At 47.1% G+C, this 144,179-nt stretch overlaps 2 protein-coding genes across 2 annotated transcripts in view; both read right to left on the bottom strand.

Annotated features, from left to right (window-relative positions):
* The window catches only part of LOC144167608 (integrin alpha-9-like), a 108,431-nt gene extending 86,059 nt beyond the window's left edge, over positions 1 to 22,372 (bottom strand). Inside the window, exon 1 of the mRNA XM_077696817.1 lies at positions 22,077 to 22,372. Within this exon, the coding sequence (XP_077552943.1) occupies positions 22,077 to 22,342 (266 nt within the window). The 5' untranslated portion in view covers positions 22,343 to 22,372. The remainder of the gene's footprint in view (positions 1 to 22,076) is intronic.
* A 25,825-nt stretch (positions 22,373 to 48,197) lies between these two features.
* LOC144169803 (integrin alpha-9-like) lies at positions 48,198 to 114,942 on the bottom strand. Its single transcript, XM_077699162.1, has 27 exons — positions 114,430 to 114,942; positions 101,572 to 101,705; positions 99,231 to 99,337; positions 98,104 to 98,224; positions 96,519 to 96,625; positions 92,144 to 92,189; positions 91,147 to 91,230; positions 89,335 to 89,423; positions 87,865 to 87,939; positions 87,565 to 87,708; positions 85,629 to 85,731; positions 79,023 to 79,117; positions 78,406 to 78,508; positions 77,563 to 77,608; positions 76,569 to 76,729; positions 75,048 to 75,208; positions 73,250 to 73,381; positions 73,060 to 73,139; positions 66,153 to 66,375; positions 64,369 to 64,523; positions 62,166 to 62,235; positions 61,455 to 61,562; positions 58,887 to 59,114; positions 54,846 to 54,968; positions 54,205 to 54,303; positions 52,037 to 52,159; positions 48,198 to 51,447 (listed from the first exon to the last, which is right to left on the bottom strand). The coding sequence occupies exons 1-27, from the start codon at positions 114,831 to 114,833 to the stop codon at positions 51,235 to 51,237; spliced, it is 3,534 nt and encodes a 1,177-aa protein (XP_077555288.1). The 5' UTR covers positions 114,834 to 114,942; the 3' UTR covers positions 48,198 to 51,234.
* Between the last annotated feature and the right edge of the window lie 29,237 nt (positions 114,943 to 144,179).

Here is a 144,179-nt window from a genome sequence, read left to right as displayed (position 1 = left end):
TAAAAAAGTTTCCCCCCTAAAATGACCTGCCTAAATAAACAATACCCATATAATACCTCCCCCTAAACCGAAGAATAAACGAAATAAGCTCCCAAAAAAGAAAGCTCGAAATTCACACAAAAAAAGAAAAAAGACGAACCGTGTAACACCCTGCATTCCCATAAAAATGCAAATTTGGGGGAAGTAACCCCTTTAATTGTTAAAATTACGTTGTCGTATAATCGGTAGAACATAAATTTAGAAAATGAAACATAAGAAAAAGAGAAAAAAAAAGTGTTCGCAAAAATTAATATTCATCTTGTAAATCTCCCTCAAAATCCGAAGAAAAAAACAAAAAATGTACGCAAAAAATGCTCGAAATGCAAAAAAAAATGAAAATGGTTAACCGTGTAACGCCCTGCATTTTACCAAAAATGCAAATTTGGAAGAAGGAAAACCTGTAATCGTAATAATAGCGAAATTAAGATATTTATTTGGACAGAATTTTTAAAACCCAAAACTAGGAACTCAAATAAAAATAATTTTTTTATGAAAAATTACACGAGAAAATTAAAAATATGCGTATTATACATCTCCACCCAAAAGCGGAGAACGAACGAAAAGAGTCCGAAAAAAGGCGTTCAAAATACAATAAAAATAGCGAAAATAGTTAACCGTGCAAAGCCCTACATTTTCACAAAAATGCATATTTGGGCAAAGTGATACCTGTAATCGCTATAATATCGTAAATGGAGATAATTGGTCTCACACAATTTTCAGAACACCAAAAATTATTCAGAAAGATGTGAAATTTTCGCGTTTTTATTTGGATTGCACGGGAGCAACAAACGTTTTTTCCTCCTTCCTTCACAAAAATGATCTGCAAAATCAAAACTACGGATTTTATGGATCCTTCCCAAAACTCGAAGAGTAAACAAAGAAAGTGCTCAAGAAACGTTCAAAATACAAAAAATAGCGAAAATCGCGAACTGTAACACCCGGCATTTTCAAAAAAGGGAAGATTTGGCGTAATGAACACATATAATTGTTATAATAGCGTAAATGGAGAGAATATTTCTGACTGAATTCCCAAAACCCCAAAATAAAGAAAACAAAAAAATCACATAAATGATCTGACAGCATCTAAAATATGCATATTATCATGTGTTTCGTAACACCGGCGCCATGAGGCGACTGTGACGACCAAGTGCGTGTGTTCTCTGATCCTCGTCATTCAGAGCTTTCGCGCTCGCGCTTGGAACCCTGTGTTGGAGCTCTCCCGAAAAGGCTCTCTCTGCCCCTACTCATCTGTTCGCCGCCTTCAGAGACGCTGGCTCAACAACTGCATGTTTATAGCACGTGACAATATTGTATACACCTCCCCCGGAAGCGAAGATGGAAGTAAAATATCCGCAAAAAAAAGAAACTTTCAAAATACAAATAAAAATAAGGAAATTGTTAACCGTACCACTTTGTGCATTTTCTCAAAAAAGCACAGTTAGCTGAAGATTTTTTTAATCGCTATATTAGTGTAAATAGAAATATTTGGAGGGGGGAATTTTTAAAATCTATAAAGTAAGAAAACAAAGTTATAAACATTCCACAAAAACGAACTGAGAGAGATAGCGAATAAACGTTTAATAGAGCAAACGGTGGTGGTTGAGCCGTCACTCGGTGGGGTGGGTTCACCACAGTCCAAGTACCCTTGGGCTTTGGCTGCAGCCCTTGTACGGGTGGCCAGAAAGATGTGGTCAGCTGGACGGGAGCTGGTCAGCAGACCCTCCCCCTTCTCTGGGGAAGGGTTGGGATTGGGGTAAGCGAGGGAGTGTTTTGACAGGCCCACACCATGTGGTAGGTAGTATTAAGAGAGCGGCAGAAGTGACAGGTGAGGGTGTATTGGGTAGGGGAAATAGCGTGGAGGATGGGTGCGCTGTAATAGATGTTTGTTTGTAATCGACGCCAGATGATTGCTTCCTCCTTGGTTAGTTGAGAAGGTTCGAGAACCTTCTATTCAGTTCGGACGCGTATGGGCAGAGGTGCGCGAATTTTCATTTTGCCGAGAAAATTTGCCATGTAAGTTCTTATCCTTTCACACTCCTGTTTTATAACGTTCTAGAGCACATTTGCACAAACTTTGAGCCTCGCAGCAGCAACAGTTCTAAAGTTATAAACGTTTTAGGGGCGAAGCTCCTCTTGCTCGGGCCCTGTCCCGTCCCTCGTTGCTGCTGTATACAGCACGGCACATTAATGATGATTGTGGCAGGATCCCCCTAGGGATTGGCCAAAGAGGTCAAAACATTCAACGCGTTCGTTGCTACCCAACAAGGAAAAGAGTGTGTGGGGATCGCGACTTTCACGCGAACCTCTTTCTGGCTAGCTTCCCATCGCGGCCGGCGTTGCACAATTGTGCGCCTCGCTCGCGCGACGCACAATTCGTAGACTTTTTGATCGCAAAACGTAAGAACAAGAAAGTGTCTAATGCGGATGATGAAACGAAACGACGGGGCTCCGAGGCATGTACCTGGCAGCGACTTCAGCGTAAAGTCGTTGAGGGATAGAGTCGGCAAAGTGTATTGGAGCGGCCATCGTCACGGGGTGCATAGAGTCTGCATAAGGCAGGGTTGAAGTCGCTGGAGCTCGGGGTATGGTGGTGGCATAGGACACAGGGGCAACAACGGGGCTTGACGGCAGTGCAGCTGGGAGGGAGTCAGCGACTTGCTGCTGGATAACGGTCCTGAGTTCAGGGCTGAGAGAAGATTTTTGCTCGGGCACATAGTTGATGATGGACAACTGCCGAGCCACTTCCTCGCTCACAAACTGCTCGATCCATTGCAACAAGGTACCGTTGCCGTCATCAGCGGCCAAGCTGGACACAAACTGATTTTCTGCGAGGGGTCGCCGAGTGAGAGCCCTTTGCTTCCGCAACTCGTCGTAACTCTGGCAAATAGTAACGACCTCGGCCACAGTTTGGGGGGTTTTTCGCCATGTAAGTTCCTCTCGAAGGCATCGTTGTCTATGCCTTTCAGAATGTGTTTTATCCTTTCTAGTTCGGGCATGGCACTGTCAATCTTACCGCACGGGGCGACAACATCCTCAATGTAAGAAGTGAAGTTTTCACCCCTTTTCTGTGCCCGCTCACGCAAACGCTGCTCTGAGAGGAGTTTTCGAGCAGCGGGGCGGCCGAATGCTTTTATGAAGTCGTCTTTAAACTCAGGCCACGTTTTAAGACGTGCCGCGGTGTACCAGAACCATTGCTCTGGGAGCCCAGTCAAGGAAAATTCGACATTATTCAGCTTGAGGTGGTCGTCCCAGTGGTTATGGGTACTCACCCTTTCAAAAGTAACAAGCCAGTCCTCTGCGTCTTTCTCGTCGGTGGTGTTGAATGAGGGAGGGTCCCGCTCACGAATTGCACCCGCGCAGACGATGGGTGTTGGGGCCGGCCGGGGGTCATCGTTGCGAGACATGCTGAGAGGGTCGAGTGTCCGATTGCGGAGCTCCAGCGTAAGAGAACGAACGGCGCATTTCCCTGTCCCTGAGGGAAATGCCCGGTTGGAATGGCGCAGACAGTGGTATTGAGCGGACCACAAGGAAAGAAAGAACACGGGGTGGGATTTTTAATCCACAGAGAGATAGCACGAAACGTGAAAGAGTTTTTAAATATCAGCGAGAGAGTCGCGGCTATCGTGATCTAGCTAAACAAGCGATACAGGATAAATATAGTGCAAGCCTATGCGCCAACAACCAGCTATGATGATGAAGCCGTAGATAGCTTCTACGAGGATGTCGAATCAGCAATGAAGAAGGCAACAACGCAGTTCATGATCGTTATGGGAGAGTTTAACGCAAAGGTCAGTAAGAAGTAAATAGGAGAAAGGTCAGTGGAAAACTTCGGATTAGACAATCGCAACAGTCGAGTAGATACCCTGGTGGGATTTGCAGAGAGAAATAAACTGAGGTCATTGAACACATTCTTTTCCAAAGTAAAGAATATGAAATGTACTTGGAAAAGTCCCGATGGTACAACGAAAAACGAAATCGACTTCATTCTAAGTGACAACCCCGGTATCGTCCAAGACATAGAAGTGCTAAGTAAGATTCGGAGTAGCGATCACAGGATGGTTAGATGCGATTATGATGAAACAACACTTATTGCGCCCAAAAGATTTGGTGGTGCCCACAGGCACCAGACGGGGGTGGTTCCCTATTCACGGGACCCATATGTCGCCAACAACTCGCGAGATAACGCTGAATCTTAGAAGAGAAAGAACGAAACTCGTGAAAAATACCAAACCCCGCATGGAATCAGTCAGAGCCAGATTTCAGGAGTTTAAAATAACTATTCATAGCAAATGCTCGCTTTTGAACGAGCAGGAGGAAGTCAGTGTAGACAGGCTAAATGACAACCTAACATCGGCACTCATTGAATCAGTAGCAGCTGTGGGAGAAGCAACATGTACAGAACAAACTGGAAAACTAACTAAAAACCTGAAGGAACTGATCGCCAAACGTAAGAACAAGAAAGTGTCTAATACGGCAGATCGGATTGAATTGGCGGAGTTGTCGAAACTGATTAACAGAAATAAAACAATAGACATTCGTGCTTATAACATGGCAGTGGTCGAGGAAACGCTGCAAATAGGCGAAAGCTTGAAATCAACTAAGAGAAACCTAGCCATCGGCGAGGACAGGATGTACGCACTTAGATACGAGCAAAGTAACATAACGCACAACTTGGACGAGATTATAACGGTAGCAGAACGATTCTACACCAGACTGTATGCCAGCAACGTTATACCAAGGGATACTGCTGAGAGTACAAGCTTAACTTGCAATTTGCCACTAGTAACTAAAGAGGGGGTAAGAGAGGCTCTCAAGGTCATGAAAAGAGGAAAAGCTGCAGGAGACGATGGCATAACCGTAAATCTTTTGAAGGCGGGAGGAGATATTGTTCTGGAAAAGCTCGCTGCACTATTTTCGGAATGCTTGAAAAATAAAAAAAATGCCCACATCCCGGAAAAACGCTACCATTATTCTGATTAATAAGAAGGGACATTCCAAGGACCTCAAGAATTGTAGACCTATCAGCCTACTCTCCGCTGTTTACGAGCTTTTTACCAAAGTTATAATAAGCCGCATAGGTGACAGCCTGGATTCCCATCAACCTAGAGCTCCCATCCCTGGGCTGGGATTCCCATCAACCTAGGATTCCCTTCAACTTAGACTGGGTTTAGGAAAGGGTACTTAACCATGGATCACATCCATGTCGTCAACCAAGTGATAGAAAAATCCGCCGAGTACACTAAACCCCTTTACGTGGCATTGATAGATTACGAGAAAGCGTTTGATTCTCTACTCACCGCAGCCGTTTTAGAAGAACTAAAATACTAGGGAATAGAGGAAACCTACATAAGACTTCTAGAAGACATATGTAAGGGATGCACGGGTAGGATAACCCTCCACAACCAATGCGATAAATTTCCGATCCGTAAGGCAGTAAGACAGGGAAATACCATCTCTCCAAAGCTATTCACAGCATGTTTGAAGGGGGTATTTAGAAAGATTGACTGGGAAAGGTAGGATTAAGGATAAACGGAGAATACTTGAGCCATTTGAGGTTTGCGGACGACATGGTCTTGCTGAGTGATACTGCCAAACACATGCAAAGAATGCTTGAGGAAGTACAATCAGAAAGCACGGCCATGGGGCTCAAAATAAATACGAATAAATCTAAAGTAATAAGGAATAAGCATGCCAAGAACATCTTTTTCAGCTCAGGAAGCGAAACGCTAGAAAAAGCAACAGAATATAACTACCTCGGACAGATGGTTAGTGTTGGCCCCAATCATGAGAGAGAAATCCGGCGCAGAATAGGTATGGACTGGGGAGCACTCGGCAAGCACTCCCAAATAATGAAAACTAAGCTACCTCTGTCACTCAAAAGAAAAATCTACAGCCAGTGCATACAGCCGGTAATGACATACGGAGCTGAAACTTTGCGCCTTAATAAACAACAAGACTGCACACTTAGGTCGGCTCAACGGGCCAGGGAACGAATAATGTTACGAATAACATTCAGGGACAAGAAACTAGCTACCTGGATCAGAGAACAAACTAGAGTTGACGATATCATTGTTCAAGTAAAGAAAAAGTAATGGACTTGGGCTGGCCATGTAGTGAGACGAACCGACAACCGGTGGACAATTATAGTAACAGAGTGGATACCAAGAGATTGGTCTAGTAGAAGGGGAAGGCCGATAACACGATGGAGGGATGAAATATGGAACTTCGGACGTAAATAAGGGGCTCGATTAGCGCAGTACAGCAGCGGTTGGAGGTGTATGGGAGAGGGCTTCGTCCTGCAGTGGACCTGAGCAGGCTGCTGCTGCTGATGATGATGATGATGATGATGGTGGTGGTGGTGGTTCGTTGAGGATGAGGTTGAGGCAAAGTGAGGCGAAGGTTGCGATAATTGTGCAAGATGTTGTGGTGGCGTGATGAAAGAGCGGGAGGTGGAGGAGGCTGGAACGTGGGTTCTGTCCCTGAGGGAAATGCCCGTTTGGAAGGGCGCGGACAGCGGCTTGAGCCGCCTCCTTTCCCTCTAGGGACGAGTGGCCAAAGCCCCAGAAATGTACAGCTCGGGGAGGGGATTGATTAAAGCGAGCATGCGTAAGGCGGGTAGTGAGATGCGTCCACGTTGGATGTTACGACAGGCTTGCTGGGAGTCTGTTGTTATTGTAAGGTATTCGGAGTCAGTTGTAGCGGCGATGGCTATGGCAATTTCTTCGGCAGTGGTGGTTGATGTCGAGAGAGTTGTAAGGGAGGTGAGCTCCCTCACACCCTCCCAGGCAAACGACACGCAGCAAGACGACGACGCAGACGACACGGAAAGCGTGAACGAACAACGTGCCAAGCAGAAGACGGTGGCGCAGCGGCGCACCCTCGAAAGCCTGAGGATGCGACGCATCACGAGCTGCCGTGACAAGTTCGACGAGTACGTCAACAGGCGCTTCGATGCAGTGGAGCACGACGTTCACACGCTCAAACAGGACGTACAGAAGGTACAGGAGTCGCAAGCGCACATGCAGACGATCCTAGCCCAAATGCAAGTAACGCAAACACAAATTCAGAACCTCCTCCAACGCAAATTCGGCCAGGAGAGCGGCGACCGCGAAACCGGACCAACCCGCAACGCACCATGACGCGACGAACCAAATCGAGACCCAACCTGTTAATATGGCAGTGGAACGCTAATGGCTACAACTATAGGAAAGCGGCACTAACGCAATTGATACAAAGCAAGCAGAGACCCCCCGACGTAATTTTCATACAGGAGACACACGCCGAGCTCGAGCCGCACCTCACGGGGTACCGAGCGCACGCCAGCCCCCCGAGCGCACGCACGAAAGGCAAAGGAGCGGCACAGGGGGTGTGCACCTTCGTGCGGAAGGGGATCCCTTTCGTCAAGTGCGGGAGCCTCTTCGGCGAGGGCGCGCTCGAGTACTGCGTTACCGAAGTGCTGGTGGGGAAGAAGAGCAAGGAGTCCATCTTCCTCGCTAACGTATACAGTAATCCGGCGCACAGTCACCAGCGCTTCAAGACGACCCTCCGCAAAGCGCTGAACGAGGCGGCAAACAACACGGTCGTGATCACCGGCGACTTCAACGCACCGCACAAGGAAATCGGGTACACGAATACGACGGGCAAGGGGAAGGAGCTGTTGGAGGAGGCAGAAGAAGCGGGTTTCACGATACTCAACGACCCGTCAGCTCCCACCCGCATCGGCACGTCGGTGACGAGAGACACCAACCCCGACCTGACGTTCGTACGACTGTCGCGAAAGGCGAGGGGACGGGTGAGCTGGATCAACACCGGGGAGAATCTCGGGAGCGACCATTACGTCCTGGAGATCGCATTACCCGTCTCGGCGGCACCCGCGGCAGCGAACAAGTACAAGCAACGCATCACCGACTGGACCCTTTTCCGAACGCGAGCGGATGAGGAGCAGGAAGACGACATCAAGGACATAGACGCGTGGACGAAAGCGCTCGTGCGGACGATCGCCGACGCAACCACCGAACACGAAGCCGACGAGGAAACGCCTCAACTCGATAGCCGCCTCGCACACTTACTGGAGGCGCGCCGGTCGCTCCAAGAACGGTGGAAAAAAGGGCGCAAGACCAACCATAGGCTCCGCACGAAGATCGCGAAGCTCGGTCGGGAGATTGCAAGCTACAGCAAGAAGCTCTGCACGCAGCGCTGGCACGAGGTGTGCAGCGAGGCGGACGGACAACTACACAAGGGGCGAACGTGGAAGCTCTTGCGCTGCCTCCTCGACGACACTTCGACGAAGGGGTACCAGCAGCATCGCCTAGCGCAAATCGTACACCGCGCCGTCAAAGAGCTCGGGCGAGACGAGACGGTACGACGCCTGAACGCCAAGTACCTCCCGAGCACCCCCGGGGAACAACACCACGACTACGCCGGCGAAGCCAACGCCGAGCTCGATAGGGACATCGAGGAATGGGAGGTCCGAGCGGTGCTGCAAGCCATCAACTGCAAGTCGGCGGCCGGCCCCGACCGCGTCGCAAACAAGGCGCTGCGAAACCTCGGAGACGCAGCCATCGCGTCACTCACAAAATTCTACAACGAGCGCTGGCGGGCGGGCCGGCTACCGAAGCAGTGGAAGGCAGCTCGGACCGTCCTCATTCCGAAACCGGGCAAGCCCCCGAACATCGACAACCTCCGACCAATATCGCTGACGTCGTGCGTCGGCAAGGTGTTGGAACACGTGCTCAACAACCGCTGGCAACGGTACCTCGAGACGCAGGGCCTGTACCCCAACTCCATGCTGGGCTTCAGGGCGCAATTGAGTACGCAAGACGCCATGATCCAACTCTACCAAGACATCAACGACAAGTCGGAACGCACCCGAGACACCAAGGCGGTACTCGGCCTAGACCTTCAGGGCGCATTCGATAACGTTAAACACTCCGCCATCCTGGCCCAAGTGTCCCGCCTCAACCTCGGGAAACGGTCCTACGACTACATCAGGGACTTTCTGTCCGAGCGGACGGTCGAGATATGCGCGGGCGACCTCCAACTGCCGGAGAAACAGCTCGGCAGCGTCGGCACCCCGCAGGGATCGGTCATCTCGCCGCTCCTCTTCAATCTCGTAATGATCGGGGTGGCGAGACGGCTCGAAGGGATCCCGCAAGTCCGACATACGATATACGCCGACGATATCACGTTATGGGTGCCCGGCGGCAGCGACGGGCACATCGAGAATACACTGCAGGAAGCGGTAACAGCGATCGAAGATCACCTCGCCGACACGGGCCTCCGATGTGCGCCTCAGAAGTCCGAGCTCCTGATCATCGCTCCCCCGGGCAGACGCGGAAAGAACAGCAACGACAAGCCCAACATCACGGTTCGCACGAGAGACGGCATCCCCATCCCGCAAGTAGCCACCCTCCGAGTCCTGGGTATGTACCTGGAGGCGAGTGGCAGCAATAAGACCACGGTGGATCGACTCCTCACCAAAATCGGCACGGCGGCGCGTCTCATCCGACGCGTGGCCACCAAACACCAAGGTATGCGAGAGGCCAGCTGGCTACGACTGCTACAATCGTTCGCTATAAGCCACGTGGCGTACGTAGGAGCGTTTCACAGTTGGCTCACGCAAGAACGCGATCGCATCAACGCCGCAATCCGCAAAGCGTACAAGACGGCCCTCGGTCTCCTACAAAGCACCAGCACCGACCGGCTGCTCTCCTTAGGGGTGCGCAACACCCTGGAGGAGATCAGCGAAGCGCAACGCACGGCGCAGCTCGAGCGGCTGCAAGCGACGCGGACGGGCCGGGCTATCCTGGCCAGGCTCGGCCTGCAACGATCACCGAACGAGACGGCGCAAGCGGGGGACGTCCCATCGCTCCCACAAGACACGCTACGACGACTCCGGGTCCTACCGCTACCCCGGAACATGCACCCGGGCCACCACCAGGATCGGCGGACAGCACGGGCACGGGCAATCACGGACGTCCACGCCACCGACACGGGCGCCAGGTACGTCGACGCCGCGGCGTACCCGGGAAGGCCCGGGACCTACGTGGCGGTGGCGGTACGAGCGACGACGGGCGAGGTGGTCAACGCCTGCAGCGTTCGAGTCAGGTCGGCGCGACAGGCAGAGGAGGCGGCGATCGCCCTGGCGCTCCAAGATCCCGGATGTACAACCGTCATCAGTGACTCAAAGACAGCCATCACAGGTTTCTCGCGGAACGCGGTGTGTGAAAGTGCAGTGAAAATAGCGAAGTGCAGTGCAGTGTGCAGTGAAACGACGCCGGCCACCTACCTTCGATGGTTCCCGGCGCACGTCGACATCAGCAACAACGGCAGCGGCCACCCCAACCGCAATGAGACGGCGGACGCCGCCGCGCGCGCACTCACCGACCGCGCGGCGACAGGCCAGGGAACCCTGAGCTGGGGTCCCGGGCGCCGGCCGAACTCGGTTGTGGGGGACGGGGACGACGGCGGGGGACCGGACCCCATCGTAACATACAGTGAAGTGCTAGGGTGGTACCGGTACAACCGGCGCACCATGCCGCCGCCCCACAAGGACCTCACGAGACACCAGGCGGTGCTGCTCCGGCAGTTACAGACAAATTCAGTATTAACGCCGGCACTGGCGCGCCACGTGTGTCCAGAACTATACGCCAGTGAAAAGTGCAGTATGTGCGGTGCGGTGACAGCAACCCTAGCCCACATCATGTGGGATTGTGAAGTGCGACCGAAAGAGGCGGCGGACCCGTACGGGCCGCTGCCCGCTAGCATCACGAACGCCGTGAGGTCCGCAGACATGGACACGCAGACAGCCGTCGTTCAGCAACTCGAGGCTGCTCTCGCGCGGCAGACGCGGGGGGAGACGCAGCGGGGGACCCTCGGGGGCAGGACGCCTTGGGGATCCGACGCACGCCGAACCCACCGACGCCGGCGCGGGGCTTTAGTCATCGGGACGCGATAACCGCGTGAGGCGGGGATCGGCCCTGCGTGGCCCATATCCCACGCCTACTTGTTGGCCCCAATAAAGTGTTTCTCTCTCTCTCTCTGAGGGAGGTGAGAAGTGTGCCTTCTGAGTTTACAACCGCCAGAGCATGAGCCTGGCGGGACCCCTAACAAACTGCACACAATAAAAAAATATTCAATTAATTACATCTACCTCAAAAAACGAAGGATAAACAAAAACAGATCAATAAAAAAGAGTGACAATGGCGAACATTGTGCCGCCCTGTATTTCCACAATACAGCTTTGTGGAAGGAGCACCTAAGTGTTTTCCAAAAAGATGGGACCGGGCGTGTATGCCGACATCTCTATTTTGACAAGAATTCGCTATAATAGCCGTTTGTTCACTGGGGAACACATATCTGAAGTTTTTTTCCGAACAAGAAATTGCTTACCAGACAAAAATTCTGCAGAAATTTCGATAATTACCTACCAATGCGTAGCATTCTTATTCCGCTTGTGTTGAGTGCGAATTCTTTACAGTCATTTTTTTTGTTTTAATAACTCCGGTGCGACCAATTATCTCCATTTGCTCAATTAGAACGATTACAGGCGTTACTTTCACCAAATATGCATTTTTTAAAATAAAGGGTGCTACACCACTTGCAATTTTCTGTATTTTTAAATATTTTCCTGGTTTTCCAGTTTTTCGAAATTTCGTTCGACCAATTATTTTCATTTACGCTGCCATAATGATTACAGGTGGAAATTCCGCGATATCTGCAATATTGTGGAAATGCAGGTAGTTATTGGATTCGCCAATTTCCGTATTTTTATACGTTTCTATTTTTTTTTCAGAATTTAGTTAGGCCAATTATCCCCATTTACGCTATTATAACAATTACAGGTGGAACTTCCACAAAATCGGCATTATTGTAGAAGTGTGCCCCGTATACGCACACTCTGATTAACAAAACTGTTACGATGACCTTCAGACCTTTGCGAAGAGACCACTATGTTTTGGATATGCGCCAACACAGTGCCGCTTTAGAATTTCGACAGTTCGATAAGTTAGAAGTGGTTCTTGAACATCTTATGACTTGACACGGGCACAAGAAAAAATGAACGAACGAAAGCGCTGTCATCTGTCTGGTTTCTTCTTGCTCCATGTCGAGCTTGCTCTACTTCAAGATGTTCATTTTGTTCAAGTCCAACTTGAAGCGTCGGGGAGGAGTGGTCTGGTGGAAAGTGACAAATACTGAATCGCTGCAGCTGTTCTACTTGCTTGGTTCCGGCCATATATGATCAGTCTGTTTCGCCGAAAAAACAGGGAGGATTTTCAAAAAGCTTTTCCAGCTGCGAACAGTTTCAGCGTGATCACTGCCGACTCATCAGGGGGTTCTAGGGCCCAGAGAAAGCATAACGAAACGCAGGTGTTTCGCATCGCATATTTTAAAGGGCAAAATACAAAAAAAAAGCATTTCGAAGGAACTTCCGCTGCGTGAGAGACGTGCACACTGTCGTGTGGAAACAGCGCTTCCTTAATTGAAGTCACCACCACCGAGGTGCGGATTTATTGGGCAGAAGCAGGTTCTGCCGCTTCGAGGAACTGAGTGTGGATTCTTCAGACACGCCGGCTTCCGAGTAATTATTTGCTCCCGCGCACTTAGCTGTTGAGAAACTCAACTGGTATAATCATAGATAAGAAATGTCACCTCTAAGCCACCGCGAAATGAAAAGACCGTTGTTAGGATTTCATACGCCAGGCGAAAGCAAGAGGACATTGTTGAATTTTGTAGAAAAAAGTTAAAACAGGTCTGATTTCAGCGCATGAGGCAGCAATCGAAGCTTCAGGATCAGGCCAAGGACGGTTGACGAACTGGAGGCATGAATTTGACGCTTGAGACTAGCGTAAAAAGCGCAGTCACCTGCCAAGTCTATACGGCCTCGTCGGTGCTAATAACGCTTGCAACAGCGTACAGGGACACAGAGAACTTAAAGTTGCCGTGGACTCAAGGTTACAGAGAGAACACGGTTGTATACCGGCTGCGAGAACCACAGTATGACGCGAGTGCGAGTTCCGTGTCTGGAAAAGAAAATACCTACAGTGCGAACAGAATGATCATTTGCCATCTCGGTTAATTCATCAAAGTTTTTATCGCTACTCTCAAGTGTTTTGTCTTACCAAATGCAATTATTTCTTCAAAAATTATAGGTTCAGGGGTCTTAAAATGCCCAGGTTTGAAATTGTGCGGTTAGGCGCGACCGGTAAAACAAGTCACTAATCATCCACTTGAGAGCCAGAGCTTTCTCATCATAACCAAAAGCTCTGTATTTTTTCACGGATAACTTCAGAAAAGCATTGTCACCACCATTTTACTTTCATAATTTTGCCTCTTCCGGCCACTTCTCGTTTGACGTTGGGGTCAAACGTTTGCTGCAGGCTACTCTAGTACATCCCCGGAACACTGCTACAAGGTCAAATTTAATGCTTTATAGGTACAAAACCACAAAGATAGTGCAACATGTTTTTCAAGCCTGTGATAGAGAACAATTTTGGCATCAATTTGAGAGTTTGAAAAAATCGATGACTGCCTTATATCGGATTTCAAAGTATATCGAAACACGCAACTGACCTGCAATGCAGGGCATTTTTCACAGCGAACCAATTTTTTAACAAACAACCATTGGCATGAACAATAGAAATGTATGGAGGAATAATCATTAAAAAAATTACCCCCAGCTTTTCTAGATCCAGAAAACAAAGCCCGACATTTCGTCAATTCCTGAAAACGTGTGAAGTATGTAATGTTTTATTAAAAATAATTTTGCATGAAAATATAAAATAAATAACGAACTCATCTTACAGTATGCAAAGTCTAGAAAGAAAAAAACCCTGCGGCAATAGCTTCAATAGTTTGTGTCTTACAGTCGTATAAGTTTCGAATTCTGCGCGACTCGTACAAGTCACCTGCCGCCCGAGCCGTCTTCAAATTTTTTTTCTAGCAGGCAAATTTTTTTCGTAAAACTAAGTTCAGAGATGTTTTTTTTTTCCTGCGCAGAAAGGGTTATGTATAAAATTTTCGTCAAAATCAAACATGTCGACAGGACACGCCTGTCATTATTCTGGTGAAAACACCGTGTAGGGAATTAATCGGTCATAATTTTGAAAAACCAGAAAATCAGAAAAAAGAAATAAATTCACAAATATCGTATGACAAGATCATAAAATTGCATATTATCTTCCCCCCACCCCAAACCGAAGAAGAAACAAAGATTCCTCGAAAGAACTTTGTAAATCCGAATAAAGAAATGGCAAAAATGGCAGATATGGCGGAAGTAGCCCCTTTTATAGTTATAGCGTGAAGAAAATAATTGCTCAAGCAGGATATTGAAAAACCAAAAAATAGGAGAAACTAAAAAACACAGTTTCACAAAAATAATCTGGCAAAATAAAAAAAATATACATCTTATCATCATCAACCATCACCAGCCTATCTACGCCCACTCCAGGGCAAAGGCCTTTCCCTTTGATCTCCAATTACCCCAGTCCTGTGCTAACTGCGACCAATTTATCCCCGCAAACTTCTTGATCTCATCTGCCCATCTAACTATCTGCCGCCCCCTGCAACGCTTGCCTTCTCTTGGGATCCACTCTGTTACCTTTAATGACCAACGGTTATCTTGCCTTCGCATTACATGCCCTGTCCACGTCCGTTTCGTCTTCTTAATTTCTGCTAATATGTTCTTAACACGCGTTTGTTCCCTGACCCACTCCGCTCTCTTCTTGTCCCTTAATGTTACACTTATGATCTTCTGCTCCATTGGCCGCTGAGTCGTTCTCAATTTAAGTTGAACCCTCTTAGTGAGCCTCCAAGTTTCTGCCCCGTAGGTTAGTACCGGTAAGATGCAGCAGTCATACACTTTCTTCTTCAGGGACAGTGGTAGGCTGCCATTCATTATCTGAGAATGTCTGCCATATTCACTCCACCCCATTCTTATCCTTCTAATTATCTCTGCCTCATGGTTGGATCCGGGGTCACAACTTGGCCTAAGTAGATGTCTACAACGGGTCCACAGCTACCATCATCCTCGATAAGAAGAGCAGTAAAATACCTATAAAGAAGGGTGTCAGACAAGGAAACACAATCTCTCCAATGTTATTCACAGCATGTTTACAAGAAGTATTCAGAACGTTGGATTGGGAACAGGTGGGAATAAGGGTTAATGGAGATTACCTCAGTAACCTCAAATTTGCTGATGACGTTGCCTTACTAAGTAACTCGGGGGACGAATTGCAAAGCATGCTTTCCGCACTGGACAAACAGGGTAGAACCGTGGGCCTGAAAATTAATATGCAGAAAACCAAAGTAATTATCAATAACCTCTGGACAGCACAGCGATTTGAGATAGGTGGCGAGGCAGTGGAAGTGGTAAGCGAATATATCTACTTATGCATCTTATACATCTCCCCAAAAAACTGATGACGATACGAAAAAAATCCGCTAACGACCATTGGACAGCGTATCTTAGTGGTATAAATTTACATCATTGGAGAAAAGAAACAAGAGAAGGCTTGAAAATAATAAAATAATCCAACGTTTTTCGCTACTTATTGCCATACTTAGCTGTAAAGAACACACACCCTGGGCAAATGGTATAAGAATGCTACGGATTTTCAGACAATTATTTGAATTTCTGCAGATTTTTTTATCGAGATTTCTAGTAGGTCTCCAAGTTCCATCGCAACAAGTTATCACAGGGAGTACGGATACGTTGTATAACTCTGTTTGTTATGACAGGGCTGTCCTTCTGTTTATTGCTTCCAAATGTTTTCCCCTGCTGTGCACGTCACAGTAGTTCTACGCTTGATTACCTTTTCATCCTTTGGATAGGCGCTTACAACTCACCCAAAGTAGTCATATTTACCCACCCCTTTTAGTATATTCACCCACCTCGCCCTTTCTGTATGTCTATTTAGCGTTGCGTTCTCATTGCTCAGAATTCTTTTCGCAGGCATTGCCGCAAGCAAGGGTCATTTCCTCGTGCATGCACGCGTCACGGAAAATCACAGGGGGGCAATCCGTTCACCCACCTTCTAGGGCGATGGTTTGCACCGCTGATCCTTATCGGGCCCGCACTCCCGCTGCTGCCAACAGGTCAGGCAGGCAACCTGTCTCCTTGAGATAAGTGCCGAGTTTCAAGGCGGCGCCTTCTTAGCGATACGTCAGCACCCGGACGCGGAACAAATGTACCGGGAACTGAGCTCCCAAGTAAACAGAAATGGAGAATCTGCTCTTTGAACGGATAGTCGCCTGTGAAGGAAGCAGCAAGAGGGATTATTCCTGTCCCTCATTGCGCGGAATTGCGGTTAATTAATTACAAATCACCACCGCGTACATGTGCTTCGGTTTTGTTGGCGTTGTTGAGCGCGTTTAATTAGCCGACGCAGGAACTGCGGGTACACAGTATACGTCGATGCTCTTTCCATTCCCAAACACGGCACGAGTCATTCTGATGCCCCGACGAACACCAGGTAGAGTGACGGCTTCCCGTGAAGCGCTATTTAAAAAATATACGCAGCGCGGCACGATGACAAAAAAGGGCTGCAGGAGAAGTGCGGTCGGACAAGCGCTTCGCTTGTCTCGTCGCCTTTCTTCGATTTGTTTTCGCGCTTAATTTAGACAATGTACCAACTTGTTTGAGAGTGTTTTCTGTACTCATAAGTTGCTCCGTAATTGGGAAAACCATTCTAGTATTGTGTTTGTCAGTCTACCCGACTGTGCGTCACAGTTCGCGGTTTTTAAGTTAGCTCCACACAAGACGGGAAAAGCATTGCAAATGATCATTGATTGGATTGTTTCCAAACAATCGATGTGTGCATGTATTTTCCCATGCCTGTGCATCCGCGGTTCACGGTAAACAGCAAGGTCATCCTCCTCCTTGCGCTTTTACCGTCAGTGACGAGCCAGGCGGAACGCCCCCGGTTAGGATTGGTATCGCGTTCAATGCGCAAATCAGAGGTGGGATGATAATCCGGTGCTAATCACGAGGAGCGGGGTTATTAAGGAGACACAACACCAGTCCAGCGCTGGTTTAAATTTAAGTAAATAAGAGCGAAAAATAATACTCCCAAAGTTTTCAAATGAGTTTTCTTGCAGATAATTTAAGCAATTTTTGCAAATAAGATTTATACGAAGATCTTCTGCACGGCAAGCTGTGCAGAAGATTCAGTTGTGTTTTATTTCAGACAATAAAAATAGCGTAAAGGCAAATCAAATTGACCCTAGGAACACGAGTGCTGTTATTGTGGCCCCCTTTTGTTGTGGTTCCTTCTCGTCAATATCATCTTCGTCCTGTTCGCATCGTGTGAAGATGGATGACTATATTTACACTATTTTTGCCAGGCCAAAAGTGCTTTTAACGATGAGGCACTGCTGACATTTTTCACAAAAAAAAACAGGGCATGGATACGGGATCCTCTTGCTTCGGTAGGAACCTTGACCATTTGTTCCAGGCCCATTAGTTCGCGTGCTTCTTGTTCCTATATACGACAGCACCAAATCCTTTAGACACGAGTTGCATGTATACCCCTGATGTTTGCATGTACCCTCAAATTCAAGCAATGCGCAATGGTAAAGAACGATCATTATTGAATAGGAAACAAACTCGTGTACAAGACATCAGTAAAGTTTCTTCTCCGTCAGGTGATGCTCTCGAACCGCTCGGTTGTAGGGATTCGGACCATAGGTACGCAGATACGCCCGATAATCTTCTGATGTCTTGTCAGAGGTCGAAGACGACGAGTCGAATGTCTCATTAGTTGCTGGTTCCAAGCGGTCAGGTTAACGAAGTGCGAAGCTTACTGTATAACTTGAACGCTTCTGGATAACTTATATTATGACAAGTTTATATTATAGAACGTACATAAAATGGTAAAACTTGTTACAACGCCGCTCGGCATTGCCGAAAATGTATAGTGCCTAAGTATACAACAACCGACCCCAGTGGTGGATCGTCCAAGAAAAACCTAATCGGCAGAGTCGACAATGCATAGCACCTGAGGGAAGAGGAGAATCCGTACCGCAGCGATCGGGGGTTTTGTTTGTTTTTATTTCCAGAAGCTGCACCTACTGGCATCACCATATCTGTCGCCACCTACCAGGGTGGTTAGACTTCGGAACACATCCACGCACTGGGGCGGGTTTGCGCGTTCCGTAAACTTGTTTCAAGGGAGAAGACGTCGTCAAAAAAGCGAAGCGTGAAAAAGCAGTATTCACGAAAGCGCAGCAAATGCCCTGTTCAAATGCAACTCGTCTTCACGGTAAGCAAACGGCCCATTTATTTGCATTTACGATTTGAAATGCACTTCCGAAGAAAATCAAAGAACTGAAAACACTACTTTCTTTTTCAAAAGTGCTTTGAAATTCATTTTCCTCAAACATAATTGATGACTTTCTGTAATATTTATTGTATTGACAGGGATACGAACAGCACTCTGTGCAAAACTCGGTATTCAAATTATACAGTCTGCTCTCTACTCATTTTCACTTCGGAACTATTATGTTACTCTTACTGAAGTGTTCGTACACTTTGTCTGTTTTACATATGATATTAATGGATACTCGTTGTTTCATTGTTCATTTTTCTAGATATTTGGCCTTCAGTGTTTTAGGGCGCACCTTTTTGACAGCCGCATCTGTGGTATCGCGGTGGCGATGGCGTTGTAACCGAGCGAACGTTGGGAGGGCGAAGGCTGGAAGAAAGTAAGGGAGGAGGCTGTCGCGAAATTGTGAGGAGAGGGCGCTTCGCCGTGGCGGCGCGACACGATTTCCCAAATTTGCGAGGGAGGGGGCGGTGGCAGTATGCTGAGCCCGCAGGAGACGCTACTCCGTGGCGACGCATGGTTAAAGTGTGAGGAGGTGGCGCATGCTCGACAATGATGTGCGTTCACTTCCTCATACGCAGTTCGCGGCCCCTTCCTGAAACGCACTTGCTCGTTAGAACCACGTGACATTTGTGCGGGAAGTTCAAACACGATTGGCAACAACATGCTCGGCGGCGGCGACGCGCTGCGAGATAACTGCAGAGTAGCGCGCACCGCCATGCGTTCACTGATCACACGATCACTGCCTGACGCGCAGCAGATATGCGCCGTGACCGAGAAGATTTCCGTGTACAAGCGTACAAATTTCACATTAGGGAGTACTGTAATCATCAATGATTTTTTATTATATATATTATGTGCACTTGGATATTAAGGAACATAATATCTACAATCTTGCTAATAAAAACGTAATTGTCCGGATATTTATGCTAAAAATTTCCTTTTCATCGAATGTCCTGTTTGCTACACTTTGGAAAATCAGGTATATCAATATTTGAATGAGGTCTCGTTGTAGCCTGCCACTTTGGGACCTCCTTCTGCATATCCTAACCATGTACTAAACCTTCTGTTCACAATAAAATTTGTTGATTTGACTTGACTTGAATACATGAAGTCGCCAAGTCACTTAGGTGCTTTTCCGTCAAATGGCTGATTTGGGCAGGAGAATTTCCACAAAGAAGTCAGTGATACGTTCGTACACATAGAGGCCACGGGAGGTTACGAGGCCGTTCGAGAGCGAAAAGGCGTCAAAATAAACACTAGGAGGGAGACATATTCCCGAAATACCCTCTTGCGACCGTGACGACGCCGGTAGACCAAATGGCGGTACCAACTTGTAACTAAGCGCCCAGGGGTAATACCTTGTGAAAAGTGGAGGTAACACGAAACATGATCGCTCCGACAAGAAGGAAATAAAAAAATGTAGTAATTCAGAGGATTTTCTACTACTTCATACCATTCTTTACCCACTTGTTTAGAGTGGAGTTCTTTAAAACCAAATTTTTTTTGGGTTTTCCAAATTCTGTCCAACCAATTATCTCCAATTCCGCTATTCTAACTTCTGCGAAATGCGCATTTATGTGAAAATACAGGGCGTTGCACAATTCGCCATTTTCGCAATTATAACTGCGCAGCCGTTCAGAAAATCGCTGATTCCGGCGTTTCACAACAGAGTATTACAGTGAAAAGAAAAGAAACAATCACTCCTGCAGGATTTCAACCTGTGTTCTAGCGCGATGCGTAAACGAGTTTTCCAGTGTTTTAGTACCGTGACTACATGAAACGACGATTATGAAGACGACAGGAGACGCCAACAGCCCCAGCCCCTAAGGGGCTTCGCCCCTAAAATAATGCAATTTATCATTTACCAGAGGAGCAGGTTCGTTAACTTTCGCACTTCGCGAAGACGACAGCCGATCTGTGTGCGGATATAATTGTTAACATGAGCATGGCTAGTTTTAGTTCACTTAACGAGGGAGCAAAAATTAGAACTAAATGTTTATGACGGCGCGTAGAACAAATTAGGTCGTGTAACTTTTGGAGGTGTCTAAGGTTTGGTAGTGGAGTGGGACCAGCCCAGATACAGCAAATATTGCCCGCGCGAGTGCAAGGGCTTAAGGATTTATAAAAGATTTTTTCTTGTGGCAGATGCAATATTAATGACAGAAGAACAGGCAAATGCGCCTTTTGCGATATTTTTATAAAAATATTATTTCTAGGTAAAAAAATTTCGCTAGCTTCAGAACCACTCAGGCAAGGGCGTAGTTTGTTGGCTTCTATAAAAATTGCGGGTTTCGCTACCCATGTGGTTGGTTTAAAAATAATGTGATGCTGACGGTGGGACAGCGCGGCGGTGTAGCAGAAAAAAAATCTCCAGCGAACGCATCCCTCCGCATGGCATCGCGCCGTTTCGGCGACTCTCCGCCAGGTGCAAACGTCGTCTGCATGGAGATACTTCGAACGCTTCCAGTTATTGCGCTAAGTGGGTATCGGGATTAGAACTTCGCCATGGTGACTTTGGGAGCATAAAAACTATTTGGTGCCAAATTTGGGCGAAGAAAAATTTGAGTGCAGTTGGCCCTTAAGTGTGCGCGTTCCGTTCGTTCGTTCTGCTTCTTCAATTTGCTTCACCTTCGCCATTATAGCAACAAAACCGGAGTAAAAGTAGTTATGGCAGCGAAGCAGAAGCAAATCGGCTGCAATCGTAGACCTAAACCGACGTGACGGTCGCGATAGTTGCGAAAAGCTTCGCTACCTTCAAGTCTGACGTGATAGTTCGAGCTTTCTTTCGTTTTCTTTTTTTATATATTGTTCTTCAAAATTCAGTGCTACAGATTATCTCCGCTCACGCTATTATAGCGATGAAAAGTGTAAACTTCCGCAAAATCTGCATTTTTGTTGAAATGCAGGGCGTTAAAAGGTTCGCCATTTTCGAAATTTTTGTATTTGTCTTTCTTTTCTACGGGTTTTAAAAATGCTGTCCCACCTATTATAGCCATCTACGCCATTATAACGATTAAAGGTGAAGCTTCTCCGAAATCTGCTTTTTTCTTGCAAATGCAGGGCATTACCTCAAGGTTCGCCATTTTCACTATTTTTTTTTATTTTTCCTATTTTTTGGTTTTTCAAAATTCTGTCCGACCGATTATATTTATTTATGTTTTATAACAATTAAAGGTGGAACTTCCGCAAAATCAGCATTCTTCTGGAAATGCAGAGCGATACAGGATTCGCCATTTTAGCTATTTTTTTCTCATTACTTGGTTTTTCAAAATTCTGTCCGGCCAATTATATCTATTTACGTATTATAACGATCAAAGGTGGAACTTCCGCGAAATCTCCTTTTTTGTGGAAATGGAAAGCGTTACAATGTTCCCCATTTTCGACACTTTTTTTTATATTTTTCTTATTTCTTGGTTTTACAAAATTCTGTCCGACCTGTTATCTCCATTTCTTTTCCGTCTATCACGGACGGGTTTGGGTTGGCCTTAACAGTTCTGCTGCTAATAATAATGCTCTGAAACAGAAAGAAAATTCTCGGGTGAACGCCATTGTTTGCCCACTTCTATGCACAATCATCCTCGCATAGCCTTTTCCCAATGACGCTAGCCCGTCGATTATTCCCGTCTCAACAGGTCCGACGAAAGCTGAGGTATAAGGTGCGGGCTTACAACCCAAGTATTGAATGATGGCTCTGTCAGCGCGCATACTCACTGCACGCCATGTTTGGCGCTCCTGTGCAGCGCGACGGAGAATCCGAAGTGACTGCCGTTGGGGCCTCGAAGGAGCACTGGGAACTGGGTGTCCAGGTTGTAGGCGGTGGCCCACGGCACTCCCATCCCGGACACCAACAGAGCCCAGAACAACGTAAGAAATCGCGTCGCCGAAAAACTTGGGAATATCATGACGGCCGCCGGTCGTGAAGCTGTCTGTTCCATGAGCGGAGTTCTTGAGAAAGCGGAACAGGGAGGCGAAGACATGCAGTGGCAACCGCGTGCTACGGGTGCCGATCGCGGCGCCGTCTTTGACGTACGACGGGACGATAAGCACCGCGCGCTTCGCCGCGCAGACGTCGTGAAGAAGCGGCGTAGTGGATGTCTTTTTTTGGCCCTGATATCCTTCCAACCTTGCGAAACGAGGGGAAAAGCGAGGCGATTGGGCGGCGCCACTCCTTTCAGGGTAGTAGGAAACACGCGAGCTATTAACCTCGGCTTGTTTCAGTCGCCGCCGTCGTTTCGGCAGCAGAACACGGAGACTGACACCCCATGATTTCCGGACGTCCCATTGTGCCAAAGTACACGCAAGTTATCCTACATCGGTACGGCACGCAACCCGAAAGTGGAAGTGCAAGCTGCGCGCGTAGAGTTCCGTTGCATGCGGCGTCCCAGTGCTGTCGCAAACAACTGTAGCGCATTCCGTTCTCCATTATTAAGGAAATGCATAACAATGATGCAAAAATCGATTAATTTTGTTTGACAAACCACTTTGAAGTATATTGACAGAAACTTTAAACATAAAACTTCGACGAAAAATAGATATATATTTACGAACTGGGAGTATATAACATAATAGTCGATATCTGTACGTGCGAATTTTTAGTGGATTTTTGGGAAACCTTGTCATAATATATCTTTTTTCACAGTCGTAAGCAGACACTACTAGATAAAGATTGAAGCCGAATGAAGATGCCGTTAAGTCAACGCCCTGTCTCGTCTCGCCTTCTTCGTCCAGTTGAAGCGCAGTTTTTTTTTATTGAATTTAGTGATGTACCAACAAGCCTGCATAAACACACACTTTTTCGATTTCATCACCTCCTGCTCTGTCTAGATGACGGAATTGTTGGTTGACGAGAAGGCGACCATTTCCCTGGCAGTTATCGAGCTTCCCCCCCCCCTTCCCCCCCCCCTTCCCCCCCTTCCCCACCTCCAAGACTAAAGTTATAGAGAGCGACTCGAAGTGGGTGATAGTAAATTACGCGAGAAGGAGCATCTCACCGGGGGCGTTCCAGATACTAAATTCCGGCTTCTTAATGGAGCGAGGCGGCGGCCAGATACAAGTGTTTTGCGCGCTGGTCGGGAACGGGAGTACGCGCGACGTTGCTCGATCTTCATTGACCGAGCCAACGGCGAAGGTTACAACACAGGTACTCAGTCGATCCTGCAATCGGGAGTGGGAAGGCTGGTGTCCTACAGAGGTATAATTAACCATTATAGTGTAGCCACGTAATGATTCCGTCCTGCCGCTACGGTAGCATGTTCGACCTGACGATGAAGTACTCGAGGGCGGTTGAAGTCCTGAGATTAACTCTTTTATTCTACCGATGACGGTATTTGGTTAACATACAAGACGTACGACTGAAAGGTTACACACTATTTGCGTGAAAAATAGAGAAATACTTAAATACACAAACCTAAACATATTTATAACTCGCGAGGGTCTCCCGGCATCTGCCCTTGTTTACTCTCGTTCGGTCGACAAACCGTCGTCTCTAGAGTTTTGAAACTATAGTTTCCAAACTCTGGCTTTCTAGCTCTCTCCGAAACACCAAACACTTTCGTTTCATTAGACAAAAACCACGCTTTTCAGGGCATGTCCCAACAGAGCGTAAGGAGGGCCTACTAACTAATACACAGGCCGCTGATTAGCCACAACAAAAGGCAATCGTAGGTTCGTGTACAAAAATAATCACGTGACCAACTTTCTCACTCTCACTAGGAAAATCCAATATATATTCATGAAAACACGACCACAACCCACATAAAACCAACCAACCGATTGGATTGGAAAAACATTTATTGTGCCTGCGGTTGAAGTCCAAGTTAAGACTTCAGACTTGGCCAGTGTCGTCCTCGCTGTCGCCACCAGGGTTAGAGGCTTCCCGCCCGTTACCGGGCTGCGAAGTCTCCTGCATGGCCAACGCCACGATGACCCGCTGGACGGCCTCGAGTTGGAGGTCTTGGTTGCCAGATCGCTTAGCCTCTTCAAAGGCGGGTGGAAGTCTTCCTGATGTAGAATCTTCTGGGAAGTTCAGACAGTCCCAGACGATGTGCTCAAGAGTCGCGGGTGCGTTGCGACACACCCTGCACGTACCGTCGGGGTGTGCCTCCGGGAAAATCTTGTGCATGAAAGCCGGGCTCATGACCGTTCGTGTTTGGAGCTGCCTATATATGACTGCCTGCTCCCTGCTCAGCCCTTTACAGGGCTGCTGGAGCGCGCGTCTGGCGAGCCGATAGGCCTTGGTTATCTCGTTGAAGCTGGTCATTCGGTCTCTTGTACTGAACCACAAGTGATCACCGCTTGACCCGGCGCGGTCCGTTAGTTCACGCACGCGGGCGTATGCGGTTTCGTTATGGTTGGCGTTGGTGTCCGACACTTCCCCTGCGTGTGCCGGAAACCACTTTATTCTTGCCCTTTCCCGGTGTCTCGGTATCTCATTTAAAATCTTCGTCGCAGCAGCAGAGACCCTGCCTCGGGCAAAGTTCCTGATTGCCTGCCGCGAATCGCTGAGGACAGTGCGGCAGCCCGGGTCTTTGATGGCCAGTGCGATGGCCTCTTCTGCCTCTTCGGATGTACTGCTCGCCGTGCTGGCCGCCGCTCTGATGCTGCCCCCAGCATCGATGACAACCACGGCGAATCCTCTTCTGCTCGCATATTCGGCAGCATCCACGTAACGGGCGCCCGCGTCGCCGGCGTGCAGGTCCGCCAGCGCCTTGGCCCTCGCCTTGCGTCTGCCTTTATTGTATTTGCGGTGCACGTTGCGCGGGATAGTGTCCACGCGAATTTTGCTCCTGATCTCGTCCGGGACGGGCGTCTTGGCTCCTTGTTGTTCGTGATATCGTATTCCAAGCTTCTCCAGGATTCTCCTACCGGGCTTGGTCATGGTAAGCCTCTCCAGCTGGGCAATCCTCTAAGCCTCGGCGATTTCGTAGAGGGTGTTGTGGATGCCTAGAGTGTACAACCTCTCCGTGCTGGTGGATTCGGGAACTCCGATGGCCGTCTTGTATGCCCTTCGGATGACTACGTCGAGCTTGTTCGTTTCGTCCCTCTTCCATTTGTGGAAGGCGGCCACGTATGTGATGTGGCTGAGGACGAAAGAGTGCACGAGCCTCGTGAGGTTCTCCTCGCGAAGTCCCCTCCGTCTGTTCGACACTCTTCTCATTGGTCTGATGGCATTGGCCGCCTTGCCGACGACCCGTGTCACTGTTTTCCCGTTGCCTCCGTGCTCGTTAAATAAGCATTCCCAGAATACGGATATCTGAGACTCTGGGTATGACGGTACCGTCTTTGGTGTAGACGGAGATTTCCTCGCGGTCGCTTCTCTTTTCAGTGCGGGGACCTTCCCTGGGCCTGTATACCAGCACCTCGGACTTACTCGGTGAGCAACTGAGGCCGGTGCCCTCGAGGCTTTCCTCGACCGTCCGTACCGCCCGCTGAAGCGCCTCTTCTACTCGAGCGTCGCTGCCGCCCTCGACCCACAGCGTGATGTCGTCGGCATATATGGTGTCCCCGACGTGCTCCACCTCTGCGAGTATACTGGCGACCTCGATCATGACTAGGTTGAATAGGAGCGGTCAGATCACCGACCCTTGAGGGGTGCCTCGGCTGCCGTTCTCTTTGGCGTCCGTTGCGAGATCCCCCGCAACGATTTTTGCCGTTCGGCCCGTGAGAAAGCTCCCTATGTACTCGTGGGTCCGCTTGCCCACGTTCAACTTAGAGACTTGGCTCAGGATCGCCGAGTGGTTGACATTGTCGAAGGCCCCCCGTAGATCCAGGCCCATGACGGCCCTTGAGTCTCGGGTGTCCCTGTCGACAATGAGGTGCTTCAGTTGTATCATGGCGTCCTGCATGCACAAGTGCTGCCGGAATCCGATCATACTGTCGGGGTAAAGGTCGTTGTTTTCGAGATATTCATGCCAGCGCGCTAGTAGGACGCGCTCCAGTACCTTGCCCACGCAGGATGTGAGCGATATTGGACGGAGGTTGTCCGTGTTCGGCGGCTTTCCAGGCTTGGGTATCAGGATCATCTTAGAATGTTTCCACTGCTTCGGTACGACTCCCGACCTCCAGCACTCGTTGAAGTATTTCGTGAGGGTTACAATCGAGCGGTTATCGAGGTTCTTGAGTGCTCCGTTCGGCACGCGGTCGGGACCCGGAGCCGATCTGCTGTTAAGCTCTTGCAGAGCCGTCCGCACTTCCTCGACGTCGATGTCTCTGTCCAACCTGTCGATTGGGCTTCCTAAGTAATCTCTGTGGGTGACTTTCTGCGTGGAGGGGATGTATTTCTCCAGAAGTTTCTTCTTCACCGCATCCTCGCCTCTTTCCTTGATTTCCGCGCGTAGGATCTTTGCAAGCCTATCCCTCTGATGAGATTTGGTCTTCGTCTCATCCAGTAGGCGCCGGAACAGGTTCCAGGTCCTGCCGTTGTGGAGTTGGCCGTCAGCAGCGTTGCAGAGCTCGTTCCATTTCTGGTTGTTGAGCGCGTGGCAGTGCTCCTCAATCTTGCGATTCAGACCGGCAATCTTCTTCCGCAGCCCTTTGTTGAGCCTTTGCTTCTTCCATCGCTCTTGTAGAGATCGCTTCGCCTGGATTAGATGGACTAGCCTGCTGTCCATGCTGTCGACTTGGACATCCGTCTCGATTTCTCTCGTGGCCATCTTCACGTCCCTGGTAACGTTTTTCATCCAGGCGGCGATGTCTTGGATGTGTTCGTTTTCGTCTGCGGCCTCGTTTCTTTGCCTTCTGAATGCTTCCCAGCCGACCCATTTGTGCTTTCGTGCCTGAGGTTCGCTGGCTCCACTCAGTCGCACTGTAGTTTCCACAATCATGTGATCACTTCCAAGGTTCAGTCCGGTGTTCTTCCACACTACGTCCTCCGCCACGATGTTCTTGACAAAGGTGAGGTCGGGGGTGGTGTCTCTGGACACCGAGTTGCCCGTTCTCGTCGGGTTGGCAGGATCCGTGACGAGGACGTACCCATTGTCGAGCGCATCCTGCGCCAGGTTCCTGCTTTTGGCGTTGCTCTTGACGTAACCCCAGGACTGGTCCATGGCGTTGAAATCGCCGCATACCAGTAGCTTGGAGCAGCCTGCCTGTTCACTGGCCTTGTGTAGAATCGCCCTGATGTGCTGCCTGCGTTTACTGGGGTTGCTGTAAACGTTGAGGATATAAATACTTTCCTTTCTTTTCTTGCCTACCACCACTTCCGCAAAGACATGATCAATTGTAACGTTCGTGAGATTAAGTTCCAGCATTGTGTGCTCCTTCCAGGCCATGACGCATAGTCCCCGGCTGTTGTCGTCGGTAGACCATAGCGCTCTATAGCCATGTAGGGAACGACGCACTCTTAAAGTTTCTTGGAGTAGGATTATGTCTGGTTTCCGGTCGCTGCTCTCGATGTGTTGCAGTAGAACTGCCCACTTCCTGTCCAGGCCGCGGCAATTCCACTGCCAAACGACTATTGTTGTTTCTGGGGCCATGACTAGTCTGTACCGGTAATGCCGCCCTGCGCCGTCGTGCGTGGGTCCTGGTGTTGGGATAAGGCCTCATAGCTTAGAGTGGGTTGGATGGCTCCCTCGATCTTCAAGAACCGTTCGTGGTCTATCCTGATTTTTTCGGCGATGGCCGACTTGAGCGAGTCGATCATTTCTTCCATCCTCGATTCAAAAATTCGCTCCATTCTCTTTTCTAGCTTGCTCAACCTGTCCTCTATTCGAGCTTCGTTGCTGCTAATTTCTTTGGTGCCACGTTTTTCCGTGATCCTCTTCTTTAGTGCTGGTTTTTTGAGTTTCTGGGCATCATCGACAGTTTCCATTGGCTTCCCCTTAGGCAGAGACTCAGACGTGTTGGTCGAAGGGCCCGGGGCGGTGTCGTTGCCCCTAGCCTCCGCCAGACATTGTAGGCTCTTCTTCAATTCATCTACCATTCTTCTCAATTCCTTGTTTTCCTCGCGAAGAGCTTCTACCATTTCGTGCTCCTTGCTTTGCGTGTGCTGTTTCTTGGTTGCGTTGCCACTGGCCTTTCTGGTGCTCTTGGCCGCATCCGCCCAGCTTACGCGGTCCTTTGACGGGGATCTTCCTTTCCGGGAGGTGCTGGAACTCCGACTCTGACGGCGCAAGATGCCGCCGTTGGATGGCGACCGGCTCTTAGAAGTCGAGCGGTTCCGCGAATGGGATCTTGGTTTGCGTGCGGAGCCCAGTACTGGGAAGTCGCTTTCCGATGGCAGCTGGCTCCCTTCTACCGAAGCGTAACGCCGCTCCCATTGTCTTTTCCTGACGACATATGGCGTCTTGTAGCGTGCCTTGCGGGCCTTATCACCCGTAACGTGGCCGCCGCCGCATAGCTCGCATCTTGGTGAGCATGGATGCTGTTCCTCCGGGTTGAGTTTGCCACATCCCCGGCATCTTCTTTCATTCGGGGTGGGACACACGTCTTTTCGATGACCAACGCGTCCGCACTGGTGACAGACATCCACCTGCTTGCGATAGAGAGAGCATCTTAGCAATGCCGACCCGTAACTCACGTAATTCGGAACCTCCGCGCCCTTGAAAACGACGATGACCGCTGTCGTTTCGCCGGTTCTCTTGGCTCCTAGGGCTAGCGGATTACGCTTGTTGACCACGCGCTCGTCAATGTTGTCGAGGTCTCGCTGATCGGGATTCCTCTGATGACTCCCTTGAGCGTATTGTGCGGCGCAGTTCTGCAGGCCCACACTTCATGCTTCTTTTCCTGTATGGTGATTTCTTTGATCTGGCTGTACCGGGTGGCTCGTTCCTCCTCTGAGGTGCAGATCACAACAATGTTTTGCTGAGCATTTACACAGAGGATGTCCTCGTACTCAGCTTCCTTGGTGGTACCGGCCGCTGCATGTATGGCCGCAGTCAATTCCACTATGCCTAGCTTGGCCAAGTTGATACCTCCTCGAGGTCTCAAGACGATCTTGATGGTATCCCTTGGCAGCGCTGAAGCAACTCCGAGGGCTGACCATCCGCTTTATGGCGGCCTGAATAAAGTATTGTGCATCCACATGCCAACAGAAATTCCGATCTTCGCCAACACGGTTCACGCATCACCGAAGGAGCTTTACACTCCCTCGTCACATAATATCTGCCGTCCTGGCGACACTCAAGGGCCGTAGCGGATGCCGCGCGCACCCCATAACTTGGTGCAGTACATGCAGGCTAGATGTATTACCGCGCTTCTCCATTGGCTGTTGGTTACTCCCGGAAATGTCGTCACAGCTAGCGTAACTCAACCAACAAGAAAGCACCAGCGCTTCGCACGCTCTGACGCGGTAACTACCCCTGACAACTGGAGAGACATTCCTAAGGCATACCCGAGAACCCCCCTCCCCTACCCCCTGAAGGAACAGAAACCCTTTCAATACTCTTACACAAATTGTTCTATTATTAAACGTGTTCTATTATTAAACGTGTTCTATTATTGAATTGAGTGCAACAGTAGGCGGTGAGTTGGCCTCCTCGTGCGGTAGTCCCCGCTGTGCTGCGGCTGCTCGGTCGCGCGTCGAAAAAAACTGAGCTACTTGAAAGGACGCTAAAGGCTGATTGAAATGTTGTTTTAGCTTAAAGATCATACGCTTCGTATCTCTCTCGGCTTTGTTCGACGAGCAAGGATACGTTATTTGCTGAGAAGTAAGCAAATAAAGCAGGCATTTCTCTCTCTTGTTGCCCTTTCATTCGTTCGTGACGTATACCCATTGCTTCCCAAAGTAGGAGGAGGAGGAAAAACTTTTTAAGAGTGAAGAGCTGAAAGGTGGGTGTGGTCCTTAGTACAGCTTCTACCCGCCGTCTTCTCCCTTGAGCGAGGCACTGATACGGTTTATAGCGTAAACGGTTTGCGGAAGGCGCTGTTAAGATGGCCACGGCATAGCTTTAACGTCTACATAGCATGGCCAATCCCGACAATGTTTCTCTGGCCGAAGAGGCTGGATTGGACTTTTGGGATTTTTTACCGACGGAATCAGATATGCTTTTAAATGCTCGAGCGGGAAGGGTGTCGGTATACCGGCCTCCCAGACACCATAGAGTCGGCTGCGGGTGAAGCCGCTTGGAAACGACAAGCGCCGTTTGGTATGTCAAGCGCGGCGTCCGAGCTAGCGCCGCTCAGGCGGGCATCCTTACCTCACCTCGTCGGGTGATCTCAGCCATCTGATATTGTCTTCTCACGCGCGAGCCTAGCGTGAAATAAACACTATGTTTCCGGCAGCCGCATCAAGTAGTCGTCGTTGCCGCCCTCCCCATGCCCCAAAAAAAACAGGGGCACAGCGACGCACGCTTTACGGGTTATCAACAGCGGCTCACGGCGAACAGAAGAGCACAAGGTAGGGTCGGTCAGTTGAACACCTGATGTAAGTACCCTTCACGGGCGATAACATCCCAACCGGGAAGGCCACCCTTCACCGATTGCAACATTCACTCGCAAAGAACGGGAGATTGGAAGCTCGGGCGCTCACCGTCGTAGGTTATTGACTTGGCTAATTGTGCGCCAATGCTTTTCCAAAAAATGAAGGAAGGAAGCTCACACTAACGCGTAGGGCTTGAAGGTAGCGAAGCTGTACGCAACCTTCACGACCATCATGACAGTTTAGGTTCACGATTGCAGCCGATTTGCTTCTTCACTGCCGCAACCACCTTTACTTCATCTTTGTTGCTATAAGCGTAAGCTTCCTTCATTCTTTTGGAAGTTAGAATCACTGGGCATTAAACGTGCTCGCACAACGTTATATATATCGTGGAGAGAGCCATAACTCGTGAGCAGATTGCGATAGCGAATGTGTTTCCACGATTGCGGCGAACGCTACAGTTTTTCATTGCTAATCTCGGCCAATCTCGCTAAGTTGGTATGTTTGGCTCGACAAACATGCGCCGGTGACGCTGGGCAGTTCGTGTGTGGTACGAACACACGAGCGCTCTGCATTTTGTTGGCCTTTTAAACTGCTAGGGTTTGGCTGGGTTTTAAAAGGTCGCTCGAGGCCCCCACTCACATGCGCGCGCTCACGTGTGCTCGGCATTTTCTTGGTATTTTGAACTGCGGACATGAAAATCAAACGCCTTGCTAAACAGCTTTCCTGTTAAAACGAAACTGAAAGCATGATGGCTGACTGAATAGTGAGAAAAACCGCCTCCCTCGCAATTTATAAAATCTGTAGTACGTGTTCTTTAAATAAGAATACTAATGGAAAGCTTTGATTTGCATTTATTTTACATGCTCAACCACGTAGAAACTGTTTATTTCAGGAAAACATTTATGGATGCTTCTGCAATTAGTTCTCGTCGTTAAAACATTGTTGTGACGTTACGAACCGTGGTACCCAAATGCGTACGAGGCGTCGAACCTTTTTTCCCGTTTCTGCCATTTTCTGCCTTAATATACAACTGCTAGTTGCAAGATGGGAGTATTTAGGTTCTCGGCGCCGTAATATACCAACACAAGCCAACTTGTTTCCACCCTCTAGTGTCCCTTTAAACTTAGCAGCCTGTCTTCCGTCAAAGCAGCTTTCAAATAAGTATAGTGTGACTTCCTCGAAAAGTGGGAAAAGATCAAAGACATCGCGAGCTTCGTCAGAATAGGCTAGAAAGGACAATATACTCATCTCTAGAAAGGACACTGAGAAAATGACAGACTGGAGTGCGGCGACGGCTGGATCCTCATCTTTCACCAGTGCTGTGGCTTACAGCCGATGTTACCCAGGCCTCTATTCAGACGACTGCAAGACTTGTGGGAAGTCAGAGGACACAGCTGATCTACATCAAATGATATGGTCCGGTCCTGTTATAAAAAATTACCCACAAAGCAGTAGGTCAGGGCATCTTTTACTGAACATAAGTACAACGGATCAGTGGGATATCGCGGAACTCAGCCCTGGCATGGCTAGACAGACGCGGCTCGTGCAGATGCCGCGACCACCGCCACGGAACAACGGCTGCCGGCCGACGGCTAAGAAATAAACTTTGGCAAATACATGTTGATCAATCGGGCTCGAGCTACTGCAGCTGTCACTAGGTCGGGCAGGCATCCTCTCTGTGAGATAAGTACCGAGTTGCGAGTCGACTCCCCGCCATGGATATTTCACCATCTGGATGCACAACAAATGGACACGGAACATTTTGTCCGAGAAGACGGCAACTCTCTCTCTCTCTCTCTCTCTCTCTCTCTCTCTCTCTCTCTCTCTCTCTCTCTCTCTCTCTCTCTCTCTCTCTCTCTCTCTCTCTCTCTCTCTCTCTCTCTCTCTCTCTCTCTCTCTCTCTCTCTCTCTCTCTCTCTCTCTCTCTCTCTCAAGAAGGAAGAAATGGAGAATCGGCTCCAATAATGCATGGTCGTCATTGAAGGAAGCAGCGAGAAACAATTATATGCACTCACACATTGCACCGAAAAGCGGCTAGTTAATTTCAAATCAGCACAGTTTCAGCTAGATACGTGGAACAGTGCACTAGTGGTGGTGGTGGTGGTGGTGGTGGTGGTGATGTTTATTGACGGGTGGACCTAGCCTTGCGTGGTATGCCGGCAATCGCTCACCCGATCAGCACCTTTTTACCGCTATGCGTGGGAATTCACCATGACTCGCTGAGGCTTGTTACAAGTAAAAATTGCAGGATCAAACGAAAGATGTCCCTCCTTGTGAGTTATTTATTTCTAGATCAAGTGATTGGTGATAAATGTTAAACGTTTATATCTCACACCCTCTTCAAGAAACATTGTTCATTTAAAGGAGCCATGAAGAGAAAACACAAGTTTGGTTCATTCGAAAGATTGCCTCGTTAGAACCATAACGACACCACTTATAACGCAAACTTCGCTCAAATAAGCTACATAAATAGGGAAAAAAATATGACCATGCGACCCACCAGCTCATTTTCCGCTACAGAACCTGTGATGTCACTTGGGAATGCTCTGCGATTGGCGGAGGCCGGCAAAAGCAAACGCATGTTAGGCAGGGCTTACAGTTTGCATACCGAGCTAAATGCCCGTGAAACATACTGCACATTCTTTTTATGACAAAGAACGGTGGAGTAAACGGTTGAAGTTCCGAACGAACACGCAAGCGTGTATGCCAATGCGTACGAAACTACCGTTGGCCGAGCTCGACATCTCGCCGTTGCCACCGTCGCGCAGACGAATTTTCGGGTTCAAGACTCTTCGGGGCCAACGAACCGTCCCAGCACGCACAGCCGCGACGTTGCTTGGTATCGTAATCCCTTCACAGGAGGTTGGCCGTCATATCGCCAATCAGCAAAGGTAAAAATAGAAACAAGGGGAGTAAGGAACACAGAGCAGCAACGAGATAGTGCCACTCGTCGCACAGGTTTCGGTATGGAGGTCGTGTTGGCTTGCTGCTATCGTTACGAGCTCGTTTACAGTTTACAACCACTGAAAACTTCAGTTTGTTCGAGTACTTTACAATGAAATTTCGTTGCTGTGTTTTGAAATACCCATGTAGTACGGGCCAATCGTCGAGGGAGTGCGACATCCCCGCCGGTGAGATCTCCTTTCATGTGCAGCCCAACGACGAACCTCGGCGAAGCAAGTGGCTACGTTTTGTGAACTTTGCAAATGGAGGAGAAAGAGAGCTAAAGGAAGTACGAGTGTGCTCGCTTCATTTCCGAGGAAGTGATTACGGCAGGGACCCGGACATGCTGGCGGTCGTCGCCGACTTCGTCAAAGCGCTCTGACCTTGGGGGAAAAAAAATGCCGTACACACCGCGCATTGACGCTCGAATCTTTCTGGTCGGAGCAGAGAGCTCGAGCGAACGGCTTTTCATACACGACACCGGCCAACTGGCATAAGCGATACTGCTACTGAAATTGAAAATACGGCACATACGTACCAGTCTGTATTCGTCCGTCGCGACGGGGCTGACGAGGCAGCGGTGCCGACGGCTGGGCCACGGCCGAATAAAACAAAAGTTTGTTTTATTCGAAAGATTAGGTGTTTCATAGTACCCCAAGCGCTTTCCCGGAAGCAAATGATGCTTTATTCACTGAGAAATAAGGCAATTTAAGCCAAAATTTTAAATCTTCCGCTAAAATTGCACATTTTGTTACGTGAACAATGGCGTCACATGAACCGGTCCATGAAACAGATACTTAGTATGTCGACTCCATATAGCACCCACACGCGGGAGTCGACAGAGACGGCGGCCATTTTAAAAATACTAGTAAAACCTAGTGCACCCCCAGCCCTAGTCATGGAATCACCTGATCCGGAGAACAAAACTCTCGCCGAGGAGTTCGGGCTTGCATTTAACAACCTCACACCACTTTAATGTTCAATGCTTCTAAGTGCACGAGCGGCAAAAGTTGTGGGATACGCGGTGGACGGGAAAGCGACCATTCCGCGATAGCCACAACAGACGAACGCCCAGCCGTCGGCACCGCTGCCTCGTCAGCCCCGTCGCGACGGACGAATACAGACTGGTACGTATGTGCCGTATTTTCAATTTCAGTAGCCGTATCGCTTATGCCAGTTGGCCGGTGTCGTGTATGAAAAGCCGTTCGCTCGAGCTCTCTGCTCCGACCAGAAAGATTCGAGCGTCAATGCGCGGTGTGTACGGCATTTTTTTCCCCAAGGTCAGAGCGCTTTGACGAAGTCGGCGACGAGCGCCAGCATGTCCGGGTCCCTGCCGTAATCACTTCCTCGGAAATGAAGCGAGCACACTCGTACTTCCTTTAGCTCTCTTTCTCCTCCGTTTGCAAAGTTCACAAAACGTAGCCACTTGCTTCGCCGAGGTTCGTCGTTGGGCTGCACATGAAAGGAGATCTCACCGGCGGGGATGTCGCACTCCCTCGACGATTGGCCCGTACTACATGGGTATTTCAAAACACAGCAACGAAATTTCATTGTAAAGTACTCGAACAAATTGAAGTTTTCAGTGGTTGTAAACTGTAAACGAGCTCGTAACGATAGCAGCAAGCCAACACGACCTCCATACCGAAACCTGTGCGACGAGTGGCACTATCTCGTTGCTGCTCTGTGTTCCTTACTCCCCTTGTTTCTATTTTTACCTTTGCTGGTTGGCGATATGACGGCCAACCTCCTGTGAAGGGATTACGATACCAAGCAACGTCGCGGCTGTGCGTGCTGGGACGGTTCGTTGGCCCCGAAGAGTCTTGAACCCGAAAATTCGTCTGCGCGACGGTGGCAACGGCGAGATGTCGAGCTCGGCCAACGGTAGTTTCGTACGCATTGGCATACACGCTTGCGTGTTCGTTCGGAACTTCAACCGTTTACTCCACCGTTCTTTGTCATAAAAAGAATGTGCAGTATGTTTCACGGGCATTTAGCTCGCTATGCAAACTGTAAGCCCTGCCTAACATGCGTTTGCTTTTGCCGGCCTCCGCCAATCGCAGAGCATTCCCAAGTGACATCACAGGTTCTGTAGCGGAAAATGAGCTGGTGGGTCGCATGGTCATATTTTTTTTTCCTATTTATGTAGCTTATTTGAGCGAAGTTTGCGTTATAAGTGGTGTCGTTATGGTTCTAACGAGGCAATCTTTCGAATGAACCAAACTTGTGTTTTCTCTTCATGGCTCCTTTAAAGAATATTTTATTGCATTGATTTTGACGTTTACTGCAGCTACTAGATCTTAGCAACCTGAAAACCTTCTGGGGACGCTTATATCTCGGTATGCATGCGGCTTGATGACGTAAGAATTGTGGCTTCCGCTTGCATTGTACCCCTCCTGCGCTTCGGTGTAGTTGCCATATTTGCGTATAGTTGAGCGCGGTTAATTAGCCGACGCGACTACTGGCGGCACATTTTTTTCACTCAGGGACACGGCGCGAGTCATTCCGAGCGCCCGGCGAATACCAGGTAGAGGGACAGCCTCTCTTGGAGCACTATATCATATAATAAATAAAACAAATATACAACGCAAACAACTGAATTCTTGCCCTCCCTCATTGCACCGAATAGCGGTTCATTAATTGGAAATCTTTCCAGCTAGATCCGGGGAACGACGCGTTAGTTTTGTAGTTTTGGAGCCAAGGTATTGGCGGGAAATGCTTAAAATGTTCTGTTTCACCTCTTGTCACAGAAGGATTCTTTATTTAGGTTGGATGTTGCGTATAGACAGCGCTCATTTTATAACAGGCCGGAAATCTATACCCTTTACTACCAATTTTGATGATTGCATTAGTAGAATCCGTGTTGTGATTTCTACATTCGCTACTCATCCTGCGCCTCAAAATTTATTTTTTAATAAAGCTACGATATTGACGCTAACTATTGTGTAACAAACAGCGAACCCAGTCATTCAATTCTAAAACCAGTTCTTTTAATGTGTTGATTCTAACGTTTACTTCAACTACCAGATCTAACAACCTGAAAAACTACAGGGGGCGCTTATATTTGCGTACGTGGTTTGATGGCGCAAGAATTGTGTCCTCCGATGGCATTTTACACATCCTGCACTTCGGTGTGGACTCATAATTAAAGCGCGGTTCAGCGCGCTTTATGAGTCCACGCGAAAACTGGCGGCACACCGTATACGTCCATGCACTTTCCATTCCGAGATACGGCGCGAGCCATTCCGAAACACCTATGAACAGTTCCCTATGGGCGCTATATAAAAATATCAAATGCAAGGAACTCAATGACGTAAACAAACGGCTACAGGACAAGTGCGGTCGTTCAAGTGCTGGTCCTGTCCCCTCCTTCTTCCTCGTTATGTTCTTTGCGCTCCATTTTTTAACAATGTACCAACTTGTTTAGGATTGCTTTCCTTACTTATAGGTTACTCCGCAAAAAGTATACTCCGCAAAAAGCATACGGTTTGCGAGTCTATCCGACTGTGCGTCCAACTTCGCATTTTAGGTGCGAAGCCCCTTAGAGGCTTGGCTGTTGGTGTCTCATGTCGTCATCGTCTGACATCATCGTGGATGTAGTCACGGTACTAAAACACCGAGACACTCGTTTACGCCTCACGTTAGAACGTAACGCGTACTAAAAGAGCACATCGGGGCATTCGTTTCCTAACGCCTCGCGCTAGAGGGGCGTTAGAAAACGTTAGGGGCGTTAGAGGGGCAAAGCTGTACACCTACACCTCCAACAGTTTTATCTCCGGGGGCAAAAACGCCAAGGCGCCCAAAATACACTTTTGTGGGCACAATGATTAGGATTTTAAACCTTGAACATTGAAGACATTGCCTTTCTTAAAAAGAAAGATTTGCCTTTCAGCAATCTTTCACTTCACCCACGCTCATAATCATTTCAGAAAAAGTTGGCTTTCCTGCGGGGTCGCCATCCCAGAGCAAAGAAAGCTTCGCTTTAAAATTGGAACTGCTTAGACCATGTAGAAATGGCGCAATCGAGTAGACATCGGCTTCATAACGCGAATGACCCAGCTTCGACTCCGACCGCAGTAAGCGTCTTTTTCTTGAGGTGCACAATGTGCGTTCGCTTATCATCATCATCGTTTTGGGAAACGCATTATGTAAAGCTGGCTTTTCTGATGTGCTTGCTTTCTGGTGCGACATCGCACGCCATCAGGAGGCAAAGGAAGGTTCGATTTAAAAGCTATGTTACAGTGATGTGGAGGCAATACAGTATGGGCAGAAAGCAATGCTTTACATTTTTATTGAACTGCAGCAGTCAGTGAAAGGTGATGTCGGTAGGCAAATAAACACATCGAGGATTGGTAGTTGACTGACCACAATACAGTGACATGCTCTGTAATGTTATTACACTTTGTATCATAGTAAAGACAACAAAAGGCAAAATATAATGCTTAAGGCCAGAGCACATGTGTGTCCATATGAGGCTTTTCTTGCTGTTTCTCCGTTTCGTGGCCGTGTTGTTTCGCTCGAGAAACAGCACAACCGCCTCGATCGGCTCACGGTGGGTTCACAGCGCAGCTTGGCGCGAAATGCCGCAGGAGCTATTCGGAGGCGGACGACGTCTTCGCATCGCTCAGCTGTATATGTTCACATGTACAGCATCTGGAAAAGCCACCGGTATCACTCGTTGGCTTAGCCTGTTTTCACTTTCGCATGAACGACCATGCCTTAAATACTGCGGGTTCCGCGCCTGCAGGCGACTTCCAGCGGTTCTTCAGACGACTTCAACCGCACGCAAACATGGCATGAACAATTTCCGCCCCTCTGGTTACGCCAGTGGCTCTCTCCCGTCTCGTGTTTAACCAGTATCGGTACTGGTAGGTAGTGACTCCGTTACGCCTCTCTTTTCCCCACCTCGGGGGATAGGTGTCTGAGCACTGTTTCGCCTGTTTCGATGCCTCGCCCATCCGCTCCTGCCACAGAACACGTGTCAGGGTTGCCGTATTTAGTCCTAGTTCACGAATCTTTTCCCACGTAAGCGCCCATTCTCCAAATACGGGCTTTTTTTTTCAGCAGTACCTTCCTCAAAGGCCATGCATCTCTCCAGTGCTACGGAACGTCTTCGGCGCACCGCTCTCGCACTTATACCGCCGCGCGGTTTGCTGACTTCGCTGGCGGGTGCCCCGTCAAGATGAGGTCTTGTTCTGACAGCTTCGCCTACGGGTGGCCCCCGCGCCGGCTGTGACGAAGGCATGGCGGCCTCAGTACCATGTCCCATTTACATCGAGGTGCCCCTCCCGCTCTGCTCCTGTCGAACAGGACATCGCGGAGGACTTGGTGTGGAGCTGTCCTGTCCCACATCTACGCCTCGCCTCCTGAGGCCCGCGACCCGGCGGGCCGCCATATTTCCTTTCAGGGACACGCGGTGCGCACCATGGCCGATACGATTCCTTCGATAATCGGGACTGTGTTTATAAATATATCGTTCCCTATGCGGTAGGGTAAAGTTTCGCAATACAACAATCGCATCAGTAGGAAAATAAGTACGGATACTGCGGCGACAAGCTGCCCGAAACAACCGCCCTTCGGTGAGGCGTGTGTGTGCAGAGGACCTTCAATACGCATATCCTTGTGATAGGAAGGCACAAACTATGTGCTTAGACGGCTTGCTTATTCCAGGCACACTTCTTTTAAACTGCCGTGACTCTAATTATGAGAGATGGACTATTATGGACGCAGCAAAGTGGCGAAGAACCCGGCGCAATAATGTTTTCCATTACCCGTTAGGTCACACAAATATGACTCAGGAATCTGCGTATACTTTGGTCGTTTGAATTACTGACTGGCAAACTATTTCGCCCTTTCTACGCCTCGTGGCAACATGCCCTGTCTGCTGACAGTCATACATATACCATCAATTTTCTGTCCTCGAAAGTATTTTGTTTGTGTGTTTTTTGTTTTGTTTTTTTTGACGGTTCGCTGGTTGCTGAGGTGTTTTTCCTTTCTCTCGGACAGTCTGCGCCCTGCAAAGGCGATAGATTTCGCGCGCCCTTATTTTGCGTGGCTCTACTACCTTTAAATTATTTCCCCTGTTTAAGTTCATAATCCTTTTTGCGTGGTTTCCGTCGTCATGCTTACAAAAGGAAACAAGATCCGCCAATGACGCTGCATCTGCCCACGACGGGCTTTATGGTTGTGACGCCCGGACGAACCCGTTCCCAGTATTTCACCTTCTCGAGAGCGACGAGCCAGCGTTGACACTGTTGTAGCCCAAAACACTGCATGGTGCAATTTCTCGTGATCCTGGGGTGCGCCCGCATCTTTTATCTACTCCTGCATGTTGTTCGCCATCTTGTGGGCGAACTCAGAACATCGATGCTGTTTTCTGCTTCTGGGCCTCCTGAAAGCGTTTCCGGAAAGCTTCTAAATGCTTTAAAATGGCCTAATGAGTCGAAATCCCGTCACAGAGTGTCCGAGTCTGAAGCAGCGAAGCGGTCCTAAAATTGCCTACGGCGCAAATAGAACGAGGTGACTGAGTGAAAAGAAACTTAGGAACAGTTGACTCAGGATGTTAACTGAATTCAGTGTCTCCGGAATGCGAGTCCACCACATATCTCAGACGCCACTACCGATACAAGACTTCAACTGACTAAACGTGGATGTAGCGGCACACGCAGTAGCGACGTACGCAGGATTTCGTTTCAGGGGAGGCCAAATGAGGAAATTGGAGAACGTGAAAGGAGAGTTAGACAAGTATAAAAACGACGACAGAACGAGAAAAAAAATAGCAAAAAGAAATACAGGCACTAAAACGCCCACAAGGTATCTTGTCACATAACTTCAATAATTACAATTGTTAAATCTTAAGATAGCATTAAACGATTACATAGCGTTTTTTTTTTTTTTTTTTTGGGGGGGGGGGGGGGGGCTAAGCAACCGCAGCAACCGGGGTACAGATTAGGCTACGCTGTTTCAATAAAAATATCGCGACCGCGCCGCATTTTACTTAACTGTCAGATTATCTCGTCCATTTTAACTCACAGTGAAATTTCGATATCGGTTATGGTCGTGTAAGAGCAGGCATCAAAGCGGCATATAGGGTTCGTGTGTAGCTTACCACACACAAAAAAAAAATTATCGGTAGCCATTATTTCATGATAGGCCATAGAGGAAAGAAAGCATAGGAGAGGCCCCGCTGTACACCGCCTCATTTGGAGGAGCGCGGAAGAAGTGACGTAATTTTTTCACGTCCACTGGAGGCCGCTGGAAACCGCGTCCTAGCAATGGGGCCGAAAGTCGGCTCACCGAGGCCCTACGTCATTGCAAGGCCCAGCCCGTAGCCAATGCTCGGCAGGCAGAGGCGAAGCAGACGACGGTAGAGCGAGCGAAGGCGGAGGAGACGGTGCGAGCGCGCAAAATACAAATACAAATACAAAAGGAGAGGTCAGCGCGATTTCCACTTCTTCAAGTGCTGATCGTCAGCAATGTTGAGGTGGTGTAAGTACGTATGTATTTTCGCGCGTATAACCTGCCCTTGCATACAACCCGCACCCCCACTTTCAGTCTGCGAATAAAAAAAATAAAACTTGGCGAAGCTTGCACAAACTCGCGCAAGGCTTGAACCATAGCTAAGGTGGAGGATTTCTTTCTATGTAAACACTGAAGGATACACCACCAGGCATTGCATTAGGTTTGAAATTGTTTATTTGTCGATTTGGTTGATTGTGGGGTTTTAACGCGCCGACGAAGTGACGAGGCGCGCCGTAGTGGAGGGCTCTGAAATCATTTTGACCACCTGGGGATGTTTAATATGCGTGCGTCGAAATCTCGAACACACGGACGTTTTCGCTTATCGCCTCCATCAGAAAAGCGTCCGCCCCGGCCGGGAACCGAACGCGCTTCCTTGGGCTCAACAGCACAGCGTCATATTCAGCTGCGCCACCGCGGCGGGCAATTGTTTTTCTAAGTAATAATAATCTTTATTTCACTGCAATGAATACATATTCGGGCCAGCCCAAGCCAAAAAATCTTGTGGGGCCTTTTGTTAACCTGTTCCGTTGTCGCTTTTCACGGTGGTGGTAGTAGTCATCGTCGGACGGCACCCCCCACGGCTCGCTCGCAAATACCAAGATGTCAACGATCGCATCGCAAGAATCCTGGCTGATCACAACGGCTGAGCCACAGTCAATACGCTTCGGAATATTGCCCGCAACATCCGCTTCCGGTACTGACGAAGTGAACAACGTCGCAACCCAGCGTTGAAGACGCCTACACAACGAGACAACAGTGCAATAGTACAAATAGTACAACAGTACAAAGAGAGTGCAATAAGCATTTTTTATTTCATGTACCTGTTCACTGCGTCATTTATAACAATTTGTTTACTTTTTTTGCGTGCCATATAATACAAATTTGCAGGCTATTAGGCTATTATCATTTTATTATACTTCGGTATAGCGGCATAGTTACCTAACTTCCTGCGTTAAAAACTTGGAAAGAACACTCGCTCGCCTACATCATTTTGAAATGGGCGACGTATATATAGCAGGCGGAAACATCACTTTAGAAAACGAGCTCGTAATGCGAGTTTTCCGTGTGACGAATATTCCGGTGATACGAGAATTCCTCGTACGAAATGCCCTGTGACGAGTTGGCATTCGTGACCAGTTTACCTGTGACGAGTTGGCCTATGACGAGTGGACTTGTGACCAGGGATTTCCCCAGGCATCGAATCAAGGGGGGGTGTCTCAATGGCTCGGGGAGGGGGGGGGGGGGGGGGGGTTCATAAACTAGAAAAGCTGTTGTTTTATCCCACTAGTTAAATAATAGACGTCTGTTAACCAAACGCTAATCCCCGTGACGAATCGATATGTTATTTATTTGCAGTTCTTATAATTAAACTTGCACACGTCTTACTTGACGCAGCGTGAAAGCAGCGCTAATAATTCAGGGTCCATAAAAACAAAAGCAATTGAAGACCGGGCACATGGTACTAGGCCAAATAAAGGCGCTGAAAAAAATCTTCGAATGTCGAAAGCGTGAAATTTTATTTATACATTTACAGAAACACAAAGCGTTTTTATTGCGAATGAAAGAACCAAGCAATAAATTCCAAAATAAAAATTGGAGAAGTGCGCATTTTTGAAGACTAGAACTTCATAACGCCGCACCTTATTTACAACCGTCTAGGCTTCTTGCTGTAGCACTGCACCGCAAGTTTGCGATGAAATGATTAGAAACATGTCGGTCAACGTCAATAGCATCTCGCGCATCGGGTACCTCCGGACCTTCGATAGTTATGATCATCAGCTCATTCACATGGTTGGGAAGAAGACGGCTTCTTTCTGATGACAAAACCCTGTTGAGGGCCGAAAACGAGCGCTCAACAGTGGCTGTTGTGATTGGCAGCAGCAGGAGATGTGCAGAAGACGTCTCGCAGGCTGGGGAACAGCAAGCTCGGGGGGCGCACTTTTGTTTATTTTGCCCGAGGCTACTACCAAGAATAGCAGACGGGCAGCCCGCGCATGCGCAGATGGATACTGAAAAAGGTCCATACAAGGACTGACAAGAGTGAAATTTGGGGATTCAAGGGGGGGTGTCCAGAAAAACTAGGAGGGGGGGGGGTCTACACACCCCCTACGGGGGGTGTAGGGAAATCACTGCTTGTGACGAGTGGGCCTAGACCCATGGCGTCACGCTACCAACTAAGTGGGGCCACGCAGAGTCGAGGGGAAAAGAGACAACGCAGGCTCAAATATACCATTTAATCAACAATAATTAGTGCTGGTGCCGGTGCGCTCACCCGTGGAGAGGCTGGGGCTCGGTAGAGGTGGGTCAGGTGGGCGGCTGGCGCCGGGTCGTGGAGCAAGGGAACTCTTTCGCAAGCGGCGTTACGGTGTGCACGTGCTCGGCTGGGCCGTTGGGGAGGTGCCGGAACTCTCATGCCGGGCAGCGCAGGTGGTCCGTACTCCGCTGGACCGTGGACGCAGACCCGAGATGAGGCCGTTGGCTGGCTGGTCAACGAAGTTCGGGAGATTCAGAAGCCGGATGTCCCCTCGTCGCAATTTCGGCCCGGGTTGGGGAGGGAGCGCGCGATCGGATGACTCCTACGGGCGGCTTCCTCGTTCGGCCTGGCCGGATGGTGCCCAGTCGGGAGAGAGAGAGAACGGGGGGCGTCGGGGGCCTCGTTCGCTCGCCTTCTTATACCCCCCTTGGGTTGCGTACAGGGAGGGCAAGGACGAGCTCGTTGGGGAATACTGGGAACCGGCCGGTCATCGATGATGATGATGATTAGTGGCTTTCCCTTTGAATCGGGGCGTCGGTTGTCAGCAACCGACTTGCCTGTTTTATTACGTTTACTTGCCCTACTCCTAGCTAACCTATAGACTTGCTTCCTCCCTCCCCTCTCTCCCTCTTTTCTGTTTTAAACTCATCGCCCCCACCCCCCTTTTTTTCTCCCCTCGCAGTTCTAAATTCTCGTCCGCATGATTACTCCGCCTGCGTACCCATCCCTTCCCTACTTTTCCTCCACCACCACTCCAGTCGCCTCTTCGTCACTTCTATGGCCTTGAAGTTGAGGTTCCCCCTCGCCCCAAATCCCAAAGCCTCCGCCAGCGTCGTTTCCCCCTCACCCCGCGGTGGCCGTATCTCTGTGCAGCTCCTGACAATATGGTCTATAGTTTCCCGATCACTGCCGCAACATGCACACGTTTCATCCTGCTGCCTGTAGCTACCCGTGTATGCCCGGGTTCTCAGGCACCCTGCCCGTGCCTCGAAGAGCAACGCACTGCCTCTCGTATTGCCATAGAATCCCTCCCTCTTAATTTCCCGTTTCTCTGCCCTATAAGTCTCCAGGGTTTTTTTCGCTTCCAATCTCTGTGCCCACTTCGTCGTCTCTGCTGCCTTTACCTGCTTTTTAACTGTTGTGTAAACCCCGCTTTCCCCTACCGACTTTCCGCACCGCTTGGTCAGCTGTCTGGTCCTCCGTCTCCACCGCGTGTCCACGCTCCTCAAATACAGGTACTTAAACCCCCTCGCGGCCCATTTTTCGTCCTCCATGTCACAAAGTCGCTCCTCAAATTTTATCTTGCTCTGCGCCTCCCTCGCCTCGAAAGACGATCGCCCCGCGTGCGGGCGCGCCACCCTGCGAGCCTTCCGGGCGCTTCAAGGTCAACATTTCCGAATACGCGGGGGGCGCATGTTCCGCGCGCGCGTGGTCTTTGCTCGTGGCAGCACGTGTTTACCCGCGCACGTGGTCTCTCCACGTGGGAGCACGTTTTTGTGTGAGCACGTGTTGTCCGCGGCAGCCAGTGGCGACGTCCGACCGTCACACAAACATGACACCTCAGACTTCAAGGCTGAGACATCAGGTGTACTGCGACAGCTTATTGGCTTCACCAGGAAATCGCAAGAAAAAGTAAAAGCAAAGGTATAGAATATCTGTAGAATAGGAAGCCTGTAGTATATACATAAGTCTCGCACAGACTGAAAAAGCTGGATGAAAAAAATGATGTTAACGTTTGTTTTCGCACTACTATCAAAACTGAAAGGGACATGCGGAAAGGTTAGCGGAAGGAAGGCAGGTGATAAAGAATGTGGCATGAATAATAGGCAGAAATACGTTCAATTGAAAAGTTCATGGCCTACAAAATCCCAGTGTCATGTTGGAAAGCATACGGTGGATAAAGTGGAAGGTATGTAAACGAACACATCAGAGAACACCAATATGCAAGCCAGAAGATACAAGTGTTAAACAATTTACCACTCCCCTACAAATCGTATTAGTGCATACAGTATTACACAGCGCACATATTGGCTTGTGCCAATGGTAAGATCTCACGAGAGATCATGAAAGAAGATGAGTGCGCCAATACAATGCTAATCCTGCTGTCTAAAAAGAAACAAAACGTCATCTAAGGAGGTTTCAACCACAACAAACGAATATATCTAACAGACCGTTGCACGGCATGCCATACGCCAGTGTTCACAAGCAATAATGTTGCTGTCAACGTAGGTTTCTGTTTACTTCCCTCTCTTTCTTTTTTCTTCTCGGCGCATGCGCGAAATTTGCTCCTCCAACACATAGTCCACATGTGTTTATTGCCTTTTTTGAATAGAAAATACAGTTGAAAATTTTCACCTTGTCCGGTCCTCTTAATTCTCCTTTTGTCGTAAAGGAGTACTGACACGAAATTTTCGTGTCACGTTTTTTTCGCTGCTATAGGTGCCTACCAGCCCACTAATCATAAAATGGCACATTAGACGGCCGATCGCAGCGTAAACAATCATTTACGGCGTCGTTTATTCATGTCAGTTTCGGTTTCGACAAAACGAACGCCAAGCGGCCGCCATGACTGGGGGTCTCCTGTGACGTCACCATTCTTGTCGCACCGCTGCCGGTCTCGACGCGCGTGTCCAGACCGGCAGCGGTATTCACCCTCCCCACGCGCCCGGCCAGCATGACGTGAGTCCAAAAACCATGACGCGTAAACACGGCGCCGCACCGCGCGCCAGCCGCAGCCAATGCGTCGGCTACGTCACGGGAGCCCCGCGTCGGCAGTTTGGGGAGAGGAGTAGATGATGTCATGTCGGCCCGCTCTGGGCTTTCTCGTACGGGCAGAGATTAAAATTGATTTAAAGTATGTTATAGTGAACGGTTGCTGTTGAAACTTGCTGGGAGATATCTCTTGATAAAAAGGAAGCATTTTACATAGTTATCTCAGCTTTGAGATTTCGTGTCACTACTCCTTCAATACTTATGCAATGCAAGAAATTCAGGGGTTGGGTTTCAGTTCAGGGGAGGTGGCTTTGGATGGCTTGGGGTTTGCCATTGCTGGACTTTCCGACGAAATCCTTGCATGTTCTTTTGCCTTTGTGATAGGAGGGGAGTTGTCTCTCGCACTAGCAGAGAAAATGCAGAGTGAAGAGCAAATGTCTCAATCTCCTCTGAATTTATTTAACTGTCTCGCAGCTAGGCTGAATTATCTGCATCAAAGTCATCTCTCTCTCTCTCTCTTCCTGGCTTGCTGGATGAGGGTGCACATTGATTTTAGTTTTGGCGACTAATTTGTCTGATCGGGAAGAGAGAGAAAGGTGTTTGAGGGGAGGGTCAGTTGGCCTTGCTGATGGCTTGAATGGTTGCAGGCAGGGCACGGTTAGCTTTGGATACGTTGGGTACTTCTTCATGGAGTCTGTATCTAAGTTATAAAATCACCATTTTTTGAGGGGGTTGGACAAGGACTTGACGCGGGTGAGCTGGATGTAAGCTCGGCCCACGTGATTTGCAGTATGTGCATGGAGTGACTCTGGCCTTTGCTCCGATTTTGGCGCCTGGGTGCAGATTTATGGCTTCTTCTGCTTTCTCTTCTCTCCTGGTTCCTGCTGCTTCCCCAAACGAGGGTATCAGTCTGGAGATTGGTTGACTGGGTTGGGCCGACACTCCTTGCTTTCCATAAATGCCCTTCCCCGCATACTGCACATCTCCTTTCAAAAGGCTGATTTGTGCAGTAAAGTTGACAGCAGCCAACGCACATGAAAGTGTTGGCGATGGGGCATACAACCTTCCTATGCTAAGTGCATTGGCAATGTTCTGCAGTAAAGAATGGTTTTCATGAAGTTATAGCAATGGTGCCTCCCTCCGGCGAAAAAAAAAACGAGGTTGTAGTCTTCTGCCTGAGACACAAAAGAGTGGAGTTGTGTTCACCCATTCTTCTAGCTTGGGCGCGTGTGGCGTGGGCACAAACCACTTTCTTGATCACTCGGATTCGGGTTCGGAGGCGTTGCCGTGAATAACTCCATGCGCTCAGTCGTACGGGGAAGTTTTGTAAGCTCTGAACTCGTACACATTGTCGTTGAGGTGAAACTCTGTCAGTGTGGCTAAATCGTTGGCTGCTGATTGGTTGTAGGTGCCGATAACTGCAATGTTTTTACGCGGGTGGATGCGAACTTTCCACGCCTTGTATATCGAGACCGAGTGGTGAGTTTAATGGCAAAAGAGAGTTTTACGGAGCTAAAATCTGCAAGGCTGAGTCCCATAGGTCTGATAGCAAGTCCTGGCTTTCTTAGTGCGGGCGATGACGAGCTCAAGGAGTCGGCGGCGTGGCACTCGTCGGCTCGGATAAGCCTTGCTTGACGTATTTCCCCCTGTAACTGTATTCCAGTTAAAAGAGGGGCCAATAGGGGTGTTTTCAGCATCTTGATCATCCTTACTTGCAAGCGAAGAAGCGAAGGGCATCGAGAGGAATATAGCGATAACGTCGAGGCGAACGCCTTATGGCGACCACACCATTTTTTTTTATGATTATGCCATACATACGTTTTTACGGGAACATAAAGATAATATACACTGGAACTGTGGTTCTATTCTAGTTCACTGTACCATGGTGCATAGCGCTTTATATTTCATGTATCTCTATGCTATGGTAGAGTGAACTAGAATCAAAACGGCGTTAAGGGGCCCGTATCTCGACTGCACAAATTCACAGTGAATTCGCCATGTTTTTTACCCAAGCAAGACGTAACAAAAAATGAAGGGTTACACCAAGGAAGGAGGGGATAACTTTTATTTACATGTGCCCAAAAACTTCAAACTTTTTTTGCAAAGCCTTTGAGTAAACAATGACTGGCTATTTGGCACATTTGTGACTGTGAGGACAGTAAAAAGAACTTCTGGAAAAAACAGCGTTTCCAACATAACTGTTCGATGATGCTTCACTAAACATAGAAAAAGAAGAAATATGCGCTTAGGTGTCGCCTTCACACAAAAAATTGCAATGGAGTAACAGGGGTGTGGCTGCAGTCAACAAAAATGGTTTATAAGACACTGTAATAAATAACCAAAACAGTATTCTCCTGCTCAAGTTGGCACTCACTGCAGTTTCTGCAACTACCCCTTAAAAGCTGGCACAGTACAGGCAACTCGAAATGAAGCTGTGCCTGATAAATAGCGTAACCGCACAATGCCAGAAGGATAGATAAATAAAAAGTATCCAAAATAATGAAATGCAAGTGCTAAATGGTTACTTTCAAACCAAACTGTGCATGCACATAAAAGGCAACACAGTCCTTATCACATCATGATTGATTGATAGTAACAAACAAACATGAATCTAGCTACTGAAAGATGGAAATAGTATGGAATGGCTCAAAAAGTAGAACGTTGTGTTGACTCCATCCTGCTATATTGAGATAATGATGAACTTGTGAGCTCAAAAGGTTATTGCACCTACAGAAGATGTTGTTTGTGCAAAGTACTGCACAACAGTCTTCCAGTAGTTTTCTTAAAATTCTTTTTTTGTAAATATGCTAAGGTGTAAACCTAAATCAATTGGAACATCTTAAAAGAGCTGCAGTTTTCTCCTGTACATATTTAGAGTATGACAAACATAGTGATGCTGCACACTCGCTTTGAAAACCAACTTGTACCGCCTTAACTTTGGGAAAATTACCACAAGTGCTGTCAGTTGAACAGTCCTTAACAACGGCCAAGCCACAGGTACATTTGTTTGCATCCACATGAAACAAAAACATTGATTAGGGCATAAGTGCAGCGGGACTAGTCACTGCAGGTCATGATTTCAGGGAACAGAAAAGAGAGCTCGGTTGGCTTTACAACAAAAATATACACATACACACCAGCACCTCTGGCTGTACAAAACTAATACGTAGTGGGCCGTGTCTTTTGGCCACTTTTATAGATACAAAAATCCTTATGAAGTTCCATAACTACAAATTGTATATGCAGGAGGTGTCAGCCATGAGGGTGATGGCCCAACAGAACTGCGATAGGGCAAGGGTTGAGTGACTGACAGTTGGCTCTGTAATGACGAATTACTTTATGCCTTGCTTTAGGCAAGTAACTATTTATTTATTGCTCTATAACCTATTGCTTTAGGCAAGTAACTATTTATCTCAAAAGTCAGAACTAATTTAATTCGTCGGTATATTAGCAGTTCTTAAGGGACATTTTTACGGCATCACTTCAGGCATCGCTATTTTTAGTAATACGACAGCATTGCATTGGATGACGTGAATTTCTTCCACACAAAACTGGCTGCGTAGCATACTTCCGGACTGGGAAGGGTGCAGGAAGTCAGAAGAAATGTTTCATTTAAAACACCTAATACTTGTGGTATTTCACGAACTTTGAAATTTAGCCATAACATATGTGCGATCTCATGAAGTGCTGGTGCAGACTTTTCAACTTACTTGCATGAATCTCTGGAATTCTCAGTAAGCCATACAGTGATTTTTAAGTACTCTCCAGTTAAGTAACCAGTGTTCGTCATATGTAGGGTTCTGGTAAAGAGGCCTGAATCCTTCAAGGTAAACAAAAACGAAATTTGTTGCTAGGAGTCATTAGCGCTGTTAGTGCTATAATTACATGTTCAATCAGACCTTTTCCCATTGGATACACCCTTGACTGGTTGTTTGCTGTTTTTTTCTTATTCGTGGCACACGCCCATGTTGGGAAAGAGCCAGGAAATGGGAGTTTTTAGGGGATAATGGGCCCACTTCATAAAACTACAAAATGGAAACGCTTGGAACAAATGAGAAATCTACGTGATGGTGAAGAATTGGCCAATGATGCCGACAACTCACCTTGAAGAGTATAGTTATATATGGGTGTAACTTACCCCTATGCACACACGAAGAAAACTAAGCTCTCTATGAACTCCACCATCAGGTGCACTTATATAATAATGTAAATACATAATTCATATAGTTTTCACGCTTGGCGTGACCAGCTTTGCAAATTGTTGGTTAAACTCCAGGGCTACTCGCATGTGCGCGCAAGACATATAGGTTATTCTATGATGCAGTTCGACAATTGTATGTTCAGTAGTGCTCAGCTTCTTAACAGAGTCTTTTCATAGAGCGGGGTCATGAATACAGTGAGAGAGTGCGTGATATATGATGTGGCCTGAGTGAAGTCTTTGGGAAGTCTGCAAGCTAGCAGTCGCATGAAGCCACTATCAAACGCAAGCTGGTGTTACACTGCCGTTTACGCATTTTCATTCACGCCAATGTATATACATCTTCAGCAACCAGACAGCCTGTGCAATGTATGAGGTCCAGGCATTCTTAGAGCCGCTGATTTCGCCCCGAGGTTAAAATACCAGACGTTACCATTGACGTTCAAGGCACGCCCTGACATCGGCCAGCCCTGGCATCAGGTTGGTGTGAGCCTGGTGACTTGAGTGCCTAGAGACCTCAAGGCTTCTTTCTCTACCTTAAGCTTATCGCCCATCACCCTTCACGTCGAGTAGGTGGGATACATGTGTCACGTCGTGCCTATGGTTAGCTCTTTACCACTCCTTACAGCTGAAATGCCCACAAACTGGGACAGTATGTAAAAGTGTCTACAAGGTGATATGCAAGCATGGGGGAAGCACAACAGATTACAGTGCCCAGAAGTCTGGAGAGAAGCATCCAGCACACTTGCATGACCGGGGCTGTGGAGTGCATCACAGTCCAGGCTCTCACTTTCCCCAGTAGTGCCAAGAAATTACACATGAAAGGGTCGCACAAACCAAAGGCATGTCGCATGGTCACTGACTTATGTACCCGACCTTATCGTGGTCAGACAGGTGCTTTGAGGTCGTCGGCACTGGTGTTCATCTCCTCCTGGAGGACACTGAAGTCTATGGTGCCCACCATCATGCTCTTGCGGAAGAACTCCTTTTCCGCCTCCACATCAGCCTTGGTGACAGCAAACTCGTTCCACTCGTTCGCGTCTTCTTCCTTTAGAAGCTTCTCCAGAGCCTCCCGTTTTTGTCGACGGAAAAATCCCAGCTGCCAAGAAATAAATATGGGAGATGTTTAAAAGGTTTCTCACATACACAGCAGCCTGATATAATCAAAACCGGCTAAGCAGGTGGTGAACTTGTGGAGGAATTTTCAAAGTAGGATATCTGCCACATATCATATGGTCTGCTGCTAAATTTCATCAGTCACCAATGACCAATCTTTGATTGCGTTACACTAGGTAATCAAGGCTTGGCACTGAGGGATGAGTAAAACGCTGTGTAGTATAGTGGCACTGCTGCCATTTCGCTTAGTGCTTGATTTAAAATGTCCTGACGTGTAACCATGGGGGCGCAGAAAACTCTCCACATAGGCTACTGCGAACATTTAGGTATCATGCTAACCAACAAAAAATAACATGTACATGGGAGCCTTGACACTACTGAATGCCAATTATTGCTTTCCTGCTTACTCGATTGGCAAGTTGTGGAGCGCGTATAATGTGATTCAGGCATGTCTGGCTACTGTTTGCTTTGTTACGAACAGGGAATGTGCGATGTGGAGTGAATAGTTTACACTGTATGTTTTGACTAAACTAGTTCAAATGGTGCAAAAGTGGCACATGTAATGTACATACATGAATTAGTCCGGCTATGATGAGCGAGAAGAGGACGAGTCCCGAGAAAGCACTGACTGCGATGATCCAAGCAGCCACTTCCTGGGCTGGTGGAGGACCCTCCTTTTGGAACACCGTGGCCACCTGCGTGAATGTGCCGTCCACACTGGTGAAAAAGGTGGCTTGGACAACAATTGAATGAGTCCTTTTTGGCGAGCTTAGTTGTCCTGCTCACTGAAGAATTTTATGGTAGGACGTAACGCCACTGCGTCCCCTACTCATCCCCACAGTCTACAATCTCTGGGCAGAGTCTTTACGTCGTCACCCATCTTAACTTGTGGTCTTGTACAGTGCATGTGCGAGGTTTTATGCTGCGTTAAGGTTCACGATTGCATACCAACATGGCGCTAGCACCCATTACCTGCAATAAGTTCGCGAAGTGGCGGTTTAAGAAGGGACTGCCGCATTCATCAAGCATGGGTAATACACTGAACAATCCTGTGTTATTTAATTAGCTTTCCAGAATAGCTGTGTGAAGATTGGATGCTTACAGAGTATTGAGGATATTCTATCTGGGATCAAACAGAATAGCAGTATTTGAAAGCTAAATATTTTCGAAGTAATTTTGAAGTTTGACAATACAAATAGACACTTGACAGTCACTTGAATCTTCGTAATGAACTCCGATACAGTGAATTACCACGGTATAGACTGCACAGTGCACAAAGAGTTTCAGATGGGGACTCCTACCATCATACTGCTAGGAAGGATGCTAGGGAGCATTTGAGCTATTTTAAAAGGCTAACGCAATTTTTTGTGCCTTGCATACACGTCCCATAGTATGTGCCCTTTAATTCCTACAAACTTAATGAAAACTTTTTGGTACTGACCCTCGCTGTTGTATCTGTTCACATGATAGCTACTCAATAAACAATGAAAGTTAACAACAGTAATATTGAAAAACACCGATATTATTTATATACATCAAGTAATATTGATATAGTACATCAAGTTTGACTCAATCCTTGTAGTCCACAAAAAGAAGTTTCTCCAAACCCCCAGCTCAGCTAAATGTCTACTTATTTACGCTTGTTGCCGCAATTTGTGTTATCTCATGCAAGAGGTTTGACTGAACTTTTTGCCTAAGTTTTTTCTTCTTTTGTAATATTTAGTGAATAACACCCACAAAACTGTAAATTTACGTTTTCATATCAGTGATCACAAAGTATCCGCTTTGACTGGATACTAACTAAACCCATTATATTTGCATTCCCTTCAACAGCTAAGATGGCTTCCAACAGGCCTACTTTCAAAATATAAGTTGAAGTACTTGCATCAAACAGACTTGCAAACTTGGCTAACTTAATTATGCAGCAATAAAAATCACAGCTAATGTTACAGTGCGTGCAACTTTAGCTTCTGAGCTACGTACACTCTTTTATAATCTGCACTAAAACATTACATAAAAGCGCAGGAAGAGACACGGACATGGACTCTGAATACATAAACTTGTAACCATCTTCGCGCGGAGGAGGATGTTGAAAAAGATGACTCCTCGCCTCCCTCGTGCCCAGCATGATCATCAGTATCATGTTCAATTAAAGCACTCATAAGAACGGGCCATGGCAGCTCATTGTCCCTTTCCCCACAGAAACCAGGCACTGTGGGTGACTGCAGAGTAGTTAATTTTGTGAATATAAAAAGAAATGAGAAAAGGGATTACTAAATGGATTCATGATAGAACAATGTGCCGTAATAGAGTGCTGGCACTAACGCAATTCTCATGTCTCAATTCCTGCTATATATGAGAAACTACACCTTGTCATCATCAGTCTATAGGAGTTGCACCTTCCACCAGGCATAATGTAGGAACAACCGTACAAACATTGATAAAAAAGAAACAATCTCTAGTGAAGCCATCATCATTCTCTTCATCAGCATCACCATCATCATCCCTATCAGCCGGCTTGTGCACAGGACACGCTTGGCATTCATATGAAACGGCACCCTGTTCAATTCTTCCAGTCCTTGCCATGGTACAGCTGTCGGAACCTAAATAAACATCGACTCGGCCACACTGCCTTCTCGGCCGCCTACAAATGATTGGGCTACTACCCTTTTATGAGAGACTTGTCATGTTTTCCCAACAGCAAGAAAATAAATAGGTGCTATAAGTAGGGAAGACTTACGCGAATTTCTTTGCGGGATTGTATGTCAGACATAAAAGTAGTGTTGTCCAGAATCTTCAGATAACCTTCGGAGCCAACGCTGAATGCATGCCACGAGCCCTGAAAGATGTTGTGAGAAGATGTTAACATTTACCGAGCACTCCAAGCAAACAACTGTTCATCACATGGTGTAAGCAGCATTGAAGGTGTGCCGTAAATTATGGTACTTAGTCCTGTACAAATCAGTTTTACTTCGTTTAAAGCTATCTGTGCGAAGTCAGGTGATTTTGCTTTGTGGTCACCATCAAAGGTAAATTGAACCTGACTTCGGTGTTTACTCATTTTTAACCACAACCTGAGGCACACTGAGATTATGTGAGCAGGACCAGTTGACAGAACGTGGGAAGAAATAAGGCATCAGGCCTGATTGCGACCTTACTGCTACTTTTTGATTGTAAATATGGCAACAGTGGGTAGTCAGTTTGATAACTGGTATTCAGCATAACTGCCCAAACAGCACAATGGTCACCTGAATCAAGATAATGCTTTGTCAAAACACCACCTAATATTTCTTGCGATTAAGTGAGACAATTCCTGAATCAGCAAAAGCTTGCTGCATTCATAAGCTGCTGCACAATGCCTGTGCTTGGGCCAATACTTACGGCTTGTCTCGTGAATTCCTCCATGTCAACAACGACAGACACTAGGACCTGCGCTATTTTTTGTCGGTTCAAAAATGGTCCGAAGAAGCACTTGACTTCATGGCACATGGACGTCTTGCAGTTCTGTGGGGTAAGCATTGAGAGTTTTACAATAGGGACAAAATTTGCTACGGGCCAGCATGTTCATTAACAATTCTATAGAAATTCAGAGAATTCTCTACTAATGCGTAGCATTCGTATGCCGCCTGCCTTGAGTGTAAGTTTTTCCAGCCAATTTTTTTTCTAAATCATGTCCAAGAAATTATCTCCAATTACTCTATTATAACGATCACAGGCGAAACTTTTGTGAAATCTTCATTATTGTTGAAATGCAGGGCGTTGCACGGTCGCCAATTTCCGTAATTATTCTTTTTTTTCTTATTTTTTTAGCTTTTCGACTTTTCGTTCAACCGATTATGCCCATTTACACTGTCATAACGATTACAGGTTGAACTTGCGTGAAATCAGCATTATTTTGGAAATTCCATGCGGTATACGTTTTGTCATTTTCCCTAATTTTTAATATTTTTCTTATTTTTTTAGTTTTCCAAAATTTCATCAGACCAATTATCTCCATTTACGTTATTACAACGATTACATTTGGGAATTTCCTGAAATCTCTCTTACTGTGGAAATGCAGGGTGTTGCACGGTTCGCCAATTTCAGTAATTATTTCGTATTTTTCTCTAGCTTTTCAAATTTTTTTTTCGACCAATCATCCTCATTTACGCTATTATGACGATTACAAGTGGAACATTCGCGAAACCTGCATTATTGTGGAAATGCCTTGAGGTATACGTTTTGATATTTCCCGTAAATTTATAATATTTTTCTAATTTTCTAGTTTTCCAGAATTTTGTCGGACCAATTACCTCCATTTACGTTACTATAAAGATTACATTTGTAACTTTCACGAAATCCTCATTAGAGAGTTTTAGCATAGCGCTACCGTGTTTACGTTACCGTTTACCGTGTTTGCTGGAGTCGACTGCGCAGCGCGAGAGTTACCGCGAGCGGTAACTTACGGCACAGGCTTCACCGTTACCAGCGGCTTCCGGTAACACGGTAAACGTTAACGCAAACACGGTAACGATATGCTAAAACTGTCTATTATTGTGGAAATGCAGGGTGTTGCACGGTTCGCAAGTTCGCGTAATTATTTTATATTTTTCCTATTTTTTGGTTTTTCAAAATTTCGTTCGACCAATGATGTCCATTTACGCTAGTATAACGATTACGGGTGCAATTTTCCCGAAACCTGCATTATTGTGGAAATGCAGGGTGTTAAACGCTTCGCCATTTTCCGTAATTTTTTTTATATTTTTCTTATTTTCTAGTTTTCAGAATATCGTTCAACGAATTTTCTTTATTCACGTTATCACAACAATTACATTTGGAACTTTCCCGTAATCTCCCTTATTGTGAAAATACAGAGCGTTACACGGTTCACCAGTTTCCGTAATTATTTTATATTTTTCTTATTTTTTAGTTTTTAAAAATTTCGTTAAACCAATTACCTCCAGTTATGCTAGTATAACGATTATACGTGGAAATTTCGTGAAATCTGCATTATTGTGGAAATGGTGGGTGTTACACGTTTTGCCATTTTCTGTAATTTTTTATATTTTCTTATTTTCTACCTTTTCAAAATTTTGTACGATCAGTTATTTCCATATACGCCATTATAGCGATTACAGGTGGTACTTCCGCGATATCTGCAGTTTTGTGGAGAAGCAGGGTGTTACACCATCGTGGCTGTGGGGGTACTCGGCAAAAAATGCTACGCATTAATAAACATATTTAACACTATGCCGATCACACTCTCTCCTCGTAACTGAAGCCCACAAAAGGATCAGTCTTAATGGAGCTAATCTAGACTATTACGTAGGTACAAGTGCTCAAGTGTTTTGAGAAATTATCCTGCACAATTAAAATTTAAACTACAAGCTTGCTGCCTGAGAAGTCTTGGGTTTAAACTGTTGACTTACGAGGTTTTAAATGATGGAGCCATAGGGGCTATAATCTCTTAAGGCAACATGTTTACATATTACGTATTACACTAATGTATGTATTACAAAGCCTTTCAAGAGTTCTGGCAAAGTTTTTCTGCGCGGTTGTAGGTCCAAGAAAAAGCTTGGTCAGAGTGAAACTCAATAGTATGGCAGTTCAGGTATAGTTTTACTGGGCTCCTGAAAAATTGAAACTGTACGTCTACGAGTAGCTGATGTTGTGTACCAAACAAACAGTTACGGAGCATTAGGTGAACTTCTCCTGAGCGATCACTGTGAAACTAAAGTTCGTGCCGCATGTAATATCACACATTGAAGAATAAGTTCTGGTAGGTCTATGAAAAGTCACCCCTTCGCAAAAAAATTTCTGAGCATAAAAAATAAAGAATTAGCATTGGCATTTAAATGGTTGTCTTTGAGAAAGTGGTTCAAATGAAATCACCGTTTCTTGCATACCATTATGCTGGCCCCTTCCGCCACAATGCTGACCAATTCCACCACCTTCACTTCAAGATCGTTTGGCCCTATTGAGAAATGCTTTAAAATTCTTTAACATACAAATGCATTTTCGTTACGTCTTAATTTATTCATTTATTCATACGGCATTTTTTTATGTTCATATTGACTGTATTCTCTGGGCCGTTGTTTGCGCTAGCTTGTCTGAGTTGTCCATTTTGCATTTGCATGTTCCACTAAGGCACCTTCCAGATGTTGAAGACAAAGAACAATTCCTTATTGTTTTATCTGTTAATCACTTCGTGCCGATGGAGCAGACGTAGACTGGCCTATCCCATCAACTGTGCGCATCTTGGCTCCTCCAGACAGCTCATACCTGACATTTCGGTGCAAAGAGGCTTCCTGCCTACAGACAAAAAAACATTTAGGCTTGAATGTGCATATTATGGAGGGTAAAGAATGTCGGTGTGTAGTGAGAAGATCTATTTCCACATTAGTCGTTAATTGTAATTACCAGTAGTTGTAATTACTATAATTACAACTAAAATGTTCTGTTTGCCTCACCAAATGAGACCTATAGTTTATGTCTTGTAGTTTAATGTTTGTGTTTAATTCTTGTAGGCTGCATGAGTGCTTGTCAAATTAGGCCGAACCATGCTACCTGCGCGATCTAATTGTTCATTGTAAGGTTTGGCTAGTTATTTTCCTTATTTTTCAGCCTAGTTTAAGACAGCGCAAGTACATACATTATCCTGCCATTACAGCTGCACCACTGAGTCTAGCACAGCCTCGCTGTTGTGCCATATGTTATAGCCGAGCTGTACACATACGTATCGCCAATTTTTAAGGTTAGGGCATATGCGCTCCTATGCCAAATTCAAAGTCGTTTCACAAAGATGAATGCAACTGGTAGCGCTCGAGCGGTGGGGGAGTGCCGCTTGGTAATGCACGGTAGCAGACGACGCATTTCAAAATTTAGAATACTCCTTGTGTGTGCTCGTACCAACGGAGGGCACCACGGCGACCATTGATGTAATGTGCGCTTCTACCGAGAGAGGTCCCGGAACCACTGCGACCATTGATTTTGTATATATTTCAAGGGAAATAAAGCCTTGGGATCAATTGCCTGTACGCGGCGTCGTGTGCTTGTGGGAAGCATGCCCCGCTACAAACCTGTCTGAAACGCCATTCCACCACTCTCCTAGGTGTAGCTTGGAAATGCATTATCTTGTTTGCATAGAATTATTTTCCTCTATAACCATGATAGAGGTGATTTTCACTCTGGCGAAATGGCGTTGCCTAGCAACGATCTTACTTGGGTGATGTCAAAGCATTCCTATGGCTTAAACACGGGCAGATTCATTTTCTTCAGCACAGATTGACAGGATTTACGCTCCCCTATTGCGAATCTTTAAGGGAGTTGTGGGAGGAAAGGGAAAGGGCATTTACGCTCTGGCCTGCCAGTGCGGATTAAATGGAAAACAAAGAGGCATAGGTACAGAACATTCTTTCAAAGCAGCGTTAAACGTGGGCATACCAAGGGTGGTATATTCTGGTAGAGGAGCTTGGTGTGCCTTTCAGCGTGAGGCGAGTCGCCCTCAGGCACGGACCGCTGTACCCGGCCGCTGAGGCTGCCATTCTTGGTTGAGAGGACGTCAGAGCCTGAGTCAGCACCGCTGTTCGGTAAGGTCTGGTCCACGTTGTTCCTGACGAATCCTTCCACGTTTCGGCATGTTCCAGGAACAAACAGGTCCCCTTGCGGGATCTGTGAAGAAAAAAGAGACAGGTGATAGACGCATTATGTGAAGTGCAATGGCAACAGTGGGGCCAGCCCGGATGGTTTTTCGTTCATCCGCCAGATCGCAGGTTGAGACGAGGTTCACGAGATGGAAAAAAGAAAAGGCAATACCTTCTACACACTCCTCCTTTTCCTCCCTCTCGTTCACACCCTCACCATCATCACAACACTAACCAGAATGCAGGAACATAATCGCAATCATCATCATCATCACCCTCATGGTTGTGCTCATTCATCTGGTTCTGGATCGCACCTGTCACTCCAAGCAAATTTGCCTCAAGTCAAGAAGGTACCTATCCCTCTCATGTGGCAAGCCCAGACTTGCGCCTCTACTCCAAAAACCTGCTGTTTATAAGTGATTGCGGGTCTCATTCAGCATGACTGGACGCGCTGTTGCATTTAAAACTACACTGTGAGATTGCTTCATCATCATCGTCATCACCGCCGCCCAGGGGTTTCCCTAGGCATCGAATCAAGGGGGGTGTCTCGATAGCTCTGGGGGGGTTCATAAACTAGGAAAGCTGTTTTTTTTATCCCACTAGTTAAATAATAGACGTCTGTTAACCAAGCGCTCATCCCCGTGACGTACGTTTTTCATTTTCTATATATATATATATACATCTGAGAGGCGGTGCTATCTATTCAATCTAAGAAAAAAACAAATTTAGAGAAATTCATTTTTTACCATGAAAGGTCCGTATTCAGTTTTTTTTTTTTTAATTTCTCGCCATTTTTCAACGTATAAGGACATTTTCGAACTTGTTACCAGGGCCAGTGACGAAATTTGAGTTCTTGAAACAATGTTTAGGTAGTACACGAATTATGCAGCACTTATAAATCAGGCACCTATTGTACGCTCGCGATTTATTAAAACACCAGGATTAGCTTCCGTAGCACTTTTTGCTACTCCCTGGCTGGTAGCAATGTGCTCGCAGCGTGGTCAGCCTCAAACCACTTTGCCCCTTTCCTTTGAAAGCCTTTTTTGTGTGCACATACGAACTTCCCACGAGCTGTCGAAAAAAAGGAAACAAATACGTGCAACGCTAACAGCAAGCTCGGGGGGCGCACTTTTGTTTATTTTGCCCGAGGCTACTGCCAAGAATAGCAGACGGGCAGCCCGCGCATGCGCAGATCGATACTGAAAAAGGTCCATACAAGGACTGACAAGAGTGAAATTTGGGGATTCAAGGGGGGGTGTCCAGAAAAACTAGGGGGGGTTTACACACCCCCTAGGGGGGGTGTAGGGAAATAACTGCCGCCGCCACCTCCACCACCACCACCAGCCTATCTACCCCCACTGCAGGGCAAAGGCCTCTGCCATTAATCTAGAATTATCCCGCTCCTGTGCTAACTGCGACCAATTTATCCCCGGAAACTTCTCGATCTCATCTGCCCATCTAACTTTCTGCCGCCCCCTGCCACGCTTGCCTTCTCTAGGGATCCACTCTGTTACCCTTAAAACGTTTATCTTGCCTTCGCATTACATGCCCTGCCCACGTCCATTTCTTCTTCTTAATTTCTACTAAAATGTCCTTAACACGCGTTTTTTCCCTGACCCACTCCACTCTCTTCTTGTCCCTTAATGTTACACCTATCCTCTTCCGCTCCATTGCCGGCTGAGTCGTTCTCAATTTAAGTTAAGCCCTCTTAGTGAGCCTCCAAGTTTCTGCCCCGTAGGTGAGTACCGGTAAGATGCAACTGTCATACGGAGGCTGCCATTCATTATCTGAGAATGTCTGCCGTATGCAATCCCGAAGGTAGGGTGCAAAACATTGAAACTTTTTGCTGAAGGGTACAAGTTTTTTTCTTTCAATCGAGAACAGATTATGCGAATAAGTCATTCGCCTGAGAATCTGAGCAGCCTAATACTGGGTAATGAAGCTTGTAACGTAAATCAGTGAGCGTTATAAAATTACACGATCACCGGGCTGGAAGAGAGCAGCATTTCAACAGTAATGCATCATGGCAAGTAACATTTCAAGTTTTTTTGGCAGAAATTGTCCAATGAAGAGTTTATGCCAGTGATGCCAACCGGCTACACAAAGTAGTTAAGATTTACTAGATGGGCTGACTTCCGTCAGGTAAAAACTGTTATTCATCAACCGAAAGAATGAATAGACGACCCTAAAGACATTGTTTGGACTGTGGGTGGATAAATATATTTTGCTACTGGTGATCCCATTTTAACAGGCATGCTTATTAGTCTACAAGGTGAATTAGGTACTGGTGAATAAATCATTAAAAATATATTTTGGATTCACTGGTTGGCCCCAATAAAGTGGCGAAAATTGAAGTTGCTATGAATACCTTGATTTGTTTGACATAGGCGATTGGTTGCTGCGACTCGCTGAAGACATAGGGCACATGAATGGAGAGCTCAGCCTGCTGAATTGGACTCGCGTATTGCTTGGCAAGCTGCAAGAAGGAGAAAAAGTGAAGACATGAAAATTCATTTCTTCGCTGCAATTTATTTTACGTTTAGTATTCAGAAACATACCTCAGTTAAAAAATGACAGACTGCTTGGCTACTCCAACTGCAGAATAGCATGTTAAAATGGTGTACGTTCCAACTTATAAAGCAGCTTTGATACACCAGAGCACGTATGTGTTACCACGTGTGTGTGCAGTACTTTGCTGGGCATCACTGTACCAACGTGCGCGGGATCCACCGTATGCACACTGATATATTATGATCAACCCTTTGTGCTCCAAGTTATTGGTTGGGTGATTGATTGAACTTATTGACAGACTGAAATGGTTGAATAAATCAGTCAATCTTTAAACCATTGTCTAATGCACCCCTGCAGGTATGGGCTGCTATCAGCAAGCTTGATTCGACGTTGGCACATAACCCTATCCCGGCCCCTCTTCGGCTGCGCCGCCAGCTATTCGACCAGCTCCTTAGCAATGGTGACGCCATTTGCAAAGCTTTATCTTACATCCGCGAAATCCACGTAAGTAGGGCAGAAACACTTTTGCGCTAAATGTGGCTTCCTAAATGCGTGCTCAATAACTTACCACAAAACGATGTTCAAGCTGAATTGACTTGGTCGCTGGGTTGAAAGTTACCACTTCAGGCCTCGCTTTCCTGCGAGGTGAAACGGGAAGATATTTCAACTGGGAACGACAAATCTGACAGAAAAATTACTGTAAAATTCAACGAAGAAAACAAGATTTTTTATCCCAACAGCTTTTTGCATTTGAAACGGCACGCAATAACAATAGATGCAAATCAAATAATGGTCTATGCAGAAAAGCAATGATTATTGTCATTCAAAAGTTACTCATGTCAAAAAACGAAGTCTACAATTGTGATGCAAGGTTGCTAGCCCAACTATTATCATGTCCTCACATTACATCGTTTCCTGAACTAACCACCCAACCACCCAAGCACCGTTTACCCTTTGTATACCTGAATAACTTCCGGCTTTATTTTTTAAACAAACAAGAACTAAAATGATCGCACGAGTGACGTCATGCTATCGGATATTTGAGAAATAAATCAATAACTAAAGAAATAAATGAATAAGTATTGCAGATTTTCAGTGACAGAATTGTGGTATGGCGAGCAGCTACACCACTTTTGGCAACCATGACTGACAATTCGCTGGGACAGGGTGCGTCACACCCCTTCCGCCATTTCCCAGGGAACTGTACTATTATAAATTAGGTGAGCTCACATTGTCATTCAATAATTTTATGATGCCGTCTTCCAGTGGGTTAAGGACAAGTTTTTCCTCATCGCGCAGCTAGCCCTCTCGGGCTAGAATGAAGCAAATTTGCGAACTTGAAATTTTAAGAAAATTGAACGAAAGAACCTGAAAATTCACACCTGGAAATTGTCTGAGCAAAAAGCTACACCTTCGCATTGGCTCAGTATCTTTTGGGTTGAGGGTACTTTGTCAGTTATTAATGAAAGAGCGCTTCCTTAAGAGGCTTCCTTAATGAGAGTGCTGCGCCAGCAAGAAAGGAGAGCGAATGCATCTGTTGCTAGGCCATGCCTGGACGTGCACGGAGAGGTTCACCTTCTGAGTGAAGAGTGCTGAGCAAACAAAAAAAAACTACACCATCTTCCGAACCCTGAGTAGTATGCGAAGCAGCCATGGGGTCGACTGAAGTTCCCATTAGTTTTCAGTTCGTCGTTTCCGTTGACGTTCAGCTTCGCGTGCCTTCGTTGTATCAGTAGCTTCTTGACGTAGTTTGAATGAGTGAAGGACATAAGGCGCGTTCGTAGCACATGCTCCCGTCTCGGTTTGTAGCGCAGTGGGAAGAGCGCCACGTATGTACCTTCTTTTGCGGCCAGAGAGTCGTTGGATCGAAACCGGGCGCCGCCTAACTATTTCTTTTTATGGTTGACTGCGCTGACGTCAGCCCAAACGCTGACGGGCTGAAGAGACGCGCATGCGCAGTAGAGTGCGGATGGCGGACAACGACAACGAAGGAGGGAGGGACACAGCCCCGAGCATGAGATGCTTCGCATCTAAAAAAGGAAGATGCGTCCTTCTTGGTGGCAGAAACGTTACTGGCGATGCGTTGCGCCACCTTCTGGGTTGTTTCTGCTCGCTGCAGTACGGGTCTTGTGTGTGTTTGTAACAGTGTTCATGTACGCATAGACCAGCAGGCCTGTCAGTTGATCATGCAGGGGAATGCTGCATGAAACCTGCATAAAATATGGAAATTTTGTGTTGTTACACGTTAAATCCAAAAATTAGCGTCATTTTTGCTTGTTCAACTAACAGGCCCATTTTGCTTAAACTATTAAATTTCTGTTTATGTTACTTATGCACCATTTAATTTTATAATAGTTTAGTCAAAAAAATATCCTAATACCACCACCTTAGTACAAACAGCATGCCACTTTAACACGACTATACCCTGCTGAGGGATTAATCAACAAGGGTCAGCGTTCTGTTTTGCTGCCTATTTCGAATTCACAATGTGAAACGATGCTGAATTTTTCTTCCGGAACTACGTTTGTGCCAGACAGTAAAGTGAAGCTTTAAAACTGAAAAAAAACGTCAATAACTTGGCTCCGCCAACAATGCAGTATACCCAAATTGCCAGTCTGCTTAAACAGTTGTGTTGTGCTTAAATACTGTTTCTGTACATGGGCTATGTGTTATGTAAGGTGCTGTTCTGCAAAAACGTGTCATTTTGCCAAAACCCAAGAAATAGTATATCTGATGCATTCCAAGCCCAAACTGCTTGTGCGCCAGCTCACCCGAGCATGGAGATGTCCGCTTGGTGAATGAAGGGTAGGGTGAGGACGACTTTGTTGTCGCTGGGTACGGCCTCCTCACTGGTCGTTGTTGCCTCGGCAGTCAGGTCAAATGTGTCCTGTACTTGGCTCATGTCCACCTTCAACAGGAAGGAGGCCTGCGCAAAGGGTGCGCAAAATGAGTTCTGTGTTCATTGATCATTGAGTAGTAGAATAAAATCATTCCCCTGTGGCAGTAACAGCAACATAATCATAGAGATGTGTGCATTTATCTGCATGCAAATTCACTCGCGCAGGCACGCACACACGCATGCCCTAATAAACACACAGGCATGCACGCAGAAAGAGGGAGAGAGAGAGAAAGAGAAAGGAAACTCAGCAGCCTAGAACACCAAGGAAAGCAGAAGGGAATATTTGAACTGGGTTATTTTTTTGTCTGTTTTTTAGCATCACATTAACATTACGATCAGTGAAGTTAAGCTGCTTTTTATTTTGTTAGTAAAGAAAGGGAACAAAAACACACACTCAGTGTGGAGACCAAGCATATGCCTTCTGATTACATAAAAGCCCTTACCAATTCGGGTATCTGGGCGACTGTGTTTTTTCCACTTTCTGGGGTATTTATGATTAGTACAACTTCATCTTACGTTTGAGGGTGATTGCCCGCACCGCTCCGACAACTCGGGGTGAAGCTTGGGTACCATCTTTTTGCACCTGTGCCATGACTCAAGCCTCTGCACTGTTTAGACCAATGGACTGATGGGATACCCTTATATGCTTCCTTTGGCACCAAGACTGCCTGAATCAAGGCCTCGCTATGCTTCCAGCTTAATATGGTTAGGAATGAGGGGCCCATTGAAGGGCTACAGAAAGGAAACCCAGAAGTCTAGAACACCAAGGAAAGCTCTGACAACGCAGCTTGCCCGCTCTCCGCTCCCAATGTTTCTGCACTTTGGTATTAGGTCCTGTAAGAAAGTCCTGATAGGGCTGACTACTGAGGAAGATAGGTAGGGTTGGAGGAAGAAATAAGTTGAGAAACAAGATAAGAAAATGAGGGGAGTGTGATAATCACTTTTTAAGACGTTCAGCGATGAGATGAGGCGAAAATGCAACTTTAAAATTATTGAGAATTCATTGGTGTTTTCTTAAGAATGCATGAGCATCTTGTTCCTATGTTGATGAACGGAGATGAAATGCTTGAACACATGCTCAAATGCCACTGCAGCCACTTGGAGCTCCCGCTCCCTAAAATACCCCCTGTGTAAACATTGCCTGCCGCATCACACGCTTCGCACTGGGAAAAGTAGGAATGCCCTCTTTTACTGTTCACCGCTGGTGTGACGCGCACCAGTGGACATGCTGTTAGGTCCTGAGCAAATTGTGTATTACACAAACCTGTGCTATCCGACGGGCGCTGGCTAAGCTGGGAGCATGCGTGAAGACTAGGGAATGAATTTAAGCAGGAGAGAGCAGCAGGAGATACGCACTGACTGATGCCTCCTTGACAATACCCCTTTGTTTACTATTTAAGGCAGCTATCTCCACGTACTCTCTCCACTCTATTTTTGCGCTGTGCAAACTTTCGGTGTGTTATTGCCAAAACATGCGGATCGGTTCAGAAATTTTGCCAACATGCCCTATCTATTGCTCACGCAGTAATATAGAAAGCTTCAGTACTCTAGGCACCTAAAGTTATTTTAGGACTCATGGGTTCAATACAACTGTTTTGTTTTTTTAGTCACCGTCTGATCAGCGCTAAACTGTGCAGCGACCGGATGAATACATACGGTTTTTGTGGGCCTGAGCGGGTTTCCAGCGTCACAGACAATGAGCGTCCTCTGTTGACTTGAGTCCTGCTGGACGCTGCACTGGTCCTTGTTGACCACTCGAACACGCTCGGGAAGCGTGATCAGCACACGTGCCAGGTACGCGGGGTCAGCCGTGCGTCCATTCTCCACGAACACAAAGAGGGACAGATCACGCTGCTCACCAACGACCAGGGGCGACCCGCTGTAGACATGTGGTTGTGGAGAAAAAAAGGTTAACCTCGCTTCCAGTGGAATAAACGAAGATGCTGAAAGGCTTAGCTAGTGGTGCAGAAGAAAGAAAATACGGCTGGAAAAAGGGTATGCATATACGCTTAGCGATTTCAGTATGCCATATCTCGACAACCTAGATGCAAACTCTTCCAACAAATGTTCGGGATTGAATTGGCCCTCTTAGACTTTAGACTTATAATTAATGCAGCAGTTGTACCTAAAAAAATTAAAGCCGTTTCACTCAATGTGAAAGCTGTCGGAAGTTCAGAGCAGTGATTCGCCATAATGAGCTGTACCGCCGTTATCCGCTTACTGCTACCACCCAATGAAAGTCATATTTCCCGCCTTCGCAGTGCTCGCAACCCCCTGGCTGAAACTGCGCCAGCGGAAGTTCTGTTCTCTTTGTGCTTTTCTCCCCGCATATGCCGGCGTTGCACTGCCACATCTTGCGTGCGTTTACTATCGTAAAAACCAACCCAAAAGGCGTCCCTAAAGGAACGCGGGCGCTGCCGGTTAATTACGTATATTTTTCCTCAAATGTACCTATAGTTTTCTTTGCGCTAAACAACGGGAAGGTGTATGACAAGCGCCAGCGTTTCACGAGTTTCGAACGCTTGCGACTATGTAAACCACTTGGCTTTGGAATCCTCTGGGGGTACGCCGCGAACAACCGCATTACCCTGGGACGCCGCCTTGGTGCTCTATATACTTGGGTCGAGCAAGCGAGCTAGGACTACAAGGCGAGCGCCAAAAGTGCTCTGCACTTAAAATGTAAGCCAAAACAGGTGAGCGCGAGAGGTGCGAGGAGCTTCGCTTGAGACAAGCATGTGAATCATTGTACGGGACAAGCAGCCCCCACATACATATCGGACCAGCAGACGCAACGTTGCTATTTGTTATTTTTTGCATAGAAATTTTGTGATTGTTTCATTTGTTTGTGATCAAATTCAAGAGGAGCAAGTCATTTCCTAATGATGATACCGCTAAGCGGATCCAAAAGGGTAAAACTGGCTGTGTCATTTCCTCACCTTCACTCGCGCACCTTCCTACTTTGTAGGTGGTCAGAACCAAGGGTGCAGCCAAGGGGCTGTTTCAGTGAAATTTCCAGAATGCTGCATTCCCACCTCCCCTATATCGGCCTTTTAATACGTAGCATTCTTTGCCGGGAACCCCCACAGCCAGGACCATGTAACGCCCTGCATTTCCACAAAAATGCAGATATCGCGGAAGTTCCACCTGCAATCGCTATACAGTGGAACCTTGATGGTACTTCCACCGGACTTACGACGACCCGTTTCTTACGACGGATCACCGCGGCCCCGGCAAACTCCCCATAGAAACAATGCATTAAAAACCCGATGATATGATTCTCCGGTGCGCGCGGTCAACTTTATACGACGGACCCCGGCGCGGATAAGCCGGCGTTTTTTACATCTTTTAAACCGCTTCGCTGCCTCGTCCCGAACTTTTTTTTTTTTTCGACGCTGCTTGATGTGCAAAGGTCCGCGGGCGGGCCAGGCCACTTGATGAACAGGCGCAAGCAAGCAGGCGGGTACTCGTGAGCGGGAGTTAACCATCGACGGCCACACGCACCAGCAGTACGCCAACGCGCCCACCGCGATAAGTCGAAGTTCAGGTGGCAGGCGGACTGTGAATTTGAAGCTCCCATCGAGCCGCCGACGAACGCGAAAACACATACGACGCAATCCCACGGTGATGACCAAACACCCGCTTTTCAGGCCCGCTCGATCTAAGTTTCTGTCTCTCAAGACGCCCTCTCTACTTATATCTCTTTTATCTGCTTATCAGTGTCTTTCAAAGTCGCGTTGTTACTCCGCTCTTTTGGTACAGTGTCTCAATTCACGCGCGTCCGGCGCAAGGGTGGAGACACATATACGGCGGCACCGAAATTTGGGTCAATCGCTGGCCGCCGCAGCAAGTCACTGTAGCAAGACCGCGCTATAATTTTTGCCGCAAGGCGGTGTACTCTCTAAGTTTGAATCATCTATTTCGGGTTGCTGGATCTTGTCGGAATCGGAAACAGTTGTGTGTTGAGCGCTTTGACCCAATAGCGACGGCACGGGACCGCTCAAAGGGTGTCTCCACCATCTACTGGAAAGCCGTTTTCTTTTTGTAGCGCAAGCTACACTACGCTACCTCGGGCAGTCTTCGCGGGGGGACCACTTTTGCCCTTGAGCGCTACAGGTCAAACCACACCTTCTTCCTCAAGCGGCCGGCACGGATGTGCGGCAGAGTATAGGGACCGGGCAGCTGGACGGGTGGCGCCACCACTCAGCGCTCCCCTCGTCAGTGGAATGAGCCGGTGCATTGGACTACACAGTCTCACGTTGTTTTTGTCGTGTTTGCTTCGTTGCTTTGTATGTTTTGGTGGCGTTGTGAGCAGACATGTGAGATTAAACGAAGTCTAGACAGATGTGTTGGGTTCTTAGATGCAGTAATAACTACGTAAACTTGTCGGACGCGTCTAAAGTTGGGTATCGGCTGCAATGGCATGAGCGCTTTTTGCAGCGATCTGCGCTTGGCCCCACCCGTTCTGAGTACGAATAAAACTGCTATTATTAGTATTTTCTTCTTAAATGGACTAACAGCTACGCAAACTTATTGGATGCTTGTAAGGTTGGGGAAGGGCTACATTGACACGAGCGCTTTTTGCAGCGCTCTGCACCTGGCTCCACGCGATCTGAGGTGGAATAAAACTATTAGCAATATTAGAATTCATTTCTATCACTTTCAATTATCTTCACTGGTTTCAATGACTACGGTTTCCACGCCAGCCTTAGCGCTGAGATACCTCGATACGTGTGCTTTAAATAGAAAGGCACCTGCATACGAGATGGATTACCGTGTAGCCGTAGAAATGTTGCGTTAGCTTTGTACCTTCGGTTTTTGTGAGCGACACTGTGACAGCATGGGAGCCTGAAAGCCGAAGTGGAAATCCCACGTTTGTGGTGGCAATTTTATCAAGAGCCAAAGTTATTCACCAACTCAACAGCCCAAGCTACAAACCATCCCTCCTTCCCGTTTTACCACCTGCGTAGAATAAAGGCTGGCACCGATAGTTAAAAAATGTGGCAGTGTTAACGTCAGCTGGTGTTTTTTAATGCTTAAGTATTCTTTATGGAGTACCTAAAAAAATCGTGTAATGCCTGGTAAAGACACCAAAAACGCGCGATTAGTTGCCTCAAATATGAGTGCATGAGCCCGAGTCCTCCACCACAGACGCATTTCCGACACGCTGGAAAAAGTTTAGATTTGGAGAGGGGGCATGGAAGTTCAAAATTAAACAGCAAAATCATCTAGACCTCCGTCTAATGAGTATGATGGTTAAACACAAAGCTTTCTTCGAGCGAAATCGAATGGGAAATGGCCAAAGTCAAAGACGCTGCGATCAAAAGACCAAACTGAGTGCTGGTCAAATTCGACGCTTAACTAGTCAAAGTTTCAATCCAGAAGGCAACCAAGGAAACCCATACGATAGAGCTTTGCACTAAACCATCATCGTCGTTAGACGAAGGTGTGCATGATTTTTCAAGCGTAGGTGGCAGCTTGTAAACCGACCGCAGCATTCAGTTGGGAAGCTGAGTACAGGTTTCGGGCACCCTAATGTCTGGCGTCCTTCAGCCACGCAGGAATTGGTTCTTGAAAAACCATTTACGAACTAGCCAGCAACCATTGCAATGCTTGTAAAGCAATGCTTCTCCACGGCAAGCAATAACGTTCTACTATCATGCGGTATTTATTCTATCAACGATTACCGATGACTGTAGTAAGAGCATTTCTGTGAAATTAAACACGTTTCAGCCGTAGGTAATGAAGTTACGGAAGCGTGGTCCGTCACAATTTATGTTTTGAGGTAAATCTTCTAAGACACCCCCAACTTTGTCTTTCGCTTGTGCACGACGTCGACGCCGTTTCGTCATCAACTGCCAAATGCCAGCGCCGCAGCATTCCTAGATCGGTTGCACACACCGGCTTTGTGGGAGCATTTAGCAGCAATATACTCTTCGGTTAGCGAAACTGCATGCGGGCATGAAAAAATTGCATGAAGCAACGAACTTTCACTTCCAGTTGACTTCCAGCTTGGCGCATTGAGCGTCGTCTGCTATTTGTAAATACTGAGTATGGGCGTAAATAACAAACATGGCATGCCTCGTAAACGCACATCCACGCTCAAGATTTACCTATCTGAAAAATGCACGTGGGGTTACGTACGCTTTGCAAGCCACACCGCAGAAAAACGACAGAAAGCCATGCACAACTACGCTGCGCTGACCGCCACCGGCATTCCACTGACGAGCGGTTCGCCACGGGCGGCACTGTTCGCTGAAACGACGGTGGTGCCATACAACGGCCGCCCGGTCTCTATAGATAGGCAGGGAGGGAAAGGAGAAGTCTGCGAGACCCGTGCACGGGACGCGGCGGAAGAAGGAGAGGAGGCCGCCGCCGCAGCGATAAGCGCGCGCCACGAAGGAAGGCCACGAGGCCACGTGCTGCTCAGAACCGTGTGCGATAGAGGAAGACGTACAGTCGCGCTCACTATGACCTACACCGCTCATTAGTATTCAGACGATTATATCGTCAAAACAATGACTATGGGCATATACGTTAGGATAAGGCTTGATTCATTAGGACGTTGTTCTCCTAATGCGCACTTGGTCTTTAACCCCGGGTGCCAGACAAAGGTCATATAAAGCTGTAAATACTAATGACCGGTGTAGGTCATAGTGAGCGCGACTGTACATCCAGCTGTGGTTCCTCATACAGAGGAGAGGCCTAAACAGCGCCGTGAGGCGAAAAAGGGGGAAAACGCTACTGTTGCGTTCAGCTTCGCTACATTCAAGTCTTGCGCATTAGAGTGAGGTTCCCTAACTTTTTGTTTTCATCTCCGTTTTTCACTATCATTCGTTTTGCTTGGCGTTGGCAGTTTCACACTCGCCTTTTCCCCTCTCAATTTGCTCGGCCACGTCGGGCTTATCTCGCGCGCGCAAGGCGCGGGGCTGACGGGCTATAAACAGCGCCGTACAGCACGGGCGTCCCGTAGAGCGCGGTGCTTGGCTGGCGGGCTAGCTCGGACGCAACATAAACGTTGCTTTTTTTAAACTTGGGATTTCAGTCAAAGGTTCGCAAATCACGCGAGAACACCCACAAATATAGTAGTTTAAATAAGTTCTTAGCCCACCTGTCGCGTGAGATCGTCTACAAGGCCGGCATTTTCCCCCACCCCGGTCGTACGACACCCTTGTCATACGACGCTTTCTCGCGGTCCCTTGAAAGTGGTATTACCGGGGTTCCACTGCAATAGCACAGAGATAACTGATTGCACGAAATTTCGAACTAAACAATAGAAAAAATATAAAATAATTACGGAAAATGTCAAAACGTATAATGCATGGCATTTCCACAATAATGCAGATATCGCAAAAGTTCAACCTGTAATCGTTTTAATAGCGTATATGAAGACAATTGGTGGAACAGAATTTTGAAAAACTAAAAAATAAGAAAATATAAAATAAATACAAAAACGGGCGAACCCTGCATTGTCACAATAATGCAGATTTCGCAGAAGTTACAAATGAAATCGTTATTATAACGTAAATGGAGGTACTTGGTCGGACGAAATTTGAAAAACTAAAAAATAGGAGAAATATTAAAAAATTATGAGAAATAGCAAAACGTATAACGCATGGCATTTCCACAATAATGCAGATTTCGCGAGAGTCTCCCCTGTAGTCGTTATAATTGCGCAAATGGAAATAATTAGTTGAACAAAATTTTGAAAAAAGAAATATTAAGAAAAATATGAAATAATTCCGGGAAATTGAGAACAGCGTAACGCCCTTCATTTCCACAATAATACAGATTCGAGAAAGTTCCACCTGCAGTCGTTATAATATCATAAATGGAGATAATTGGTCGAACGAAATTTTGAAAAAATAATAAGTAACGAAAATACGAAGAAATACAGAAAATGACCAACCGTATAACGACCTACATTTCAACGATTATGCAGATTTATCGAATGTTCCACTTCGAATCATTATAGTAGCATAAATGGAGATAATTTGGCGGACAGGATTTAGAAAAATAAAAAACGTTGACTAAAAACTCACTCAAGACAAGCGGCATAAGAATGCTACGCATTAGTAGATAATTATCTGAATTTCTGCAGAATTTTTTTCTCCCATGCTATTTTCACACCGCACTAATATACCAAAATGCAGAAACGATAATAAAAATGACTAAGCTAGCGAAAATAACTAAGGTATTGTTTGGGTGTACGCTTTCTTTTTTATACTTTTACTAGGTGTATGAAACATCCCCCAAAAAATATTACTGGCTACGCCACTGTTAAACACCACCTACAGTGCGAGCGCATAGCACGTTCGGAGCGTTCTCCAAGTGGAACTCAACAGTGTCATGCATTCCAGTTTAAAAGATACGGTTTCACCATTTGTGTAATGCTCAGGGGCTAATGTACAAAATTTTGTTTGAGGAAGAATTTTGATATTGTCAAAATCTCACAATTGCTGTGAAAATGGCACCTGAACTATTCATTTTTTTCATCAGCCGAATGCGCCATTTTTTTCAACAGAAGATTCATAACCTCCTACAAAAGTCAAAGTGTGATACTTACTCGTAGCCCACAATATTGACATCCAGCTTCATGTCCGCTCGGCACACATCATCGGATCCGCAGCCATGCTGGTATGGTATCTGCATCGGAAGCCATGCGCGTTGGATGGAAAATTTGCTGTTGCGCTTTTGTGCACTTTATCAGTTAAAGAATGGAGATTAGAAAGAGGTCTAGAATGAGTAATACCTACCGCTCTGACAACGGTGAGCGGGAAGTTCCTGTCGGGCACGGGGCACGTGGGACACCAGCGCTGGTCACCAGTGTCACGAAGACGGTAATCCAGACGCACGGCGAATGGTACAAGCGGGTCGATAAGGTTTTCCTGAGAAAAAAAAAGAACTCGTTGTAAACAATAAGTGAGATACGGTACGCGCATATATAAAAGAAAACTGGACAAAGATTACACTTCCTTGTCGTAGTGCGAATTCTGGGAGCAGCTGTTGAGGCACTGCTGATGTAAAGCATTTGTTACCTCAATTGGTTGAAAAATTCGACGTCTGTGACACTTACACGTCACACAAAATGGCCGACTGAAAACCGCAATCGTAGGCCGCTGAACCAACAGATGGCGCCCAAACAGTACCATGTACAAGACGGATCGAACATACCCAAGACTTCATCTCCAATACAACATGGTAGCATGCACAATACCAGCATAATCAAAGATTCAAAGATTTTATTTCCGCAAAAGTATGAGGAGGCCGGGGGGGAGGCTAAAGGCTACAAAAGCCTGATAGAGGACCCTGCCCCCTTTGGTACAGTTCTATGGTAGCATAAGTAAAAAGAATAAGCAAAATTGCGCAACTAACATTTTGTAGAGATAGATAAATGTCTCATAGAAGCATCACAAAATCTAAGCGCGTGACAATGATCTCACGCATTCGTCAAGTTACACAGAACAGAAAAAACACCGTATGCTACAAAGTACATGCCAGCCCACACGTGTTCTACCAGGCTGCTCTTACGAGCGTGAAGCAGCCCGCGGGCCCTTCATTACTGCTCGCCAGTGATAGCACATATGGATTTTGCGAGCTATACTTGTCCATATCCAGGTTATCAACATCTGGCATTTTAACAGGCCAAGCGTATAACAATCACATGGTGGATTGCACTCGTTGGAACAGCTGAGCGAAATCGCTGGCCCCAACTTTAGCGTTTTGTACGTGTGCCTGTGTGTGTCTCGCTGGTTTCGCTTGTTCACAACAGGCGCTGAAATACCGACCGATCTACACTCATGCAATACTGGTTAACAATATGAACGGTTCCACTTAGTCCTTTTCCTGGTAATGTGCTATCCTCACTGAAAACAGTGTCACTAAAAAATTATGATGATACCGCGAATTCAAGCTCATCGTGTAAGCAAATGAAAAACGATTGTTTGTAGTCATTTCTATCCATCAATGGGTTGTTGAACACAAAAAATGCCTATCTAGAGCAATGAGCATTCTCATTACCAGCTAAAAATCTTCCGACTCTCTCTAATTATTTCTCTTCCCCTCATCTTACTGTTGTTTTTCATATGGTAGCACAACTTACACGTACAATATACGGAGAGGTAAAATAATTTTTCTGCGGCACCGCCTCGTATTCTTTGCAACGTTTATCAGAAAGAATAAAGGCGCCTACCATGAAAGGGTATAAGTACTAAGTACTGCAAAATGCTTCAGATTCGCAGAAGCCCTGACTACCAAGAAAGTTTCACAAACGCACGCCTCCATACAGACACGTGTATACAGACACACAGAAGTGCAGACAATGAGACAATTGTGGGGCCGCACATCTGGGGGCAATGCAAGTATTAAATATGGTGCTATGTGCCTCTACCGGCGATGTCTGCGTTAAGGGGACATGGCGCACACGTGGAGATCCATTGTGTTGTAGTGAAGAGTCTGGTGTTCATGTCAATGGACGTTAACACTGCGTACATAGACATACTAGGCAGACGGGCGAGAGACGGACAGAGGCAGAGAGATGGGTGAGCGACTCACGCCGAGGTAAACGAGGCGGTTCTCGCACGTGGTGTGTCCTTTCCTCGCCTGTACCAGTGAGCTGTAGTTGTTCACCGATAGCTGCCCGTCAAACATGAAACCCCGTGGTCCGCGGTTCTCCCCGACCCGGTTCACGTCCAGTGTCAGCTCTGTTTCCACAACTGTGATAAAAAACAAGCACCATTTTGCACGCATCAGTTTTTGTTCTCTTTATTTGTGGTAGAAGAGGGGGACGACGCCTAGCGCATCGACTTCACATAGGAGCTCACAGCCTTTTGTTTTCATCCAGTGAAAAACCTGATCTGACCTCTATGCATTTCCACCATTTAGTTCCTAACATCCAGTAGCATGTATTGACACCCTACTGACCTCCCAGCAGGCTGCGTGCACCATGCCGCCGTCGCATCAGCACCTTTGGCCATGCCGGTAGGCCTTTAGCTCCAACTCCCAGCCCAAGCTCCTGAACAGTGGACGCCATAAACTACAACCAACACAGCGGGCGTAGCATCCTTTTCAGGAACCCCCGCCTGACAGCAAGTACTACGCAAACAACGCAACAGTACAACTTCTACAGCCCACAACGCAGCCTTCTCGGCACTCTCTCAGCCTATGGTAATGCCATGTGTCGCCCTGCAATCTGACTCTCTGCGCAACCTACCGCAGCTCCTATTATGAAGCAATTACACTATCATCTATCGCCCTTGTATGGACTCAACGGAGCCCGCCACCTAAGCCCCTCGTACTTTGACCCAAGCCATCGTGATGGCTAGCAAAATACCCTGCGATGCATCTCTTGATCAAGTCATCGTGCAAGAACAACCTTCCAACAAGCTCCTAGTTGCAAGCATTGTCTCTCCTGAAGGCTGAAATACACTGAGCGCAGTCGTAGCAATCTATCTAGGCACAATCCAACACGGCCTTGTATGCAGCCTCCGAAGAACAGTAGCCATACAGCCATACCTAGCCTCAATGGATGCAGACATTACCACCGAAACAATTAAACAAATGTCTACAGGCCGACATACTGCTGCTCTGGGCCACACAACCTTGGCTCGAGTTACTTTACAAGGACACCATGAACGTGAAGGTGGCCAGCAGTTTCTACCATTGTCGCTTGTTTTGGAACAAAGCCAGGTGTGCCACTTGGGTGGCGACGTTGCCAGGACATAAGTACGCCCCAACCCAGACAAACTCAAGTTCCCGACTGTGGAGCCCTCCCAAAAACTTTGCCACACTTCCTACACAACCCCCAACCACCCCAACCACCTCATCCCTTCCCCAAGCCCCTTCTACTACAAAACAACTATGCGAGAAAATGCAACAACGTGCTCTTGCATCGAAGCTCTGAACGAATTCATAATGACCTGACCTGATTACTAGCGTAACTGGGCGAAGACGCAAAGAAGGGCACAACGCTCTCAAAAAAAATTTATCAACATATTATAAACATACATATGTAGAAAGCACCGACATTTATGTAGTGCATGAACTATTCTATTAAAACAGGTTCAAATCACTCACCAGCAGTGTTGTTAACAAATTTGCCGGAGTATTCGACGCAGGCTCTCAGCTCGAAGCATGAAAACATGGCCCCTCCAGAAACTCTGCACTTGCCAATTTCAGCTGTAATCATATTTATTGCTGGCCTGATGGAGCCTTTCAGCTGCGCGATCGGCCGGGATCTGATCAAAAGAAGTAAAAGAAATACAATTGATAATCCATAAACTGCAAAACTCTTACAGCACATGTGGGCTACACAGCCTGGATTGTGTTCCTGCCTACAAAATTTGTTTTTGACAGCATATTCATTGAAGTTCCCATTCATAACCTTTACTGTGATGAGCACTTCTTTTACAAAGTGTGTTGTAATACAACATTAATAATTTTTTGAATAGTCACTATACAAACCAGCACCGCCAATTAAACTATGATTTACATTATTGCAAAGTTTAATCAGACACATCGAAACTACTATTTGAAAGCCCCTTACTTGGTGATAGAAGCAAAAAACACCATAAGGAACTACAGCGGACTCCCGTTAAGACGAGCTCGGTTAAGACGAACATTTTTGCTCTCTTGTAACGCCCGTAATGCAAAAAACTCCGCTTAAGACAAATTTCTGATAATACGAACAAATTTTTACGGTCCCTTCGAATTCGTCTTAATGGCATTCTACTGCATTTGTAAATTAGTACGCTATTATCATATGTAACAGGCGGGTAATCCAGGATGCTTTCTGATAATTTGTGATGTTGCAGTGCTTATTTTTACAATGCGAACCTGATTTTAAAGCGATTTATAACCCTTCAGAATTGTGAGTTAATTTCTTATAAAGGCTTTTTAGTGCAATATAGCTGGCAGAATTCTCGCACTGGGTATCGAAAATAAAAGAATTTTATCTGTCAGCATCTTCAACCATATACTGCCGGTTTGCATTCACCATACATATACAGTTATCGACAGAGTGATAATTGCAGCCATTTAGGCCACCCAGAAGAAAAGTTGATGTACTCACCTAAACACAACGGCACTGTCTGTCATGTAAGACCCTATCATGACATCTGTAAAATGAATGTTAAGAACAAATGTCAAATAACAAATGATACACGCAATTCGACCTGCACGCTTCCGTGCCGAATAATTATTTTGGCAGAGGCACGCCCGCAAATTCTGAGCAAGTTCAACGAGCACAAAAATGTAAAAAAACATATTAGAGTTGGAGCTGTGCGCTTTCCTTTGTGACATAGTGAAAGCTGCAAATTAGAGCCATCTGGAATTATTTAACGAGTGACAAAAAGGGCAGGCCGAAGAAGGAGCTTAAGGGAAACGAACGCTACAAATCAGGACCGAAAAAACGAAAAACGACGAGAGAAGTGCATCTGTCTCGTAATTTTTCCTTTTTTTCTGTCCTGGTTTGTAGCGCTCGTTTTCCTTAAGCAATGAACCAACTAGCCCAACAGCCTATTTTACCGAAGAGTGAAGGTGCACGCAAGAAAGTGAGCGAGCGATACAACCTGCAGAGAAAACAGTGGCTCAATTGGCGTTCGCCTAAATATTGATATCGGTTTATTGCTGTGACGGTATCTGCGTACCCATTTTCGCGAAACAGATAAAAGATCACAATGACATGTAGACAAACCAGTACAGGAGTAGGTAAAACAATGCAAGCATATTGTAGAGTGCGGGTTTTGCCTACATAGTTGCTGCCGTTGACCCATGACTCCATAAAATATAAAAAGTAGACAAACTGGAGAGAGAGGAATGAGCTCAAGTGCTTGTGCTCATTCGTCTTCCTCCTATTTGTCCCTTTTTTGCGTTATATGAAGCCATCAAAATAACAGCCAATGAAAGCACCCACCGTCATAGTGATTAGAATCGACATCCAGGCCCTTGGATATGCTGATGCCAAATCCTTTCAATGGAGACCCGATGCGTGATGAAATCGAGCTGGCATCTATTCTCTGCACAAACAACATAGCCACGAGGAAAATTATTGCAAATTGAAGTCATGTAACACAATTTCGGCTAGTTCAAGATGCGAATAACTGTACTCGCGTAGCATCGCTCGTAACCAGTTGTTGCCTCTTGTGTGCGGGAGAACATATCTTACTACACAAGGGTATGCTGCAGGGTTTGTTATTGCAATGTAGCTTCAAGAAAGCAGTGCAGACAACGGGACTAAGCAAAGAAACACACAACACAGGCGCTTACTAAACATTTTGTTTCTTTGGCAATGTGAAGGATCGGCAAAGAGGAATTGCCGCTCAACATAAAAAAACGAAAGAGAAAAGGACGACATTTAACAGCACTGTGTGTTGCTGTCTTCAACAGGGTGAAAACAGGAACACATCTCGCACTGCGATTCTTCATTAATCATGGATTGCCAACTGGGGCTTCTACTGGCTGACGAAACTGCTGGCATTTCATTCATCCGTGGAAGTATAACAGAATATAAACTTGCGCTTTGGAGCTCACCTGCGCGTACGTGGTCCTTTCACCGAACGTGGATGAACCGTGGTAGATATAGACAGCTCCCACATCGTTCTCGTACGGTGCACCGACTGCCACGTCTGCGGAAGGACCAACACAAGTGGGACGGGGGAACAGTGACTGGAACTTTGGTAACATAGTTAAACCAACAAACCATTCTGCAAATCCCGCACAAGGTGAAACTCTCAGCAACATTAATAATGACCGTACTAGTTAAGCTACTAACAATGACAGCCGTGAGGTTACCGCGAAACTCTCGTCGTTGTTAATGCATGCAATGCTTTTACGCAAAAACTGTCAGCCTGAAAAGAGGTTTCAAAAACACGATGTGTCGTCGCTGACACCACGCATCCACGAACAGAAATGTCGCAGTACCAATACCTTTCTGATTTGACGGATTTTATGGTGTTCAGGCACGTGTCGCAACTCTCCTCCTATTGAATGCCCAAAAATGAAAGGCAGACTGATTTGCAGATGTTTTTGTTGGTTTGTTTTTTTACCGACAGAAAGAATGGCATCTTTTAGTGTGTGGCAGTACCACCTCTAGATCACATCGCACTGTGCTGGGCACGGTGTCCAACTGAAATTCCCGCCACAGCGAAGAGCACTACCAGAGGAGCACCGGGGCCGAACGTTTACCATATATACCGAGAGCAGAGAGGCGCTGGCAAGACTCGGTGGTACCCCGTTCGTTGGCTCCACAAGCCACCTCATCAGGATGATTGCAAAGAGACTTTGCACAACAAAACACATTACTGTGCATGTGGACTGAGTGCCGGAACACACGGGTGGCGTCAGAAACGAGGCCACACACGTGTGGGAAAGCGACATCTGCTCCGACCTATCGCACCCGGTTCCGCCTGCGCGGCACGACCCTGACTCTGCGGATGGCAGATCAACTGCCAAGCAAGAGAGCAGGGCGAAGTTCCGCGCCGCAACACCCCATGTTCCCAGAGAGCACAAGTCCTGGTACACACAAAAAATGAAGGAAGCTCACACTAACGCGTAAGACTTGACGGTAGCGAAGCTATACGCTAACCTTGATGACTGTCACGAAGGTTTAAGTTCGCGATTGCAGCCCATTTGCTTATTCTTCGCTGCCGCAACGGCATTTACTCCATCACTGCCGCTATAAGTGTGAGCTTTTAATTTTTTTGGAAGTGATAATCATTGCACATCACCTTAGAAGGGCGTACGCTCTGGTGTGTCTTTCTCGTCCCGAGCAAGTGTTGCCACGATTACGGTGAACGCTCGAGTTCTTTTCAGACAGTCTTAGCCAATCTCCCTAAGTGGGTATGCTTGGCTTGACAAACGTGCGCCGGGGACGCTGGGCGCCGCGAGGCACGCACACCTGGGCGTTCGTCGCGAGGCGCGCACGCACGAGCACTGGGCATTTTCCTGTTGTTTTTTTTAATTGCCGGGCGGTAGCCGCGAGGCCCGCGCTTACGTGCGCGCGCTCGGAAATTTCTTGGTGTTTTTAACTGCGGACACGAAAAATTACGGTTTGCTAAAAAGCTTCGCTGTTAATAAGAGCCCGGCTGCTCTTACGGAGGACGTGCTCGCAAAGTGGTGGGCATACGTTCCCCGCCGATCACGACACTTGAGGGAACCCTCCAATAACTACACGGAGATTACCATCGTGACCTTCTCCTCGTGTCACGCCCAAACGAGGCCTACAATGCACGACACGATGTGGAAGTGCTCGGGGCTCACAGCGGAGAGAAGAGCCCATTTTCTGCCAAACATCAATCCAGGACTGGGCCGTGTCCTCTGGGTCGGGCACCACGGAAGAAGCACACCCAAAAGAGACTGTCATGTCCCTGCGGACTTTGGCAAGTACCACGGGGATACACTAGAGGATAAAGACGCCCTCATCTCCTTTACTGCATACCCCATCCATGGCTACAGCTTGAATCACCCCTTCTAAATAAAGAGTTATACCAATACAGTGAAAGCTCGTTAATTGAACCCCCACTAATTCGGGAAATCTGTCAATTCGACCTGCGCGCGTGGTCCCTACAATTATATACAGGAGCTAATGGAGCGGAACTCTCGTTAATTCGGCAAAATTTTAGCGCGCATCGGGTAATCCGGCCTAGCGTCGTAGCCTGCGAGCTTGCCAAGTCGATGCGCAGACAGCAAAAAAGAACAAAAAAAAACACTGCCAAGAGCAACGCTACTATACAGCAGAAAAAACAACGAAATTCCGCATAGGCCAGCCGCATAGGCCAGCCGCATAGGCCAACCGCATGGTTATCGGCATCATCCGAAACGGGTACATCCATCGATGATGGTGTCGGCGCTGCCGGGCAGGGCCCGGGCCCTATTCTCGACTGTATAAATTCGCAGTGAATTCGACATGTTTTTTGTTTTTTTTTTTTGTTGTTTTTTCGTAAGCACACAGTAAGCAATCAGTGACTTAATGCGCGCATAGCTAGGACGACATGCAGTGTAATATGACGCTTCACTCATAAATATCGCAACCAATGTATCAAATATTGCACATAAAAGATACAAAAAATATTAGCACCCTTCCACCCTGTGAAGAAGGATGACCCGCGAAGCTGGGCGCAGTCCACGAGGTGCACGAAACAAAACACGTTTGTTAGTAATTTGCGAGGAGCATACTTCCTCGCCAATTAGCTGAATGAACCTTCGAAGGACCCAAGCTTTGTTCTGGCGGACAAACATGGAGACGCCTGTCCCTCCCGCGTCTAAAGCATCTTACTGTTTGTGCAACACACCAACCCAATCCACTCTACCAAGGACACCAGAAAGGTCCCATTGGGCCGTTTGACGTCTGCGTTTAAACCTCGCGCCAGCACAACGGACATGTCATTCATCAGTACGGGCATGAACCCTATAGCTGCGCGTGCACGCCCTCCTCCTCCTCCCGCTATAGGCCTGTGCACGCATAAACCGGCAACCGGTCATGTGCGCGTGCTTAGAAGTGACAGGCGCGGTCTAAAATGTCCCTCTAAAAGCACCTAATCTCAAGAAGTGATATCAGAGAGTTTTAGCATAGCGGGTACCGTCCGCTAACGCTACGGAAGCGGGTAGCGGGGCCCCTCTGGGCACGTGCACATTCGTTACGATAGAGTGGATTAGTTCCGCGGGCCGGCATTCGCCATGCCCACCCAAGCATTTAGCTCCGCCTGAGGAGGAACCTCCTCGCCCTCCCCGCGCGCGCCTGCGCAGCCGGGTCCCGGTAACCCGCCGCCGTAGCGTGAGCCTCCGGTAGCCGCTATGCTAAAACTCTCTATTGGCTCACGCCGGCGTACCAAGCTGGCAAGTTGCTCTTCATCCGGGAAGGGGAAGGGGGGTGGGGGGGGGGATTCGCTGCTACTCGACGAGCAGGAAATTGAGGCGATAACGGCGTCGGTCGAAGCTTTCCGTTGTTTTGGCGCCCATTTGTGCTTTTGTTCCGGCCGACACTTCTCCAATTCTATCTCTTCCTCCAAACGAACGCCATGCATCTGTTCCATGACGATTTAAAACATGGAAGCCCTTGAGCTCTATTTTCAAGTAGAGCTGTCCGTGGCTGTCCGTTTCCGTTCCCCTTCGTAGGCATCCTACTTTCTGTGTGACACATCAACCCAGACCCGAACCATTCGATTAAGGAGAACAGCCGACAAAGCGCATTTAGCCGTCTCATTTCGACGTTTACATCTCCCACTAGCACAACCGACATTTCATCGCTAGCGGCGTGAAACCCAGCTGTAAGTGCACGCCTCCCTCCCTCCACCCCCTAACCGTGCGCACATAAACCGGCAACCGGTGATGGCGCATGCTTAGGTGTGAAAGACACCGGCGAAAATGTCGCTCGGAAGGTCTTCCAAGCTGAGGAAGAGTTATGGGCTCATGTATTCCAACTGGACAAGTTGCTCTTCACCCGGGAGTGGTTCACAGCAACTGGGCGAGGTAGAGTTTGAGCGGAAACGGCAGCGGCTACACGTTCAGCGGTGGCGGTGGGTTTCGGTCATTTTAGGGCGCAGCCCTTTGGCAGCCATTACCTGGCTTTCCCGGGGGGTTGGGGCGGAGGGGGGGGGGGGGGGGGGGGGGAGCGGTGTCTGTTGATGTTGGCGCAACCGAGTAAGCGAACGCAGCAGCGACAGCAGAAAGAAAACGGAGAGGACCGTCTGGCGAAGGGTGGGGAGGAGGGCAGCACGCGCGGCTATGGCGTCATCTCTCTCATTGCCTCCCACTAACACTTGTTCCATGCATCGCCGCCAAGGAGCGCCCTCCCTCTGACACTTTCCGCAGACGCTGTTCCGTTCGCCGCTAATTCTAACCTCGTGACATTTGCGCGGGAGACTCAAACAAGATTTGCAACAACGTGCTCGCTGCTCCACCATTCGTGGCTTATCCGAACCACGTGACATTTGCGCGGAAGGTTCAAACACGATTTGCAACAACACGCTGGCCGGCGCGGCGACGCGCTGCGAGATAACAGCAGAGTAGCGTGCGCCGCCGTGCGTTCGCTGATTAAGCGATCACTTCCTGAGACGCAGTAGCTATGAGCCGTGGCCTAGAAGACTGCAGCTAGCGCTGCGCACAAATTTCGCATTAGGGAGTATAGTAATCGTCAGTGCACTTTTTTTACGCCCATTCACACTTTTGTTTATTTTTTGCAATCATCTGATAACGGCACCACCGCCGTTAGCAGCCGACTGCGCAACTTGTCAAAGAGGCATCGGTGGAGGCGAGAGGGAAAAATAGTCGCGAAAGGGGTGTCAGTGGTGGCGAGGAGGAGCCCAGGATCGGCGCCGAGTAAATCCGCATCACCGGAATAAAAAATAGGGGGGGGGGGGGTGCAGACACATACTGCTTCGCAGTAAACACTTGGCGTGTATTATAAAATTAGGACGGCAGCTGAGGCTGGCAAGGAAAACACAATTCTTCTGGTTAAAATTGGCGTCCACTCCACAAGGGGATCAAGTAACATTGATACAAAAGCGAGCGAAAGGCGAGCGTTGAGCTAAAGAACATCGCACAATCTTTTTTACGGTATCTAATTATTTCTTTCAATCGCTTTTGGTAAAATGAGCTCTCTGCTTTAATGCAAGCTTTGTTGCGTTATCACAGTCCCGGCCATCACCGCCGCCACGCTATCGTCTGCTGCTATGTTACAAGCTTGTGACGTCATCACAGAAAAAGACGGCCGTGACCATCGATTGTACGACGCGGTAAGGGCAACGAAACGCTACGCCTGATAACGGCGGAGCGTACCGATGCCGCCGATTCACTCAGTCGTCAAGCTCGACCTCAATCAGCGCAGTAATGAATAAAACAGACAGTTTTCTTTGTTATTTTTCTCTTGAATTCGATCATGTGGCCCACCAGCCTACTAGGAGCATAGAGTCTCTATCACTAGAAGGAGTGTGGAGAGATGCCATGCGTAGGGTTATTTGTAACGGAGAGGCTTGTACTGCGCTCTTATGTTAGTGTTACGCCAAACAATTGATTGCTATTTCATTGCCAAACATAAAAACAAAATACGGGACGTTATTTTTATGCGCCGTTATCGCTGACTTGCAAACAGTGAAAAGTATTATTTCTCTCGCTAGAAAACAGTTTTAAATTGTGCGTCGCGCGAAACTGCGACTGCTGCAAATTCACGGAGATTGCACGGCGCCGAAGGTCGGTGAAATTTGTTGCCTTATTTCACGGCGACAGCAACCGCCATTCTCAAGCTGTTACGTAACATCACGTCACTTTTACGCAGGCTGAAGTTGCCGGTGTGCGACGCAAGCGTTCCCGCCAACTGTTTATCCTACGTCACGCCTTCTCAGCCAATCACAGAGAGATACAAGCCATATTGTTGTTGAAAAGCGAAGACAGGTCTATAAGTTGTCGTGCCGCTGCATTTCGTATACTTTTTCATTGCCAACCAAGAATTGTGTGTTTTCAATAGAGAGAAAGAAGGCAAACTTTAGTACTGGTGCCAGAAAAATGAATGAAACGTCAACATGACGAAAGCACGCACAACCGCTTTGTCAACCGGAAGCACGTGACCAAAATTGAAAGCCAGTCAGAAAAGACTTCCGGCAAATTCACAGTTCACGGCGAATTTAGTGCGTCGAGAATAGGGCCCCAGCTGAGCGAGGAAGAAACAATTCAGGACGCGACAGGCGCCGACAAGGGCGATTCGTCGGAGGGTGACGATTGAGGCCAACTTCCCCAACCACCGAAGCGCACGGCAAAATAAGCCGCAGAAGCCTTGTCCGTGCTGGAGGACTTTTGTCAGCAAATTCCGCATGGCGCGTGTACCACGGAGCATCTGGCAGCTGTTAGAGCTATCGTCGCCGCACAAATTCGCCCCCCCAAAAAACAGGCGAAGATTACAAACTTCTTTGGCAAATAAAGGCACGTCATGCTGTGGAAAATTTCGAGTTTTTGTTGTTCATTCGATATTTCGACAACCGGATAATTCGCCAATTTTTCGCGATCCCACCAGTGTCGAACTAACGAACTTTTACTGTAATAATATGGGGCACGCATTCAAAGTGCAGCAGGCATAAAAATACGCCCCGTGTGCGTTTACAAGTATTCGGTGGATGCCGTTTCAGAAGCAGTCCTTTTCTCTCGCACCTTGTATTCCGTCCATGTTGAGGTCTCCAACGTTTGCCATTGCTGTTCCGAACCGTGCAGCCGTGGCTCGATGGCCTTCCAAGTGACCAGATGGATACACTCCCTTTGGTATGGATAAGAAAAACACAAAGTTCTATGATGCAGAATCAGAAGAAAAAATACCTACTGGTTGGCTGCGCTAACCACATGGTATATAGCATGCAAGCAGCGTACATTCCAGCTCATACACGTTGTCCAATACACTTCTTGGGATTCTGTGGATATGTAACACTAAACTATATAGGTGTTCATGAGAACGCTTAAGCAACCACTTTTCATCATCCTTTACCATTTTCATTTGCTTCTTTTCCTTGCTTTCTGCATCACTATAGAACTAAGACCATTGGGCTATCGCCATTTTTATGCTCATATTCACATTTAACATTAGGTAGCCTTACTACTGAACCTGACGATATCAAACTTATTGTAACTCAAGCTGCGGTTCGGTTACGACGTTTGACCTAAAAGTGTGACGTTTGGCCTAATGTTGGGCTATTGCATAACCACATCCCCCTCCCTCTGCTGCGCCAGCAGTTCGGGACTGAGTATATTTTGTTGTTCGCACAACACCTGTGCTCACGCGAACTGTATGCCAGAAAATAAAGTAGGCTTCAAGCAGACAACCGCAACATCCAGGTGGGTAGGCTTGTAGTGCTCTCGCACTGAAAGGCACGCCGCATATGAGCCTGCATTATTCGAAACTTCTAGTGTAACAGACATTGAAAAGGAAATGGTGTAGAACAGACACAATTTGTCAGGTAGCGCACCCAGCTATGACGTCCAGTAACCTCTACTTCACTCCCAGGTTAAGCACTATTCAGATATTTTTACGGGATATCTTGATATTGTGTGTGTTCTTATATCAATAACAAGAAAAGAAGACTTCAAACAAAAGATCTTAGCCTCGTAAGAAAAAAATGCGCGCCAATCCACCCCGTGAAGGTGGTTGGAAAGCAAAGCTGTAAATGACACCCACAACGATTACCCATGCGACGTCACTGGAATTCACACACGTGGCTCTACAAAGAGTGGAACCAGAGACAAGGGAAATGTACTTAATCACAGCCTTTATTACTTCAAAGAGATAATAGCTCGCTAAGGTTAAATCAATGCATGATCCATGAATAGTGGTTGGTTGAGTTGTATTGGTAAAGAACATGAGTAGAAATTTTTTTATATAAAATTAAAGGAAGCTCAAACCCGGTGTTAGGCGATCTTACTTCTCCGTCTGTTACGCAGCCGACGGAGGCGACGAGATCGGCGGCAGAGACAGGGGAGAAATGCGATGCCACGCGTTGGTATGAGGATCCTTTAATTTTTACGGACTCCTAGCGCATGCGCAAGGCGCGCACACGGTCGCTACACGTGCCGTGTGTGGAGAGCACAGCGACGCGAGAGCTCGTGTGACGCTATCACGTGGCATTGAGCGAGAGCGCAGGGGGTCAACCCGCAGTTGTGCTCGGTAAGTACCCGTCTGTTTCCCCTTTTCTGCGTGCGCTCGTAGCTCAATCGGTAAACAAAGGGCTTTAGCTCCGTTTCTGTATTGGTTCCAGGTTCAATTACTGGCGGTGCCAGTAACTTCTTTTATTGGTTCGCGGGAGTTTTTTGTTTACACCAACGGTCGCGACAGAACCCCTGGGGGGTAGAGGTTAAAAGCTTCGCTTTAAAAACTACACTTCACAGGAGGCCGACTACCCTTCCAGAGGGCGCTCCCAACTCTAGAGTTACAACCTTGTTGCCAGCCGGAAATTCCAAAGCCAGGGCTTAGGCTTGTAATGTGCGGAGATGCAAATGTGACTGGGCTTTTCATCTCGACATCACATCTACACATATTTACAGATGGGCAAACCTTATTCAGTCTTACTCCCATACAAGGGCAAATTTAAAATTTACTCACCACGCCGTTGCTTCGGAAGACGTAGACGCGCCCTTCATCTTGGCCATCTTTTATGCTGTACAACGGTGCACCAACCAACAGGTCATCAACACCGTCACTGTCCAGATCGATGGCTAGTAATGACGCCCCAAAGTACTCGCACATCTGTGTCATGAAAGCAAAGGACGTTTATATCGAGGATAAGGCTAGAGGAACGTTTTAGCAATATTTAGGCCCGAGGGAATGGCCAGGGAGGAAGAGCATGGAGATTATGCATTGTCCCTCCTCTCTTTTTCATATCTGTAGAACGCAAAAACTTACCTGCGACCCTAACAGGCGGCTTTTGATTTCCAGGGTTCTGTCATTCCCCGGACCGTCGATACCGAACAGAAATACCTGTCAAAACAGGCGGACATAGGCACATCGCTTTCGTACACATGTAACAGAGAAAAGCTGTTGCTGCGAAGTAACCCCAAATCCAAGCCTTACGACGAAAGAGAGTGCTGAGGTACGGTATCAGAAGTTGTGAATACTCCCCCTATTAAACCAACGTTTCTTTTTTTCAAGGTGCCTAGTGAATTGTATATCATATTGTCACGAGACGTGGCGGACAATCCCCGTGGCGCCATGGCCCACCACCAAGGATGGTGACGACGAAGAAGAGCTGTGTGCGCCGCGCTGCCAGGCCGGGCTCCGTTTTGGCATTATGTAAATAGTTCTTTAACCATTATGTAAATACATCGCTTCATCGCTACATGGTCCGTGTCATCTGCCGCCAGGAGGTGCGGGGTATCGATCCCCGTACCTCGTAACCGCCTCGTAACCCCGTACCGCCACGTAACAATATTATTAAATGGTAGGGGTACAAAACAAGACTTTTTTGTGGATGCGTTGATATTCGGGGTAATATCGTGGATTCACTCAAACATGGTTTAGAAAGCAGAATTATGAGCTAGTGCCTTACTCTTGGCCACGGAGCAAGAATAAAATAGGAGGGGAAAGTGAGCTTCCTGGGACAGCCTGATAACGTCACAAGCACTTGTCGAGCGTCAAGTTTCCGGCATCTGGCGGCAAGTGAAGGAAGTGCGCGGTCATCGCAACGGCCGGCGCGCGTTCTGTTCGCGCTCGCCCAGTCCAACCCGGCCGCGGCATCGCGTCGGCATTTCGCCGGGCCGCCGAAACATTCCGTGGCCGAAGCGAGAGTGTGTGCGCTCTTCTGTGATTATGTTGGCTGAACAGCCCGGCTTCGCGATTAATTTTCTGTCAAATTTAAACCAGCCGGTACCAGCGAATAAAAGGGGCATTTTCTTTTAATGCGTAAGCCATCGTGCGCGAGCACCAAGCCCAAAATACAAATCTGTAAACGCACAAAAATGTAAAACCTGTAAACGCAATACGCTCAATACACTCAATACAAAAGCAATACACTCAACCAGGTGCCGCTGTCAAATTGTTCGTCGCCGCAGCTGCGGGGCTCCGTAGGTCACCGTAGTTATCATTGTGACATTATCTAGTCGTTCGATCACGCCGGCCGCAATGGGCGTTTCCTCTCCTATATATTCTTGCTCCGTGCTCTTGGCCAGTCATACAAGGTGACACACACAGCAATTTTACAAGGGCGAAAAGGGAATGTTGGTAGTGGGGTACCCTGGTAATCGCTTAAGGTGTCAATGAATGCGACAATGCAGTGTTGTTTATTTGTAGCTGCCACACAAGCTTCTTTTATTGTGCCATGCTGTGGTGCACTGTTTCACATACACAAAGCAGCCTTTATTTGCGCGTTTCCCTCACCTGTCCCTTGTAGTCGTTGCTCCGTGGAGATCCAACAGCGACAGTCAGTTCGCGTTGCCGGAACAACCTTCCTGTCGTGACCGAGTAACCTGCACACAGAGGTGTGTAGCTGCAAACAGGGCTCTTTTTGGCACCAACCTTCGTAACATGACTAATGTGCGACGTGCACGATATTCGTGTCTGTTGAATTATTGTGTTTGTTTGATTCTTTGAACATCAAGTGCTAAGTTAAGGTAGATGTGTGCACCATTTGTAGAAGGCGCACACAGATCCAGACAAACTATTAAGATAGTAATGATGGTAGCTCTCAACCGAGGCTTCTTGCTCGTGTCAAAATGTTTATTTATTTATTTATTTATTTATTTATTTATTTATTTATTTATTTATTTATTTACATACTTACGAGTACCTTACAGGCTCATTATGTACGGCATTGAGTCAGGGGGGCAGAAAAAAAAAAGTACACGTTCGTCTCGAAGATACTGGAGTAAGCCGTAAAAAGTACTAACAGCAAGGAAACAGTGTAGCAAAGCAAAATACAAAAATCAGCATGCCTCATCAAAAATACAGTAGAATGCAGTTTACAAACGATACAGGATGCGTAATAAAAATTGGCCAAAACTCTGAACAAAAATTGGCTCCAACCCAGGCAGTGAAGGTGGTTTGAAAGCAAAGCTCAAACGACGCCCACAACAGTTGCCCGTGCGACGTCACTTGAATTCACACACGTGGCTCTACAAAGAGTAAAACCGGACATTCTGACAACCGTTACCTGGAATTCGCGGGGGCGGCTTCCCGAACGCAGCCGCAGCGTCGGCCACGGCCGGGCTCGAGCGGCAGACGCTGCCGCTGTTGCCCGGCCGTGCGTCGGCAGAAAGTAAACGGAGAGGAGCGTCTTTCGAAGGGTGAGACAGCGAAACCTAGCCATCCTGATGTGCTAGCTTGGGGCTACACCACCGCGCGACACAAGCGCAGACACCGAAACAATTCGGCCTGTGAGCTTAGTGATTCCCATTTATACCGATTTAAACTAGTTAGTTTAGTAAGTTTGAGAATTGCGAGAAAGCTGAGGAAACTTTTATAATTGCTATTTATCAGAACCAGTTGCTCCTTTCGCATTTTGTAATATCTGTTAAAACACAACTGAATCGGTATTCACCAATTTAGAAAACGGAGTCGCATTCATGGCAAGCACTGTGTTTTTCTAACATTTCTCCAGCGGACAGATGTCTGTATGTGGTCTCTATATTTTGTTTTTGCGGCCCTGGAAACCAATCCTTAATGTATCTTTGCCGTACGACCATAAATTCCGTCGGGTCCAGGTCACCCAGGAGGTGGTGTCGAACAAGCCGTGTGAAAGAAGTGCGCAATGAACGCGAAGCTGCGCCAAAACAGGCCCAAATCAACCGTCGCTAAAGCAGACGACAAAGCCGGCGGAATGGTACCGCCGACGCGACCGCCGAGGTGAGCAGCTCCGGCGCGCGGGTTAAACCCGGGTAAATTCGCCGCTCCATGTGAAGTGTGCTCAGTGAGTGAAACCCTCCCTCAGACCCCCTCCTCCACCCCCGCCGCCTCCTCCGCCGCATTGGGAGTTTATTGTCCCGCACGCCAGAAAAGAACCGTTGGCTGGTAGAGGTAGAAATCTTTGCTTTAAAAGGAAGGAAGAGCGTATGGATAATTGAAAAGTCACATTCGGTTCTTGTATACTGCACTTGAGTTAAACCTGCCATTTGGTATTCATGTCTTCGTCCCTAACACACTGTTGGCCAATTTTTTTAGATATTAGACAAAAATACGACTACCGGTGAGTACCTTTGTATGCATCTTTCTCCTTACTGCCCAAGAGCATGTGATGGCTGGTCAGAATTTGCTTGTTATCGTACCGTGTTATAGTGCCTGGAAGGAAAAGGGATGGTAGTTAGATAAGGAGAACAAATGCATATTCACCGCAATATTTTGTACAGTGGACGAAGAAGAGGAAAGTATTACAGCTGAAGAGAAAGCTTAATAACACACCGCAGTAATAGAAGGAGTTTTAAGCGTGGTTCAAACAGTTTTCAGCACCTAAGTGCAGCACTGTAATGCCATTGATTTCACGTAACCTTTGCTCACTAGAGTACAGTTATGTGCTGAACGGAACAGGAGATAATCCAGACTTATGAATATTCGGGCAATTGAGGAAACTCATAGGTTTCAGTGAGGCAAAGATTTGTCCACATGTACACTTTCAAATGTTCTTATCAATACATACAACAGTACAACAAATTCAAATTACAGTTTACATCCTGGTAACATTGTTTCTTTCAGCTTGTAAAACTAAACTAACATTCACAGTGTGTATCGCTTCGAGAAAAAAAAAACACTAAATCCCAAAACCTTGGCGCTATTTTATCTATTCTGAGAAAGGCTCTTCATTCGAATAACTAAATCTGTAATTGATATATTTGCATTGTGACTCATCAAGATGTATATTTTACGTCAAGCTCCATCGAGGGCACCTAGTCTTGCTTATTTTATTGTATGTATCATGTTACCCACATTTTACTCAAATATTTTCGCTGTTTTGTGTACTGATCATTAAAATGTACGTCAGTGTGTTGTACTTCATATAAAAATTAAATCTAAATGAAAATATTTGCTGCATTTCATTCTTTATTTTTTGAGTAGTTACGTCAAACAACCATCAATATGAACACGAAGGGGCAACAGTTAAAAGAAAGAAGTGTGTTTGCGCGGCATAGTCGATAATTCCTCTTAACGAAATTCACCTCAGCATAGTATTCTACATCGACATAAAATAATGACTAACCTTCCCAGTTGTAGAAACCGGGTGCTCCGAGTACCAGTCGGCCGTCCTAAAAAAAGAGGGACCAACACACCATTTATGTATTGCCTCATTTTCGGAAACGGCAGCTCAAAGGTGTAGCTTCCAAAACAAATACACGAGACCTTCTAACCGCAGCTAACGTATACTTTAGCGGTGTATAAATAAATATGAACATGTCTTAATTCAAGAAAATGTATTTTCCGGCATCTGTGACTAAGCTTTCCTCTATATACTCTTAGAAAAATCTGACCTCCCTTAACACTTCCTTGAAGACGTTGAACCTCAAACCCATGTTCCTAAATAAAAATAAAATGTGAGAAACGCCCACGTCTTTGCATCCTTCAGAACATCATGACGGCGCAATATGTGCAAGATCTAAAAATTCACAACAGTATTTATCGAAGACAGAGCAGCCTTCCCACTGGATGTACCCAGCTGAAGTTCAGGCACCACAATCACGATTGTTTGATCTTCTATATTTACCAGAGCTCCACCAAACCAGGCCGTCATGATATGAAAACAGGATGTCAGATGAGGCGTGGACAAATGTTGAAGCGTGCTTCCCAGTGCTTTGCTTGCGTTGTGCATTTATAATAACGGTGTTATTAAGTAAAGCTCGAAAAATGGGCTTTGCAGCGGTTATAGGAGCATGTGTCACATTAAGTAAGGAAGGGCACTGTTAAAAAGCCGCATTTAGAAAAATATGTTCTACCACAACATAATTACAGATGTTAATTTGTTCGCTTCCTCTAGTTGTAACAAAGGACGAGGTGGTCCACCAGGGCCAGCCGTAAACCGGGAACGCCGTTTTAGGGGCGCTTTTTTTAATTGTATTTTGCGCACACGCGGCAACTCTTCCGCCTTCCTTTGATAGCACCACTGTCGTGTGCTGCGTCTGCGCCCGCTGTCCATTGGACATCGGCTGGGAGGCTCCGTGACGTGAGACCTCAGTGGGCCGACTTTCCCCGCCGTTGCCCTACGACACGGCTGCCAGTGGCCTCCTGAGAGCGTGAGAAAACCACGTGACTTCCTCCACCCTTTTCCAAGTGCGGTGGTGGCCACCGTGGAAGGCCACATTAACCGGGGCCTCTCCTAAGCTTTCTTCCCTCCATAAAAATCATAAAATCTCAATCCCGTTCATTGTGAGAAGAGCGAGTCAGGAGAACAAGAGCGTGAGAGGTTCGCGGGGAGAGACGAGAGGCAGTTACGTGGCAGGAGCAGTGAAATACTATTCGATGACATTTGCGGCCAAGCGAGCAGAAAACCTGCCAATTCTTGGACACATAAGCTTAAAAGTGCCTCACGTAATATAAAACTACTAGGCTACTCATACAGTCACACGTCAATAACTCGAAGTAGTAAAAACAGGGAAATATTTCGAGATAAGCGTGTTTTCGAGATAAGCAAATTTGCGCGAACTGCCATGAAATATCGAGTTATTTGCAAAAAAAAGGCTTCAGAAATTTAGTTAAATAAATCCATATTTATCACCTCAAATAGCCTTATTTCTTTACTTTAGGGCATCAAGGCTTATAAAACCTTTCAATTAACTGTTGAGTATGGTTTTAAACGTTATAGGTGGTGCTGGCTGTAACAGGAATTCTCCGGGGAACGCCTGGGCTCCATAAAAATCTTTTCATGGCAAAAAGGACCAGTGCTCTCCATTGGGTTTTTCCCCGCACGACATACCTCTGCCTTCTAGCACACTGTACCTCTGCGCATGTCTCTACCGTCACATGACGTGCCCCAGGGTTGCTTGACAAAGTTGATATGCCTCTAGGCTCAGACTTCACGTTCGGGGAAAACATCGGCTTTGTGGTAGGCGCAGCCAAACGAGAGAAAAAATCGAGGGACTTAGGCGTGGCAGCACCCACGCGAATCTCGTTAAACGGTCCGCGGCGGCAAAATTTTGGTTGCTCTCAGTCAAGATTTCGAGATATTCGTAGTTTGGCCCAAAAATACTTCGAAATAAAGGGCAACAAATACGTGGGACGGATAAGAAATGGTTTGGTGCCGCGGAAAATTTAGACGTAGCCGATTTTTCGAGATATGCGAGTTTGAGTTAACGAACTATTACTGTATATATTAGGACCAAAACTCGAGTGCGCATGCGCTGGGTGCACGTATTCTGAATCTAACATTGATTATCTTAGACGAATTCAAAGAAAAGCTATATGTCTCGTTTATTTATCAGAAAATTCACGACTCCCCCGCTGAGATATTTGCTCGTATAATTTATTAACACACTTTTTACCCGTAAAAAACGAAGAATTTTAGGGTGCGTTCATAAGGCAAAATTAAATTCCACTTTTTTTTACGCTGAAATTACACATTGCGTGCCCTTGCACATGGGAAAGCACAATGTCAAAACCAGCTTCTACCTTGCATTAGTATAATAACTACAAGCCACCCAAAAGCCAAGAATCGTTCAATTATATCCGAAGGTTTCCTATATGCGGAGTTATAAACACTCGCCTGTCGCGAGTGCGCCACGCATCAATGCCCAAGGCCAAACACCCCGCGTCGCGGCTACGAAGGGAATTAGATAACAGACATCGTGACCGCCATGGGAGACGTGATTGATTACAAGGCGGCGGCTGTGTTCCAGCAGACGAGGACGTATTGGCGGAAATCCGTAAATTACTGCGTTCACATACATTGCTGTATGATTGAAAATAGAGATACGTTTATGGTGCGAGAAACTTCAAAATAATTATGACTAAAGGGGGTGCGTCGATTACGCGAGGCATCGTGCATGTTTCTCGAAATCCCAAGAACATATTTCAGAAATGATTTTCAAACTATTTTCCCTGTTTCTTTGTAATACACTGTCGACTCACCTAGCTGCATCACTTCTACTACCATTGACAGCAAAACTTGCTTGGTACCGACATATCGGAGCCCCTATATATTGTCTGGACAGACGTTTTAATGTTGTGCTTTTACCCCCGTACTGTAATTGAATAGAGTAACCTAACCCACTGTGAAGTCGTAGCCTAAAATATCCATGTAGATCAGCGTTAACGGGCTTTGTTAATTATATAATGAACTGCAGAAGCGTTGCTAGCTGGGCTGGTTGGAGAGACATTTTCAAAATGAAGAACAAAATGAAGACAGAGGGAGGAATACAAGGACGGCCGCTCGTCGAACTGAAATTTAATATCAAGAAGGATGAATATAAACACGAAACACACGGCTGTAAACTGAATTTTCCTGCCGCAGACATTTTATTTGGGCACCGACAAAAAATGGCCCGTGAGGTTACAGAAGCGTTTCACGCTGCTGAAAGAGCATTTAGCCAGGCGAGTGTGTGTTTTCATCCCAAGGAGAATGCCTATATGCGTGGTCTTTGATTGTAAGCTGGTTTTTATCAAGTTGCCTCCTCAACTTGCTGTTTATCAACCTTTTTTTCGCCCGTGTGCAGTGCCTTTGATTGCCTTGTGTATCGTGTTTATATTCACCCTTCTTGATACCAAACTTCAGTTGTTGGACCATGCAGCGGCCGTTTTTGTGTTCCTTCCTCTGTCTTCGTTTCGTTAGCGTTGGTTCCATCCAAGTAATTATGCCCACCCAGATTGGGGTACAGTGTCCCCTGTGAATCAGAAACGAAATTGTAAACACGATGAGTATAAATAATAATTATGGCAATTACTCGCGCTATAATCTTGTTTTTGCGTATGATCTGTCTCGTCCCTGCTGTTAGTTGAATAGTGCACACAGTCGATGGCCCAGAAGATTTAAGTTATAGGCATCGAATGTTTCAGTGTAGTTTTGGTGGCTGTTGCAAACTAAACTTCTAAATGCCCAGCCCAAATGAGCCACATAAGCGGGCACTGTTTTCATGATGGGGGTCTACTGAAGGTTCCTACGTCGACAAATATTTACCCCTGTCTTAAAAATAGGGGTAAAGCATTTAGAATGCGCATGCTTCTTAGGGAAAAGTACCCTCCTTCAAGAACTTCGCAATGGTAGAGTATTATCTGGCTGGTTTTCTGTTCACTCCCGTGCCCAGTCTGCACGAAACACACTTATGGCAGGCTTCGTGTTTGTGACGAAGGAGAAAATAGCTGTAAAGCGCGTTCACCGTCGTTTAATGCGCATTAAAATGGACCTCGGTCTCTGGAGCGAAGCTTCGGTGGTCGGCGTTCTCACGCTCTTGAGTTCCGAAGCAGTAGCGCTGCCTGGCACCCAAATTACCGCGACAAGGAAGGTGGAACGCGCTGCCGGAAGTCAGCAAATGCGTGAAATATGCGTGACACGTAAGAAACAAAGGCATGCGTGGGCGACGTACAAAGAGAGGAAGAGGGAAAAAAAGAGCGAACCAAGAGTAAATGCGATGCGCGAGAGAAGTACTCACCTTGGTGAAGGTCGCCGAGAAGCCCATCTCCGCCGCGTAGTAGTAGTAGTCGTAGTTCACCGACTGCTGGGCTGTTGAGTTACTTTGGTTTTTTTCAAGCTGGTTACCTGGGGCACAAGTCACGCCGACACTACCACTCCGTTCGCAGAAATCTCCCGGCTTTGGGCAGGCATTCTTGTGACATCTGCACTTTCCGCCCTAGTTGCGTAGTTTTTTTGTTTTTTTTTTTCGTCGGTTCTTCGGCTCCCTGTTTAGGCTTTGGTTTATCTTTTATAGCTATTTTGCAGACGACCATTCCTATTTTCGAGCGCTAACATACATTTTTTTTAGTTATGAACTGATTCGTTTAGACTAGAAGTATATTTTGAGAGCATGCAAGCTATCAGTTCGAGTATATAGAAGCAGAATCCATTTTACTTGTGTCTTGGGCTTGACAGAATATTCAAGCCACTTCCTTTGTTGATTTAGGCTACGTTCGTTGTCTTTAAGAAAAGCTCTGCTAAAGCTTTTTTTTTTTTTTTCATGCATAGTAGTTCGCTTCATCCAAAGGCCCATGCCATTTTCCCTTCTGCTTCATTTCAGGCACCTACAGACGAAAACCAATTGACTGAAGCCGAGATCATATGAGAGCGAGGAGTGCGCCAAGCGCCACTGAGTGCGCATAACGTGCCATCGTGCATATTACTACGCTGCGCAATGCCAGGAGAGTTCTCAGAACGGAGAAATTGACTCACCACAGTGCAACAAAATGCTGGCAGGCACATTCAGGCGGGCGTCAGCCAATTAGTGACAAGGAAGCAGATGTCGGCGTGACCTGCTCACATCAATGCAACGCACTTCGCATACACAGTTCCATTCCATGCAGGCAAACAAACGGAGCAGGTTTCTCGACACCACATTCTACTATCTCAAACCAAACGTTGGGCGGTCAACGTGTCGGTTACGCCCAGCACTTCGGGGTGAAAATTTTGTGCGGAGTTTTGTCACATGAATGGTAATCAGAGGAAAGGCACAAGAATGTTGTCATTGGACAAACCATATTCGAGCGCATTTTCATGCTGTAATTTAACGCCAAGAAGTATAAATTTGCTTGAATTAAGAAGAACGCAATAGTGCGTCAAAGCAAAAGCAACATACACAGGCATACCTATAATTGCGCCGACAGGCCTTGTCCATTCAAAGTATCATTCATGACGATATCAATTGTGAAACACTGCAAGCTACACCGTGAAAAATTACGTACTAAGCGGCGAATTCTTTAAATAGGCAGACTGAAGGCTAACGTTTAAGCAAGTTGTTTTTTTTTTCTTTTGTATGCATTTTTCTATGTTCAAGCAAGCTTGTGAGCCCTGAAGGCGCACATTAAGGCGCTACTTGGTGGAAATTTACTATTTCGTGCTTAAAAATCATCCTGCAGAGAATCGTCATGCACATGCATGCTCTCTTTTTTTGTTTGTTTGCTTGTCCTGTCGAGTATGCCAGTTAAAATAGGAAGGTAATCTGCGTGAGGCTTCTCCGACCTTTCGCTTCGCTTTTGAGGCATGCACAACAATACGGTTGTTGTGAAAAACAGTAAAATACTCACTTCTTTTGACGAGCGGTACGAGTTTCTTTGGTTTCATGAGATTTTGGTCGAGCACGTAGCAAGCTCCGTTGGCTAAGTGGACCCCATGCCACTTTTGGTTTTTCCAGAGAGGCGCGCATACCTGAGCAGGAAAGTGGTTTCTGTCTAAATGAATTTATTTTGCAAGTACACGGCTCACGTTTTAATTTCCGTAACAAGCAAAATGACAGGTGAACGTTCTAGGCCTGTTCTAAGGCTTATTCAGTTCACCAGGGCCGTAGCCTGAATTTTTTTAGGGGGGGGGGGGGGATATGGGTTACAGAAGGGGAAAAAATTCGCCATAAGTAGCACTAGCACTCGCTTTAGTGCTGCCTGGAAAAAAAATCGGAGGTTGGGTGTTCGCGTCATTTCAACGTTATTTATAAGGGTCTGTTCCATTTTTTCTAAGTCCCACCCTTTCGAGCCAAACACTCTGATTTAATATCACTGTCTACAAAGAGGGCAGTGATCTACGTCACGGGGGAATTCCAATTCATTATTTCTTCGAATGCATTCGCGAACAGCGGGCAGCGTTCGTGGTCTTTCCTGTCCGTGCAGGATCTTCGCGCTTTTAGCGTCACTCCTTTCAGGAAAGAGCAAGGTCGGAGCACTGCGACGAGCGAAAGGATGTGCTGTTTCCGGCTTTATTACGCCTTGCAGTTCGAGTGACGACAGTTTCTCATTATTTGCCCCTTCGTTCAACAAAAATGACAACCCAGAAGAGCACATAAAAATGAACTGCAGTCCGCAAAATGCTACAGGATGAGATAAAGTGTTGCATTTCGCGACCCTAGCGGAAGCACCAAGATAAATGTAAAAGCGAGCACCTGCACTCTGCCGACATCAATATTTTTGTGACTTCAGCGCCGAAAGCAGGATACCACGAAGGCTAAAGCATTTCTCAGGTAAAATCCCACCGGGAGCGCACTTCTAACCGCTGAATGTCGATGACTATGGCTATACCTTGCATGAGGCTTAATGTCTCTTTGCTTTGGAAAAGAGGCAATAAATTTTTATTGGCTGTTTAAATTGCTACTCCTTCCCATTAACACTGTGCCCTGTAGTGCGTATAAATAGAAGTGAGTAAGGACTAGTACCCAGAGACTCACCACAACACTTCCATCAGGTGACACATCTAGGGACATTCCAAGGGTCATGTTGTCCTTCAAGTCTTGGTAGCGCATTGTTTCAACAATATCTTCATGATTTTCATTTCCTGAAATGAATAAATAAAAGCTCAACTTTTGTAAGTCAGGCTTGATTGAGTTATGATTAATGTCGCAGCCTGTAATGGCTGGAATTTTAATTAATTTCTTTATAAAAAATACTCAAGCTCTCATACGGACGGCAAGAAAATGCATCGGTTTTAACAAACGACGGATTCCGAGCTCCAGTTACAGGCGTACGGCTGCTACCGTGTGCCTGTTCAAATCCAATTTTCTAATTTTTTCTAATCCAAAATTTTCTAATCCAATCCTAAGCCTTCTCGACCACAAAGAATTCAAAAAATAGGCTGTACCTTTAAATGTGACAACAATATTTTATGACGGTAAGAAAGAAAGGTGTTTTCTCTAGCTTTTCTGCATAAAACCTTCCAGCCTCGCTCGGGAGGTAAACTTGCCCATTGATTTTTTTGCGGCCTGCGCATTCCCGGCTTGGCCTAGAAAATTTTGACAAAGACTGTATGTGTCTTAAATGTTGATGAGTACTCTTTTGCAAATAGCCGGTAATTGCAATGGGCATGATGGTGCCTGGTACAGCAAATATTTCGAACCTTAAATAAGCTTTCAATTTTCAATCTTGCTCGCGTGCTAAGGGCGTATGCTTGCATATACGGGTACAATTTGATAAACTCACGTAACGGCACACCCTACGTTTCGCGCCTGTGCTTTTTATAGCTGTAGCCCAAATTTTCCGTTGACTGATCTTGGTAATGCGCATATTCATGTTTTAGGGTGTGCCTATCCGCAAAGTCTCCCGCTAGATGTGGCCAAACCGTATCTGCAGCATCCAGGAATACATGCACCCTAAATGAGGCACTACTGAAAAAGACAAAAAACTAGCTTCAATGTGTTAACAATTATGAGAAAAAAAATATACAATCAGCTTCCAAATTGATCTTGGATATTCAAATAACACTCGCTTTGCATGAAAGCCTTCAACAAAAATAATCTGCAGAAATTTAGACCACTGCCTACTAATGCGAACAATTCTTATGCCGCTTCTCTTGAGTGTGAGTTCTTTGCAGCCAAATATGGCTGTGCGTAGCGAGCGTCATTGGATTATTTAAATGTTCTTAAGCTTTCTTCTGTTTCTTTTCGCCAATGATGTAAATATATACCATTACAGCGATGAAGTGCGTTTGCTTCGCCAATTGTGTTTTTTTTTTTCAGAGATGCAAAGCTTACCGCAGAGTTGGATCATTTATTTTCTCATTCGTATTCTGAACGTTTTTATTTTTTTTTTTTTATTCTTGGGTTTTGGAGGAAGAGGTATAAGATGCATATTTACGATTTTGTCAGACCATTTTTGTGAAAATTTTATTTTTTATGTTTTCCTGATTTTTTCGTTTTTCAAAGTTCTGTTCGACCAATTATTTCAATTTACGCTATTATAACGATTAGAGCAGTTACTTCCGCCAAATCTGCATTTCTTTTTCGGAAATGCAGGGCGTTACACGGTTCTGGCTGTGGGGGTACTCGGCAAAGAATGCTACTCATTAAAATGAAATCCATTGGTGGATAGTTAAGGACGCATGAGCAATCCTGTTCCTCTACCTCGCGAATTTTAGGCTTGGCCAGATGCACACATCTTGCTCCGGCTTCAGAAGCACACGATGCGGCGTTTATTAAAGCACGTATACCTCGTACACCGTGCTAGCCGTGCTTAGTACTCTAACTTCCTCAGTGACCACGTTTGTTTTCTTTAGTAGCTGCACTGGCTGCATTTTGTTGTTCCCCAGCACCCGCATGTATATAGTCATCGTTATACCCATGCATTTCTTTTTTGTCGCCCGCTGTGGCTGCAGATTCGCTTTTGCAACACGTACAACAAGCGGTGGGGGGAGTCAAGGAACCCGTCGAGATGCGGGTGCGACCGAACCGGCGTGCGCGCGCGTTGGCAGAGGCAAGTGGTGAGACGCGCTCCGACTATTCGTCTCCCCGGCAACGTAGCCAGCGTTGCGAACACGGAGCAAGATATGGTTGCGAAGCAACTCTGTCCACTATCAAAAGCAGCTCTCTCCGCACGCTCGCTCCACCCTCTCGTTCTAACCTGTGCTCTTCTGCCGCCCGCTCCATTGACGTATCGACGCAAAGTTTGGCCGATCTGCCTCATCTATTGCTGACGCAACAAACGCAAAGCATGGGAGGGCGCTGATCCACATAAATAACTTGTGCATGTAGTGTCTGTATAGCTATAGCCCATACGCTGCACATACTGTCTGCTTACCTGTGACATCTACGAGGACTTGGCTGCACGGTCGGCCCGCTTCGAGTAGCGGGCAGCGGTAGAGGACGCCAGGCTCGTAGATGCCTTGCCAGCGGGGATGGGAAAAGTTGGCACGGATGGCGCCCACCAGGGCTCTGTGAACGAAGGAGGGGAGAGGGGATCAAGCTGGAAGGTACGCTGAAGGCGGCACGTGGCACTGTCTACGTTGACATTAGCACAAGGTGTCGAGATGTGTGCCACATGGATACGACGCGTCATGGAGTCGAAAAACAGACAACGTGCAAGGCATTTTTGTGCATAGTCAGGTACGCGGAGTAAGCTGGAGAGATGTTATGCGAGGATGGATAACGTGACCAGAATACGAGAAGTAGAGCGAATACGCGCCACCGCGTTGGCGGCTTGGCACCTGACACAGGGCCAGATTAACGCACCTGCTGCCAACACTGCGTGCGTTGGTGCAAGTGATAGTGGTTACAATAGCAAATTGCTATCGCCACTGCGACTTCGCACGCAAGCTCTGCAAGGAAACCAGCCGCCTGCGCTCGCAAATGGCGACACCGCACCCCTGGCGGAAGTTTTGGAAGACATCTCCTTTGCAAACTGCGTCGACGTGGACACGAGTGCAGGCGCGTGCAGTGCGCTGACAGATAATGACAACATTTCTCAGGTCAGATGTACAGAACCTGTCGGTACCAGTGGCGAAGACGAGCAGCAGGAGGAGCATCAAAGTCGACCTCCAATGTTGAAGTCCAGGATGGAGCGAATGCCTCCTGTCCCTTCTTCGGTTTTGAAGAAGGCGGAGAAAAGGTCATCCGCCCTATTCGCTCGTTAGAGCAATAATGCTGCAGCTGTCACGTTAAAGGACAAAAGGCAAGCTGCAATCGTGGACTTTTTCAAGCAATACATTGTTAACATAGCCTGTTGCTTCCCAATGTGCTGTTGTTCTTTACATTCGCCAGTTCAAACTTTACTCAATTCTAACTAGGACGGCTTCCCCTTGCAGTTCGAATTAACGATCTTTGACTGTATGTTTAATGTATACATGCTTATTTAGATTAACTTGGTTAATTCGAACAACGTAGGAACGTCTCTCTGGATTTCACGGACTCAATCCCCCCCCAAAAAATCCGCTTAAGCCAACAGCTTCGCACGGAGATTTCGCACTGACCGCCACCGTTGGTGTCAGTGCACAGCGAATGTGGCAGTCTTGTTGGGGCATCTTGTTGTGCCTACTAAAAATTCCAGAGTGCGATGTACCGGAATAAAATATCCTAGGCGTCCGTAAAGACAACAAACATACAAACAAAACCCACGAACAAAACTGACGCCCTAATACGCGCCTTAGTGTGTGCAAACGAGGGGGGAAACGCACAAGCATGTCCGCAACCTCTTATGTACAGTACACTCGTCAATCATGTCGCTTTTCTCGCGGATCTTTTGAAATCGCGGCGAGCAGGGTGGGGCGCTTCCTTTTTACGTGCGCTCATGTGTGATACAGGACCCAAAGGGCGGGGGCGTCGGGGCGCGTCAGGACGCCTAACCTGCTGTCTGCGCGTGTGTCTTGTGTACGCACAGTCGCTGCAAGCGGTGGTGCGTTTACATGTCTCGCGTCATCCCCACCCACATCTCTCGGGCGAGCGCTTTCGCGCCGCTGCCCCTTATCGGGCCAGCGGTGTACACGCACTCCCGGAGAAAGCGTAGCCCCGCTGTCAATAGGTCATACGGGCATCCTGTTCCCGTGAGATATGTGCCGAGTTGCGTGCCGACGCCCGCAAGCGATATGCCTGCACCAACGGCTCTGGTGACAGCTTTTTCACGCCCCCGATGGTTGCTAACTCGCTTGCCAAAAACTTAAAAGAATCGTTGCCGCCAGGAGCTAAGAAAGGGGGGGGGGGGGTGTTTCGGTGGTTTCGGTGTCGGAGCACCCCCCGAAATTTTCTCAGCCCCGTATCTCCTTCTCCACCGTCTTTTGGGCTTTTTTCTCCCATGCTATTTACAAACCGCAACAATTTATTAAAGGGTAAACACAAAAATAAAAAGTGTTGGTTTGTTGGAAATCTGGTTCTTCGGAGTGCCGTATGCCTGTATTTTTGTACAGACATCATAGCCACTGAAACAATGAACCCTTGGACATTACTAATGCACGAAGATGAATGTCGTTTCTGCGCAGGATCCCTTTTCTCATTTTTTTTTCTTACCGGTGGCGTAAACACCCCCCTAAAATTATTTCTGGCTACGCCACTGGTTGCCGCTACTAAAAGCACTGCTGTAACGATATTGAGTACACCGCAAACTGTTATTACTCGTCTGATCATGTGTCCCTCATAGACACCAGTTAAGGTTGCCATGTAGTAACACATGAGAAGTGTGCGGGGAGAGTAGGTGTGAATATAATTGTACGTACGTTTTCCAAGAGCCCAGTTTTCCTGCATGGTTTCATAACGTGCTCATGTATTTCCACGCGTGGTAAGTAAAACGAAAGCAAGCCTGGAGCAGAATTGCCTGATGCACTTCGTTGTACGGTATGTACCATCGGACAGGCGAACCTCCTTTGTCCCTTTTCAATAGCACACAGAGGCACACGCCCACGATCACGTGCCCCATGCATGACGATAGTCACGAGCGAGGATTCCGTCGGTCTCCCTCAACCGTGTCCTTGCACGGGGAACTAAGCGCGCGTGGTTAGAGCCACTAAATATAGAGCCACTAAAAATGGCGTAAAAAGAATAAGAGGGCACAGCCCTCCAAGTTCAGAGTTACAGGGTGCCTGAAAGCGTTCTGGGGTCCCCTTCGCGCTCGCTTGAGAACTTTTACGGCATTTCATTTAATTATAGCACGACCTGTCGAATATCTGTCAATGAGGACAACCTTGAGCAGTTCAAAAGGTTCTCGGCACTTAGCTGTGTTACGGTTTCAGAGTCCACCATACGCAGAAGTAATTAAAAAAAAGAAGTGACAACTGTGCTAGTTGTCACTTCTGTGGTTTGTCGTCTCTTTTCTTGGTGCCCGTGTGTAAGTGCGCTACCATCAATATGTTCCTAATTGAAGGGCAAGTACATATGCTTACAGTATGTTTTTCCATCTTCCTGACCATTATTACACCGCAGACTGGTTCCAATCATTCCGCGTATGCGCATGCGCGAACGTCCCGATTTCCTTGCTTGTTACAAAAAAGCACTGCATCCTATAGCAGCGATTCTCTATCAAACGTTACGTATGGAACTGACTTGGGCGTTCTTCGAACTCATTGTGACGACCACGTTGGACACATGTAAGGTAGCACGCTAGGCCTGAAATAAGCTGAAATAAGCCGTGATCGTCCACGGCTGGAATGTGTATATTCGGCCCAGCAGATGAACAAGCGCGAAAATATCTACCCAGAAAACACTTGTACCTCTACTTAACTTGTACAGCATGGTTTTGTGAGCCTTCAAGTTCATTCACGAGACGGCTTGATAGACTGAAAACGCACCGTAACAGCCATAAGTCACGGCTGCATGCTTTGCAGTAACAAGTATTCCTGTCAGAGGTAATACAATGAAATCTCGTTGATACGATTCGGCAAAATACCTTTTTCGGCCTAATATGTTTTTCTTTTCGTTCCCGGCCAACGACCCTTGGAAATCATGCGTTTATTGCATTTAAAACGATTACATTTTTTTTCCAAAGATTGGATAATACGACCACCAAAGTGGATCTCGTTCGACATTTCCAGAAATCTTACGTTTACTCTCCCCGATACTAGCTTAAACCGCGTTCCAACAAACCGCGATTTGTACTTTGCACAGTCGCTGAGGCCGCGCCAGCACTGGTTTTTCGTGTTTTCAGGGGGAAGGCATCGCTGCCAGGTGTATGCGCCTGGCAGCGATGCTTCCTGATACGCCTGATCGTGTCATCATTACTGGAAGGAGCGGACACGCCTATAGGCGTGGCCACTCCTTTCAGTGATGATGACACGATCAGGCGATGCACCACGTCATGTAGCGAAACGTATGGTATTCACCCCAGAAGACGTCCTTCTTCCATGGTTCAAGCAAGTTAAAGCAGCAGGAGAGAACGTCAGCGGGTCAGTCCTACGCTAAAAAGTTGACAAATGGACATCGAAGATTTCCAAGCGTCTGGCGGCTGGCTTCACCTATTTAAGGCATGACACGAATTGTCGTAAAAAAACAGGTTCCCACGAAACAAAAAATAACAGCAGTTTCTATTTTTACGTTTCAGAAAAATTTTACTCCTGCACATTGAAAAGAAGAATGTGCCGCGCAAATTGGCCGGCTACTTCAATGGTGCTCAATGGAAGGGAGTTGCTGACAGAGTGTGCATATTTTCCTAATTTTTTAACCCCTTTGGATAATACGATTTTCGCATATTACGTTTTATTTTCCGGTTCCCGTGAAAAACGTATCAACAAGAGTTCACTGTAATTCCTTTATTCGAATAGCCTTGGAGTGAAAACCCCGACGTGAATCTGATGGGCCCGCGGTCCAACCATGCAGGTTTAGGAAAACACGCATAACAAAGGACTGGAAAAGCAGAGCTGTCTGTGCCTTAGATATTTCATCATACCATCGCAAGCGATTCTCTCGGCGCTATTACGAGGATCAGCGATTGAAGAATATTTTAAATTCCAGCGATGGGCTGCTGATCATCATCATCATCATCACCAGTTTGTCTACGCCCACTGCAGGGCAAAGGCCTCTCCCATTATTCTCCAATTACCTCGGTCCTGTGCCAACTGTGACCAATTTATCCCCGCAAACTTCTTGATCTCATCTGCCCATCTAACTTTCTGCCGCCCCCTGCAACGCTTGCCTTCTCTAGGGATCCACTCTGTTACCCTTAATGACCAGCGGTTATCTTGCCTTCGCATTACATGCCCTGCCCAAGTCCATTTCTTCTTCTTAATTTCTACTAATATGTCTTTAACACCAGTTTGCTCCCTGACCCACTCCGCTCTCTTCTTGTCCCTTAATGTTACACCTATCATTTTCCGATTGCCCGCTGAGTCATTCTCAATTTAAGTTGAACCCTCTTAGTGGGCTGCTGATAATGAGCTGCCAATTACCGCTTCAGAATATCGCTGCAGAAATTATACCCGAAGAAATGAAACAGTTTCGTATGTGGAATGTTACATAAGCGAACACTGTTCATGGAATCCTTGTGGTAACTCATGAAGCTCGCAAGCGCCAACAGACATTCTGCACTTCACGCGTGAGTCTGTCTAGTATTTAGCATAAGAACTCAAAAGCGATCCTGTACAACTTCGTTTTCATAAAACGTTTGCCTTGTTATTTTGCACTCGTTGATACATTATTTCTATGAGATAAAACAAACCCCAAAAAATGTAGGATCTGGGGTTCACCACAAGTTGATTTCAGTGAGCTTCCGGCGTTTCTAATGGTGCGTCTTCATGATTAATGTTAAAAACTTTAATCAAGTAACAATGTTGGAAATAGGGTTATCGCATCGAATACTATCCGCCTTTATATAGTGAGAATAAATAAAAATAGCCCGCATAAAAGCTGCACCGTTGCAAGTTAACGAACTTCAACGTTAATTTATTTAGAGTTCCCTGCAGCGCTGAGAAGGCGTTATAGCAGCGGGGAAATTCCCAAATATTCATGATTCATGTACATGGCAGAGACTAAAAACATAACTAAAACCGGGCAAATACACAACTAAACAAAAACTAACTTCGCAAAAAGCGCTCACAGGCGGAGTAAACTACGCAACTAGGAATGAGTGCAGAATTAATCCTTAAAAACGTCCGTACGAGAGGATGTTTCGCGAATTTTCTAGCTCGATACAACTTCAGTCATCGTTTCGATACAAAATGTGGGGTGCAAGGGGTGGGGGTACCCGGGATCGGGAGGTTCGGTGTCAGAACACCCCCAAAATTTTATTGGTGGCTCACCAATGGGTGGGGGTACCCGGGATCGGGTACCCGGGGGTACCCACCCACAAGGGGTGGGGGTACCCGGGATCGGGAGGTTCGGTGTCAGAACACCCCCAAAATTTTATTGGTGGCCCTCCCCCCCTCCCCCATCGGCCTTTTTTCCGCCCATGCTTTAAAAACTTAAACGTAAAAACGAGAATAAGATGAGAAAACGAAAATAAGATATTGCATCGGCGGAGAATGTCTTTTCTCGTTTTTTTACGCGCGTTGATCAACACCCTCCGAAAAAAAATTCTGGCTACGCCACTGGTGGGGTAAACAAAAAGGTGTTAGGATTAATGCCAGTTTTTCTTTAATTAAAAGGCACGATAAAGCAAAGAAACTTTTGCATGCGGCGTACTGTTTTTTGAGCAAGGATATACTGGTACGGAAATTATAATCACCCACGACAAAGCCGGTGGCGTGGTTTTGGACATTCCCTAAAATTTCTCATAAATAGGTAAGTGGTCGGTCCGACATGGCAGTGGCGCACTCCGTGATGGACCTTAAATGGATGAATTATAGGTTGCACTTCAGAGGGGGACTGCCCAAAATGGCGTCGAAGAACGTTTAGCACACGGGAGATGGAAGAACATGCTCAATCTGCTTTCTTCCAGATTAGGTTAGGCGTGAAGTAAACAGCGAGGTACTTAACTGCATCAAGAAGCACACTGTCAAGAAGCCGTGAAGCTAATTTAAGCTTCACTCCTAAAGAACAAAGAAATTTTCTTTAAAGCCTTTTGTTGCGAACCTAGCCTCGAGTGCGCCTTCACATTCTAGGCATTAAGAAAAAAATGCGATCTGTCAACGCCGGCATCACAGCAGCTAAATTTGGTTCACCTTTACGACACAACAGTGACCATACCCATAATTACACCGACGAGTCTATAACAACATCTGGTTCGGCCGGCGCTGTTGTCATACCACCCTGTTTCTTTCTGCCAAATTAAAGATAGCCCGTCCGGCATCTTCCACGGCTACAGAAACGGCGATCCGTTGCGTCCTCTACGCCATTGAGCAAAACGTATGCCGATGAGGGGCGATTTTATGTGACTCGAAGCCTGCGCTTCATTTCATTCAGTCAGTACCGTGTCGTGGACTTCATGAACGAACTCCTGACAGGAAACGACCGTGCGGCCCAAGCGGGTTATACGACATTGTCGTTCGGTGGCTTCCCAGTAACATTGTCGGCAACAAGGTGCGGGCGTTGCCGCCCTTTCGGCCCATCAAAGAGCGGCGATTACGCACATTCCGTTATCTAGCACTGACACAGATAGAGCTCTGCGCATACCTGCCCGGGAGACAACACTTTCCAAATGGACTACCCAAGAATGCCCGTATCGGCGTCCTTGACCGCGCGTTCAACATCTCCTTCGCCCAAGTCTGCCCCGATCTGATGCAACTTTTCTTTGTTTGCCGTCTCTGCAAATGGCATCCAAAAATGCCTATACATGTATACTTGATCGGAATGGCAGCACATAACGAGGGTGAAGTTTGCGGCACGCCTGAGACTATTCGGCACATTTTTTGCGAGTGCCCATGTTTCTCACTGGAAAGACATCAGCCTTCGTCAACACTGCGGCCCCTGGACTAGAGATGTGAGCGGAGTAAAAAAAAACACAAAAAAACGTTTGGAAAGAATGGCTTTTTAGTTTGCTTGTATTTTTTTAACCAGGGTAATATTGGGGAAAAAACAGTTTCTCCGGGGAATTTGTGGTGATGTGACCAATCTGCAGTGAGGGAAACGCTTTTTGAAATCAATGCCTTGACGTGAAATCGTGCGCAGATTTTGAGAGCGGAAGCTCTGCTGGGACTTTTGTGATGCAGCACAAACAATTATATCATTTTCAGTGTTAACGGGAAAATTCATCGGGCACCTAATACTTTTGAGAAGTGGAGCTCTGCTGGGGCTTTTCTGATGCAGCATGTAACAATTATACCATTTTCAGTGTTAACAGGGAAAATTCATAGGGCACCTAAGTCTTTTGAGAAGTGGAGCTCTGCTGGGACTTTTCTGATGCAGCATGTAACAATTATATTCATCGGGGAAAGTCATCGGGCACCTAAGTCTTTTGAAAGGTGGAGTTCTGCTGGGTCTTTTCTGATGCAGCATGTAACAATTATATTATTTTCAGTGTTACAGAAAAAATTCATCGGGCGCCTAAGTCTTTTGAGAAGTGGAGCTCTGCTGGGACTTTTCACGTAACAATTATTTTCATCGGGGAAATTCATCGGGCACCTAAGTCTTTTGAAAGGTGGAGCTCTGCTGGGTATTTTCTGATGCAGCATGTAACAATTATATTTTTTTGTGTGTTAAAGAAAAAATTCATCGGGCGCCTAAGTCTTTTGAGAAGTGGAGCTCTGCTGGGACTTTTCGCGTAACAATTATATTCATCGGGGAATTTCATCGGGCACCTAAGTCTTTTGAAAGGTGGAGCTCTGCTGGGTCTTTTCTGATGCAGCATGTAACAATTATATTATTTTCAGTGTTAAAGAAAAAATTCATCGGACGCCTAAGTCTTTTGAGAAGTGGAGCTCTGCTGGGACTTTTCTCGTAACAATTATATTCATCGGGGAAATTCATCGGGCACCTAAGTCTTTTGAAAGGTGGAGCATTGCTGGGTCTTTTCTGATGCAGCATGTAACAATTATATTATTTTTTAGTGTTAACGGTAAAATTCATCTGGCACTTAAGTCTCTTAAGTGATTTTAAGGCGAAAGCCAGAAATTACTGAAGACTTTTTCACTGCTGCATCGTGTTTGCGGTGCCGTCACGTTCACTTGTCATGCGGCACGCATCCGGATAATCCTTGTTCCATCCTGGTACGGTATACCGGGTTAGCACTGTAGTTACCACACTTGGCTGCTTCGACCCGGGTTCAAATCCGATTCGAACCCAAAATAAGTTTCTATGCATATTTAATTTAGTTATTTTGTTTTCACGGCGGCCGTAATTTGGTGTCATTCTTGTAGTAGCCAGCAACTACGGTCACTTCTCGCGTTTGATAAGACATCTACGGCTTTTGCTTCAAGAAGTACGTCGAGATTATTAGTTTTGTGCGGAATCGTCTCTTTTTTTTCAATTTTTCATATTTTCCTTCAAACACATGAAAAAAAACTTTTTTTTTCACGCACCTCACAATTTCATGAAAACTTACAACTCTAACCTTGACCACCGGCGGCCGCTCTCTGAGGGGAAGATATTACGTCACTGGACTTCTTTGTCATCTGCCGGTAAGGCGACAAAGGCGTCCCCTGTCCGGGAAGTACGAACCTGTACAAGAGAGAGTTACTCCAGTGTCGAGTGCCCCAACGCTGGGCACACCTTCTCTACGCTCTGTTCCTTCCACCTTCTTTTTCTGTTGTCTCGTTCTTAGCCACTTTCCCAATACCCACGTGCACGGTAACAGACTACGCTATAGCCTGCTTAACTTTTCCTGCCTTCCTTTTACCTTTGTCTTATTTGTGTGTCTTTGCCAACTACCGAATAGCATCTGAAATGACTACCGTAGTGTGTTTTTTTGTTGTTTTTTTGTACACGTTTAGGAGACGAAATTTTTGTTTGTTAGCAGAGGGGTACCTCGAGTCATCCATAGCTTATCATTACGTTTATTTGTGAGGAGATAATTTAAACCAATTTAATTTTCAGTTCGTCGTATAATGTACCGCTATCATGGGACTGAGTCATTCCAATAAATTGCGGTAGGAAAAACTGAAGTTCATTTGATAAAGCTGCATAATCACCAGTATTACAGAAGAAAAAAAAAATTTTTTTTTTATTACTGAGCGCAGTTTTGCAATGAATCGGGAACAAATACCCACGAACGTAGTCATCATGGTCACTAATTTAAGAACTTTAATTAGCGGTTGCCCCTTTGCTATAGCAGCAGATCAACAACAAAAGCTTGTCCGTATACCTTGTATTGTGGACTCGTTTCCAAACTGTAAAAAAAAGGTCGTTGGCCGGGACCAGTTCGCGAAAGCTTAATGAGAGAGCAGGCGAATCAGACGAGACCTATTTGTCATTTAACAAAGCCGATTGCGCCATGTTGACATCGCCACCTATAGTATGTAATCACAGTACAGTACACGGGAAGTCCGATAAAGACTGAAAAACATCCGCGTGATGCATGCGTGAGGTCGATAAGACGAACCAATAGTTATACCGAGACCATTGTTTAGGTGAAGCTTACACAAGGTATCGATTTCGCGTGTTTGAACGACACTGTCAGAGCACTTCAGCTTTCGGGCTGGACTGATGATGATGATTATTAAAGACCTCCCCTTTGCATAGAGGTGACGGCATGCGCCATCTAGCCCATTTAAAATTAAATTTAGTTAACCCTCAACTCGTATTTCTTTTTAACTCTGCCCTGCCGCTACCACTTCCTGGGATGACACTTTATCGACTTCCCTGCTCTTTTTCCACCAATACTCCAGCCTCTGCTTCCTAATACCTACTGCTGACCTGTTAATGCTTCCATCAATTGCGAAGACCAGTGCCTCAGGAAGTAGGACTTTCCCCCAATTCTTCTAGCCAGCTGAATCTTTTGGCATTCTATTACTATGTGGTCAATTGTTTCTTTATTCCTGCCACATCCCACACATGTCTCATCCTGGGACGAATATTTTCTCATGTAAGTTCGAGTTCTCAAGCAGCCAGCCTGCGCCTCAAAGAGCGACGCACTACCTTTATTGTTGCCATTCAATTAGCACGAAAACGCCCCCACCGGCGGGTCCCCGTTGCTGCGATACACTCCAAAGCCAGGCGGAGAAACTCTATCACGTATTGAACTATGAAGCCAATACACTGTGCCAGTGATAATGCGGGGAGTAGATATCGCAACAAGCATTGCAAATTCGTGTACTTCGCTTTTAATGCTTCGCAATTTGCGTTGAGAATGACAAGGCCAGATGTCTGCGACACTGAGTGTGCGTGAGTTCGATCAGTCAGGTCAGGCACCGCCCACTTTCACTTGTGCTATTTTTTTTTTTTTTTGTTTTTGGCTCAACCACTAGATTCAGAGAATTAATGGGTTCACCTAGCTGCCTATCAAAGTAACGAAGTGCTTTTACCTTCAACTGAACTTAGCTTTCGTAGAAAGAGGCGGTTAGTCCATATAAGATCAAATTATTCCTACGCGATTTTTATTAGTGTCTTAAAGCTGTTTTCTGTCCGGCGACATCACGCGCCAAGCCGCGAGGGACATTATGTTCGATAGGGACACCGTTTCTTAAAAGATAAAAGACCATAGCGTTGTACGAGGCCGACTCTGTGTAATAAATCTTCCATGGGCATAATCATTGGAGATTGAGTGTCGTTAACTTTCGCGCAAAAACACGTTGCTGATTAAATGCCGGTTTATGTACAGTTTCAAGAAGGCTGCCCATAGTGGCTTCATGGGGTACTGCACTACGTCCTGGTTTGCTCTCAGCCTCTTCTGAAAGTAATAACAACGTGCGAAAATCTAGAAGAAAAACAAACAATTCTGGCCAAAGCAGCGGCACGCGCAATTGCAGCTCTGGGGCGTTACTCCGCAACAACAAACGACACAAACGTTACAATATTAAACGTTACAATATTGTTGTTTGTAATAACCCGTACGTGCACTGCACGCTTCGTTACCTGCGTATTTTTCTCCCTATCGTCGTACTGTTCATTGGTCGTACGTAACTTCCCATCAGAGGAACGTATCAACGTTGTTTTAGAAAGCACATTGGTGCGTTGCCAAGTGAGGCCATATCGGTAGTGCTGCGTGGCTGCGCAGCACCTTTTCTCGCCGTAACCACGGAGGAGTAATTGTAGGCATTTGTTCAAAGTGCCCCGGATCTTGTGCCAGATTGCGGAATACTTTGCGGAAGTGGGACATACCGTGTATCATCATCATTATCACAACCATTTTCAAGCGGTTAATCCCTCTTCCGACCAATCGTGACCTGACCACTGGTCATCTGTGTTCATTATTTGGAGTAATCTTTGAAACTAAGGGTATACTACGAATGGGTACTTCCGGTGGAACCTTAGCAGACAGAAACATAGGGCGTCACCCGGGAAACAGAATGGCTATTGAGGAACGAAAGCAGGAGTATAGCGGGAAGACAGGTAGCTCGATGGGGGGACGAGCTGAGAAAATCCTGGGACGACGAATGGATTCGGGTGGCGCGGGACGGAGCGATTGGGAGTCTTTGTAACAGGCCTTCGTCCTGCACTATACATAAATAGGGCGAGGACGATTATGCTGTTAAGGGCACGTGCTAAGCTCTACATTTCTTCTACAGTGCCTTCAACGGCCTACCAGTTGTTGACAACTCCGTTTGTGTCTCCTAATTCGACGTAGAAAACGCCCCACTAGCTGTTTCCTAACCTATGATGTTTGCTTGCTATATCTGTGTTTTTCGCCGAAATGTTTCTGCTCCACGGGTGATGCTAGGCAAAAATGCATTCATTTTTCAGCAAGAGAAGTCATGTGCTTGTTCATTATTGGAAATGCCCTTATCAGACGTCGCTTCAAATGCGATTTTCAAAGCAAAGGCGGTACCGAACAGATCGAATACGGCTACTCCTACTACTACTACTACTACTACTACTACTACTACTACTACTACTAATAATAATAATAATAATAATAATAATAATAATAATAATAATAATAATAATAATAATAAAAATAATAATAATAATAATAATAATAATGCAACGAATCAAAGCGACGAAAAAAGCCTTTTTGAACGCTTCTGCCTGCGAACATTTCTACCTTTCGCGTACATGCCTGTGCACACAATCATCCGCGCGTCGTCTTTCTCCTGTGACGTGCCCGTCAAGGATTCCCGGCTCAACAGGTCCGACGAATGCGGACGCAAGGTGCGCGCTTACAACAATAGCAGAGGGTTCGAATGATGGCTCTGTCAGCGCGCGTACTCACTGCATGCCAAGTCCGGGGCTCCTGTGCAGCGCGACCGAGTATCCGAAGTGACTGCCGGCGGGGCCTTGAAGGAGCACGGGGAAGTGGGTGTCCAGGTTGAAGCCCGCGGCCCACGGCACGGCCAGCAACAGGGTCCACCACAACATTACCGGTCGCGGCACTGAAGAAGGTTGGCATGCCATACCGTCGGCCGGCCGCCTCCTGGCCACGGCGTGTGTTGTCAGTTGCGGCCGGTGAGCCACGGTTGCGGCCGGTGCGCGCAGTTCTTCTCGAGGGCGGCGGACCACCCCGGCGGCGGCATGCGGCGACAACCCCCTGCTACGCCTGCCGATCGCGTCGCGGTCCATGAATAAAGGAGTAAAGGGCGCGACGATAAGCACCGCGCGGTTCCTTGGGGCAAACATCCGTCGCACGCCGGCATCCGGCGGCGGCGTGGCGGTGCTGGTGGTTTCGTCTCTTCCCGGTCGCACGTGCACGCCAGTCGGGGCGCAGACAGATCGCGCCAACGTTGCAGCGTCGGCCGCAGCACTGGAAATAAGCGCCCTTTCTAACTTTCCCTCTCCGCCGCTACACTGCGAACGCGCAGAACGCGCCGCCGTCAAGCCCCCTTGCAGTGCAAAAGCGCGGCGAGCGGTCTCTCTCGCCGAGAGCGCATTGCTGGCGTCTCTGGCGCGTCTCCGCGGTGAAAGGCACGGCCCGCCGCGTACCACGGCAGCGTCGGGTGGCGACTTGAGTCAACTTTCCGGTGACGGTGTGCAGCGATCGGCGGCGGACAACCTTCGTCCTTGAAGAGAGCGCGCGCGTTTCGCGGAGGTGAAAGCCACCTCCCTGATTCAAAAAGGTGGGAGAGCGAAGCCACGCATTGGCCGGCCAGTGAGCAAGCGCCTGGCACGCGAGTCGACCTACCAGGTACAGCTCGGAGGGAGGGCGAGTGTTTACTCCGCCGGTGGCTGTAGTACACCCCGAAAGCGGGTCTTCCCGGTCTAGCGGCCGTAAAGTCGAAACTATCTGACGTCATGCGGAGCGCCCACGCGGTGGTTACTCAGGCGTGTATCGGTGGCGTAATTAAGATACGTTTCCTCGCGCTGCTCAGTCGGCCAGGCAAGACTCCGTATGACACACTGCTCTCCTGCCTGGTGGCGTCAGCTGGCAATCGGAGGTTCGTCACTCGTTCCTTCGAGAAACCGTTAATAGAATGCGTACCGATGACCTTCCAGCTTTCGCTTCTTCAAAGGAGTCGAGAAGCAATTCCGCATTGCCTCTCTTCACTTTTGGTTAGAGTAACGCCTGGAATGTGGTTCTGCCAACGGTTCCTCATGCCAGGTGAGACACAATGCAAGAACCAGGACAATTAATGTTATAAGCGTGCAAAATTTATTATAATATTCTCGAACAGGAACAATGTCTTTTCGGAAACATATCCGGGTAAAAAAAATGCGCTGGACAGCAAGATTTATAGTGAATTCGGTTCGACTTGATTAACTCGCACGACAATAGATTGATACATATTTTTGACACCTTGCGAACGAACTCGGACTTAACTGTATTGCGCGTCGGAAGTCATCCGTATACGTGTCAAGTGTGGACGACTCCCCAAGTTTCAAACCCACTGGGGATTTTGAAAATCAAATAATCTTGGAACCATGCAGCACGTAAGAGGAGGCATTTCCCTTTAGTGGGCAGCCAACAAATCTTGTCGGTTAGTACAGGAGGCTACTCTTGGGTCACTGCCTTCGAAATATAAAAGTAAAGTGTATTTTGAGGAGAAAATACGAACTGTATGTCCATTTTGTTGTAATATGGCGAAACAGCACGGAGATAAATATGGCACACAATATGGCGGCAATTACAAAATAACGCGTCCCCTGGAGAAAAAAAGGGGTGAAAGAATATAAAAATGCCTGCGTAGCACACCGGTGTAAATCCATGGTCGCTTTCGACATCCCCGACGATGCTATTCAAACATCGTCATGACCAAGTTTCGCAACCTTGTCTAGCGGGAAATTCATTTGATATTTATACGCAGTTATCATGTCACCTTTAACAAGTGTATCATTTGTATGGGTATTATTTCGATTGATACGTATAATAATACAGGACGTGCTTTTAGGTCATGGGAAGACTTAGATATACAGTTGATACGAATATTAAAGGACAATTTTGCTTTTAAAAACTGAGGTCCAATTTATTTTATGGCACATTGGCTTCTGCTCTTTTTCTCCGCTACTCTGTAGGGGCCAAAAGACGCTCTAATTTCCAAAAGCGCTGCTATTCAATTTGTTTGCTTTTATTGTACGGCCATATCGCCTATAAAAACCCGAGCGCCTGAATGATTTCTGGAAAAACCTTCTACCAAGAGATCACCATGGCTTGACGTATTGCGCCCGATTTCACGAAGTTCGGCAACTGTATAGGTCTAGGCACTTTCTTGCGGACCCCGTACGTCCGCGTCTAAATAGGGCAGTCCGACGGTCTTACCTTCGAGCATTTCGGCACGACTCAATGGCGATCTGGGTTAACGTCCGCGGAAATACCGCGCGCTTACGGCGGTGTTTCCCCCGCTTACGTGTGTGACTCTGCAGTGCGCAAACACACGTATTCTCGCTGCCTAAAAATGACACAGCGCACCCGGGCGATTCGAAACACCGCGAATTGAATTTGCCCAGCATTCCACGCGCTCATATTCACATGCCGTTATTACGTGCGTAAGTTCCCTTTAGGAAACAAAAGCCCCGGATGCATGGACTCAACGACGGAGTGTCGAGGCTACTGGCGTGCTCAGCTTACCTCGACCCCTCCCGCACTTTCCAGCGAATATAGGTGGCGCGACGGGGTGTCCAAAACGGAGGACGGGACGATGATCGGGACGTCGCGTAAGCGCGCGCGTCTGGAGGAAAAAGCCGATCCGGGCCCATTAGTGCCTTTTCAAACCATCTTTTCCCTTGCCCATGAGACACGAAGGTGCTTTGTCGAAGGCGAAGCAGTTTATAACTCCAGTCACAGTGTTTTGCGGCATCAGGGAGGCCACCGATGACATGCTGAGCATCGATGGGTTGTGCCTGCAACCGAATGGCGTCACCAGCCAACTGCATTGCGTGAACGTTTGTTGGCACTGCAGGTTCGGTAAAGGATGCTACACTTCCATCCATCCTCGTAAAATTATTCAAGCACACTTTGCGAATATTTATTAGGCGCCAAGCAGAGCTCGGTAGACGCAACCGAGCACAGTGTTTTGTTATTGCCACCTGCGCAATTGTGTCGGGTTAAGTGCGAATAATGCGAGTAAATTATAATTTTGTGGGCTGTTTTTACAAGGAAAGATCCAACGGAGTTGATGCCGGTTACAGGTAACAATAAAAATACCGAAATTAAATGTCAAACGCTGACGCCTCTACGGCAGGGCCTGTTACATCAGCCGTGCTGTGCTTTCAGCGCGCTGTCGGAAACGACGATGCCGCAGTAACAAATTTATTTATTACAAATACCCACATCGCCCATTCCTGGGGGGGGGGGGGGGGGGGGTTGAGAAATAAAAAAAAGCAGCAAGTTCAAAACAGTAATCACACGAATGCTAAAAAGAGAAAGAAGCACAAACAACCCAAGAAAGCACAAAATGCAACGCGTGCAGCATTTATTAAAAGAAACCAGCGCGTTAATAAAAGAACAATGACGTTCACGTGTTGGTTCTTGGCTTTAATTTATTCTCGTGCGTGCGCATATAGAATGTTATGTGGTGGCACGGCGCCTTTCTTCAACCGCGGTTTCAGTGGCTGCAGGCCATCTATTAATAAACGACACACTCAACTTGCACGAAAAACACAACTAGAGAGCGAACTAAACTTACGGATATAGCTCCCGAAGAAGTCAGCTTTCGTGAAGTGACTACGGCAAACCTCATTGTGTTGCTGATACCTTTTCCAATGCGGAGCATAGTTATCCAAACCTTTCGGGCTTTTTTATCTCTAGGAAAGATATGAACGCTGGCTTTTACCGGCATTGAGCGATTTTTATACTGCGGTACACAGCACATTTGACTGCTTTTTAGTTTTGCGTTCTCAATCCCCACGTTTCCGAACGCTCCGGCGAAAAGTGCGAATATGAACTCCACTCTCCACCCAAAGAACCGATGTGAGGGGACCGGAGGGTTTCACGGAAAAGGAGCGATTCAGCTCCCTCCGACTTCGGCGAGCGGATCAACCGACCCCCTTACTGCGGGTCGAACGTACACGCCCCGACGGCTTTTCGACTCACCCCGTCCTCTTGTACATGGATGGGTCGAGCAAAGAAAACCTGTTGTTTTCGACTCAACTCTCCCTTGTCGAGTTGGGTTACCGTGAAGCCGCGGAAAGCGGCTTGTGTCCAGCAGCAGAGTCAGTCGCCCCCGAGTCCTCGCGCACAAAGCCTTGTTGCTCCCCGTCGATGAAAGGGAGGGGGAAGGGGGGGGGGGGAGGTGACCGGCGAAAACCGGACGACGGGAGGATTGGGTGATTATTGCAAACGTTCGTCGCAATGCCAATACGCCGATCGTAACACCTTCAAATACGGTATTCTGCTCCCAGCGGCCCGCCGACTCAGCCCTACGACCGAGCCAACCCACCCCATGCCTCCGAGTCGACTGAAATCGCCGCGACGGCTCTCTGTCTATATTTTTAAACTCATGAAATGGATACACAATAATAAGACTCATAAAATGCCAACTGGAAATATAAGTACATACGAAATTCGTCATCAAAAAAGAAAGCTACCCTCAATACGAACAAACTACGGGCGACAAACCATACCGTATCAAACAAATAAACTGCTAAATACCTTAGACGGGAACGTAAATTTTGACGAATCCTTCCCTTGCTTTAAAATGAAATCCAGAACATTTCTCATCAATTCAGGCCTCTCCTGGATAATCTGATCACACGCTCCAACTAACTACTTACTATGCAGTAATCACAATATCTGCCACTTTCTACACTTACGTTATATGTCCCAATTTGATGAGTGGGCTATGTTATCATGAAAATGCTGCTTCTGAACACATGTTTTTTTTTTATTTATTTCTGAGTTCTGAGTTCATGATTTCTCAGTTCATGTAAATCTGTACTGTATATGCATTGTATTTGCCTATTGTTGCATTATATTTTTATGAAGTTACTTTTGATGTAAAGAACCGCAAAGCTGAACAGTTCATTATGTTCTGAAAGGCACCAAGGCCCCGTCAGGCATTTCTTGCCTTTAGCCTCGGTGCCCTCTTAGGCAGTGTCTGAGAAAAATAAATAAAAAAAAAAAAACCCCTGTTTATTTCGACTCAACGCGCCCTCGTCGGGTCAATGTAAACGGGCTTGCATGACACGAGCTGGAGGCGAATGGGCACCGTGGAGCGGCCATGGCTTTGGTTGGCCATCTCGACTTCGCGGTAGCGGGGGAGGCCGTGGTCACCCACAATAGCGTCAACAGCCGCGCCCGTGGACATTTGTGCGCCGTCCTGCCAACGTGTCGTCGCGTCAACAAAGGCCCGGAACGCGTTAGCGCGTGAGCTGCTGGACGCACGGGCGTGCGGAGGAATTTCGGGTGCCCGGTCGTTGCCCCCCCGGACATCAACGTCGTCGAATTCCTCGAGACAACACTTGTGTAAGAAGGAAATATGCCCCCTCAGTGTGGGTGTTGCCTGTTGTTGTGGTCGACAGAACTTACGTGACTGGTGGGCTCCTGGCCTCAGGGTGGGAAAGAGAGAAAGCGGGCGGACACTCGCGAAGTAATCCTGCGCATCCTGCGCATCCCCCCCCCCCCCCCTCCTCGCTCGCTGAGTCTCGAGCTAAGTAAATTTTGTGCATTACTTCTTTTTCTTCACCCTAGTCTGCCCCAACGTTTGCCCCGACTCGGTACCAAATGACGCCATCACCGGTCACACTATGGGTCTATTCGATTCAGCCTGCACCCCAAGAACCAGTTCACAGCGGTGCAAAGCGGGTTCCGCCATCGGCGGAACCAGACCTGCACATTTTTCGTCTGCTTCTGCACCTCCTCGGCAGGGAGTGCAGGCAAAGCCATGAACCCGTCCTGCACCCGTCGGCACCACCGGTGAATCGAACGGCGCGGTTCAGGTGCCGCGAGCTGCACCGCTGAAACGAACGGCGAAGTGCGGCACCGCCTGAACTGGTTCACGCGGTGCAGGTGAAACGAATAGACCCTATAAGATCCGTAACAAGGCGCTACGACGGCGTTGGCACAGTGGCGTTGTTTTGGAGCGTGCACGAGTTGTCGCTTTAAGAATGGTTTGGTACATTGCGGCCAGCGTTAGTCAACGTGTTCTTCGCTGCGTGAGATTTCCTGTCGCTCCGTCGGTGGGTCAAACGGTTGGTCGTTTGGAACCTCATAAGAGATTTCGGGGGTAAATTTTGGGAGTCATAAGAAGTCAAATGAAAGCCCGTGAGAGACAGGAGGTTAGCCAAACTTATGAGAACATCACAGGCGGTAACGTTTAATAGTTGAGCTATAAGGTGATTTCGCTAATGCAGATGGTGCGCATCAAATTATATGTGTTGGCTAGTGAGAATTCGTTATGCAGATTAGTACTTGGTGGGTAGCTAGGCGTAAAAATTGGGTCTTATTATACGAACGAGGCATCGAGTTAAAGGTCTCGGAGAGGGAGCGCGACGCAGCTAGTGAAGAAGTCATGGAATGGGTACTATTTTTAATGCTTGTTAGAACTGGATGTCACATGGACGAATTTGGTATCAAGTGAAAGCTGCTGGTGACGGCGTATGGTGCACGCATGCAGTGGTGGTACGTGATAAATTTACGTATTAAATGTCTTAGAGAGATAATATGACCGAGCGAATGACCAAGTCATGTCATAATTATGACTTATTGTGGAGGTAATCAGAGTTCATAGCCATGTCCCGTTTGTGTGAATCTGTGAGGGCAGATAGAGGCAGCAAACAACTGCATAATTCTGGTTACTACTAGCAAGGTTATAATTATGCGCGAAAAACGACGCAAGGATAAAATTGCGGTATCCCTTTGGAGGCGTTTGCGCGAAGAAGACGACCCACCGAACGCGCAGTTAACATCTATACGAGTAGTTACAGAATTGGTTAGATTTGAAAGTGGTGTCACATATCTCTGTCCCATGGGTGTGGCCAGCAAACAATGTTAGCGCGTTTAGTCGCTAATATCTGCAGCTAATCCGGCTCGTTCTATTTATGAGACAATACTAGTTTTGGGGCCTATAAAGTTTCCTCCTCCCCGACATCTACGACAACAGCTGAAGCAACTGCCACAGCCCTCGCTGCTATCACCGATTCCGATTGCATTACCATTCCCACCGACTACTAGCAATCCTGCCGCAACATTCAATGTCTTACATATGCTTTTCAAATGCTTGCATCCGTCAACCCCTTCCACGACCTCAATACTGCATGGACTCCAGGTCACTCGCTCCTGGAGGGAAATCAGGCGGCTTACACGACTGCCCGCGCCCTTTCACACTGGGCATTTCCCTCAAGGTCAGACCTTCGACTAAGCATTCAACTGGCGTCGCTTACAGACCTACTGCAACGCACCCATCCCCCACTTTATCTCTCCTTCCCCACACCCCATTCAACTGTCACATGTACCCCTCTCCTGATACCACCTACCACGTGGCTTGGGCTTGCCGACAGACCTTATTGGTCACCCTTATCCCCAACCTTTCTTCCGAGCAGTGGCAAGGGCCTGCTGACCATCTCTGACCACGCCGACCGGAGTCTCTCGGGTCATCCGCACCAGGCCGGCAGCCAAAATTCGACTGGTACTGGTTCGGGTACGTGGACTGAGGCAACCCACTCCACAAAGTGACTGCTAGACCACCACGGCTTGCTCAAATAAAAACTAATTCTCTCTCTCTCTCTCTCTCTCTCTCTCTCTCTCTCTCTCTCTCTCTCTCTCTCTCTCTCTCTCTCTCTCTCTCTCTCTCTCTCTCTCTCTCTCTTCGCCTGTGGCGCGTATAATTAGGCGCCCGCGAATGACACCAGAATGCAGAGACGCGTGCTTAGTGCCCACGCACCTTCGAGTCACTAGTGCTCAGATCGATTTGCAGCCCCTGTAGCTCATGCATGCCGGCTAGCGCCATCTTCGCGGTCATTAGCTATTAAAGAAACAGTTGCGATCCGTTGGCATGCGTGAAACAGTGTGCGCGTTGCCGCACTTCGCAGCTAATGGACGGGCATACTGGGCTTTCACCATTAAGTTTACCGGGGTCTAGGCCCGTTCGTCACGTGGCATTTCGTCCTAGGCCGGATCGTAATAAGCCGTTTGGTCGCATAGGATCATTCGTCAAAGGACATTTTATCACTTAGGAAAGCTCGTCACAGGAACGGTGAAACAAAATTTGCGGTGTGTTTTAAGTGCGAATGCACTTCTTAAGCGACCCTGAATCACGCGTCCACCGCCGTCCGTCCGTCCGCACCACATACCCACTTAGGGCGATTGGCCAAGAAGAGTTCCTAATTTCTTTAGCACATACCCACTTAGGGCGATTGGCCAAGTAATCTGAATCACGCGTCCACCGCCGTCCGTCCGTCCGCACCACATACCCACTTAGGGCGATTGGCCAAGAATCGGGCGTGAGAAGGGCTAATGCACCCGCTTAAAGGAGTACTGACACGAAATTTCAAAGCTGAGATCCGCTCTAGCAATCAAGTACAACGACAACACAAATAGGTGTCTGTGAATAAATGCATCTTTCTTTCTTTGTAGTTGTGTGTGTGTGTGTGATCTCTCTTTCGCGAACATTACCGAACCGCGCAAATTCAACTCCTGCATTCGCACTTTCACATTCTTCCCCTCGGGGAAATGCGAGGAAATTTTTTAGATGTAAGTGGTGATAAGGCATCACTCATTATCGCATGTACATGTTTCATAATATTTGCTGAGTAAGAAAGTGTAATTATAACTAATTTGCGCACGTTGTTCTCACAAACTAAGTGATTGTCGCAATCCTTTTTTCGCAATGTGGAGTTAAGAAGTTTTGTACTATATCTTTCCCTACCCGTGTGACGGGTCTAGGCCCACTCGTCACAAGTCCACTCGTCATAGGCCAACTCGTCACAGGTAAACTGGTCAGGAATGCCAACTCGTCACAGGGCATTTCGTACGAGGAATTCTCGTATCACCGGAATATTCGTCACACGGCGTAAATTCGCCCATTTCAAAATGATGTAGGCGAGCGAGTGTTCTTTCAAAGTTTTTAACGCAGGAAGTTAGGTAAATATGCCGCCATACCGAGGTATAATTAAATGATAATAGCCGCAAATTTGTATTACATGGCACGCAAAAAAAGTAAACAAATTGTTATATATAACGCAGTGAACAGGTTGTACATGAAATAAAAAGGGACAACGCCCATGTGTACGAGACTTCGGCGCACGTTAAAGATCCCCACATGGTCAAAATTAATCCGGAGCCCTCCACTGAATCATTGCTACCTGTTGAATCGTTGCTACCTGTTGCTGTGCGCTGTGCATGGAGGAGGCACTGTTCTTCGTATTTCTGTAGTGGATTTAAGGTGGGGCTGCAGTGCGCATGCGTAAATACTCTATACTGCGTGGTGTGTTTTCTTATTACGTTATAATTACGGTCTCCGGACACGTTTGTGTCGGTACTTAATTCACTCGGGAAGTTCCTAGACTTATTCAAAATTGATCATGTCACGCCATGAGAACAAAATTGCACCTGTCGCAATCAACTGATGTCTGGGTAAAATTATTTTTGCATTTAAACACTTTATTATTTCGCGGGCATTTTAATTGAATGACGCAGACCGACGACGGTAAGGACTCCCCGGTCTGCCCGGCTGTCCACATGTCATTCTGCAGCAACGCCAGCAAGACCTGGAATTTCTTCTACGACCCGACAGAAGAGGCGTGCCTCTCAGCGACGTCGTACCGGGCGAACGTCTGCAACCGCAGCCCGAACCAGTTCGTCTCGCGGGCCGCATGCCAAGTGGCCTGCGTCCAACCCTCGCCGGAACCGCGCTGCGCCGAGTGGCCACACTTCGTCCCCTGCGGTCCCGCCGACGCCCGTTACACCTGGTGGTTCCACGACGGCGGAAAATGCACGCCGTGGCGTTTCACCAGGGGCAGATGCCCGCTAGCGAGGGCGCCCGTCTTCGGTACCGCGGCCGAGTGCGTCGCCGAGTGCGCCAAGCCAGGGACGCGCCCGGAACGGGGCTGCCTGCTGCCGCACCCCCAGCTCTGCGAACCACGGCAGCTGCGGCACCCGTTCTTCGCGGCGCCATTAGCGAGCGGCTCCGCTGGGTTCGAGTGCTTCGAGGTGACGCCGGACTTTCTGCTGCATCACCGCTGCCTTCTGGGACGCAATCGCTTCACAAGCTCGGAGGAGTGTGCCACAAAGTGCCTCCAGCCAGCCGGCTGATACTCAACGGACGACTGCGCACAAGAGGATTGACATATTCAAGGAAATTTCGACAGCTACCTTTCTTATCGAAATAATTATACGTTCCTAAAAATTTTACAGTGTCAACTGTCAGTTATTTTTACCGGATAATGCTTTTAAGACGTGCGTTTATCGCAGTCGGGCTGTCCTGCTTCTGAGGCATGCATTCTAACAAGATATAATTTAAGGCTTCGCATTGGGTTCGCATTGGTTTCGCGGGTTTCGCAAGTTTCGGTGGCTGAATAAAAACGAGGAAAAGGAAGAAAGATGTATCGCTTGTGGGGAGTGCGGCAACCAGAAACGGCAGCACCAAAAATTAACGCCGTTGCGGCTGCAGGCCCGTGCCGATCCACACATGAACCCCTATCCACGCGGTGATTGACCAACAAGATATCAGCATGGGAGGATACAGTGCTCCACAGCCACAAAGCCGGAATAGTATTTAAATAATGTGTTCAGTGGTTTCCGGAATTTCACAGGGGATACACATGACTTGATTAGGGGGCGAATGAAATTGTACAAAAGTTTGGCATACTCATAAACATCCCCCTCGCGAGGGGCACGATCAAATGCACAGCATTTCCGAGGGGGTGCGCCGGCAAGTCGTATGGATTACGTATTGGTTGTTGGTTTTCTTGTTACACGCTGCACGTCATCAAATTTGCGGTGGGCTACAGCGGGGCGTCCCGGCAGCACGAGACGCGACCAGCGCTGCTGGTCTCTCGATCATAGTCTCGATCGCGGGACCTGTGTCGCCATCTTGCGGAGGCGCGTGACAACTTATGGCGGGTCTCTCGATCATAGTCTCGATCGCGGAACCTGTGTCGCCATCTTGCGGAGGCGCGTGACAACTTATGGCGCTTTCGAAACAAACCATAAATGAGTGAAGGATATAAGGCGCTATCGGTGCATCGAAATCCGTGTTGGTTGCGTGGCTCAATCGGTAGTGCGCCCGGCACTTGCCGTTCCGCCCGCGGCGTCATGGGTTCGAATCCGGGCGCCGGAAACTGTTGTTTCTTTTATAGTGTAGTGGCCTGGCTGCGGACTAGGCCGAACGCCGCGTGACATTGTGAGTTACTAAAATGCTATGCATTTAAAAAAATGTTTATTGCACTATCTTTGTACTGTTGTACTATGCACTGTTGTGTAGGCGTCTTCAATGGTGGGTTGCGACGTTGTTCACTTCATCAGTACCGGAAGCGGATGTTGCGGGCAATATTCCGAAGCGTATTCACTGTGGCTCAGCCGTCGTGATCAGCCAGGATTCTTGCGATGCGATCGTTGACATTTTCGTATTTGCGGGCGAGCCGTGGGGGGTGCCGTCCGACGATGACTACCACCACCACCGTGAAAAGCGACAACGGAACAGGTTAACAAAAGGCCCCACAAGACCACAAGATTTTTTGGCTTGGGCTGGCCCTAATATGTATTCAGTGCAGTGAAATAAATATTATTATTATTTAAAAAACAATTGCCCGCCGCGGTGGGGCAGCTGGATATGACGCTGTGCTGTTGAGCCCAAGGAAGCGCGTTCGGTTTCCAGCCGCGGCGGACGCTTTTCTAATGGAGGCGAAAAGCGAAAACGTCCGTGTGTTCGAGATTTTGACGCACGCATATTAAACATCCCCGGGTGGTAAAAATGATTTCGGAGCCCTCCACTACGGCGCACCTCGTCACTTGTGTAGCGTCGGCGCGTTAAAACCCCACAATCAATCAAATCAACAAATAAACAATTTCAAACCTAATTCAATGCCTGGTGGTGTATCCTTCAGTGTTTACATAGAAAGAAATCCTCCAGCTTAGCTATGGTTCAAGCCTTGCGCGAGTTGGTGCAAGCTTCGGCAATTTTTATTTTTTTTTATTCGCAGACTGAAAGTGGGGGTGCGGGTTGTATGCAAGGGCAGGTTATACGCGCGAAAATACGGACGTACACCACCTCAAACACCGCTGACGATCAGCACTTGAAGAAGTACCAATCGCGCTGACCTCCCCCCTTCTCCCTCCCCAGCAAAACAAAAAAACAGCTCTTTATGCACACCTGCTGCTCACACAGACCTCGGCACGCCCTCCTAAACAGCCGTAACGAATTTACCATTGCAGAAACCAGCCTCAGACCGGCTTTAAACGCTAATTTCCGGTCAGGGCTTCTAGGCTTTTGTTCACACTCCATTTGACTCCATTTTTACACTCCATTTGTTCACACTCCATTTCACATTCCATTTGTTCACAATCCATTTGACGAGAAGGCCCCTTGCACGAGAGTTCCTATCTCGAGATGGCCCGGCACTGTACGAAAAGGCCGGTGTGACGAGTTGGCCTACGACGAGTTTTCCGGTGACGAGTGGGCTTGTGACGAGTGGGCTCGTTCTCCGTGTAACACATTTCTTCTGGAAAAAATTCATTTCAGCCACTACCTGCAAAAAAGCGAGAGAAGGCCAACCCACTAACTGCGAAAGGTAGTATGAATTCCTGGAGAGTTGAAGCCACAAATATCCCCCCCCCCCCCCCCTCCTCGACATCTACCCAAAATGAAACTTCCAGACGAAATTTCCAAGAACGAGAAGGTCGGTGCTACCACTTTCCCTATTACGGGACCACTTAGAACCAATGCCTCTTTGACCAGATTTCCCATGAAGAGTCGGCTGTGACGAGCGGACCTGTTCCCCTGGAGGGTGCCCAAGCCGGCCGCAACACTGAAAAGGGGGGCGCGCGTTCTTCTTTGTAGCCTGTCTTCCAAGAACTTTATTAGGCTACGCCCCTGCCTCACTTTTCTGTCTAGGGTTGTTGAACTCGTATCGATATTCTTGATCAGCCCAAGTCACCCTACTTGCCCACTCTGGCTTGCATTCTTTGCGGAAATTTTCCAGTTGTACCGCCGAAAAGAGAGAGAAAAAAGAAAAACTAGCTTCTCTCTTTTGAGTCGAACCATCCTACCTGCTTCGCTAAAAAAAGCACGTGGACATTCGTTTTGTGCACCTATGACGAACTTTCCCATTTGTCGAACCGGCCTATGACGAATGGTCCTATGTGACCACACTGCCTATTACTAACCGGCCTATGACGAAATGCCATGTGACGAACGGGCCGTATCCCAGTTCACCGGTGGTCCGGAAGCACGACCGGATTTGTCCGGAAGGAATCCCAGCAGTTCGAAGAGCTGTTGACAGCGCGGCCGAATCGAACGGACGTGTATTGGAAGCGCACGAACGTTTTGAAACCGGCGATGTCTTGTCAATCTCTATAGAGATGTAAGTTTTCATGAAACTTTGAGAGGCGCGAAACAAAAAAAAAATACTTTTTGCATGTCTTTTTTTTTCAGAAAAATATGAGAAATGGAAAAAGACGATTCCGCGCAGATCTATAAAAACTTCGAGATACTTCTTAAAGGAGCACTGACACCAATTTTCGGCGTTAGTATTATTGTACAGTTCGCTTCCTTCACTCAACAGAATGCCCTAGGTGAAATATGAGCGGCCTGCGACGCGAAGAACATAGTTCAATTGGATCTCATTCATCGCGCCGACGGAGCAGCGCGCAGAGCGGCACTCAGGAAATGGACATCAGCGTGACATCACCCCGTGAAGCCAAAAGAAGTGACCCGACAGCGCTGGTCAAAAACTCGTGACTTCACTTCACGCGCGCGGCCCCACGAGCGGCGAGCGGGCGCAACACCCTCTCAAGCGGGCGCCGGTGACGTCCGCACAAAGCGGTGAGGTCAGGCAGGGAGTCTGTCATATGCGCCGTTCGGGATGAAAGCGCGGGAATTTGAAACAAACGATTTTCAGGCCGTTCAATGTAATTAACTATCGTGCGCTGAAGTATCTGAAGTGCTGTTTCAGGTTCGCCAGGCCATTAAGCATCGATAAAAGCAATAAAAGTGGAACATAAAATTTTCGCGTCAGTGCTCCTTTAAGGAGATAGCCTTAGATGTCTCATCAAACGGGAAAAGTGACCATAGTTGCTGACGACTACACGGATGAAACCAAATTACGGCCGCTGTAAAAAGAAAATAAGTAAATAAAATATGTAAGTAAAATAAGTAAATAACATCTTCAAGAGGGAAATATTCGGCTTCCAGAAGCCCTAGGGGTAGAACAGAGGGTTTCAAGGCTGTGGAGACGACTAAGAGAAGGTTAGAATGCTGGTGGACGAAAAGCAAACAGGGGAATAATGCCTAGGACAGCTACCACCTGCAACAACAACAACAAAAAAGCATTTTGTGCTTGCCCTCGAGATGCGCTAGTATTAAAGGAAGAGTATAAAGCACAGATAATATATTAGTTTTTTTTGTAAGATGACACGTCATCACTCAGTTTCAAAGGGGATACCACTAGCAATCAATCAATCAAAACATAAAAACTTATTTATGTGCGAATGGGATTTGAACCCGGGTCGCCAAGAGCCACACCCAAGTGTGGTAACTACAGCCCTAACCTGTTTTTTTTGTTTTTTTTTGTTTTGTTTTTTAAGAATTATCCGGATGCATGCCGCGGGACAGGTGAACGTGACCACACCGCAAACACGATGCAGCAGTGAAAAAGTCTTAGATAGTCGCTGGCTCTCGCCTTCAAATCACTTAAGTGATTTAAGTGCCGATAAATTTCTTTTTAAACACTGAAAAGAATACAATTGTCGCATGCTGCATCACAAAATCCCCAGCAGAGCTTCCACTCTAAATCTGTGCACGACTTCCCGTCAACGCATTCATTTCAGGAAGCGTTTTCCCCATGCATATTGGTCGCATCACAGCAAACTTCCCCAGATAAGCTCTGTTTGTTGTCTTAATGTTATTTTGGATTTAAAAAACGAAAAAAAAACAGTTTTCTAAGTTTTTTTTAACCGCTCACATGTCTACGCCTCTGCCAGATATCGTTCAAAATATTCCAGTACGCCAAGCGTGCCCTAATGCCGTGCGTATAAAATTGGCAGTATTTTCTGGAAGGAAGTTTAGGGAAGCTAGGGAGTAGTGGAAGAGTGGGGGGGAGGGGGCAGCCAAAATACTATCCTTCAAAAAAATTGAACATATGAAGGCATGAAAAGTTACTTCACGCTCGACTGCTAAAGAAAATGAAGAAGCAGAATCTTTGTAAGGGTAGCATCCTGGGAATGTGGGCACTCCATAACTAAATAGAATACTTGCGCAAAAAAGGGGAGACACGGACAAAGTGAAGACGGACACACACGGCACAAACTTTCAACTATACATTCTACATGTGAAGTTCCATGTGCATTCCAGTTACATGCCAGTTGCAACTACATGTGCAACTACAGTTGCAACTACATTGCAACTACATGTGAATTTGTTCACACAGTGGCACAATAAATGTACTCGGAAGGTTGCGCCATGTGTGTCCGTCTTCACTTCGCCCGTGTCTCACCTTTTTTGCGCAGTTATTTTATTTAGTTAAGGATCTTTGTGCACGAGACCCCCCGCGGTCTTTCAGTGGCTAAAGTGTTGTGCTGCTGAGCGTGCGGCGTCGACACCGGCCGCGACGGGTTCAGTGCGCGTTAAAAAGCCGCGGGTGGTCTGAATTAATCGGTAGCCCTCCCCTATACGGCGCTGCTCATGTACACATCCCGGGTGCAGCTTCGGCCCGTAAGACCCCGATTTGTTCGGGGCAGTAACTCTTTCTGAGAGCTTTTTCATCTGATTAAGTACTTGGAAGAGCTTGTTGTTGTGCATGTTGACGGTAACGGGTGCTAGGCAAAGTGATCATAAACAAACATTACACGGTGACAAAAGGAGAAAGGGGCGGGCGGCAACTTCTAATAAGGTTAATGTCAGTAGCTGTATCCGTGGTTATATATATATATATATATATATATATATATATATATATAGGCAAAAGAAAACTTCTCGAGGAGCCAGAAAAAATACTTGAGAAAATGGTAGACGCACGATTAAAAACAAAAACAGTGGTTTACTGACGTTTCGACTGCGGGACCAGTCTTCATCTCAAATTAAAAACAAAAACAGTGGTTTACCGACGTTTCGACTGCGGGACCAGTCTTCATCTTGAGATGAAGACTGGTCCCGCAGTCGAAACGTCAGTAAACCACTGTTTTTGTTTTTACTCGTGCGTCTACCATTTTCTCAAGTATATATATATATATATATATATATATATATATATATATACAGTAATCCATTGTTATAACGAAGTGAGCAGGACGGCGAAAAATTTCGTTATAAGCGGTATGTCGATATAAGCGACCACTCTAAGAAAGCTAAAGTAGTTGAGCTTTAATTGCACCACAAACTCAAGGAATCAAAACACCATGTATTCAGTGAAGCAAAGCCTTATTCAGCTGCAAAAAAGGCAGCTAGCTTTGGCTGTTTCAAGTTCTTGCCGGGAGCGAGCATCCCCTGCTCCAATTTGACCAAGCATTGCATGAGGCTGTGGTCGCAATCATAAATGTGGCAGTGGATGTAACCAATTTACAGGGGGGCGTGCGGACGTCACGGAACGCTGCGCGAGTTTAGCGCTGGAAAGCGCCGCAAATGCCGTCGCTCGAGTCTAAGGTTGCGTTTGTTGCGCTCAAAAAACGATTAACTCCTCATTTTCGGCGCGCAGCGCATTCATGAAAACTGACCGGTTTTGCAATAGTGGCTTTGCATGATCTCCAGGAAATTTTTTCCGAGGTGTGCAGCAGTGAAGTTTGCAAAACAAGAGTTTTTCGGTGCCCCGTTGTCGACGACACTGCTAATTCTACGGTTCGAGTGTGGGTGTTCGCGCAGCGTCGCGTCCACGTCATTGACCAATGTCTAAGAACAAAATTCAATGACCCTAACACGCATTCGGACCGATTGTGTAAAGTCGGATGGCGTGAACCGAGCATGACCGGCTCGAGAAAATCGCCGGTGAAAGACCAGGTTGCGTTGATCCGCCATGTTGGAAGCATCACTCGCCCCTGGGTCGCCGCCGCTCGGCCATGCCTCTGCTGGGCACTTCGCTCTAAGCGAGTCAAGCTCTTCGTGTACTTCGAGTAATGCGGCCTATAATGCTTTGATTGATTGGTTGTAGGGTTTAACGCGCCGACGCAACGCAGGCGATGAGGCGCGCCGTAGTGGAGGGCTCCGGATTAATTTTGACCACCTGGGGATCTTTAACGTGCGCCGAAATCTCGTACACCCGGGCGTTTTTGCTTTTCGCCTCCATCAGAAAAGCGGCCGCCGCGGCCGGGAATCGAACCCGCGACCTCGTGCTCAGCAGCGCAACGCCTTAGCCACTGAGCCACCGCGGCGGGTCGCGGCCTATAATGCATGTGTTTGGGTAATAAATTTCCAGAATAAATTTCGAATAAAGCGATATCGTTATAACGAGGGATATATATATATATATATATATATATATATATATATATATATATATATATATATATATAAGACAGAAAATAAGGGTTGGCAGTCAAGAAAACCTCGGAAAGCAAAAAGCAAAGGGAGGTTGTGGTGGGTCATAGAAACAGATGAAGAAACTTTTTAGACCGAAAGAAAGTGGTGAAAAAATGCCCGCCGCGTCTGATCCGAACCCACGACCTCCAGAATACCGGTCTGGTGCGATAACCACTACGCTACCGGCGGGGCTGTTTCCCCACCCCTTTCTCGGGTATTTATGTTAAGGTAATTTTTATTCCTGCACTTGGGGGTGGTAGCCAGCGCCACTCGGACTACTCGGGGTGAAGGGGACCTTCTTTTTAACCCCCGGGCCGTGACTCGAGTGTCTACGACATGTCGAGACTGGTCGACCAGCGTTGAACCCTCTTAAGCTACCCTTGGCACCAAGACTGCCAGAACAGAGGCCCTCGCTACGCTAAGTTAAGGTATACCTTAACATAAATACCCGAGAAAGTGGTGGGGAAACAGCCCCGCCGGTAGCGTAGTGGTTATCGCACCAGACCGGTATTCTGGAGGTCATGGGTTCGGATCCCACCCGGCGGGCATTTTTTCACCACTTTCTTTCTGAATCAAAAATTTCTTCATCTGTTTCTATGACCCACCACAACCTCCCCTTTGCTTTCCGAGGTTTTCTTGACTGCCAACCCTTATTTTCTGTCTTACTTCACCGAGCCCCTCATTTCCCATTTTTGATTCCCTATATATATATATATATACAGTAATGTCTCGTAGAGTAATATACAGTAATATACACGCAGTAAATACCTCGCAAGCAAAAAGAAAACTTCTAAAGAGAACAATAAAAATATAAAAATAACGCTTGCATGAAGTTTTCAAAGGCGAGTGTAGGCTCGGAGCAAATTCAGCCCCGCGCTCAATCCGGTGTTGTCAGTTTTATTCCGTTTATCCCCTCAGCCCCCGTTTTTAATCCAGCCACAACGCTTAGAGTTATGACTGACCGAATTTCTTTTACTTGTCATAATTAAGTTGTACACCGCATAGCCGTAAACACTAGCAATTCTCGCCAGCTACCAATGAATCCAAGCTTTATTAAGTTAATTAATTCAACGGAAAGCTGAATTGGAAACCACAGACAATAGTGTTTTATTTCTTGCATTCATTGGGACTGCGCCCCAGCCAATACACTTGTAAATAAAGTACCGTCAAATTGCAATACGAAACACATTTGGCATTCATTTCGTAATTACTCCTTAACGGTATTTTAACGGCTTCTCTGACCAACCACCTCAACAGGGCTGAGTGTCCGTCATTCTTTTGTAATCCTCGGTGCATCTTCTAAGGGTGCTTATTACTAGCTGAGCCCCGTTGTTCGCTGTGACCGTATGGCAGACCGGTGCATGCTCACTACGTAAGTTTCTTTTTCCGCGTAAGTAGTCGCAGCGTAATTCCTTGGCATTGCCAATCTTCTCTCCTTCTCTCTCTCCGACCACCAAATACAAAAAGAAACGTGCCTGCGGAAGCGATAGGTCAACAATTTCAAGTGCAGAATCCTGATCATCTGGTATCTCCCCTTCACTTGTTTTTTGTAACAGAGAATAATTCTTTCCTCCGTCAGGTGAGCGTCCGTCTGTCTACACGTGCACAAGCAGCTGACGCGCATGGTGATCGTCCTTGTCGCTGCAAACGTCAACCCGCTTCCGCCCATCTTCTTTTTGTGCGCGCGTGTGTGACTTCCTTGTCCTGTTCGAACTCCTGCCCCGCGCAGCGCCAGAACACCGTCGTCAAGAGTGTGCACCTTGCATCCGGCTGCGCCCTGGCACTTCCTTCCTACACTTCCTGGGAACGCTAATTCCTCGCCCCCTGCACGCGCGCACGCTTCCTGCATTCCCACTGTCGAGCAGAGTTGGCGCCGCGGACGTCAGTTTAGCTTCTTCTTCTGTAGCTGGTTTCGAGCGTCATTCTACGAATTATTACTTGCACTTAAAGCTTGACTATACTGCCTCGTTCAAACTCATATCCTGAACAAATGTACCGTATACGTAGGGTGACCATATTATTCCTCAAGGCCTTGAACATACCTGGAGGAAGGGAGAGAAAGGGAGGGGTGCGGTGATGACGGAAGAACATAGGCTAGAGAAAGAGGTAAAGCATTCAATCCACCAGACTACGCTAAGTGTCCCTTGAAATCATCATCATCATCATCATAAGCCTATCTACGCCCACTGCAGGACAAAGGCCTCTCCCATAGACGTCCAATTATCCCGGTCCTGTGCTAACTGCGACCAATTTATCACCGCAAACTTCTTGATCTCATCTGCCCGCCTAACTTTCTGCCACCCCCTGCCACGCTTGCCTTCTCTAGGGATCCACTCTGTTACCCTTAATGACCAACGGTTATCTTGTATTCGCATTAAATGCCCTGCCCACACCCATTTCTTCTTAATTTCTACTGATATGTCCTTAACACGCGTTTGTTCCCTGACCCACTCCGCTCTCTTCTTTTCCCTTAATGTTATACCTATCATCTTCCGTTCCATTGCGCGCTGAGTCGTCCTTCACTTAAGTTGAACCCTCTATAGTGAGCCTCCAAGTTTCTGCCCCGTAGGTGAGTACGGGTAAGATGAGCTATATATACTTTCTTCTTCAGGGACAATGGTCCCTTCAAATATAAGTGCGTGAAGAATTAACTTCAGGGCGTTACCCTTTGAGTTCCACAGGTGCCAGGAACGAGCGGACCTAGCACACATGCTCTGGCAATGTCTGCAGGCGGCCACACTAGGTCGCAATGTTAATAACAGTGAGCAGTGGGAGACCGCACTGCGCAGCTACAACCCGGAGGATCAGCTCTGGGCCGTCCAACTGGCCGAAAACGCTTCCAGAGCCCACGGGCTTCTGGCAAACGCCTAGGAACTCCAGCTGGCAACTAAATATAATTTTATTCTCTCTTCTCCGGGGCCTGAAAAAAAAACGCAGTTAAATGCACACGAGGGCTCGCTAACAATTAAAAAAAAGTGTTCATTAACATCTATTCTTATTTCCACCTAGATGCAGTGCCCTGCATCTATTCTTATGCGGGCCACTGAAAGGTCCTAACATGAAGGCCAGGTAGAATGAGTAAAATGCGTCGAAATTAAAGCTAAAAACAATATTATAGGATCAACATTATGCGGCTCACTTAGGTAATTTCATTCGGTTACGGTGTGGAGGAGGAGGGAAAAAATACATTTAAAAAACGTTTATTAAAAAAAAAAAGAAAAAGAAATCACGCCATATCCACGGAATGAATGATGATAAGTGGGGCGAAGGCGAAGCTCGAGAGGGGGAGATCATCGGTAACCGTAACTCTCCCGTGAAAGTTCGCCCATTACATCATTAAGACGTAAGACTGTGTGCGTACATTGTACAAATCAACTTTTATTTTGTTCTTTTATTTTGTTCTTGTTCGTTTGTTGTTTCGTTTCTTCGTTTGTTCTTTTCATTTCGTCGTTGTCATGACTGGATTGCGAGGTCCCTTCATTACGACGGCTTTATGATCTGTGAAATGAAACGAGAGAGGTTCTTGTACTGGCTGAAATGGGAAGTTTGCAAACACTAAGTCTATACACGTTCCTCGGATCGTGGTAGGGTTCATATGGATACATCTGAGTGCGTATTTGAAGAAAGAACTTTTATTTAGGGCGAATTTGTGCCCGAACAAGACGAGAGGAAACAAGCAAAGGTCCTTGCGTCTCGTTCGATCTCCGAGAACGACTGCCTGCGTTCGTGGCGTGATCTCTTGCGTGATCTCCCCCTCGCAGTGCACGTGCGCTCGCGCCTCCGTTGGCGAACACAGGCAAGCTCGCGCTCCAGGTGCCGAGTTTGCGCTGCCGGTTGCAGCCGGTTCTTGCGCGTGCAACGCGGCCCACTTTGCGACATCTCCGAAAGCATGCGGCGGTCACGTACCACGAGACACAAGGGATGGACAGACCCATGGCTTTAGGAGCTTCACCCCTAAAACCCGCCCGCATCTTCCCACGGGGGGGACTCGAGTAAATGCGTCGCAGAGTGGTGAGGGTATCGCGTGAATGTTGCGTAATTGGGTATGGTTTGGGAATGCTTAATTGTTATTTCGTCTTTATTATTCTTATTTATTGAATGAAGGAGAAGTGAAGGCAAGGAGTGTAAAGTTAAAGTCTGTCTTTATTGCTTGGTGCCGTCAAGCAAAGCGTCAAGTCAAGCGAAAACCAAGCAAAGACGCCCTTGACTGAATTCCGAACGCGCGCTCCGCCGCTTATATACACACCGCCCGCGTTCGAGGGAGAGGAGTACGGGGGAGAGACGCGCATGCGCACACTTCCATACACAAGCGCGCGAACTTTCCACGCACCCACCACGCCGTTATCATGTGTACACGCCCTGCCGCCGTTACTGTTGAGCGCGACGCAGCGCACGGGTAGCTACGACGCATGCGCGCATAGACGCGCTCCCCCCGCACCGCCGCAGCTGTTGTTGAGAGCGACGGAGCGCACGGGGTACACGCGCTCCTCCCGCACCACCGCACCTGTTGTTGAGAGCGAGGAGGGTACGGGGGAAAGACGCGCACCTGCGCCTCGACGCGACGCGCATGCGCAGTGAGCGTGTGGACGGCGCCGACGCCGAAGCGCGACATCGTGCGACTAAGAAATGCTCCGCATTTAAAAACGGTCATTGCAGTCCTGATCGGCTTGTTCAGTCCAAGAAGCCGTGGTCTTCAGTTGCCCGCGCCGACCTGCAGTTGTTAGCCAGAGCTGGACATCCAGGGTCGCGTTAGACAGCAGGGCCTGCCAGGGTGGTTGAGGTGTTGGTGGTTACGGAGCTGATCTGGGTGTGTCGGGACAGACCAGCACCATGTATTGCAGCGTGTTAGGTTCGCCTTCGCAGTACTGGAGTCCAGGGTGTATCGCATGAAGTGTTGATACGTGTCGGTTAAGCGGCGCCAGGTGGTAGATTGTTCGCGGTCTAGCTTGTGATGTGGAGCAGGGTATTTCTGTCGTTATTTCCGGTAGTGTTCGGGGATGTCCCGATAAGTGTTAGGTATTGTTTCTGCGCCTTGAGTTGCTGGGTCTGGAAAAGCGGTCGCAAGGAGTTCCCGGAGAACGTGTCCGCGGACTGCGGCGTGGGCTGCCGCATGTCCAGGCGTCCAGACGCTGTGGGTGTCTTGTAGCGGTTGGTGATGCGAGGTGAGTACATGCAGTGCGGTGCTGCTGATGATCCCCTTTTTATAATTGCGGCATGCCTGTTGTAAGCCTGTTACTATTGTCACTGGTTTTGTGGCAGCCGTAATTGCTATTGCTATAGCCAGCTCCTCCGCCGCCGTGGAGTTGCGGGCTCTGGTAGATGCTGCTGTGACCTCTTCACCAGGGAAATTAATCGCACTGATGGCGTAGCTGTTGCGCTGTGGATATTTCGCGGCGTCCGTGTAGAGTACGTCTCCGGTGTGTCGTATTGTTAGTTTCTGTAGGTACGTAGCTCTTCTGCGGCATCGTTCTTCGTTGTATTTTGGGTGCATGTTGCGTGGGATGTTGCATACGTAGATGCTTTCTCTGATGCGGGGTGAGAGGCGACTTGGTTGGTGTGAAGCATCTTCTAGAGGGTAGCCAAGTCTGGTGAGAAGCGCTCTTCCGGTGGGTGTTAATTGTAGACGGTTCACCTGGCTGGCTTGCTGCGCCTCGACTAGCTCTTCCCAGGTGTTGCGAATTCCAAGTTTGAGAAGTTTGTCAGTTGATGCGGTTGTGGGAAGCCTTAGTATCAATTTATCTGCCTTGCGGATGAGAATACTTAATTTTTGCTTTTCTGCATTTTTGAGACCTATAAATACGACGTACCGTACGTTAGCACACTAAACTTTTGTACACCCTTTTTGGGCTAAAAGGGTGTAAAAATCTTGTCCCATGGCTAACACCCTTACAAGGCGTTTTGGCAAGAAAAGGGTGTAGAGATGAAAAAAGGGTGTTGAGCTCAACACCCTAAAAGAAGGGTGTCTCACACCTTTTTCTGGAGGTTTTGCCATGCGCAGTGGCAATGTGAATAGACGGAGCGCGCAGCATTCAACACAAACAGTCAATACGCACAAGTTACAGTTGGAACACAAATGAATTGAGAAATAAAACCAACGCGACGCAAGCGGTACAGGGAGTGCAAACTTACTTAGTAATACATGTGCTTCTTGCTTTTATATCCAGCAGAGGAAAGCCACCCGATCGAATCGGTGGGCTTGTCGCAAAAAACAGATATTTTAGCGCTAATTTTGGAAGTATGGATTTTACTATGAGAATGTACAAATTAACACGCGAATTTGCAAAAACCTTTTAATTACGAGGTAGTTTCTGTGTTTCATAACTTGTAGAATTTTATTAGATACCAAACAAATCTTCCTGCCACCTCAACACCCTTCAAAAAGGGTGTTCATTATTTCAACATCCTTTTTCCCAGAAGGGTGTAAAGCTACAAATTAGGGTGTTCAAAACTAAGAAAAAGGGCGTAAAGAAAAAGGGCGTAAGAAAAGACCGCCAACTAAGAAAAAAGGTGAAGAGACCTCCAACTTTGGAGGCATTTTGTACCTGTTTACACGGGTGGATTGGACATTTTCTACAAGCGGGGGCTGTTTTGTTCCTCACGATGTTTAAAGCAATATGAATTGGCATAATTTATTACCAGTGAAGCTCTTTAAGCGTGAGCTAGTTTCGGCGGCGCTAGCAAAAAAATACAAAGAAAAAGAACTGCGGCACCTGTAAAGGGTGCTCCACCGCAGATAGGGTATTATAACAGTGAAGTTGACTTTCGAGCTTGTTAGAGTGTGAGCATGCACATGGATATTGTGAGGCAAGTTAAAAAAAACATAAAATATTTAAATGCCTCAGCCTGTGCCACTAGGTATAACAGGCTTAAACCAATATTAATATAAAAGAATTGGCCGTAAGGCAAAAGATGTTTTAGGGGCGAAGCTCCTAAAGCCATGGGTCTGTCCATCCCTTGTGTCTCGTGGTACGTGACCGCCGCATGCTTTCGGAGATGTCGCAAAGTGGGCCGCGTTGCACGCGCAAGAACCGGCAGCGCAAACTCGGCACCGGGAGCGCGAGCTTGTCTGTGTTCGCCAACGGAGGCGCGAGCGCACGTGCACTGCGAGGGGGAGATCACGCCACGAACGCAGGCAGTCGTTCTCGGAGATCGAATGAGACGCAAGGACCTTTGCTCGTTTCCTCTCGTCTTGTTCGGGCACAAGTTCGCCCTAAATAAAAGTTCTTTCTTCAAATACGCACTCAGATGTATCCATATGAACCCTATCACGATCCGAGGAACGTGTATAGACTTAGTGTTTGCAAACTTCCCATTGCAGCCAGTACAAGAACCTCTCTCGCTTCATTTCACAGATCATAAAGCCGTCGTAATGAAGGGACCTCGCAATCCAGTCATGACAACGAGGAAATGAAAAGAACAAACGAAGAAACGAAACAACAAACGAACAAGAACAAAATAAAAGTTGATTTGTACAATGTACGCACACAGTCTTACGCGTTCTTGATGTAATGGGAGAACTTTCACGGGAGAGTTACGGTTACCGATGATCTCCCCCTCTCGAGCTTCGCCCCACTTATCATCATTCATTCCGTGGATATGGCGTGATTTTTTTGACAAGGGGCGTATGCGCATGCGCACCTCTTACTATACCATTTCAAACGTACTAGTCATTTTTGCATTCTAAAAGGCAAACAAATTGGCGCAGCTTGCAATAGTGGCGCAAGGATGGAGAAACAGCATAGCTGGGGGCCGACCTAGCTTGTTTCCCCCTTGGATCCCCTGGCAGAAGGGGGGGGGGCACACTGGAACAGCCTTGTAAAATCCGGTTACACTTGGCCTCACCCCTCAGCGGTCATCCTAGCTTAGCAAGGACATTGCAAATGTTAGCAAAAAACAAAACTTTGTAACACCGGAAGAAACAAGATGGACCCCCAGCTCCGCTGTTCTTTTTTTGCACCTGAACACCTGTTTCACACCGTTTCAACAAACTACAAAAAGCCAAGCGTGTTGCAGTTGGTAAACACCCTTTTCGCCACACGACTATAGTCTTTTTAATTTTGAAGGTTCAAATTGGTGTTTCACATGCCAAAGCTAACCTTGGGGCATGAGGTGCACCGCATATGCATAAACGAGCGATCATTACATACGAGCAATTATTTTTTTTTTGCGTTTGAAAATTTCTTGAGAGTAGAGGAGTATATGAGGGGATGTCTTCTTCTTTACAGTGCTATTATGCATCGAAACATGGCCTTATTCAATGAACAGCTGAACACCTTTTCCACACCCTTTCAACACCCTAAGAAAAACCAATGGTGTTGAAGTTGATCAACACCCTTTTTTCAGACAAAAAGGGTGTAGAGCTAGGAAAAGGGTGTTGAGACACAAAAAAAGGTTGTAAAGGCCTCCAAACACTCTTTTTCCACTTATGCTACACCCTTTTTGGCTAAAAGGGTGTAAAAAAGTTTAGTATCTTTTTGAACGTTGTAGAAGTCTGTTAGTGCAAAGTACAGAGTTGATAAATCAGTGTGGAATCGCCTAGTTTGAATTTTCAGAGAACCAAATGTTTACCATGCTATATTTCCTAGCGAAATTACGTCGGTAGGGTACAAATTTCTTCCAGAGGCAAAAGTGGGACACTGCGCTTTATTGAGCTGAAACGACGGGACGCCCGAAATGGACCTCCAAAACCGGACTTTCACGGCCGAGACGGGACGCGCCTGGTCGCATTCCAATGGCCTTTTTTGTTTTCCTTCTCTTGAAAGAGGCCTTAGCGGTCGTGAAGTCAGCCGACAGCGCAGTCGATAAGCGGCACTCAAAGACGTACGCCTGCAGGCTGCGTTAAGCCTTCCTCCCAAAACGTTCGTTTGTGGCGGTGGAGTTGTCGGTCAACCACCGCTCTTGAAATTTGCGCGGCACGGCTCCGATCATAACCAAGTGCTTGAATTAGGTAATACTCTTTGTGTCGGAAAGATAAATTTAGGCTATCAGTTACATTTGATTGATTGTAGGGTTTAACGCGCCGAAGCAACGCAGGCGATGAGGCGCACCGTAGTGGAGGGCTCCGGATTAATTTTGACCACCTGGGATCTTTAATGTGCGCCGAAATTTCGTACACACGGGCGTTTTCGCTTTTCGCCTTCATCAGAAAAGCGGCCGCCGCGGCCAAGAATCGAACCCGCGTCCTCGTGGTCAGCATGCTGAGCACGAGGACACTGCACAAAGGCTATCAGTTACATCGAAATACGGTAGCCACACGTGTGGAAATGAGAGAACAGGCATTTTTATGTACGCGCGCTCCCTCTTGATTCCTGATTGTCATCTAATAAAATTCACGGGAATGGCTTGACAAAGGAATGGTTACGACGCCACTCACAATGAGCTTGCAATGAGCAAATTAAAAAGAATTCACGAGATTTCACCAATTACCCGCAGGCTAGAAATGGGGAGCCATTTTATTCTGTGAAGGTGAATCACCAGCGAAGGTGTATAAAACACACTTCACTTATGATTAGGGAAGGTACACGCACCCGTGCGGAACTTACTCGGCATGCAGGTCGAAAACTCGGGGGCTTGTTCAGCGTTTGGAAAAATTCATAAATAAAAAAAAGTACTAGGGCCAACATATTTAGATGCAGGGTGTCGAACCGGAACCGGAACCGAACCGAAAACCGGAACCGAACCCGAATTTTCGCCCGGAACCGGAACTGAACGGGAACCGTATTTTTTCCGCCATTTTGGAACTGAACCCGAACCGGAACAAATCGAAGGAACCGTTTTGAACCGGTTCCGGGCTTCAAAAATGTGATTTCTAGTTTTCCAGTTCGGTACCCTACCTTGCGTCTGAAGATATTTTGCACTCCCCAGACAGAACCATGAAATATTTTGCGTAGTCTGCAGTTCCCAAGGCCCATCATGTTCTCTTCTAATTATTTCCCTCAATTTAATGTAAAGTTGTCCGTATATACTATCAGTTTGCGTTAGGCACTGCCCATCTCTCCCAATTATCTTTTACGTTTAGAATAACTTAAGTTATAACGCATATTACGAGGCAACATATCATGGAATATTCTTCATGGTTTCTCTACATGGTGTTTAAAATCGCGGAAAGTTTTTAATGTCTTGTTAATTCGCATGCATCCCTGTCCGCTTGTGAAGGCCTTCAGGGACACCATCAACAATACATCCATATCTTCCACTTATAGTTCGAATGGGCAGTTATATACAAACAGCACTGAGACACAAACACTCGCAGTTCTCAAAATTAACGTAACTTTTTCTTGTATACAGTGCCGTTGTGTCTTTTGCTTACTGCTCTAAGAGAACATGAGATTTAAAAAAATGGGGAATCCTAATTTCCACTTTCAAAGTATATTTGATAGCATTTTTATGTTATCTCGAATCTGCTTAACCTTAACCTGAAGAGGTGAATGGATTGAAGTCGATTAGTGCGGTTTAGCGGGTAGACTCGCCACACCCCCTCGCCACATCGCCTCTCCACACCCCCTGTTTTCTGGACCACGTGTGGCTTTCGTCACGAAGTGGATCCTTTAAAAGAACGCTCCGTCCACCTCAGCATCACTTGGCAGCGGAGGCAGCGAACAGAACGGTCGCCTGATAGTCGCCTTCCTATTTCACAGGTTTGAATATTCTGCAGTAATCTTTGTTCGCTTACTCAGTGACTTTTTCTGTTGCCTCTGGTGCCAACCACCCAGTGTCATTGCTATTGTGTGCCCTTGTGTATAATCCCGCATTGCTTTGGTCATGAAAAATGACATTGCTGACCTAAGACGCGAGATCGCTGATCTTCAGCGTGAATTTCGAAAAGAAGTAAGGAAAATGCAGAAAATCTACGAGGAAATTAAAAAAAGAATATGAAACCACTAGGAAATAAAATGTGGAAATGCAAAAAAGCTGCGAATTCTTCAACAAAAGCTACGAGGAAATGAAAGAAGAATGTGAAACTACAAGAAAAGAAAACGCAGCTTTGAAAGTTTCAAGTTCGACGTTGTCATGATAACGGAAACCTGGTATACGAGTGACACAGAAGTGCTGCGCCTTTCGGGCTTCAACACGTTCTTTCTAAATAGGTCCCACCGCGAGGTGGGGGTGTGTTACAGCTCGTGTCTACACAGCTTTCTTGTAGTACAATGAACGAATTTTCGACAGTTACGACAGATTATGAAGCTTTAACGGTGCAATGTAAAAATGCTATTTTTGTTGTTGTGTACCGCCCCCCTGATGGAAAACTCGAAAATTGTTTCGCAAATTGTAGAAGACCTTAACAATTTTGTTTCGTCTTATGGTTTACAAATAACTATTGGTGGGGACTTTAACATTGACATATTACAGGCAAGCGCACATTCGCGTGATCTAGAGCTTCTTTTCGGTTATTTCGGCTGCATGAACGTGATCAAAGAACCGACTCGTATGGGCCGTCTTTCCCAAAGTCTTATTGATGTATTTATAACCAGTGATACAAGTAGCAGAACCATGTCCGGTGTGATTGGTGTACATATCGGTGACCATTTACCTATATATATGTTCTCAATGCACACAGAAATACTAAGATGTAAGCAATGTCCCGAATCTTTCGCTTTTCACGATATTAATCAGAATACTTTGACTACTTTTCGTCAGAAGATTCCCTCTGTTTGGTGGAACCCTTTACTTCTGTGCACCACTGCAGATGATGTCTACAATACTTTTCTAGAATATATAAACATTCATATAAAAAGTCTTTTCCTCTTAAGATGGTCAAGAAAAATAAGAATATAAGGAAACCATGGATTACAGACGAATGTCTGAAGATGATCCGTAAAAAAGATTTATTGTACCATAAGTTTGTAAAAACAAAGAACAGGGACGATTTTGTAGCCTTTAAAAAGTACCGAAACTTTGTGACAAAGTTCTCACGCTATACTAAAAAAAT

The sequence above is a fragment of the Haemaphysalis longicornis genome, unplaced genomic scaffold (genome assembly GCF_048455015.1).
Source record: "Haemaphysalis longicornis isolate Haplotype H1 unplaced genomic scaffold, Haemaphysalis longicornis Haplotype H1 scaffold_2, whole genome shotgun sequence".
Lineage (NCBI taxonomy): Eukaryota > Metazoa > Arthropoda > Arachnida > Ixodida > Ixodidae > Haemaphysalis > Haemaphysalis longicornis.
The sequence above is the reverse complement of the archived record's forward strand: the minus strand, read 5'-3'. Positions and strand labels throughout refer to the sequence as shown.

Coding starts and splice junctions, on each gene's coding strand:
- LOC144169803 (XM_077699162.1), bottom strand. CDS start 114,833: ATGTTTGCCCCAAGGAACCGCGCGGTGCTTATCGTCGCGCCCTTTACT. Junction 99,338..101,571: donor AGTCCTCGTAGATGTCACAG/GTAAGCAGACAG, acceptor TATTCATTTCAG/GAAATGAAAATCATGAAGAT. Junction 79,118..85,628: donor CAACATGGACGGAATACAAG/GTGCGAGAGAAA, acceptor GTCCTTCCGCAG/ACGTGGCAGTCGGTGCACCG.